Source organism: Sphaeramia orbicularis, chromosome 13, assembly GCF_902148855.1.
Source record: "Sphaeramia orbicularis chromosome 13, fSphaOr1.1, whole genome shotgun sequence".
Lineage (NCBI taxonomy): Eukaryota > Metazoa > Chordata > Actinopteri > Kurtiformes > Apogonidae > Sphaeramia > Sphaeramia orbicularis.
Genome location: NC_043969.1, coordinates 27,076,905 through 27,205,206, shown reverse-complemented (window position 1 = coordinate 27,205,206; position 128,302 = coordinate 27,076,905). Strand labels below are relative to the sequence as shown.

Here is a 128,302-nt window from a genome sequence, read left to right as displayed (position 1 = left end):
GAATCGATGCCCTGTCTCTAATAGTTTTGCACCTTTTTTGTTTTTTTGGAGAAATTTTGACCTTTGTTGAAAATATTGTAGGCAGTTCCTATCAAAAAAAACCATCTAATATAGGGAAACATGTTTCATTTTAAGAGAAAAACAATGAGACATCAAAGTTCCGCCACTTATTGAAAGTAATGACAGAGACAGTGATAATATGAGTTGGAGGGAAGTCACCTGCAGCTTACAAGAAAAGTGATCTGCTCAGTTCCGTGGTTGTGTTGTTATTCTGTCTTCTCCTCAAACGTTTATCACATGTGTGTTGGCGGTGAGTGTGCGCCTACGCTTACTCAAAACTAACATTAGAAGCCACAGCATGAAAAGTGAAACACTTCTTATGACATGTAGATAATTTTATATTTATTCCACGTTTTTTTTTTAATATATTACATTTGAATGACCATAAAATTACATAGAAATCTAATTCAACATACACAGTGGCATGTAAAGTGTCTTAGTGTAAAAACAAGTATAGTATTATGGTATATATTTCTGAGATGGAACAAAAATTTGACATCAGGTATCAGGAAACAAGCAATACAGTAAAATTCCAACCCCATAGTTTTATGTTGAAAATCAACGTCAATGATAGCAGCAAAATAAAAACAAGAAAAAGCAATATCCATGAGAAGAAATTACATTGTGTGGGACAGTGTTGTGGCGTTTACCAGAATCAACCGCCACTATGATTTCATTTTATGATGCCGCTAATTGAGAAGGGAGGAGGGGACTTCTTCAGGCCCACCTTGCTGTGAATGAAGAGATCAGACATGATAGTTTTGTTAAAAAAAAAAAAAAAGGCAGAAATAAGAGGAAATGACATTACTGTATGTAAAAGGTCAATGAACTTACGTGAGTACTTTGTCTTTTAGTGACGGCTCTGTGAAGAAATAAGATGGAATCAATACACATTTCCGTGTGATAATAGATTCACATCATATATCACAAGCCAAATTCTGCTGTTAGTGTTTGAAAAAAACATACTGGTACACATCATGACCATAGCTTGAGTAAAAAAAAAAAAGTTTTAACACTTCATAAAATTAAATCACACTTGGAGGCATTTTGTTATCATTCATAACAGTGAAGACAAAATGAATCTAAAAGACAAAATAAAAACACATACTACAATCATAGTTATTGCAAAATAAATTGATGATATTTGTTATTACTGTTTTTTAGCCCAGCTCCATGTTGGCAATGAAACACCTAAATTTAATATGTTTCAATACTTCTAGCCGTGTAGTGTATCTGCCTATCTAACTCCAAGGTTCTCAAACTGTGAGTATGAAGAATTTCCAAAATATTTAAGAAAAAAACTATGACATGTGAATTCAAATACATATATAATATAATATAAGAAAGAAAGAAAGAAAGAAAGAAAGAAAGAAAGAAAGAAAGAAAGAAAGAAAGAAAGAAAGAAAGAAAGAAAGAAAGAAAGAAAGAAAGAAATTAGTTTAATACGGGATCACTGGAATGGGATTGAAAATAAATTAAGGGTTTACTCTAATAATGTTTTGTTTCAAACAAAACCTTTACAATTTAAACTATGAACTGCAAATATTAACCAAAAGTAAGTACAATAGTTAGTAAATAGTAAGATCCAAATGGGATCTGCTAAGGAAGATAAGTAGAATATTTGTGCAGTGTGTTTATGTCAACAATGAATAATCTTATCAGGAATAAATGTGCCTTATTTGTCAATGGCATAGCTATTTTAACCCATAAAGACCCAAACAGCCTGATCCTGAGACCATTTACTGATCCAAAAGGTTTGATAACTTCTGATCCACTAATCCTAACAATACATGTCAGTAATTGGTGTAAAATGCACTTTGTCATCTTTTCATGGTCATCAGATATGACCCATTAGGATGGTCAGAGGCTCCGTAGTTATCGTGGAAACACTGTCATCTTCTACAACATTGATTCACCAGTAAAACCCATGGAGTTGGATCAATGACAGTGGATGGAGACACTTGTTTTTACAATAAATTATTGACACCTTTGCTGATAAAGTCACTTTTTCTTATATTTTCTCTGTTTCCCATATTAAAACCTTCAACTTTAATCTGAGCTTTTATGAACATCTAAATGATCAATAAATGAAATCTAGGAACATACCTGATTTTTACTAAAAAAAAAAAACACACACAAGAAGATAACATATTAAATGTTGATAATCACTTGAGAAAGGTTAAATAGAGAGAAAAATGTATTTGGGAAGTGACATATAAGTAGTGCTGGGTCTTTATGGGTTAACAGAGGTAATAGTGGAGCCAAATATTTTCTCAGATGGTAGTGAAAGTTTGAGTATCACTGATCCAACTTGTATATGATACCACATTGAATTGCTCTTATTTATCCAGAATTTTACTTAGCTCACTTTCAAATCACCACAAAAGAGATGACTGGAGTTCAGACCTCACTGACATGCTACGAGCTATGCATAGTGTTTTGGGTTACACAGATTACCAGACTAAATACTGCTTTTCTGTGCTTTGACCCTCATAAATTCCACTGACTTTCCATTCACCTCTATCAGAGTCACAGCAGAGTCACAGATTTGGACTTAGACACCCTTATATTTAAGATAAACAGTATGCTTTTTGCTATTGGACTAACATACCTCAATACACTCCACTTACCTTTTTTCTTGCAGCATTTTTTACAGTTCTTGCATTTATACTTGCAACAAAACTGGATAATGCCAATGGTGAGGAGGATACCCAGAATCCCAAATCCTACAGCAACCCCAACTGCTGTTGAACTGACTCTGCTCCCTGCAAATGCAAATACAGATAGTGAGACACAATTGGATTTACATCAGTGTTTTTCAACCTTGGGGTCGGGACCCCACGTGGGGTTGCCTGCAATTCAAATGGGGTCGCCTGAAATTCCTAGTAATTGATAAAAAAATTTTAAAAAAATTACTAATAAAAAATATAGGGCGGGTTGACAGAGACAATCATAATAAATCAAAGACATGACAAACTCTGAAGCTGGAACTGAAGCCCTGGGTTTCTGTTTATCTGTCAAATGTTCATTGTGGCAGGTTTAAGATGCTGCAGCTCTTTCATTATTCATAGTTTGAGTTATTGTTACAAGCTGGACTGACTGTACATATCCTGACCAAGGAAAATAAAATTCTCAATTTGTGCAGTAATCTACACCTGGCTTTTCTGCCTCCATCCATAATAATACACCTTATATAGCCTAAATATCATCTAAAATTAATGTTTATTTGCAACATAGTATAGCAAACTATTACATGATCAAAAACAAATTAATTTTAGCAAAAAAAAAAAAGTCTCTGTTTTGAATGTCTGGGGTAGCCAGAAATTTGTAATGTTTAAATGGGGTCAAGAGCTAAAAAAGGTTGGGAACCACTGATTTATATATTTGACACATCACATTACAAGCATTCAGAAAACAATAAAAAATACTGAATTACCTAAAAGTCATTTCATGTATTGAGCAGAACGTTATTAGCCCAATTTATTATAAACTGAATTATTATATCCGGCTGCATGTGGCTAATTGGATCAATATTAATCTGCTTATTATGAGTAAATATTCACTCAGATGAAATGAGATTGGAAAATCAGTCGATGGGAAAGATGCTGGCCCTGACTTCATTAGCAGCCTTTGGATAGAGTCTAAAACAATGGGAGCAGAAAGAAAACAATAAGGAAAATGTATTACAGAATTTGTAGCTGCATTGCACAGTCTACCACAGTTAAATCTCATTATATCTTTAAAAAAAAAAAAAAGGAAGGAAAACACCATAACGACAGTGGATAAAAATGCATATCACTGTGGTGAAAAGTTGTTTATGTGTATCACAGTCACAGCAAACAAACAGTAAACTGAAATCAAGCATGTTTGTTAAAAACCTCCTACCACTGTTTCCCATGGTTGACAGCCAGGGCTCCTCTTGTCCGTTTGGTATCAAGGCCTGTCAGTGTCTATTTTAACCTTAATATGAGTCTTCTTTAAATGATTTGTTTCTAACATGAAGAACCAAACCAGAATGCTGTCTCCTCTTCCGTCTTTGCTTACGTATATCTTTCCATGTCCCCATACCTGTCATTCTTCTAAACTGGTTCATCTTCTTTCTCTCTCCGGCCTGTCTCATACCCTACCTTTACTAGCAAATGTCAGGACAAAGTAAATCTGATGGGCTGTCATTTTAACATGGCCAGTCAAACATTTATTCTGAGTTTTTGTGCTACTCCGGAGCAGCAGCACTTTTTAAAGACATGCACTCTTTTGTATGACTTTCTCATTCAGGTTCAACAGGAAACTGTGAAAGCCCTGTTCTGTTTGTGTGTCTCTCTTCGAAAAATGGTGTTCTTTTGTCTTTATTCAGGTTTCCCAGCAGCCTTTGTCCTCAGTATGACACCTGATTCAGGTGGTGCATGGGGACTCCTGTTGGACACCTTACTTACTACACCTCCCCTTCACCTGTTGATATTTATATGCATGATAGTGCAAACAGTAATTCAAAGGACAGTTAATCTGGTATGGAAAGAGTACCAAAATATAAAAGATACTGGTACTGTGCTGAAATGAGCTAAAACAGAGACAGAAAATCAGAAGAGTGCTTATTACAATCACTGTTACTATTATTTTTCCCATATAATATGTGAATATAATACAAACTTGTGTTCCATCACAATCATCATTTAACCCATAAAGACCCAAACAGCCACCATTGAATAAAACCATCTACTGATCTAAACTGTTTAATACCTGTTGATCCATTAATCCTATCAATACGTGTCCATAATTGGTGTAAAATACAGTTTGTCATCTTTTCGTGGTCATCAGATATGACCCATTTGGACATACAGAGGCTCCATAGTTACCATGGAAACACCCTCATCTTCTACAACACTGATTCACCAGTAAAACCAATGGAGTTGGATCAATGACAGTGGATGGACACACTGGGTTTATGTTCAGTTAATGATGTATTTTACAGGAACAGTCACATTTTCTTCAGTTTTCTTTTCTTTCTTTTTTTTTTATATAATAACCTTCAACTTTAATCTCAGCTTTTATGAACATCTACATGATCAGTAAATTGAATATTAGAAAATATCAGATTTTTACTGGAAACATGCAAAATACAGAGGATTATTCTGTGATAGATGGTGATAAATCACTTAGGAAATGTTAAATATAGAGGGAAAAAATCATTTGGGAACTGCCACAAAAGTACCATTGGGCCTTTATGGGTTAAGGATGCCTGGATTTTTTATTTATCCCACTCACATTCCTGTTTCAGTCATTAGCTACTAAAGATAATGGCCATAAATTACTAAAACAAAGTTATATTTGACCTTCTGTTAATAAAGTTATCTGGTCAAAATAAAACTGGCCCCTTCAGCTGTAAAGATGAGGCCTTGTTCCATCCAAAAACAGTTTTTCTAGCACAACTTGTTTGACATTCACTTGAATCATGTTTGTGCAGTTTGAGACTGTCAAGAGATGATGCTGGAGGCAAAAACATTTTGTTGTGTTCATTTTAAATTTAAGGCAAGTTCCTACAAGCCCAAGTTATCAAATCATTTTGTGGTCCTTTGTGCAGCTTTCACAAGTGTGATGTGCAAACCTGGATCCTCAGACAACTGAATATTTATTGAAGAACTTATGAACAGTTGGCACCACATACACAATATTAGCTGTAGATCCATAGGTGTTGTAAATGGATGTTTTACTAAAAAAAAAAAAACACTACATAATTGCACTATACAGTTGCAATGTTACCATTATGTACATGTTAAAAAAATCAATAATCAAAAAATCTATTCAGGACTGGAATCCAATCAAAGGATTCAAAGTGCAAATATAGAGAAGTTGCACAACCCATGAAAAACTACCAGTGTGGTGACACATTTCCTGTTACCCTGTAAGATTATGATTCGCATTTTTACATCATACAGAAAACATGAGGCATAAAATCCTCTTGATTTCAGCTAATTCCATAACGTAAATCCCGTGATAACAAGTGACACTATGATCTTATCTCTCTCATCCTTTCTTGCTGAAACCTGTCATGGAGGCTACCCTTTAATTTTCCACTACGTAAATGTTATATTTTCTTAGAAGGTATGACCAAACAGAATGCAGGGATAGATTTTTATACCAGGAAAAATGGGTTGCAAAAAAATGAAAGTTAACACTACGGTTGCATTTGTCAGAATCTTTGATGAAAACTGAATGACAGGCTTGAGACATATTAAATGTCAACTGAAAAGAGATTCAGATTCAGATGAACTTTAATCATCTTTAAGAGTTAAACTACAACAGATAATGGATGAGTTGTTTTCCAGTTTATCAATTTCTAGTGACGATAAAGCTAAAAGATATCTTTACTTGTATCTGGTTGTCTTTTGTGTGGTAAAGTGTCTATACTGCTCAACAAAAAGCGATGTTGTAGCTGAATTTCTGTTCATTTTTATTATGTTTCATTGGCGGTAACACTATACACTGTTCCACATATTCATCCTTCGCTACTTGTTTTGCATTTGTTCATTTGTTTGTTTATTTTAAATATAACATTTAAACCACCCAACAAAAAGATTTATAAATATAAAAAAATGAAAATATTCGAAAAGGAATGGGATGAAGTGTCACTTATAATCTCTTACCCCATTCTTCAACCTACCCTAAATTCCCATATCAGATCTCATATGTAACTCAAAAATCCTACACATAATAGACTAAATTCTGACAAAAGTGCATTTAAAGCATTTAAAGTGTAAATGTATCATTATTGGTTATTGTGTGTAGGATTTCACATACACTACAAACAAAAAGTTAAGAATATTTCTACTTTTTTTGTCTTTTTTTTGGTCATTTTTGCTATTTTTTTTTTTAAAACTATGTCTGGTCATTTAAAAAATGTGTTTCAATTCAATTCACACACAAAAAAGTAAAAAGCACTGTGCAAGAATCCATAAGGAAAAAAATAGCCCATAAATTAAAAATATCCTTAACTTTTTGTTCGTAGTATATGTCCACAGCTATAAGTCAGTGTAGTCTGTGTCAGGAAATAATATAACATCTCAGAGCCTGATACTGAAAAATGTGAACTGCATAACACCCATGAAAGTAAAAAATAAATAAAGAATGAAAGAAAAATGTGTCGGTGCTTATCACCAAACAAGAGCTTAATGACCCACTATTTCTAAGTGGGTCAAACAAATATCTGACAGTTTGACTCTGTGTTTATGTAATAGAGCTGTAACCAGAGAAAAGACTATTTTCGGTAAATCTCTTTCAAGTGACATAGCACGTAATGCCAGGAAATCATTTCATCTCGCCATCGCCTCAGATAGAGAAGTGTCACTGATCCTCTGTAGAGTGAAGTAGGTATAATAGAGCTTGTTTACAATAATATCATCTATCTCTATGGCATGAGGAATTTGATTTTCAGGGCAACACACAGCCGTCTTTGATTGCATAACAAGAGGTATATTTTTACATTTCTCAGCTCTACAGAAAAACTTCCTTATACTGTAAGTCCATCCATTTAACATTGTCGGTTAGGGTTGGAGCAGTGGGCGGCATCTGAGACAATAACACTATTAAAAAAACTGCTTTTGTTCCCACAAAATAATGACGTAGAGGCAGGATCATGACACTTGGGTTGTTTCTGGAAATCGTTTTCACCTGATTATGGTTCTCATAAAACGACAATGGAATTATGGGACAAATATAACTTTGGAAGGACATACAGTACATCAGTAACTTTTTTAACACTTCTTAACCCTTTATATTCATTGAAATACTCTGAAATTCAAAATTTTTACCTTTGTATGTTATTGGACATCATCAACTCTCGCTTCTTGCCATAAAACATCTGAGGACCACTTGCTAAAAAACGAAGACATACAATAAGACAACTGTTAAAAGGTCATAAACTGACAAAAATGACTCACCATTTACAGCTTCAAAATGTCTATAAGATCTTTCTGAATTACTGTATAGTAGTTTAAAAACCAACATGCTTCTTGACCTCACTGAGGCACGAGATTGGCCCCATATTTAACGATTGTGGAAATTACCAAAAATAGTCACTTGCTTTTTAATGGAGGGGTTAATGGAGTTTGTCTGTTTGTTTGTTGAGGAAATGACATTTATACCTCTTATTTATGAAATTCGGTGCATACTTGACATAAGAATATTACCCGGTAAAAATGTTAGAAAAGGAGCGTTTCTTGGACTCTCACATGGTGCTTTGTTTGACATATCTTTGGATTGGGACATATGTGTGCTCAGCAAACAAAAATGAACTCCAAGGCACTCTCTTAAAAATAACAAAATTGTCACAGCATGGTCAATTTAGACGTAGAATAACTATACTTCAATGTGTTTTAGTACAAAACCATCAACAGGGAGTCAAAAAATGTTTATAGGTTAATCTTGACCTATTTACTCCGCTGAAAGCCAGCTCTGTGGGACAATTTACATCCTTTAGAGTAAAGGGAATGTGACATGTGGAGATGTTAATTATTAACCGTTTAGTTCTCAAGAAAATCCCAAGCGGCACTTCCTCCTTCAGTTCAATGGATAAGTATCGTGTTTCACAAAGTGCACACCTGTTAACAAAGAAAAGTTACCTGGAATAGTGAGGAGATGGAGGCGTGAGGGCTTTTAGGGTAAGTGGGTGATGTGCATGCGAGTGTCAACGTGTGTGTGGCTGTGTGTGTGTGTGTGTGTGTGTGTGTGTGTGTGTGTGTGTGAGAGAGAGAGAGAGAGAGAGGGAGAGGGAGGGAGAGAGGGCTATAGAGATAAGCTGTTTGCTGTGGAAGTAAAAGGTAAAAAGGTGGGATGGATAGAACAAAGGGGGTGTTTCCAGAATCAATAAAAAGGATGGTTCACGTTATTTCTGAGAAACATACCAAAACATCAGACGTGTGGAATGTTTTTCTTCATCCCTTGGTTCATCTACCTCCAAATGCTTTGCCATATATGATAGACTGACTGAGCTTCTAAACAGGTGAGGACGAACACAATGATTTAAATAAGGGTGTTTAAATTAGGATTTAAATAAGGGAGCTGCACGTAAAGTTGGAATAGATTATTTTTACCTCTTCTTATGAAATGATCGTGATAATGTGATTTATTCTTGACAGATACTGTGTAACTGGGACTCAGTATGTAATCATTGCACATGGATGAAGGTGATTAGTTATTTTAGAGGAACGTGTCAAAAAACATATATATTACGACTTTATGAGCAACGGTGTAACAGTGTTATTCTCATAAGTGAGTTCTGGTGTTTACGCTACCTGACTCATCAATGTAATTAATGTGTTTGTGTGAAATTCCTATTGCAGGGAAGTATTAGTTAGAATGATTAGATGACGGAGGTACAAGTGTTCAGGTCATTTTACAAACACAGTGGATTCAGAAAGAACTTTGATCAATCTCTAATCAAGTCTCTACATTAAACTTTAGTAACCTATAATGTCTGATAAGGACAGGTTACTGCAGTTTGTTTGATGCTTTAGTGGGCGGTTTATGGTTTTAAGTATGTCACAAAACCTATTTTTAGGAAAGGTTTCCAGTGGTGATCATATCCGCAGGACCTACAAAGTTTTTCATCATAAATATATGAATGTTTCTAAGTTTAGAACTGCAGGTTGGTAGAAGGGAGGATTTTCATGTATGTATGTATGTATGTATTTTGCTCATTGCATGTAATATAAAAGGGACAAATCCCATCAGTCTTATCAGAGCTAATCCTTATTTAGGTTCCTCTGAAATCATCACAGACTCTTCATAAATTCATTGTTGTTCAGTTTTCATCACATTTTAAAATATGCTGTAGGGTTATCACTAAAACATTCATTCATTCATTCAATATCTGAACCCACTTTATCCTCACTAGGGCCACGGGGGCCACTGGATTCTATCCCAGGTACTTAAAGGCAAAGGTGGGGTACACCCTGGACATATCGGCATCACTAAAACAATTGTTAGAAAATGCATCAAAATGAATTTTTGCACTGATTTTTATTTGTATTGTAAATACATGTTGAAGGAAAAGCCTCAAGTTGATGTTAATAGTTAACAAAATGTTAATAATTAACATAACCTGTTTGGCAAGTCAGAAGTTTCTGTAGTGATCCCAGAGCTTTGCATGAAAAGGTAATAAAGGTAATAAATGAATGCAGTGCTCTCTATTATTCAGTCAGCTATTAACCCTTTATAGGGTACTCATCAAAATACTCTGAAATTCAAAGTTTCAACCTTAGTGTGTTATTGGAGGAAATAACAAGACTTTATTACTTTTGTGAAATTGTTCAAAAATGTTTATTGTTGTGTAGAAAATTAAGGTCAGTGAAGTTACCATATTTGGTTCCTTACCTGTAAGTGGAACAAAATAAAATAAAATAAAACAAAATAAAATAAAATAAAATAAAAGTATATATAAAAGTACAAGAAAAACACATGTACACATTATCCCTTTGAACATCATTCCTTCCATTCGTACCATTACACCATGGTGCCTAACAAAGCAGGTACTCTCACTGTTCATGCAAATGTGGACCTTGCAGACCCTGTAGACCACGTTGGACCTGATATTGTTGCCTCACTGTAAAACTGCTGATGTCACTGTCTTGCAATGCACGTGGAAATTACCAAAAATAGTCAGATGCCCGATAAAGGGTTAAGCCACCGATAAAACATGAACATGTACAAAGTTATCATTATGCTCTATAAACCACTGAATAGCCTACATCCTTCATAGGAAGATTTATGCCAAATTTCCTACAAAAAACAAGCGAAGCCTATTCCGCTGTCAGTGTCACACCATCATGTTCCTTCACCGAAGAAGCCAAATTATTTCTGTAATCACTGTCAGATGCAATTGTGGTTAAACTGATGACGAAACAAGAGTCTTAGGACACTGTGTGATTCTTTAGAATGTACAAGGCATATCCTGCTCATTACGAAAATATTAAGGTTAAAAGTTGATAAAAACAGCATGATTCTCTTCATCTGATGTTTGTTGATCTCAGAGCAACCACCTGCATGTTTCATAAATATTATGAAATAAAATTGTGTTTTGGAGGTAAAAAAAAAAAAAAAAAAAAAAAAGATCAGATCTGTCAGGTGTTCTTACAATTTTGGCCACCATCGTATATGAACATGTAATTTATATTTCTTAACTGTTACCTTTTTTATAAATTTGTCAGAACTCCTAAACACTAAGGTGGTCACTAAAGACATTTTGGTAACTGACTATCCAAACTCCTCAGATTCCAGGCTGTTGCAGAGGCCTTGGTTTGAAGTGAACTTGTACATTGTTGCATTTTATTCATTTATTTCACGTCAGTCACTAAAATCAGATGCTGTTTCTGACAACTGCTCTTTTGTCTCTCACACACCCAGTCTGTTTGTCTATGCTCACTGTCCCATAACATCCACACTGGTTTAATTCTTACAAGCATGGACCTACTGACCAGTGTGGTCATTGCACAAGCTTTGAAAAGGTAATTTTACACTTCAGTTGCAAAGAACAGAAATCTGCTGCTGTATTGGTCCCTGTGGGTTGAAACCTTCAGGCATGTGATAATTCTGGCCACAATCCAATCCATGGTGACCAAGCACTTGTTTTTGTTGTTTTTTTTTTACCTTTTAAAGGTGACTAAGGTGTGTCTACGTCTGCAGCATTATTACAAAATTTAACCTGCAGGGAATAGATGTAAATTAATTTTTTAAAAGAATGTATTTGGTCCAGTGAATCTTATTCTCCCCTTGAGAACAAACACTTGAAGGTTGATTGCAATTGTCGTATTCCTGTTCAGATTTTCCAACATGACACAGTATGAGTCATAATTTGGTGTTAGACAGGATCCCCTGGTTGAAACCAACTGACTTTTTGATCAGACTGTCAAAACAACACAGATGAAAATACACACACACACCTTAGCCTCAGGGAAGATCGCACAGACCACAGCTGTAATTTACTTTGTGTACATATGATATGCAAGGTTCAGCAGGTTTGCATGTATTTGTATCTGTGCAGATGGATGGCTGTGTGGGTGTATGTTTAGGTCACATTTGAGAGGCAAAGAAGCACTGGAGAGGAGTCATGCAGTGAAGGGCAAAAAAAGAGACAGTATGATTATGTCTTAAGGGTTTAAAAAGTTCGGAGTGCAAGGGTGTGTGCGGGAGGAGGAGCTAATCTGCACAGGTAGTGAAGACAGAGGGAAAGAGGAGGGTTTTAAGTGTCAAGTTACCTCGAATACTTCAGTTTTGTTTTGTCAGCAGGTCACTGAAAACACTCCCTGTGGATCAGCAGAGGGATGAAATATAAGGCTAGCGTTTTCTTACAGCCTTAGGGATTCAGAGGAAAGTTAGGCTCCCTTCTTACTGGGTTAATTTATGCTGTTGAAGGAAGACAAGGTGAGGAAAAGAGAGAGGGACTAAATCAAAACAGGTAGCGTTATTGTTGTGTAAGCCAGAGGAGCAGTCGGTTCAGAAGAAAACAACAAAGAAGATATACAAGGAACAGCAAGTTTCTAGTAGAGTCTCACCTTCAGGGAGCAGGAGCCTTACTCGCTCTCTGCTCAGTGTCTGATGTGGTGCATCTCAGCTTTACCAATAAGGATATCTGCATCATGTGGGTGAGTGAAACTGGAAGTGGACTCTCAATGTACAGTATACTTCACTATTATAAAAGAACAATGGAGAAAAAAACTTAATAAATAAGAAGACAAATCATAAAGGTCAGCAGTTTTCATTGGAGAAGTCATTTGACTTTGCACAAAAACATGTAGTCATCTGTGTTTGCTCATATGTGCTTAACCGGTTTCTGCACTGGTTCGTTACAGGACTCATGTTTTGCATATTGCTGGTATCTGCTACTGAATGGACAAACATGAAGTAGACTGTGGCTGATGTGTGTTATCAGATTTTGATGTGGACTGGCTTTATGAACAGATCTTTTGAAAGGTTTAATATAGGTTGAGCATGTATGATGATTTTAAGATAATACTGTTTATGCTGAAAATAATTATACTTATCTCTATAAATTAGTAGGACAAAGTAGATGCATGCACTGCTCCCTTTATCACTAAATATATCTGTATACCTTTTGTCTCCATATATCTAAGCATGTGCAAAATGCCCTGGTCTAGATCTTAGCCTTTGATTAAAGCCAGTCTAATATGTCGCATGTATTTTGTCAAAAGCGCTTTTGTCAAGGTTTCAATTAAGGAGCAAACACTTCAACAAAGCTGAAAAGCAGAAAGAGGAACACCTCTTCCGAACAAAAGGTTTTCAGTGTCATGGGTTTGGTCTGCTGAGGTAGTTTGTGGCTGACCCAGTTATGCTTTTGCACCAGAGCTGGATCTGTTCCTGAGCAGCAGGTTAGCAGGATAGAATCCACAATATGGGGCCGTCCACCTTAAAAGGAAACAAAATCAGTCTTAGGTGTAAACAGGATTTATTGAAATTAGACATCTCACTTGGCTAACACTACCTGTTTTTTTAACCTGGTTGAGTCATTGGATCTCTGACGGTTTTCGGTGCAATACTCCCAACATGCCCTAGCTTCTTGTCGTGACAAAATCTAACTTGTATTTTCTGGTATGCATTTGTCCAGTCATAGCGACGTGACTTTCTGCAGCCATCTTTCTGGTTTCACTTGTTGGAAGTCCTCCCACTTCTTCTTTGCTTTCCTGTCTCATTTATCCAGGCTTTATTCTTTCCATTATTCATACCCAGACCTGGTGATGATGACCTGGTTTCTTCCACTGTCTTTTCTCACCATCATTTGGTATCACTTATGAATGCCTGTGATTCCTGTCCTATGAGTATGTATTATTCTTGTAATAGGGTGTGTATCTCAAAATAATAAGAATTAAATTATTTATTTATATAGCACAATACAGCAGTTTTTAATCCTGCACCATTTTTTAGAAACAGCAAAAACAAGTACAATCTTTTCAGGAAGTTGAAAAGTTAGGGTGTCAGGGAATCACTTTACTGTTATATAAAGTCAAATTATACCACCACGCACTGATCATATGAAATAAAATAGCATTTCAATGTAAGTGTTCAGCTCTCATGTTTCCTATCAATGGCCCAATGCACTCAAGTGAAACATTCATGGTTTAAATGTAGGGAGAAATCTGAGACAGGAATGAGTGCCCTATACATACAGGAAAGTAGCAACGTGTCTGGGTTTTGACGTAAGCAGGTTATTAGAATTTAGGTTGGACAAGACCTTGCAGACTTACATAATGCTTAAAGGAAGTCTGTTCCACAAAAACAGTCCGTATGTAGAAGGACACAGCTCCCTTCCCTCCTTTTCCTGAAAAAAAAAAAAAAAAACCTGCCCCGCTACATTCTTTCCCCCTCTCTCATTATGGAGCCTAATGCACTGATCTGTCTTGCATTTGACAGCTCATTGCCAGTCTGCTCTTACGAAAAACAGTGCTTATTTTTTCACACCAATGAGGTCTTATCTCTCTCGCTTCAGAGTTGACATTAAGCACTTCCTTTTATAAAGAAATATGAAAATGGTTTTGCAACAGTGTTCAAATGAGGGAATTCACCTGTTGCTCATAGGAGAAGTGAAAATATACAATGTATTGGGGTTAAAATTGTATTACCATATGGTAGTTTTATGCAGCGATTTTCTAAGAAATCTTTTTGTTATCAAATTCTGCCCTGAATGTGTCAACTAATATCCAACACTATGAATTACAGCATGTTTAAAATGGTGTGAACACATGACAAAAGAGAAGAACAGTGGGTAGGTGGACATGGACTTCAAACTGTCAAGTCTATAACCATAAACCATCAACTGAAAACCTCCAAATACCCCCCTTAGCAGACAAACTGATGTGATACTTAACCTTCTAACACTACCACATGATGAGTCATATTACCCACTGACGAATAAAAGACATATGGTGTACTATTCATCTGACTGCAACAGAAGGTGCACTGAAAATAACACAGAAACACAAAGTGAAAGCATTGGACCCTTTGAACCCACGAAACTAGTTTTAAGTTAATCTCAAAATGCGGTAACATTTAGATGTTGGTGATTCATAATGAAAAGTAGGATTTTTAGGGTATGATAAGGAGGATATGTATTTTTTATTCATAGGAGAAACAAAGTTTTGCAGGAAATAGATATTTAATTGTAATATGTGTCATTTCTTATTCTGTTCATCTTTGTTCGTTTGATTCAGTTGCTGTCTTATGCTTATAACCAGCATGTGTTTTAAAGAGCAGGAAGCAGTCACTCAACCCACATTCAGCAGAGAAATTCAGCCTGAAGGTGGAAAACATACAGTTGTACGGCTGTGTATCGGCAAGAATCTGGCGATACGATACAAATCACAATACCAGGATCACATCACATTTTTTAAATGATTATTTCCTTGAAGAATTGAATTACACCAGAAATCTGCGCAAATACTAAACACATTTTTATTGGATCCCAACAGGATCTAATGCTATATCATAAAATGTTGCTGTGTTCAAACTGAAATTCTGTTTTACAGACATTACAGTTAAGATCCTGTTCAAATGTTCATATTCTATTAGTTCAGAACTAACATCAGAACAGTATTTTAGTTCAATCCCAACAAAGGAATGAACATTATTGAATAAAAAAGTGTTAAATAATAATCAATAAAAGAAAAACAATAAAGAAAAACAAAAAACAAAAATGAACCTCCACAATATCTGCATTTGAATAAATACCTAAAAATATTGATACAGTACTTTTTAATATCGATACAGTATTGTGACATGAAATATCGCAACATATTGCAGAACCGATATTTTCTTACATCTTCATACAGTTGTGCTCATAAGTTTACATACCCTGACAGAATGGGACAGTCTTGGATATTCCAACATGACATTGACCCAAAACATAAGGCCAAGTCAACCTGTCATTGGCGACAGCAGAAAAAAAGTGAAAGGTGAAGGAGTGTCCAGCTCAGTCTCCTGGCATGAATATCATTGAGCCACTTTGGGGAGGTCTCAAATATGCAGTTCATGCAAGAAAAGCTGGTGTTCATGCAAGAAAAGAAGGTGTTTTGCCAAGAAGAATGGGCAGCTTTATCATCTGAGAAAATAAAGTGCCTCATCCACAACTACCACAAAAGACTTCAAGCTGTCATTGATATTAAAGGGGCCAATACAGAGGATTAAGAACTAGGGTATGTGAACTTTAGGTCAGGGTCATTTGGATAGTTTCTGCTGTCAGTATGATTTAAAAAGAGCTAACACATTTGTTTGATAACACTGGTCAACAACAAATTTATTGTTTAAGTTTTTTGAGCTGATTTAGGATAATTTTGGTGTGCTGAATCCAAAAATCACATTAATTTTGCTAAATCAAGTCAACTTTCTGAACCATGCTACATCTTGGCTTTTTAACATTTTTGCTTACATTTATGGGCATTTTCACATCATATGATACAAAATTCTTTCCTATTTCTTGCAATAAACGATTTCTGAAGATTTTACTTTTGCCAATTTATGATTAATTTTTTTTAGTATTACAGGGGAATGAAATGGCTTCGACTAGAAGATCTTGCAAAAATAAGCCTGACGTATTCTGCTACATCTGCGGTGAATACACCATTGTACCTAACAGGAATCAAGTCACAAGTTTCATAAAGTGTGCTTACCAATCTTATTTTGGTATTAATTATTATATTTTGTGAGAAGATCAAATTTTTCAAAATTAAATTAGCAAAAAAACCTGACCTGACAGAAAAACAGATGTCATTTCTGGATTTAGCGGTGCAAAATGGTCCTAATTCAGTTGATAAAACCTAGACAAACTTGCAAGAAATATTTTTTTGTAACCCAGTGAATTAAATGGCTTCACCCAACCACTAACCACGAGTGAAAGAAGAGTTTTTGTGTGATCATTTATATTCTTTGATAAATGGCCAAAGAATCACAAATTTTGCCAGGGTATGTAAACTTATGAGCACAACTGTACCATACCATACCATACCATACCAACTTTATTAATAAAGCGCTTTTAAAATCTTAACAGCTGGCCAAAGTACCGTACACAAATCATTAAACGAGGGAAATCATCTGATGTATCCTTGTAGCACTCAGTTTCCCATAAGCCAACATGCTTATTTGTTTAATTGCGCACTTTACTCTGTTGACTCATGCAATCAGGGAACAGCATGAACACAGTGTGACGACCAGATGTTTGTGCGCTGTGGAAAACCAGGACTTAAACTGCAAAACCTTTTACCAGTGGTGTTTAGAGCTGAGGGCTGTATCTTAGAGATGTTAAAAATATTTTAATTGTCCAGTAGACAAGGAGGGTTGACTCTTATGTAGCACTGTTTTCTGATGTGGAAGTTAATATAAGCAATGGCTGCAAATGTACTTTCAGGGTTTGCAGGATTTTTAATACAATATGAAAAAAGAAAGCTGTTCATCAGAGTCTAATATGGATCATGTTTGTGTCAAATATCGGATAAAGGAAACCATTTATATACATCAAATGGTCACAGGTGATCTTTGTAATGGTGGCAGCAGTAATTAAATCAACTCAAACTGAAATGTATATACAATTATGCAATCAGGTTATATGTTACTGGATGATATGTCGCTCAGTGATACTTGAGTCGCAGGGCTTTAACCTGGCTCCTGTGGTTTTAGGGCGGTGACCCCTGTCGCTACACCCAAGAATATCCTAGTCTGCTCTGTCTCCACAATATCAGTTGCAAATGAATGGGAGATTTACTCACTGGGTCCCAATAGGCCCTGCCACACTAAACCCCACTATGTGCCTAGAGTTTGTAGCAGGAAGGAGGGAGGGAGGAGTGATAAAAGATTATGGGAACTGCCCGCAGCATGAAGAATGACTGTCATAACCAGGAAGACACATGGGTGTAACGTGACTATTTACAGTGCCACCTTGTATTCCATGTGTGCATAATGGGTAATCCTTTATGGCTCCGCCTCTGGATTTGCATTGTATCAAATTCTGGTACATTTTCAGTCATTTAGAGCTTTTATTCAGATAGAAGCCATTTATTCTCACAGTTTGTCAAAAGCAGCAATTACCCAGAAATATACAGTACATGCAAACAATAACATGAATATGGAATGGAAACAAATTACACAATCACAGTGATTCACCTTGTTACGTACATGTTGTGCACAGTTGTTTCGACACTTGTGTTCACCTTGTGTTCTGTGTCTTTGTAATTCTTTCTTCAGACAATTGCCCAGCTGCCTGAGGAAAGCACTAGACCATTGAATCCCAGACAGGCAGGTAAGGTCAGAACTTGGTGTTGTTTGTATTTTAGAGTTGTGTTAATGCATTGAGAACATTTTTTGGTAATTATCAGTAAAAACTCTGAGCAGTGTACTAAGTGTACTAAAATGTTGCAGCACATTTATTGAAAGCTTCTCTTATTTCTTGACTCATTTCTTCTATAGATAAATATATTTTGTCTTTATCTGTGTGGTTTCTATTAGTCATCTTCCACTTCAAGCACTGATTTAACTCCCTTCCCTCTTCTCTCTTCTTCTTCTCCTTAGTCGTTCCAAGGCCAGGTCGCCACAGAAGGCCCATGACGGCTCCAAAGACTCAGACAGACAAGGCGTCGAAGAGGAAGAGAGTGTTGCTGACTGTGGTGACAGTACTGGTGTTGCTGGGCATACTGGCCACTGCAGGGTACTTTGGTGAGTCTGAGATCATGATCAGGATTTTTTTTTTTTTTCTCTCTTAAATTTTTATTGAAGTTTTACAAACACATAATCGCAAAAACAACAAAAAACAAACAAACAAACCTTGCTTGGATACACTACATGACGCTACATTCACATTATTCAGTTTCTCCACCATTCCAGGTTCTGTAATCAGTCCATTTATTCTATTTTTTGTCCATTTGTGCTTCTTGTTGTTGCAGTTTGTGAGTTATTTTTTCCATTGTATATATTCCTTCAAAAATTGTGATCCACTGGTCGTTTGTTGGTGGTTTTGTCTTTCTCTAGTTCCTTGTAACAGCTTTTTTGCAAGTCACTAAAAGTACCCAAATATATGTTGTGATCATGATTAATTTCCCATGAAATCACTTAAGCAACTCACTCACAAATATTTGGCAATAAGTATGTGGCTTTGATGTAATTAATTTTACTGCAAATCATTCAAGCAAGGTTCTGCTTATTTATTTACTTATTTATTTACTTATTTATTTACTTTCAATGTACCACCCCTTTTATCCTCAGTTAAGCAGCTGATCGACAGCAAGTATTTCTTCTGCAAGCGTTCTGTGAAGTTCATCCCACTTGACCAAGCCTGTGATGGGAAGAATGACTGCGCTGGAGGAGAGGATGAAATTACCTGTGTGTCAAGTTTTACGGTCAACACTACGTTTCCAGGTAAAACAGATAAGTGACTCCTCCTTGTTTTGTCTCTGTCATCATAGATACAAAACCGCTGTTTGAAATCTGACCTCTCTCTTCTTTGTCTCATTATTATTCCTTTCTGCAGTGCGCCTGATGTCAGATCAGAGTGTCCTGCAGGTGTACAGCCCAGGCCCTGGATGGCGGAGTGTTTGTAGCGATGACTGGACCGAGCAACATACACAAACAGCATGCCGGCAGCTAGGATACACATAGTGAGTTTAAATTCCATCCAGAACATAGAATTTAGTTTATTTTATTTCAGACACAAATATAATACAAAACATAGGGGAAAAAAACAATAGACAATAGAAATAGAAAATGGAACTTGTTGTGAATCATGCCTAAAATCTTCCCCCTTTCTGTCTAATAGTAAACCTCGTAGCAAGAACATCCGTGTGGACACTTTAACAACCACCATGAAAACTGGACCATTTACAGCCATCAGAACTGGCAGTGGGACCACACCCATACATCAGGCCACGATTGATCGGTGAGGAAAGAAGCACATCTTGTCGGTTAGTTCTAACCACAGAGAACTGGCTCAGACTACATACTATGGCTTGTAATGTGACCTTTAAATCTAATCTACTTTCACAATTAGAAAGTTATGAAAAATACCAATAATACTGGAGTCTTGGATAAAACAAAAGACTGACTCATAAAAAAAACCCCATAAGATAGTTTGATAAGTTTCCCATTTTCAAATGAGACTTAAATATTTAATTTTGTTTCACATTCTTCTCATTAGTGTATTTTTGCAACTTTTTTTCAGTACTGTGTTTCCTCAGCTGAGTACATTGCATGCATGAGGTAGCAGTTGTTGTGAGTTTCTGTTCCTAAAAAGCAGAAAAATTCCCCAGTTTTTGTTCCCCCTGTTTCATCCACATGAAAATGAACAAAACTGTTAAGTACTGTACTCAAAGAAAACAGAAACAAAGCGTAGGGGTGAAGTTAGGTTAACATTTGGGTGCATGTTTTGTATGTTTGTTTTGCTGTGTATCATGAACAGAACTTGTGTGACTTTGAATATTTGAATTTTTTTTTTTCCTCTTCCAACAGTAGTGTGTGCAGATCTGGTTCTGTGGTGTCTTTGTCCTGTTCAGGTGAGTGAATCAACCTAACCAACACTGTAAACAACCTTTTCTCGCAGCAGAAGCTCTTTAGTGGGGGGTGGAAGATGACATAGTTTCACCCTGACAGGCCCATACATGTTTACAGAAAGCAGCTCGGTCTTTGAGTCATAATATAGTTTATGGTCTTTAAAACAGAAATGTGAACCTGACAAATATTGTAAATGTATTGCAAATAAACTAATAAACATAGACCACTGTATTAAAGAGGAAAGAGAATAATCTGTAAAAATGACAAATTCCTCTTTTTTTACACTGATGCCATTGTGGAACAACCCTCCGTTGAACATTAAATTATAAAACATGAGAGGAACTTCTTTACTTCACAATTTTTTATGGAAAAGGGGTAGTGCATTTAAAAGTGAAACCACAATGAAATTATTTTAGCTGTCTTTGTTTTCAACCCTGTAAAGCCTGAACCATTAAATCACTGACAGAGAACTCCAGTTATTTGAAACTGGAGTGAACTGAACAAGCCAATTTGTTTTTGTTTTTTTTATCCAAAAATGAATTTGTATGAGTTTCAATTTTGTATTATATTTGATACATCAGGTCTCAATACTCAAATGTTTTTATTTTTGAACAAACAAAAACATAATATAACACAAACATGTCAAACAAATTGGTCATTCCTTTTCAAAATTGGCAAAGTTCTACCTCCTTCCTCATTAATGACAATCTTGTAGTGTCACTGGAAACAAACAAACGAATTCCTCCCCCCTGGTGGATTATCTGTGTATTGAATGTATTTAATTGTATACATCAGGTTTTTCAAGAAAAAAAATATCACACTTATCATGTAGAGAGCTTCAAAACTCATTTATCAAATATGATATGTTGGGTGTTATAGGGTTAATGTTACATGTTATTTAATTGCTTAAATTGTTCATAATGTGTATTTCATTATCACAAACACCTTCATTTTAATTTTGACTGCATTTTGACTTACATTAATCAAACTATCAATCACAGTAACTTTACATGTTTTACAGATTGTGGAAGTGTGGGTTCTCAGGACCGTATTGTTGGAGGTACAGATGCTTTCATTGAAGACTGGCCGTGGCAGGTCAGCCTTCAGCAGAGTGGTCATCATACCTGTGGAGGCTCATTGGTGTCACCGCAGTGGGTCGTCACTGCCGCCCACTGTTTTGCTGGGTCAGTGTGGCTTTATTAGTGGCCCATTTATATTGAATTTCTTTGTTATTAGGTCTTACATAACACTCAGGATGTAAACTTATACTTCTTCCTTGTTCCTCTTCTTTTTGGCATTGCAGCAGTAAAAAGGAGCTCAGCCGTTGGAGAGTAGTGTCGGGCCGCACCTTCATGGGCACCCTGGGAGGCTCCTATGTGGACAAGATTATAATGAATGGGGACTACAATCCAGCACGAAATGACTATGACATAGCGCTAATACGACTCTACAGCCCCATCACAGTATCAGGTTAGAATTTAATGTTGAACTCATGAGCAAAATAGTGAGAGAAAACACTGCCTTTAGTGGGAAAATGTGTTGGAGTCTGTGCTGTAGTTGAAAATTAAAGTTCAGCACTGATGAGAAGGCTGCAGTCATACAGTCCCTGGGCTTTACTGCCATCTTCTGGTTTTTATATCCGACTGCAAGTGTAATAGCTCTAGTTCTGAGGTGTCAAACATGCGGCCCTTTGGCCAAAACCAGCCCTCCAAAGGGTCCACTCTGGCCCGTGGGATGAATTTGTATAATGCAAAAATTATACTGAAGATAATAACTAATGGTGTTAAACTCATTTTAGTTCAGGTTCAGCATACAGACCAATTCAATTTCAAGAGGCTCAGACCAATATAATACTATCATAATAACATAATGAAAACAACAAATGTTGTAATTATTTTAGTGTAAAAAAAAAAAGTTAAATTACATGAAAATGTTTATATTTAAACTATCCTTTTACAAAAACTGTGAATAACCTGAACAAATATGAACAACCTGAAATATCCTAAGATAAGTCAGTGTAATTTGACCAATATTCTTCCTCTTACTAAGTGTTTTGTGCATTTGTAATTATAACGTAAGTTGTAATGCATATGTGTAAATGATAAACTGAGGCATAACATTGTAAAAATTTTTAAGACATTTCACATTGTTCAAGTTATTCAGATTTTTAAGGAAACTTTGTTGTTATAAACATTTTCATAATGTAATTTTACTTTTTTCACTGTTATGATTTCACTGGTCCGGCCCACTTGAGATCATATTGGGCTGAATGTGGCTCCTGAACTAAAATGAGTTTGACATCCCTGCTCTAGTTGTTTTAATGTAAACATCCACACCAATTTTTTTTAAGATGGTCAACTACTCTTTAAATTATATTTTATATGATTTACTTTACACATAATACAACCACAGCTCACTTTCAAACTAGCTGCCATGTTCTTAACTCAAAACTAAGATGAGCATAGACAAAGATTTTCTTTTCAGGAGATGAATGTGGAAATAGTTTAAAGTCAGAGTTTCCAGTAACTACATTATTCTACATAGTGAAGGTCAAAAACTTAACTGAAGGAACAGTAAGGACACCTGTTAGTAAAGTGGCATTAATAGTCAAAGCTACAACAAAAAGCAAATAAATAATTACTGTGTTTCAGTGAACCGCAAGCCAGTGTGTCTACCTCCTAAAGCCCTTGGCCTTGCTCCTGGTTCCTCTGTGACTGTGACTGGCTGGGGATACCTGGAGGAAAATGGTGAGGGTTAAAGGCATTACTGTTATTATCATCAGCATCCACTTTGTGAACAGGAACAGACACTTGTCTTCTTCTTTGAGGTTGACACCATCTCTCAAACCTTTGATTCTTGTTCTGCCCTCAGGAAAAATTTCTCCTTCACTTCAGAAGGCCAACATCCCTATAATAGACCGGGCTGTGTGTTCCAGACCTACTATCTATGGTGCTTCTATAACACAAAGGATGATCTGTGCTGGTAGACTGGAAGGGAACGTTGATGCCTGCCAGGTAAAAGACCACCGATTCATCTGTCAACAATACTTAACAATACTTATGGCAGATTATTTTCAGTATTCAATATATTACTTCTCTTCTGTGCATGTATTAAGTGTTAAAAAGTGTTTTATTTTGTTGATTTGTTGTTTGTTTAATAAATCCCAGGGTGACAGTGGGGGCCCATTGGTGTTCTTTACATCCTCTAAATGGAATCTGGTAGGAGTGGTGAGCTGGGGTGTTGGCTGTGCCAGGGAAAATAGGCCAGGAGTCTACAGCAACGTGGAAGAGTTGTTAAACTGGATACGAACAGTTATTGAGGTAAAATTAACAGAAAATGAGGTGCTACAATTGCACCCAAAAAGAACTGTTTTGGTTTATTCATTCAGATTAGAGTTAGTCTGAGTTAACTTTTTATGCTGAGATTGAAGTAGGAAGTGAACTTGAATTAAGGTGAAAAGTCTCAGGTAACTAAAGAAGGAAATTCTATCATAACTTAGAGCCTGCAGATCAACTTAAGGCAGTGTTTTTCAACCTTGGGGTGCCGACCCCATGTGGGGTCACCTGGAAGTCAAATGGGGTTGCCTAAAATTTCTATTAATTGATAAAAATAAAAACTTACTAATAAAAAAATATGTATGGTGAGTCAAGACAATCCCAATCCATAAAAGACATGACAAACTATGAAGCTGAAACTGAAGCACTGTGGTTCTGTTTATCTTTCAAATCTTCATTGTAGCCGGTTTAAGATGCTGCAGCTCTTTCATAATTCATAGTTTGAGTTATTGTTTGTTCAGTATTAATTTACAGCCTTGTAAGTCCAAGCTGGACTGACTATTAATATCCTGACCAAGGAAAATTAAATTCTCACTTTGTGCAGTAATCTACACCTGGCTTTTCTGCCTCCGTCCACAATAATATACATTATATAGACTAAATGTCATCTAAAATTAATGTTTATTTGCAACATAGTATAGCAAACTATTACATGATCGAAAACAAATTAATTTTAACAAAAAAAATTTCTGGGGTCGCCAGAAATTTGTGATGATAAAATGGGGTCACGAGCCAAAAAAGGTTGGGAACCACTGACTTAGGCTGACTGAAGTTAACTTATAATTTACCTAAAGTGAGGAAAACTCAATAGTATCATTGCAAAGTTGATGGTTGTAGTCAGTTATTATCTGTTAAAGTCTAATACAGACCCTACAATGCCTCATGTTTACTTTCCCCCTCCAGAAAAACTCCTGATGGCCTCAGCGATGTCCCATCCTGATGCGCAGACACCATCAGACTCTAGGTTCCAGACTACGTTGGAAAGACTGTTATTTACAGGAAGCTTTTGAGTCTCTATGGTTCACTGGAAACAGGAAACAGAAGGAAGAAGGAACATAAAGCTGCATCTTAACAGCGAAACAAACGAACAGTTAAACACTACCAAATGCACGAACACTGCACCTACACATGCATGCATGGTGTGTCAGGTGTTATTTGTGCCATATCAGGATCTTATCTCAGGGTTTGAGTGTATTTATGTTGTCATCTGTCTTTGGGCAGTCTGGGATCTTCATGAAAAAATGCTCCGGGTCATTTTTAGAGATTTTTTTAGAGATTTTTTTTTTTTTTAGCTTCTACACTGTCTTATTGAAATTGACAAACAAATTTCATGGTTTTAGTCATTTTTGAAATATCTATCAATATATTATATATATATATAGATATATATATACTATATATATATATATATATATCTATTATTAAAATCTGCACATTTCATTACTTTTACTTTCAATGAAATGAGGACAAAATAACATAAGTGAAAAGCTGTTTAACATTCTGTCAAGACTTTGTATCCTACCAAAGTGGCAGAAGTAAGACATAATGTAGCTGTCTGCGATGTGCTTTAAGTTATAAATGTGCAGTGTGATGTGAGGGTTCATATTGAAACTATTATGTATGCACAAATGTGACAGAAAGGGGTAAACTGTGCTACACTAATATCAGCAAACGTCTGTGTGAAGCCTCAGGTTAACATAGCCGCTTTTTGACGCCAAATTCAGGTGTTTTTGCATTTCTGGTGCTGATTCAGTTGATCTGATATATGCCCAAAATGAGGCTGAATGCATCCTTTAGCACAGATATTGTGGGTTTGCCTCCTACCACAGATTGATGTACATGAGCACTTTAAGTGGAACATGTGAATTACTTGACCTTACTTTTTGTTGCTGATGTTTCAAGAAATTTGTCTTAAAATGCACTGAAGACTTTAGTTCCAATTACATTGTATGTGTTCATAGTGCCCACAAAGATTTCCAAAGTGCAATTAGATATCTAATGTACTTTGAAAACTAATAATAGAGCCCAGATATCCTGAGTGCTGGTCACTCACATTAAAAACTGAAAATCTGAAGTCTGAAGCACAAAACTTGTAAGATTTGTGCAATCAGAAAAAAATGAAGAAAAAATGCAATCAGAAAAAATGAAGTGAAAAATGAGTGGCACTTCTAGATTAAAATGGAAAAAAAAAAAAAGTAGTTAATACTGAAATACACTATTAGAAAACAGTTGTATATGGACATACTTCGAGGTTTACATATGTGGATGATATGTAACTGTAAATATATGATGTGTTTTATTGATGTTGTGTACTCTTAGTGACAAATGTAAAAAAAAAAAAAAAAACAATAACTTGCCTGTGGTAAAATGTATAATCATATACAGTTTGCCAAATTGCAATTATTGTCTCAGAAGTCACACAAATTTTCTACATGCCTGCTTTGCTACACTAATAAACACAAGTATATTGACCCACCTTGTCATGATCTCTATATACACTGTAACTCATTGCCTGGACTTTACTGCACTGAGCTCTTACGTTTGACATATCCTCCTGAGACCCAGCAATGCATTTTTGTCCTCTGTAGGGTACCAGAGTTTCACAGCTTTACTTAATTAAAAAAAACTGCACTGCAAAGGACATTCCATTAAAAAAAAAAAAAAAAAATACAAAATGTATCTGGAAAAAACTGTTGCATTATGCACTTTCCAATCAAGACCGTTATTTAATGTAAAAAAGTCAAAACTTTTACTTTCCTGGGTCTCAGGAGGATATGTATTTTTTTAGGGTGTGATGGGCTATGTTTATATATTCCCTCTGGTGCAGCAGAACCAGGTGCAACAACTTTATAAAAACAAAGACTAAAGCTCCATCAGTGCTTGGATTCCTAATGTCACTCACTGGCCACTTTATTATGTATACCTGTTCATGTGCTTTGCTCATTATTGCAAATATCTAAAAGGACAGTAGAGATGTGGTCAAGATGATCTGTGAAAGCTCAAATCAAGTATCAGAATAGGGAAGAAAAGGTGGTTTAAGTGACTTTGAAGGCGGTGTTGTTATTGGGATATATAAGAACCTACTGCTCTATTTTCATTCACAAGGGTTCACAGAGAACGATCTAAAAAAGAGAAAATATTCAGTCAGTGGCAGCATCTTGTTGATGTCAGAGGTCAGAGAAGAATAGCCAGACTGGTTCAACCTGACACAAAGGCAACACTAACTCAAGTAAACAACTAGTTACAACTGAGGAATGCCAAAGAGCATCTCTGAATGTACATGTCAAAGCTTAAAATGGATTCCCTTCAGCAGTAAAAAGACTACACTGAGAGCCACTCCTGTCAACTAAGAACAGGAAACTGAGGTTACATTTTGCAGAGACGCACCAAACTTGAACAAGATTGGAAAAACGTTGCCAAGTCTGATGAGTTTTTCTTCCACATTTGAATGGTAGGGTCATAATTTGGTGTAAACAATACAAAGCCATGGATCCATATTCCCCTGTATCTGCAGTTCAGCCTGCTGGTGGTCGTGTAATGGTGTCAGGGATAGTTTCTTTTTCAACTTTGTACCAACTGAGCACTGTTTAAACACCACACCCTACCTGAGTATTGTTGCAAACTTAGTCCATTTCTTTATGGCCAGATCTCAGTCAAATGAGTCACCTCCAGGATGCAGTGGAACAGGTGATTTGCATTCTAGATGGGCAAGTCTGTACCAACTGTAGGATGTTATTGTGAAGCAAACCTAAGGGATGTTTGCAGCCACTTGATGAATCTATACCGGGAAGAATTAAGACAGCTCTGAGGGGAAAATGGGGTCCAATCCTACCATACCGTGGTGCACATAATAAAGTGTACTTCAGAGATACAGTATGAGGAGCCACACTAGAGCTTGGCAATGGCTGAGGCTGCCTTTCAGATGCACTCAAGTTTCCAGTCACCTTGTCTTTACTACTGCCTGTTCTTTTTTACTTTGCAGCAACACCTTGAGACAGAGACAAGGACAAACACTTGAATATATACGAAAATTATTTATTACTTCCTGAATATCAGTGTACAATACAGGCTAAGGACAAAACCAGAGATGGATCATCAGTGATTTAGGTACACTCCACCAATAACAACAGTGAGCTCGAAGGTGAGGAGTTAAAAAGGTAACACGCAAAAAGTTTTCAATCTGAAAGCCAACCTTGCCCTCATCTATAATACAGTAAATTTAGTCTTCAATCTAGTCATAAAGATTTACTGTCAACATTAGAAAGGCTGAACGCTGAGGAAACCAAAAAAAGCACTTTAAAGTCCTTCAAAACACTCCAGTACCAGTTCACTCAGAAAACAGCAGTGAAACAACATGGATAAATGGAACTTTAAGGGCATTTTTATTTTCTTCTCCTCCCACCTTTGAATGGGTTATCCTAGATGGAAGAAGGAAAAATGAGAAAGAGATTAAAATGATGACAAATGTGGGAAAATATTTCAGCTCAGCACCACAAGCCAATATAAAATTTGAGGTTATAATGGCTGAAAAGCTGCAAGAGGATGCTGTACCACAATGACTGTTTACATGCACGTCAGTATCCCAGACATTGTGAGGTTTATGAAGTATCAGGTCTTTTTTGCGTGTGGAAATATCACATTCTGATTTCAATAACCCAGATAAAGAGAATCCCGGATACTCTAGTTGTAGTACTTGAATAGTATCCAGGATAATGTCATGTGTATGCATTTTATTCCAATTTCTGACAGTTTCAGGTAACTGTGCAAGCACTAAATTAAATAATAAAAATACAAACATGGCAGTGACGTCAAAAGCATTTCACTACTGGAGAGATGGGGACAGAGTTTTGCCTTTCAAGAATAAAAAACTGGGAGATTAGATTGAAAACACATGGAAAGCTGATTTATGGAGTCTGTGGTAAAACAACCAACCAGATGTTGGTTTTACAACACAAACAGTTCAACAAGTCAAGTCATAGTGGAAAACACTATAGCAACATTACTATGTGGATTAACATTAAAACCTGTCATTTAACTCCATCATGACAACCCTCTGGCAATCAGTAATGGCTACGGAGCTTTATCCTCCTCTTTGTCCTACATGGTGACAGTGACATAATAACAGCTGGAGGACATGTTTACACGTTGATCTTATCTTCCACAGCTGACATTATATGAGTTCCGGTGTAATATGGACCCCCGGGTCCATATTCCGCTGCGGAATCAGGACCCCGGGTCCATATTCCAGGGGGTCCATATTCCATACTACACCGGTAAGTAAAATCCACACAACAGTGTTGGCTTTCGTCTACAATAAACCAGTTACCTCATTTTCTATAGCCAGAAAATTTTAAAGTTGAATTTAATTTCAGATTAAATTAATGTGGCACCTGTACAAATAGCAGCAGTAATGAGTAACTGGGATACTAGAACTCATATGCAAGAAAATACAAGAATGTGTGTACCCAGATTTCTTTGCATTCCATGTAAATGTCATATCCCAAATATGATCAAAACCTGGATAAGCCTCATCACTGGGATATTAGCGTGCATGTAAATGAAGTCACAGTGTGAAATCCCTTACCTCGTCATCATCATCACTGCTATCAAATGTTATTCCTCTAGATGACTGGCTCTGGCTTTGGCTCTGGCTGCTGACCTTAGCAAAGGACGAGGATGATGAGGGTGTTCTGAGGTGGCAAAAGATAATATGTCACAAAAAGAACACACAGTTTTAAAATGTGAAGCCAGTACAAGACTACATGTACCCACACGCCCAGTAGTTTTGTTTTTGTCTCACAAAAGCACTGACTGATAACCAGAGACACAGAAAGAACATACTTGGAAGGGGGACGGGTTGTTTTCATAACTGGTATATCTTCATCTGAGTCTTCTATGATCATCTTGACATGCATGAAGATGAGATAAAAAATATTTTAGGGCAGTAAAGGTGACACATAAAAAGTGTGGCGTCTTAGTGCACATGACTGTATGTATCATTACTTCATCCACTGTGGAGGACGTAGCAGCTCCAGTCCGAGAGGATCTCTGGGATGGGGCTTGAAATGCTGGAGAATGAGACATGAAGAAGTAAGTGTGAAACATTGTCAGAGGCAAAGTAAGAGCAATAAGGAAACCAATGAGAGTGTGAGGAGTGGGATGAAGGGCTAAAATAAGATCTGTTTAGGGTTATAATTACAAAATAATAAAAAGATTTCTGTGCTTTAACATTTGTCATATCAGCGTAACACACACTGACCTCTCACTACAACAAATAAAATCTTACGCTTGTATACCTTGCATAATGCTTCTGCTTTGGGTTGTTGCTGAGGTTTTCTGGGAACGTCCATGACCAACTGGTTTTGATTCAGAGGCAGCTGCACCTAGATGAACAGATACACACCTCAGTTTGCATGTAGTTGTGTATGTGTTATCATTGCTTATGTATTTATCAGAGTGAGCCTCTGCCCTTTGTTGCACCACCATTGTAAAGAAGAAAATTACATTACTTACCTCTTCCTCTTCCACGACCACCCCTCCCTCTGCTCCCTGCTCCCCGACCTCTTCCTCGTGTTGGAGGAGGCAATGGATTTGGCTCTTCATCGGAGTCCATAACGACGTCACCAAGTTCATCAGATATGTCCTGGTCAGGTTCACCACGCTCCAACCGCTGTGCTTTAGCTCTGTTCATAGCCTGAGAAATACAGGGATTAGATACATTCTGACAAACACAACATTAGGGAGGATCTGTGTATTTATGACTCACTTCTCTGATTTCATTCTCTTCCTCAGTGGTGTTCTTTTTAGAGTCTCTGAATAGCCGGACCTGAAATTATAAAAGCATATGTTCATATACTAACATGCAGAATTAAAGTCATTTGTCCTGATTCTTTTCACTAATAATAAATGCCTCACCTCATCATCTATGTCCTTTTCTGTAGTTACACTTCTTCCCTGGAGGTGTCGCTGTGTCTTCTCTAGCTGATAAGTAATAAGTTCTTCTATGGCACATTTCTCATCTTTGTCTACAAACTCCTGTATGGCCTTTCCCATTCCCTGTTCAGTCAGCAGGGATAACTGCACTTTCTGTAAAAACATGTACACACACAGTGCCAACAGTAAACAAAAACAAGTGCAATACTTACAAATAAGGTGAATATGTCTGGGTGCCATACCTGTTCAGCTGCCTCAAAGTATTTTTTGACTAGGTCCTCCACTCTAAGTCCTTCAGCTGCTGTGGTTTTTACCAGCTTGCCATAATCAACAGAGACTTCATCTAAAAATCATAATGATTAGATTAAGTTTAAAAAAAGCACATTAAGTTACACTCGGATTGGCTAATTTTCATCCTGAGAAAATATTGTGCAATTCTGTAGCTGTTTAGTCAGATTCAGACCTTTAATGTCCTCCTTTTGCTCACGCCGTCTAAGAAAGTGAACAATGTCTTTTGGGTTGGCGACACGATCTACAAACTTCTGACTGAAGCGAGAAGTGCTAAATGTCTCAAAACCTCCGCTGTAATCCACCTGTGGAAAGAAATATGGCCCATGAATATACAGGTTTAGTAACAATGTGTGAATACATGCTGTAGATGTCTTACTCTGATACGAATCAGAGGTTTCTCTGGTGTGAGTGGACACCCCAGCCTTTCTCTTTCAGCTTCTTCTAGCATCTCAGTGACCTACAGTATGAAACACAGAAAACAACATTGTAAAGGGATAAATGATTAATGAAGATACTGAACTGAAGAGCAAAGGTTTCTCCATGTGTTACCTTTGCATAACAGAAGTTCTCCACCTTCTTTGTGACATGGGGTGTTTCGGGTGTGAAAAGGTCTTGGTAATCAGTCAAGACCACATCCTGGATGAGGAACTGACGTACAGTCTTGAGGGGAATCTTCTGGAGGTTCATCTTACGCCCTTTCACCCTCAGCAATCCTATGTGCCTGAAACGAACCAGTTTAGCTACTTGAACTCACTGAGAAAATGGGTTATGCATCTGAATATCAATGTGTGTGTTTGTACTTCTTGGTAGCTTCTCCAGGGGACAGAGAGGTTGCTACAGAGCTGCCAGGCTGTGTCACATAGAAGAGCTGCTGTTCATTTCTGGATGGTGCTATCAAACACTCATGCTCATGACCCCACACCACCAGGTCAAGAAAGTCATCCAGAAACTGTTCAGGAATGTAGTTTGTGGGTCCATGCTTACTCCTAAGACAAACAAGAAAAAACTAAATCATTAGATGTAAAATGTAGCTATTTCATTATTAAATCTAGTGGAGCCTAGCATTGATCTGGTAAATACATCAGTCAAAATGTCCCCAACTTCAAGTACAAACCTGTTCTGGTGGATTGTGAAGAGATTAAACCATTCATCTTGGTCTTCTTTGGGACGAAGCATGGTCACCTGGTTGTTGACAAACATCCTATACAGGCGCTCATCAGGGATAGAACCTGGACAAAGACATACACACACACTTTTGATTAAACACATATTTATTAACATGCACAAAATAGCTTTTGAAACAGATATACCTGCCAATTACAAAACATTGACCTACCAAGACCATACAAGGCCAGTTTGGTGTTGCCTTTCTGCATGAGAATGGGACTTATCTCTATCCTTTCCACTGACTGGGAGTGACCAAAGTGGTTGACAAGACCAGAGGCACTAAGCAGATCTAATGCGCACAAACCCTCAGCCTTTAAAAGAAAGACACCATAACTCACAAGCATGCACACAAATGATGGTCCTGCATTCATGTTGTTTTGTATGTGAGCTTTTCTTTTAACTCACCCCTGTTGGATCATCATGATTACCATGAATGCTGAACACAGGGATAGAGATGTTCAGGTTTTCATCCTGATAGTTAACCCAGGGAAACCTTAACACAGAGATAAATACAGTTCAACAGTAAACAGACATGACTGGGGAATAATATAGCAGTTACATATCAATACTGACTGTGTGGTATTGAAGTTAACAGTCTGGTCACTGAGGATGTTGAATTGTATAGGGGTGTCTCCCATGCAGTACTGTCTAAGTTTCGTGATGCAGGAGTGAAGGCAGCGCCGGGATGGTTTATTCTCATGGAACAAATCACCACCCAGCAGAATGAAATCTACCTGCAAATAAACCAAAACAGAATTCAGAGGGTAAAAATATATAGGTAAAATATATCTAAAGTATAAACTGACACAAACAGCCTGCATATACCTGATGTGACTTGGCATACTTCAGAATCTCCTCTAATGTATTATAAGAATCACTTCCACGGATGGCATCTTTCTCAAGGTAACCCAGGTGGACATCTGTAGCGATCAGGATTTTAAAGGTATCCTCATCATCCCTACAAAAACAACACACAAAACGTTTACAGCTCAAACACTAGAAATTATGTCATAGTGCGCATTGGCTGGATTTAACATTATTCATTATTTACTGAGTAACTTCGTTAGATGCATTCCTAATAAGTTAACTCTATCAAAACATATTTAGTTTAAGAAAAAGAAAAATAAACTCACAAGGTGTTTTCCGAGGACATGGTGGTGTGTGGGAATGAGAGATATGTTTACACCTGACAGATGGCCAAAAAATGGATTTCACTGCAGAAAAGTGAAAATATAAATAAGATTCTGAGATTAACATCACACGTGTTCCACAAGCTATCACAGGAGAAGAGTAACAGCATAAGCCAATGAAGCTACAAAGATTTTCATAGACACTTTCTTTTATTTTTGTCATGGTCTGTCAGAAAGTTAACCTCGTGTTGATTAAAGACATCATAGATAGTAACAGACAGAATCTTTATGAGTGTACTATAGTAGACCTATGAATGCATACACCGCATTACATTGCGCTATTGCTAACCAACTAGCTGCTAACAACTCTCTAGTAAAGTAGAGGCCATTAGTAACTTGTGATAAACATCAGTCAATCTGCGAGTTAGCTTTCGTTTATGCTAGAACCCCATGGTGCAACTCCTGGATATCTACGATAATAGAGACACGAACAAAACGTACTCCTGCATACTACCTTTACAATGTATCTAATTAACCATTAACGTTATAATACTTTTTCTGTATGCGACAGACTACAACATTAGAAAAAATATTGCTTACTCCACCTCCTCTGTTGTCCCGGAACCATGCCCAGAACTGGTAAACTTGTGGTAAGAAATCCCGGCAAGTCTTGCAAACGTCTCCCCGCCCCTCACTAATGCTTTATGGGTATTGTAGTTTAATTCTGAACCACCTCCATTCTGACCCGCTCACTCAAACGGGTAAAAACTACATTTCCGGTGAGGAAGCGGGATACGTTAGTTTAATGTACCGAGGGACACCGAGCTCATTGTCTCGCAAACACAATACGCAAACCCGCTCCTTCGAGTCCTTACGGACCAGCCTGTAATAAATATTAATCCAACCCTTACAAAACCCTGGATTGTGAGGTTTGTCAAGTGATGTTTTCGTTTCATACAACCCATATCGTTCATAGTAGAGGGAGCTGGGCTTAGCATGCTAGCAGCCAGTTGTAATTAAAGGTGTAGACATGGTTTTTACCTAAAACTAATATTGGGTTACTCTGCATATTTTAACTCCCGGGTTCTGCTCCAGCGGGTGGATTTGCTTGCATTTCAATGGACACTTTGTCAACAACAGCTGCTGATGCTACGCGGGTCAAGGTAGATCTACTAGATGTTAACTAATGTAGCTGAAATGAATGAATAAAAGTAGTCCACCTTCGTTTAGAGTTAGCGGGACTACATGGAATGGTACTTAGCAGCAGTTGCTACAACTCAGAACTGCTGAAGTTGCAGACCTAGACAGACCCAGAAAACAGCAGGGATGCTTTTGTGTAGTATGTTATATTTGATGTGAGGGCCTGCTAATGTTGAATTACGTCATGATTTCAGGTTTGGGGGTCTATTTGTCTACTTTCTGTTCTGCTCATCTTTTCCTACATAGTATTATTGCTACTGTATCCTACTGGATCTCTGTCAGTTGTTGTGGATATTATTCACTATTTAATTGTACTTTTCTGCAGGAGCCAGCACCCAGTGTGGTAGTGTCTGATAGTATGTCACTGCCATCTTACAAAGACTATCCTACACACCGTCCATTCATTAACACACTTGTGCATCATACACCCACAACACGCACACATCAGTCCTATGGGTCATCATCACCAAGCAAGGCATTCCCAGAGACCAACAGTGCAGGTAATTTTAACATATGCGTTTGTGTGCATGTGTTTCTTGCCCTCACAAAGTTTCCACTCGCCTATGGTGGTGTTGCACAGCTCCATGGTTACTGCATGTGCAACATGATGCCCTAGTACTTGAATGTCTCGGTTCCACTCACATCTATTCATTCTTTCACATTATCCTCTCGAAGCTATCTTACCTACTGAACTGTTTATTTATATGTCATCACACTATAACCACACTAAATATATCAGACATTTATCAATATATCCACATGTGTTTTTAGTTCTCATATTTGTTCTCTCCCACAACATACATGTGCATGTAGCAATCCTGTCAGCCTTAAGAAATCTCCAGGACAAGATCAGGAGGTTGGAGTTGGAAAAAGCACATGGAGAGCTAAGTTTGCACACGATGGGGAAAGATGTATCAAACACACATCTGCAGAATGATAGAGTCACACAGAGACTCAAAAACAATCAGACAAGTGACAAGTCCAATTGCAACCAAGGCAAGTGTTTTAATAGATTTTTCAGAACTGTGTACAGTATATACTAGAATGTTTTTCCATTCCTTTGCACCTTGGTTTTATTCTATCACAATCTTATGTCTGTTCCTGCAACTACACAGTCTTAGTCACTCACTTGGCAGCTGCAGAATCTCGCTGTATGAAGCTGGAACGACAGCTGGATCACATGAGGAGAATGCTGCGCAATGCCAAGGCTGACAGGAGCAGCCTCCTCAAACAGCAGGTTTACTCACTGGATCATAGTGTCATAAGCTTTGATCGACTGTGTGACGAATGATGTGTGTTAGACTAAACGTGTCTATTTCTACACATTCAGGTTGCCATGGAGACATCCAAGTCAGCTGACCAACAGACAGACTCACCGTCTGACCTCGCCCATTTGGAGAAGTTGGATCGGCTGGAGCAGGAGTATCTCAGGCTAACACACACACAGAATAATGCAGAGGTACACAAACAGAATCAGACTGTCTTTAGCTAATGGTCTGTCTCTGTCTTCTCACTGTCTGTATGCAAATCACAGTCAGAAGACAGCATTACATCATCTTTTTAACCTATTTGGAGGATAAAACTGTTTTCATTTACACCAATGTGCAAAAGTCTTAGGCAGCCTTTAGCTTTATTGTTTTTGGAGGGTTGTACTGGTTGTGTGTCTTTATTTCTAACAAAACATATCCAGGAAATATGTCCACAGTATTGAAACGCATTGAAATGCATTTTTGTTTTGAATACTGTTTACATATTGCTGTATATTCCAGTTGTACATGTGTTACTACAAAGACTGAGAAGTGCTTGGGTGGTCATGCATTTCAGAAAAGGTCAAAGGTGTATGGGAGAAATCATCCACCTGAAGTTTTAAAAAGATAATTAAATATTTCAGATAAAGATCCGTGATCTGGAGTTAAAACTGCAGGAGGAGGAGCACCAAAGAAAACTGGTCCAGGATAAGGCCAACCAGGTATATATGCCACCTTTTTCTCCATGCAGAGTGTATGATTACCACTATTAAAATGCAAACAAACCCATGTGTTGTTCTTCTGTGCAGCTCCAGGCGGGTTTGGAGACCAACAGGATTCTGCTGCAGTCAGTTTCACCCTGCCTGTCCAGCAGACAATCCAAAGACAAGAAGTCCAGCTCAAAGGTATTCACACTGACTCTGTACTTGTTGAGTTTTAGATCTGCTTGATTTACCGTTTTAAATCTCTGTTTTCATCTAATTCAGGTGATTTTTTATCTGCACTTACAAGAGATTAAAAGTGTTAGTTTTGGTTGAAAAAAAGAGATTTTATGCTTGAAATTTTGAAGTAATTGTCATACATTTCTCTGCAAAGGAAAAAAAAATAATACTGCCTACTTTACTTGTATTTTATGGAACTTAATTGTGTTTCTCCTTTCCTTTACTTGCAGAAATCTTCACCACAGCAGATGTCTTACACAGAGCCACACTATAAGCTGAGTCTCAGAGATGTACCGTTTGTGGCTGGAACGGTAGTGTGAACATGCTTTGTGAACACACTATTTGTATTTCATGTACTTTTTCTTGTTGCTGTCTAGTTACACAAACTCTCTTTCCCTTTTCATTTACAGTCAGTAGGCTGCAGCCACTCGGTCAGAGCAAACGTTCAGTCAGTTTTATCTCTCCTGAAGCAACACCAGCCACATCTCTGCAACAGTCGTGTCCTTTCTAAAAACCCAAACAGTCCTGAGACAGGTAGCCGTAGCCATTCCAGTTCCTCTTCTTCCTCCTCCACCAGTGAAGAGGAGCTGTCTGATCTGCTGCAAGCACTACAGGAGGAACTCCGACTCATGAGCTTGTAAGTGTAGTCGCATCTCAGTTCAATAGGGAGTCATTTGTCCACAGATTGTATTAACTGTGTTATATGTCCTTCTATGTTCCAGGGAACAGGATGAGCTGATGAGGCAGGTGGATGACAGTGTTTCAGAGCAGGAAAGAAAAGAACTTCAGAGAGAGCAACAGAGGCTGCTACTGAAAATGGAGAGGAAAGGAGAGCAGATCAGTAATCTCTACAAACACAAAGCACAGGTAAGAATTAGATTACACACAGTTAAACAGATGTAACTTTTATTGTGTGTGTCTGTGTTTCCTGTTCAGAATTCCTTACTTTCTTTTTAGATGAAGAAGTTACGGAAAGAAACAAATACAAGGCGACACAGTAAGAATGAGGTAAGAGTTACTACTACAGTGTCCACAAGAGGTCACTCTGCAGGAGCACACAGGCTTAAACCAGGAGAGAGAAGCAAGAGGAACCTGAGGCTGCTCAGGGACATGAAAGCTCTGCAGACCTCCTTACGGACTTGAAACATGCCTGCTCATAGACACTGAAATTGCGTTAATCTTATTGGTGCTGCATACCTACCTGTGATCGCTAAATGACCAAAAGAGCTTAGTTTTTCATTAAAGACAGTAATGTATAAACCTGTCATTATGTTACTGCACTGTTGTTTCTCAAAATCAGTGTTTTTCTTTAGACCAGTCTCAACACTACTTTTAGAAAAACGTGGTCTCGACTTTACATGATCTTATCTTGGACATAATGGTCTATGGATTTCATGTGATGATGGTTAAGATGATAAAAAAAAATGTTTCAAACATTTCTTTTAGACATAGGTTTGGCTTTCATACTTGAAACTTGAAAGAAAAATATACTTATCAGTTTAATTGCCTTAAAAATTATTTTTAATTCAGTGATAACAACTAGTTTGATCATATTATAGCATAATTGGTACAGTATTGGAGAAACTCATTTCCCATGACCCCCTTTGTTGTGTTTCCTTGACTACAACACTATGTTGATGTACTGAAATCTCTACATTTTAAGTCGGACATCTCCTATCTTTATCTTTACCAAACAACCTACATTACTTTTTGTAATAAACAAGATTTATGTGTTATCTCAACAGGTTCCTTCATATCAAGTAACACTACAAAGTCAGTTTACATAATGGATGGCACCAAATAGCAATGAGTACAAAAATTCACATACACTGTATTGAAAATTGGAGTAATCTTACATCAGTTAGGTCCGCTTCCAGCAGAGGGCGTAAAAATCTCTTGTATGTAGTGCAGTTCTGTGCTTGGTAATCTGCACTTGGACTTTAATATGGCCCAGACAATAAAAATATAAAAAATAATGGTGCTTCTTTTGGTGCCAAAATCAAAACAGTTACTGTGGGTTGCTTGATATTTACAGATTTGTGACCATCTTTAATTGTATGCAGCAGTTATTTTTTTCTTTTGTATCTGAACAAAATCCAGTGATCACAAATACTGTATGACCTGATTATTTCTCTGACATGTCACCAGGTGTGTGAGTGTATATTTCTACAAATATTTGCTCAAGAAGTTTGTACATTTTATGAGAACCATGTGTATTTTTGAATGAAATGCTTCCATCTTCGAATTAAAGTATTTATGTGTATGTGTTGTTTATTTTCTCCTCATTTCAGTGACATAAATGTGTGAGTCCATGTATTGTGAAGTAGGTTTTGCAGTTTATTTTTTCAGGTTTTCCAGTTTATTTTTTTCATTATTTTTCAGTGATCCATCCTTACATATACTGTGATATTTGAGTCAGTTCCATCAGGCTCGTTCAGAGACTTGTCTTATCTTTTATCTGTAAACCTGGGGCTGGCCCAACGTCTTTACGTCAGTAAATACGTCAGACTTAAATAAGACCATGACAACCACAAAACGAATTATCATGGTCTCAAGAGAGTTGGGTCAGTCATATACAAGTATAAAATGATACTTTAAGGGCTGCTTCAGATTCATTTGGCACACTGAATTAATTATTAAACTGAGAATCAGGTTTCACTTGGTATGAAATGTAAATCTTTCATTCTATAGGCTAGATGCAGGTCTCCAGGGACAGGTCTTTAGGAAATGTTTACAGCACATGCACAGTGAGTTAGAAAAAATATATAGTCACTCAACATTTCGATAGTGAAAGACTAAAAACTACAAATAATTTCAAGTAATTTTTGTAGACCAAAATAAATCACAAATTTGCATCAAGCTGCTTCATGTCCGTATTAAATTATTTCTATTTAAAAGAAATGCTTTTTTGGGGGGGGGATTCTGACAGCAATAAAACATATCATCTACCAGTATTTATTTAATTGTTGATATTTATGTCTCATGCTGTGTAATTTGTTGGTTTTTACTCCAGTACTGGGCTGGACTTCAGAGCTGCTTTTGTTGAATGATCAGAGGCATCATCCAGGGTTTATTCCAAACACAGCAACATGACATAGATAATCTGAGGCGAAGGTGTCTGATGGGGACACAGCTGCAAGATCCTCAAAGATATGGTACGAGTTTTCTTAGTACCAAAACCATCTGCTGATGTAAACTGTTTAATATTTGTGGATTCACTAATCCTATCAATACATGTAAATAATTGGTGTAAAAGGCAGTTTGTCATCTTTTCATGGTCATAAGATATGACCCATTTGGACGTTCAGAGGCTCCTTAGTTACAGTGGAAACACTGTCATCTTCTACAACATTGATTCCCCAGTAAAACCCATGGAGTTGGATTAATGACAGTGGATGGAGACATTTGGTTTATGTTCAGCTATTGATATATTTTACTAAAAAAGTCACTTTTTCTTCAATTTTCTGTGTTTTTGATATAATAACCCTCAACTTTAATCTCCGATTTAATGAACATCTACATAATCAGTAAATATAGGGGAAAATAGCTGATTTACACTGAAAAATGCAAAAATACAGAGGATAATATTAAAATAAATGGTGATAAATCAATTAAGACAAGTTAAATAGAGAGAAAAAAATCATTTGGGATCTGCCACAAAAGTAGCACTGGGTCTTTATGGGTTAATCTTTGTGTGCTTAGTACATTCAGTCTTCTAACATATATATGCCTCTCTTGCACTTTCTTATTTCTGATATAATTTTTCCAAGCCAGCAACAGAATGACCTTTGCTTGACCTCGCTGAAATATGGGGACAGTCTATGTGAACACCCTGCATTGTCACCGAACTCAGATTCTCTGCACTCCCCAGCTATCAAACCCCAGGACTCAGAAAGCTATGGGATCCTACATACTGACAGTCAGTCAACCAGTTAAAAGACACAGGAGACTTGGGACAGTCAGAACTGAGGTATACAGAGAAACATTTGGAAGGCTCAGATGATACCAGTTATGTAAGCACTGAGGAGCAACAGGTAACGACTGCATCTGTGGAGAAGTCTTCCTCAAACAATCAAAGCAAACACACCCAAACCAGGTTCTGTGTGGTGCTGTGAGCACAAAGTAGGACAGGTGTCTTGTTTTATTGTTGACTTGTCATAAATGATTTATCAGCTAAGGTGCTGTGTATTTGTTTGTAACATGTGACATGTCTCTTTTTTACTTTCATGATGTATTGAGCTAGCAGAATCATTTGCTTGTCAAGTGTAGCACTGAATGTAGAAAATATAGTTAAAGTGACTTACATCAGTTTTCCATATATTTGATATAAACAAGAAACAAAATAGCCAAAAAAGCTGTCCTGGTTATGCACGCTAAAGAAACTTCATGAATGGTATAATCAATACTGTGTAATCACTTTGTCTCAAGTAAATTACCATTGTATCCATAATGAAATGTTGAAATGGAATACTGTTTTATTTCTTAGGTCTGACAATTGAAACTGTTAAAAATCTGAAATAAACGTGTTTCTTAAATATTGTAAAATCTTCTTTCACATGTAACAAGCACGATGACTGATGAAGGCACTTCAACTTACTTTAATTTTCTCCTCAGTCTTATTTATTTAAGAAGCCTGCCATGCATAAAAGCACAGGGAATTGTGGACTGGGATAAAATACACTCTTTAGAGACATTGTAAAACACACACATGGCCTCTGAACTACCCATTTCATCTTACAATGTGAAAATGAATAAGGATGAATAAGTAATGTCTCTGATGTTGCTCACGAGGCCTGAGCCAGTGGCCACAACTGTCCTAAAAGGGCTGTCACCTGCAGGTGTGTGCTTCACTCTGAAACGACACCCCAGTTCTAAAGAGCAGTCCAGACATCTGATCCTCGTTGCAGAGGGCCCTGCGTCTCAGCGCTGTTGACCGGGCCTGGATTGCCATGGCCAGATGAAAACAACCCGTGTAACCAGAGTCCTCTGTTTGTGTGGTCAGGTGTGATAAAATCGGTCTCCTGGCTCACTCAATAAAAGCCCAGTCTACACTGACCTAAATGAGGAGGCCACAAAGGATCAGTTCATTATCTGTATTTTTCCCATGGCAACATCCAAAGTCTCTGAAGGTCTCAAGAATCAGTCTCAGATATTGAGGCCAGTTCATTGATTTTAGACTCCTCCTGGTGCTTTGGCAAAACTGGTCGGTTGGTGTAAATGTCGTCCACAGGTAGCAGGAATGTGACAGTTTTTACCTTGGCCCTAGAAAATAAAAGAAATCACAAGTAATGTAGCTTCAAAGCTCATTATCAGAAAGATAGTATACAGTTAAACCTACTGAACTGTATTTTTAAGGTAAAACTACTGGGATCCAAAGGGAACAGTGCCTGTGTGTACCTGTTTTTATGGACATATTCCTGTAAGGAATGCCTGTTGGTTGCTTTGCCCACGTCTCCTCCTCTGGATGGATTTCCAAAGACACTATTTCCATGTCTTATTTCCTCTTGTAGTCTTCCCCACCCGGTATCGCTCCTCCTCACCCTGTCAGTCCTTCCCTCTCTCATGGTCACACCAGACAGGTTGGAGCCGAACGAGTACCTTCTGACTGTCATAACAGTGTTCTCTGGAAAAGAATATGAACATTTTGTAAAGGATTCACATTCATGATCTGTGATCACTATTACAAGTCTATGCTATTAGGCTAATATTCCAGTTTTATGATAATTGAAAAAGACATCAGAAATGAATGTGACAAGGCCTTCCAGCTGTTTGAAGTCATTATTTATCATATATGTTTCTGCTTTTTGCATATTTTAATATTGTTGCTGCAAGAATGGGTAATTTTTATTACAATATTTTAATAAATGAAAACTGCCGTGATTCTTAGTTAGGTCAAAATCAATATTAGATGTCCAACGTAGGCCTAAATCTAAAAAAGAAACAAATGTGACAAGGGTTATGCTGGTTTGAAGAAATATATACATATATTTCCTCTTGAGACCCAGAAAAGTGAAAGTTTTAGCTTTTTTACATTAAACAGTTGTCTTGATTGGAAACTGCATAATGCAACAGTTTTTTCAGATATATTTTTTAAAATTATTTTTATGTATTTATTAATTTTTAATGCAATGTCCTTTGCAATGGCCAGCATTTTTTTAGTAAAACTGTGAAACTTTTGTCCCCTACAGAGGACAAAAATGCATTGCTGGGTCTCAGGAGGATATAATATCTCTGTATTTTTATTTTGTGTACGTTTGAGAGGCTGTGGATCGATGTGCTTATGATGTAAACCTGTACTGTGTGAGAGTGTGGATGCTTGAAATGGGTAGGTATTTTTTGGGTTTGTCTTATTCTAAAATGTGTTGCATTATTGTTACATGTGTAATTTATTTTTGATTTGATTTTGATATGATATGATATGATGAAGGAAATATATTTGGTTATGAATCTGACACTGAAAGTAAAGGAAGGGGCAGGACTAGATAAGCCTTTGCTTCTTTCTGTCCCTTCTCAAACTGTGTAAATGAGTTGACTCATATGTACACTTTTGTTAAATTTGTTGTATTTCATTACTTTTTCTGTGATTAATTACCATTAATGGGTGGATATGTAATTGACTTCTTGATTTTATTGTTTTTTATTTGTTTTTTTCTTTTTTACTTCAAAGTTTGAGGCAAATAAAATAAATAAATATATCTCTCAATACATAACTCTTCTTTTTTCCAGTGTTTCAGTAACTCATTGATAGGCTATTAACCCTTTCATGCATAAATTATGAGAACCTTAATCAAGATTTTTTTCCTGAGTGATTTTATTCCTCTTTAGGCATTAACAAACAATACAATTGTTTTTTTTTTTTTTTTTTATGAAGCTATATTTCATGGAATTGCAAAAATGTCCACTAAGCTGAACACCATACGTTTAATTTTTGAAATAAAGAAACATGTATTTACTGATATACAGTGTGAAAACTCTGAAATGAAAACATTTTAATGCTGCTAATCTGATGTTTTCTCACATTTTAACATACTCTAATACTAGTCATTACTTACTTCATGGACATAATATGCAAAAAAAAAAAAACACAACTTTTTGTTGGTAATTACAGTCTAATAACAATAACAAGCAATTGATTTCCACTCAAACATGTTAGAACAGCAAAGTTACAGTAATGTTATCAATTGCAGTGTTTGTGATGATGCATAAGCATCCAACATGTTGGCTGATTTGAAACTAAAACAACAAAATTCATGAACATACAAGAAAACAGCTATAGAATTGCTGTTCACTATAGTGACCACTATGCATGAAAGGGTTAAGGTCAAAGGTCAATATTAGATTTCCACAGAAACTCATCAAAAAAGACATCTGATCTTCCAAGCAGATTTGTTTTCACTGAATGCATTGGCATGATTGTTATTTCCATGCCCATGTTGTTCAAATAAGTAGTGAAACATCGGTTCTGAATGCAGCCACCGGTGGTTCGGTTCGTCTTACCGGTGTACTGTCCCTCCAGAACGGGCGCGGACACATTCCGTCTCAAGTTCACGTACGGGTTTTCTTCCAGTACTGCCCGCATTTCGGCTGCAGATGCCCCTCTGCTGGCTTCCCCTCCGCCGGCCCCCGGTGCCGCCCTCTGGCCGTAGTCCCCCCTCAGCTCCCGGTTCTCCGCCTCCAGCTTCTTGATCTCGTCGCGCATCTCCATGATGACCTGCGCGAGGCTGCGGGTGCTCTCCATGGTGCTGCTGCTGCGCTGCCAGTACCACGGCTTCCCGAACACCGGCGGGGAGTCATGCAGGAGAATGTCCCGGTGCTGCTGGGGTTTTAACATCCTGCTCCTTTTGTGGTTCTGCTTCTGTGCCTTTCTCTCTGTTGTATGCACCTCTCAATCTCAGTCCAGATCTTGTTCTGGGCAGATTATGTCGCCTTTCACCACTTATACAGCTGAAAGGGCTCCGGTGATCAGCCAGCAGTACACAAAGGATGTTTTATTTATCAGCCCCGGCGTCCAGTTTCAGGAAAACTAAGCAGGGGTCGGAAATGAAATGTGCACTGCGCAAGACCTAGGATACCAGAATACCTTGTGCACCTGCAGGATGACTGAAATAGCTGAGAGTTGGACAGCTTTTTGGTCATACGCCATGCAAGGAACTTCATGATTTAGCACAGAAAAACGGAGACAGATCAGGTTCTTTGGCACCTCGCTTTTCCTCCTCTTGTAAGGCCCATGTCTAATGTTGGGATTACATTATCTACCTCTGAAATATTAATCCAGTCTGTCACTAAAGGAATTGAAGGGAAAAGGGTGTTTTTCTCTTCTGTTCAAATGGAGATCTTTTCATACTTCAGAGGGGAAATAAATAAATTGTTTAAGTAGTCACTGGATTCATTCCCTTTGAATAGATCATCAGAGGTTCATATACCATGAGGATTTAATTAATTTTCCTCAAAGAACAGAGATGGAGAAACATGGATTAATTCCTCTATTTCATTCTGACTACATATGGGGCTGTCTGTCTATTGAATATGGATGTGGCTTCACAAAGACAGAGGTCAGGGGGGTTTTGTCCAATGAAGACATGGCCAGGAAAAAAAGACACATGAAAACAAAACAGACGTTTGATAAATGATAGGAGAAAGAATCACTGAAAGAGACATCAAATACAGGCGGGCTGCACACAAAGGAGAAAATTACAGATAATTACACTCAATGGGGCTTCCAAAGCTGGAATTGTGTGGTCAGGTGCCGCAGTGGAGCTCATGTGGCTGCACATTGTAAGCCATTATGAAAAGACCAGGCAGTCACTGAGCACACCTGTAGCTTAGCTGGCCCGACTCCAACATATATTAGAGTAAATGTGAATCTGCATGCACTAGTATCAACAGAATATGCATATTTGTGTGTATTTTCTCAGACATTGTGCCTTCAGTGTAACCAGGCCTGGACTGACTACTGCTGGCTCATAGCAACCTGACCCTGCCAGAGTCTGGGCCACTGGAAGGGAGACAGGCACACATAAGCCGGTGTGTAGAAGAGAGAAACCCAATCAGCCCCCTCTTTCTGGTTCACAAAATAGGCTACAGAGACGGAGGGAGGCGAGAGAGATAAGGCCGACAAGAAGAGAAACACTGAAGTGCAAGAAGGAAAGGAGTTTGTGAAGGAAGAGATAGGTGGGTGAAACTCAATCTGTTGCACCTCGGGTGTGCAACCACAGAGGGAGAGTGAAGAGACAGATATTAATGTGTCATACAGAGATAAGACCCAAGTCTGTCAGACAGAGGACTGTAAGGAGCCACTGACCACCAGTTGTATATTCAAAGCCACTTGACCTCTTTTTATGTGCAGTGTTCCAACCCTCAGCTTATCATCAATAAGTAAACAACCACTCTGCATGGTCTGTAATTATATATACTGAAGTATCGGAAAATTCTTACACCTGATATGCCATTTCACTTTCAAAGAAACACGTAAGATTTGCTCTTTTCTGTTACCTGAAGTAACTCCTTACAAAACAACTGATAATGCAACAGGTTGACCCACAGCTAAATACTCCCTCTGCGCAGAAATAGTTTCTTTTATGTGGCTGCTTTTGATGCAGCAGTCTTTTTATCTATTGCACTGGCCTTTTGAAGCGACATATCACTGCACATTTTTCTTCTACTGACATTTTCTTTTTGTAGAAAACAAAATGTTAGTGAATGAACTGTAAAAAAAAATGTTTTACTGGAGGCAACCAAAATTCCTTGTTAACAAAAGGGATCTAGTCTATTTTTCTTCTATCATGTGAAAATGTACAGTTAGATGCACTGTTATATGGTGAATGGAGATATTAGATTTATAATGAAGATCAATACAGTTTACACTCAATGATTTCTTCACCAGGTAATATTTTATCATTGTTTCAAACTTCTATTACAAACTTCTGTTTCACTGATTACTGTTTGTTGTGCTTGTGATAGGCCTCGCAATTGCCTATAATTTGCAGCAGTGCAGTCTCAGGCCCAGGTAATAGACAGGATCTAAGAAGGTTCAGACCACAGCTGCAACCAGAGTATTCTTTATAAGAAGGCACGCCATTCTTTTCTATTGTATTTCGTCGCCGTGATCGAAAATCTGAACTTATTGTATTATCATGTCATTGAATTTGTGCAGCCTCTTCATAACTTAATAAAAACGTGCATGATATGAGCTCTGTGAATGAAGAGAAGCATTGGATTGTTGCAAGACTGGAATTAAGGGAAAATGAAGAAATGCCGATGACAAAAAGGGGTCCAGTCTCCGTTTGCTTTCTTTTATGTGAAAATGTGGTTAGATGTGCGGCTACACCATAACTGGTGAATGGGGCTGTTAGATTTACAGAAAAGATGAACCCATAAAGACCCAAACAGCCACTGGCGACCAAAACCATCTACTGATCTAAAGTTTTGTACTAACATCTGAACCCCTACATTTATTAATATGTTGAAATAATTGGTGTAAAATGCAGTTTGTCGTCTTTTCATGGTAATCAGATATGAACCATTTGGACGTTCAAAGGCTCTGTAATTACTGTCATCTTCTACAACACTGATTCACCAGTAAAACCCATTGAGTTGGATCAGTGACAGTGGATGGAGACACTTGGTTTATGTTCAGTTAATGACAGATTTTACTGTAAAAGTCACTTTTTCTTCAGTTTTTTGTGTTTCTGATATGATAAACTTCAATTTTAATCTGAGTTTTCATGAAGTTCTACATGGTCAGTGAATCAAATGTAGGAAAATACCAGATTTAAACTAAAAAATGCAAAATACAGAAGATAATATTCAAATAAATGGTGATAAATCACTTAGGAAAAGTCAAATATAGAGAAAAATTCATTTGGCAAGTGCCACAAAAGTAGCACTGGGTCTTTATGGGTTAAAGCAGCTTGCACTCAATGATTTCTTCATTATTTCATACTTCTATTATAAACTTCTGAGTACCATTTATTGTGCTTGTGAAAGACCCATAATTAGCAGCTGGTGATTTCAGGCCTGGATAATAGACAGGACCGAAGAAGTAACAGACTGATTGTTGCAAGACTGGCATTAACCCTCAAAGATGTAAACAGCCACCGAAAATTTCTACTGATCTAAGATATTTAGTTACTTTTGAACCACTAATCCTTTCAATACATATGAATAATTCAGGTCAAATGCAGTTTGCCAGCTTTACATTTGGACATTCAGTGGCTCCATATTCTACAGCACAGATTCACTTTAGTCTAAAACAGGTAGTAAATGAATTACACTGCTTTATATTCAGTTAATGATGTATTTTGCTGAAAAAGTCACTTTTTCTCCAGTTTTCCGTTTTGTTTCCCTGCACTGCTAAGAACATTTACATGACCACAACCTACAAATAGAAAAATACCTGGTTTTCACTGAAAAATGCGTAATGCAGAGGATGATATTATAATAAATGGTGATAAATCACTCAGGAAAGGTTAGATGTAAAGAAAAATTCACTTGGAACATACCACAAAATAGCTCTAAGTAGGTATTTAAGCCCTGAGGGAAAATAAAGAAATGCTGATGTTAATTTCTACAGCAGCTGTCAGTCCAGTACAGTATGGTCAGTGAATAATGAGGTTTGGACATTAACAAATTTTTATTTAAATGTTATACATAAAACTTTAGTTTTTGTTCTTTTTAAATTCAGCTAAACAAATATTTATATATTGTATATTTTATAAAAAGAAACATTTTAAATATTAATATTTCTTATTTACAATTCAAAACAGTACATGAAATAATAACAGTAACAATGCATTTCAATCATAAAAATGTTACAAAACAGTTTTTCCCATTTGAAAACTGGCAAGCTGAGATTTCCAGAATGTTAGCGAGGATACAAAGTAGCAATGTGGAACTGCTCTACATTCAACAGGAACTAGAGGTGCGTTCAACTCTTCAGACGCTCAGTTTGTTAAGACCTGTAATCCAAATCTTAATTTTCACATTTGTCTCTTGTCATGACTTCCTCTGCTAAAATTCAGTGATAATGAAAACCCTCATTAAAATGCATCAGAAAGCTATATAAATTATGTGTACAGCTGAACGCACCTCGAGCTCAGTAAGGTCACTGTTCTCTAAAGGGACAGGGTTGTGGAGAGAAGGCGCATGTTGTGTGTTTGTATGTAAATGCATGTGTGTGTACATGTGGATAAAACACGGTGTATGTTTCTTTCTTTTGTGAAAGTGTTTGTCAGTATGTAGGCTGATGAATCAGTCGGCAGGACAGGGGAATCCATACTACACATGGACTGAGTCTCTAAAACCAAAACAACAGTAGCTAACAGTCCAGCAGTCTGGCCTCTACTGTAGATAGTCAAAGTTCAACAACAGGACTACAGACTACCACAACCACAGTCTACACACTTCTTCCCTTGTTTTCTCTACACTTGCCATCAGTCACAGTTCCACTAGTCCAGAAAACAACAGTCAGAAACAAGCAACTGAGCCATTCTGAGGCTCAAACTGGCACTCCAAAGCCATTTCTTGGGGGGAAAATTGTCCTCCTTGGCACAAAAACGTTGCTGTGAGTCTATTGGCCATTCAGAAGGCGCTGTGCCGTTCCGTTCCTGGTTGTCTTGTGTGAGGAATCTGCACAAGAGTAAATAAAAAGCATTAGCATAAGAAGAAATTTTGTTTGTATATGGACAGATTTGGATATTCTATGCATGTGAGATACACAAATAGCAAAGTGACAGATACAGTATGGCTGGAAATGTCTGATGAGGATATTTGATGGCCTGACATACCAGTCTTAGAAAGAGTAGACAAAGAGCTGTTAGAGAGAGAGCAGGTGCTTGAGGCAAGAACACTTTTTTGCAGCTGTAATGAGAGAAAAGTTTGGAAAAGAAGCACAGAGAACAATGCAGTGATGGCACAAATTAATAGAACACCTTCAAAATCAATGCATGTGAAAGGACAGGTGACTCAATCATCAAAATAAAATGTGAAAAAAAGCACTGGTGCAGAAATAACATGAATGTGATGGTTTTTAGGTGTTGCATATTAAGACCTGTTCATTCATGATGCCAGACAGCTCAGTCAGCATGTCGCGATAGTGAGCTCTCATCTCCTCCTGGTACTCAAGCTGGTCCTCCTTGATCAGACGCTCATTCACATCCAAAGCCTGACCACAGGCTTCTGCAAACTGCCTGCATGGAGCAAATGAAACAGGGCTTACTGTGAGGTAATCAGAAAAGCTGTTCACTGCACTATTTACCTTTACCACAGAGGGAAAGACTGTAGACTTAAGCTGCATAGTGGACATTTTTCATTGTTGCATAAGCATATTAAACCGATTATATTTAATTAATTGGTAGATTTTAATTTGATATGCTTGGATCTTAATTGCAGATTTTTTAATACACTTACAGCCTAATTTGTCTTGATAAGAGTCAAGATATTTAGGAACACACTGCAAAAATCAAAATCTTACCAAGTGTATTTTTCTCATTTCTTTTTTAACACTTTCAGTGCCATGGGCCGATTAAATCGGCTTTACGAAAACAACCTGTAAAGTGCCACGGGCCGATCAGATCGGCTTTGGAGAACACGCCACATTTGTGTACAAACAAACCATCCACCCCCATTTCTTTCTCACATTTCGATGACGTTCTTTCTGTGTCCCCCTTTTGAGACCAATCAGACGGGAATTTGAGGTCACGCGACCGAATAATATTTTTATATCTTTTTAATGTTTCTTATTCTCTGGTGTTTCATCAGAGGGAGCCCTCCATGCCGGGGGGCGGCTGTGGACTCCGGGGGCTGTGGCGCCTTCTCTCACTGGGGTCCGCTCCTTTCTGGTGGGTGGGGGTCCCAGTTGGCCCTCTCCCACTAGTTGGGATGCGGGGCTGTGTTGCTGGTGCCTGGTCGCCGGGGTCGGCGGCTGCATCCTGGTGCGGATGGCTCCCTGAGACAGCGCCTCCTAAATTGATGTTTTACTTTTACTTGTACATTTTTGTTCTGGTCTACCCGTGCTCAGTCAGTCTTCTTAAGTATGTTTGAGCTTGTGGGTTTGCATGTATGTGTGTGTGTGTGTGTGTGCAGGTGAGTGGGTGGGTGTGGGTGGGGGGTGGTACTGATTTTTAAACTGATATGTAAAGCACTTTGTGCTACAGTTTTTAATGTATGAAAAGTGCTATATAAATAAAGATGATGATGATGATGATTATTATTATTATTATTATTATTATTATTATAAATTATGCAAATCACGATCAATAATGAATCGGCTGCGTCCGGTGCGTTTTGGATCTAATCAGCAATCGGTCGGATGTTACCGAGCGGTTTCCTGCAGGATTCTTCAAATATTATAAAAACGACGCGAAATACTGAAAAACGGCCAAATTCTGTGGCACTTTTAAGGCTTATTAGCCCCTTAACTGTATGGCACTTAAAGAGTTAAGTGTGATGAGATATTTTGACAAGAAATGAGAAACATGCACTTTTGTATTTGTTAATTGTATTTTATGCATTGTCCATTTTATCTTGTTGTACAGTGTCCTTTGGTGTCCTGAAAGTGCTTAGAAATAAAATTTATTATTATTATTTTTATTATTATTATTATTATTATTATTATTATTATTAAGATTTAGATTTTTGCAGTGCAGATTTACTAAACAACACAAATTAGAGTCAGGTTGCAATAAAGAAAATACACACATGGGAGTGACCAGTTCAGCAGGTGATCTACAGTTAATATGCACATTTATGAACATGGCAACAACCAGTTCAGCAACCAGTGCAATCTACGAAGAGTAGCTAAATTTGTGCCACACCAAACTGCCAACAAGTCCATCTGATGAAGGTACAGGGACTGTACCAACAACATAGGCACAGCATGTTACTTGTAATCTGACAAAAAGCCAGAGACCAAAGAGAGACAGAGGAAGGAGGAGTTTTTGGTAGAACTGGATCTTGTTGGATTACTGAAACAATTCAATATCCTAAAATACCTGTTTGCAAAGGGACATCTACAATAACACAGAAGTGCATGTATTAGGAGTGAAGGTTGAAGATGTCTTACTTCTAACATCTGCAACACCTGTGTTTGTGGTCAAGCTTTATTCATAACCTGCATTTATTTCATATGTTTGGAAGGCTTTCACTTTTCTTTGTATCTAATATAAAAGGAAATATTACTGACACATCATTTACATAGGTAAAATTAATGCCACTACGGTGAAGATTTCATGCATTTCATATAAGTTTTTTGGTGTGAAGACTAGGATGCAGCCTCTACACCAGGGGTCTCAAACTCAGATCCTCGAGGGCCGGTATCCTGCATGTTTTAGATGTTTCCCTCTTCCAGCACACCTGACGGTCATTATCAGGCTTCTGCACAGCTTGATGATAGGCTTATCATTTGAATCAGGTGTGTTGGAAGAGGGAAACATCTAAAACATGCAGGATACCGGCCCTCGAGGATCTGAGTTTGAGACCCCTACTCTACACACTTACGTTAAACTATTTTGTAGCATAATGCAGATTGTCTATGTGCGTTTGGACTTGAGAGAATGCAGGTGAAAATGTGAACCATTTTGTGGCTGATAGGTTCTGATAATGTTTTCTTGTGTGTATTCAGAACACATGAACATAAGTAGAGAAAAATCTCTTCCTTTTAATATCTGCTCCTTGTACTTGGCTGTGCATCCTGAGAAGGAACGAATGGAGCATTTGCCAATGGGGAAAAATAGGATAAGACTTAAGACCTGCTTTTCTTCTATGTCAAATAATGGTGCAATTGACAGTAAATTGACAACTGCAAACCTTAGTAAGTAACATTGAATCATTCATTTAAATTTTCTCCACCCCAAGTTTTACGCTATGAAAATAAAACTTCTGCAAACGCAGTGATGCACATGTGTAACTCCATCACCTTTCTGGTACTAACTTTGCGCTGTGCCACAGTAAATCTGACAGTAACTTTTTAATAGAAGAAGTTTCTGTGCACATCCTCTGGCAGACAAAGTAAAAAATCAGGTGCTTCTCAACTTGAACCAGACACTTCAGACTTTTCCTTTTTGCCTCATATTCACATCCTGAGCCTTAACATTTATTAAAATTACAACTTAGTGACGTTTGGGTTTCGAGCCAATGTTAAAACACTGGTCAACTGTAGTAACTCTTACCTGAAGATCTCTTTGAGCAGTTTGACCTGGTTGTCTGGGTACTTCTTGGCATTCTTCTCCTCCAGGAATGCCCTGGCATAAGCCATGGGCCCAGCATTTACCTAAAAGGGAGAGGTTCCGGTGAGACAGAGGTACTTACGTCATCAGTAAATCAGGCGGTTACTGTACCCACCTTCACACTGACACTGCCCTGCAGTTTCAGCTGTAGTCGGATCATGTCCACTTCTTCCATGTTGCAGAGCTGGTTGAGTTCGGACACCTTACGTGACATCTCATCTATAGCTACCTCAATCGGGTTCATTTCTGTACTCTGCTGCTCCACCACCTGGATACGCTTCTTTAGGTAAGGGAAGCTGGAACTCGCTGAAGATAAAGAAACAGAAAACCAGGTCAGACAAGCCTTTGGGGCCAATTTGAGTGGAACACCATTAAGGGTAGGATGGATTACATAGATCTGTCTAGATCTAGACAGGATCTAGCCAGGCTCTGTTCCTCTGGTAGTAAGCACTTAAAATGTGTGCATTTTATGGTAATCAAATATAATAAAATACATTACATTACCAATTATAATATAATCTACTATTCAATGTCAAAAAGAACCTTTAGAACATGGCATTACATTGTTATCGTATATATTTTAAAGCCTGTAAGAACTTAACAGACTTTTTTTATGGTCACGTTTTTAAAATGAGTCACAGAAGTAAATCCTCACTGGTTAATATGGTGCGTCTTTTGCACTGCTCTTCCACATCTCCATGCTTCTTTCCCGACAGAGTGAACGGCGTCTCAAACACAAAATGATTGATGTTGTGATGTCTCTCAAAATCCGTTCTTTTATCCTGCTGCTCTTTTTCGTCAAAGTAGGGCACCACATATGTCACCTGGATGTAGGCGAACTTGGGGTCCAGGTCTTTGGGATTCACCTATTTTTATATAAAACACATGTGAGGCATCAATCAAGTGAGAAAGTCCATTATTTTTTTTTTTTACAGTTTTCAGCAGACTTTAAATCTATAATCCCAGTTACCTTATTAGAGTCCTGGATCATCTTGACATTATCAGCTCCAAACTTGTCTGAGTAGAGTTTGAGTAATCTCTGGGAGATTTCTGACAACCCTGTTAGCTTTGGTTCTTTGTAGATGAACTCTTTGCTCTCCTCCTCCTCAAAGAAACCCTAAGAGAACAATCGCAAAAACACGCTAATTAGCATAGCCTGTGACACATATGAGGGAGTGTTTCTGTGCATGCACTGAGTTTAATACGTAGATGGTGTTGCTTTTTGCAGTCACAACACACTTAATGCATGTCAGACAAATTTTATGCTACTCCCTGGTGGTTTATTGAGCCATGGGTTGTAAAACACTGAGGTCACAGCACACTTCATAGCCTTGTTAGAACAACTCAGCACTAACAGGGTGTCAGCGTTAAGTGCGCAATGGGATAGTTTACAGGTCATTTTAAAAGCACCATTGGAGTCAGAAGTCAAAAGGAGGTAAAAGGTTTACTGGATAATGCCTTCCCATTGATTTTGTGTTTGAAACCGCCTCTCCCAAAAGGGTTAAAACACAGCAACTATCGTTTAAGGACAAAAATGTTTCATTGTTGGAGATTATAGGAAATAAAATGGACCACAGCAAACTCGAGACAAACCCTTCAACGGGTAAAGAGAAGCAAGCGTTAATAGCGGTAGAAGGAGAAGAGAGGTAAAAGTGGTTAGCGTTGAGGAAAATGAAAATCAAAGACGTACAAGACTTACCGCGATCTGGATAAAGAATATAATAAACAGGAAGAAAAGAACAGACAGAGAAATTAAAGACACAGACTCGAAAAATCGCTCCTCATGCTTTAATGTCTCCTCTTTTTTATTTCCTGGGATGAGATTACAGTTTCGCACCATCAGATATTTATTTACTCTCCACTTCAGAGCTCATAAATCTCTGCATAGAAATATTATCCTTTGAATGAATAAGAAACTGTGTTAAAGATCCAGTGCCAGGCGAGGAAAACATCCTGCTCTTTGAACAACAAAGTCGATGGTTCAAAAATGAACTGGAACACAGTAAACCTGTTACACCAGAGGTCTCAAAAATGCGGCCCGGGGGCCAAATCCAGCCTGCCAGAGGGTCCAGTCTGGCCCCTGGAATGAATTTGTGAAATGCAAAAATTACACTGAAGATATTAATCATTTTAGTTCAGGTTCCACATACAGACCAATTTAATCTCAAGTGGGTTGGATCAGTAAAATACTATCAAAATGACCTATAAATACTCACAACTCCAAATTTTTCTCTTGGTGAATGTAAACATTTCCATGTCATTTTACTGTATTTACACTAAGACAAACTATCATTTCACAAAAATGCAAATAACATGAAAAAATATGAACATTTTGAAATGTCTGAAGTTTGTCTAAATGTTTTGTGTATTTGTTGATCAACTGTGATCTGTAAGTTGTAATTTACATGTGTAAATGATAAACTGAGACATAATATTGTTAAAATTGTATTTAGTTTTCTTAAGAAATTTCAGTTTTTTCATGTTATTCACATTGTTTTAAAGAATAGTTGGTAGATGTAAACATTTTCATCACATAATTTTGCTTTTTTCGCTCTAAAACATAGAGGAAAGTCTGAAGTTGACATTGACAGTTGACATTATTCATGTATTATTATGTTATTATTTCACTGGTCCGGCCCACTTCAGATCAAATTTGGCTTAATGTGGCCCCTGAACTAAAATGAATTTGACACCCCTGTGTTACACCTTAAATGCTTTAACTCCATAGACAAAGTCCAGCTGTTGAAATGGCAAAAATCTATTTACTATTTAACCCAAGTTTTACCCACTGCTGCAGATTAGGTTTAAGGTTTATATGGATAGGTCTTAGAATATGTGCTACAGAAACAAGAAAACATGCAACGCTTCAGAACATAATGTGAAAAAAATAACCAGAAAAGCAAAAATTTAGTTTGTCAGCGTTTCCTTTTGTAGCACTGATGAGTTAATTCATTTATTTTAATTTCATAGATGATTTGTACTTTTGTGTCGCAATGCACTGTATATTCTGTAGAATTCTCTGTACAGTTATTCCTACAGATCTGTTTAGTAGCTTCAATAACTAGTGTCCCTCACCTGTCCATAGAAAGCTACACGGTAGTAGCGACCGAAGAGCCTCTTTTCTGAGTTGACCACCTCAGTCACCTTCAGGTAGGAGCGATGGATGTCATAGTACAGCTCTGACAGTCTCTGTGAGAGGACACATGCACAGACAGACAGTTAAAATCAGCATATTGCGTGCATGTACACAGAGGAAATGGTTACAAGCAACACATGCCTTAAAATCCCGCCTCTTTTCAAAAACAGCAATGACAGGTTTGTTGATGTCAGCAATGAGCTCGTGTCTCTCTGATTTCCACAGGTAGTCCACACACAGCTCCAGCTGCTCCACCAGCGTGTCCTACACAAAAAAAGACATATCCAGATGCTTTCTTACTCACTTGTGTACATTTCTTTTAATGTTTTTACATCATAGTGGAACTATGCAGTATGGATATGATATGAGGCAAGGTTCCTTCAATCTCTGGTTGTGGAGTTATCCGTGAAGAATCAGTGTTAAAGCTAGTTGAACTACTTCATATCCATTATATTTTTTATTTTACAATTCATGAGGATTGTTCATTAAAAGGAGAAAAACAAGAATAAAATAAAGTTCTAATGCATATTTCTGTTCTCACTTTTTTTTATTTTTCATTTTTGGTGACACACTGGATAATTTAAACAATTACTGAAAAGAAAATATGCTTTTTCTAGGACATGAGAAGACAAAAAGTTCATAAATCAATTGTTTAATCTTAACAAAGTGCTGTATTTTAGAAGTGTCTTATACACAGCAAAAATCTAAATCAAAAAATTGAATTAAGCAAAAACAAAATCTGGAATTAAGCAAAAAAAAAAAAATTCTGCCAATGGAACGAGTGAAAATTATCTTTGTAAGATTTCTTAAACTAAAATTTTCAAGGGCTATTGTCTAAAAATAAGTTTTTATATCTCACTGAAAAATTACTCTGAAAGTGATTAAGTCTTATTTTAAGTGTGATTAGATATTTTGACTAGAAATAAGAAAAATACACTTGGTAAGATTTAGATTTTTGCAGTGTATTATCCATTGTGTGAAATCTTAATCTAAAAAGTAATTACAAATCAAAGCTGTTACATAAATGTAATAGAGTATAAAGCACAGTAATTCCCTCAGCAGAATGTAAATTTAAAATAATATTAAAACTTAAGTATTTCGAAATTGCGCTTGTAATATTTAAGTAAGAGGGAAGTGATCAGTATGTAAAAGTTTATAGGTACTAACCTCAGTATAAGGGGTGTCTTGTGTACCAGTGTCTTCTTTCATCGCACCTTCCTCCTTGACATTGGGACTGATGCACATAAAAGCTGCCCAGCCCATAGAGAATGACGCTGTGGTTTTGTACACAGGACATAAAGGCAGATTAGAAACTAACAAGACATCACAGACACCCCGACAGTTCACACTTTTTTTTTTCTGATCATAGAGTAGGTTCAACTTATAATCAGGCAGATGCATAAAGTGCCTCCAATACAAACATCTTGTATCTTAATACAAGAGCCATTTGCAGACTAAAAAAAAATACTGAAAACATCAAAGGTAAACATGCTTCATATTAAAACCAAACTATATCAACTTCCCATCCAGAGAAAGTTGAGTGAACAGTGAAGGGCAACCAGTGACACTAACCTCACACAGTCTCATCATCAAGGCAAGAGAAGTGATCCTCATCAAACCGCGTATCGTCTTACACAATATTAAACAACATTATCCAAAAATATGGTAGTTTAGATTTGAACTGACACCTGGAAACCTCTTTCGATCAAAACCATATCTACACCACTCACACTCCAATGGATGAGTCTTAAAGATAACAAAACACACACTCCTAACCACAGTGTCCTCCCTACGTTAAGCTCAGCTCCCAACCCCACCACCCAGTCGGCCCCAGGCGCACACACTCACTGTCTTGTTCTCGGGAGGTAGTTAGTAAGGAGCTACAGTTAAAGACAGGGCTTTCTTCAGGGGACACACTGGACATCCTGGCCTTGTCAGCTCTCCAGTATCCTGTTTGGTAGGAGGGGAGGAGGAGCAGGAGGTTTAAAGTTTAAGTCCACTTGCTTTTGCCTTTTGCGCACAAGGACAAGGCTGTTGACAGCCTCAACAGTCAGCCAAGCTGCTTGCATGCTAAGCTAGCTATCGGCACACGGGCTCAGTGGGAACAGAGCATGCAAGGATATGACACACATGCTATGGTCTGCATAAAGAAGCATGCAGATGTCAGGACAAACAGACTTGTAGATACAGGAACATGCAGCATGGAGAAATGTGCGGACATCAGTCTGTTTCTAATTGGAAAAGCATTTAAATGTAAAGAGAGTCTACATGTTCATTCCCCACAGACTCCTAGCTAATCTCAATCACACTCAAGTTATCAGTATGCTTTCAATCATACTCATTAACCCTCATTACGATATGAAGGATCAATGCCTGAAAGTTTGTTGAGAGTGATAATGTAAGCAGAGAAAGTCAGAGAAGTTGGATGAAAAGTGATTGTGAGTGGTCTTTTTGGTTAGAAGTAGCAAAGTCTGTGAAGATGCACAGAAAGAAAAAGACATTTCATGGCACATTCCTGGATATTTGCATGTGTATACTATAAACACACTTGCACACACAAACCATGCTGATATAAAGTGGTAAACAGCAGCTTCTCTGAACTCACCTCTCCTTTTCAGTGATTCAGCGATCAGGGCTGATATGTGGATGTAGCACATGGCAGCCTGAGGAAGAAACACATCCCCATCCAGTGGGATTAATATTTCATTAAAAACACATTTGAGACCCTTTTTTAGCTGAGTAAAAATAGTCCACAAAGCATAATGTTTACTACCTCAGAGAGATCGCCATTGCGGACATGGACCTTGGCCATACTCTCGAGCCAGGTCCGTCGCAGCTCAGGGGTGCTGGCATAAGAGTTGGCCAGACTGTACTGCAGGTCAACCAGCATCTCTGGATCCTTCTCATGCTCCTTCATTTGAGCTGTAGCCATAAGAACCGTCCTGATCCGTTTGGTCAAGTCTTTAACTTCTGCTGGGAATGGAGAGTTCTGTACAAAACAAAAGAAGTTAACACTCATATCATTTCATAATGATTGATAAGAGTGCTACAACATTAGACTAAACTTGGTCAGCTTTACCTTAAGTGGCACATCTCCATTTGCAAAGTTATTAATGATGGCCAGAGACTGCTGAAATCTTGAGCCGCCAATACCGGCATCTGCTATTAACTGGCTCACCGCCTTGATAACCTGATGTTCAGAGAAGTTAAGGTCACACCTCATAGAGCACACAGTAAAGAAATGATATACTTGTAGTACATTTGTGTTCACTGACCTGCAGATGTGAGCGGACTATTGACTTTCCCTTGGTGAACTCAAAGTTTTTTCTCATGACAAAATACAGCAAGGCCGCTGCCTCCATCTGGGTGGAGCTGGATCGATGGTTACAGCACTTGAGGATCTCATAACACAGGCAGCCACAAAGGTCTGCCTTACCCTGGAAGAATGCACTCGGAAACTATGGAAACAAATAAAGACGACATGAAACCCAACATAAAAATAAACTATTTCTTGCGTATTAAGTGTGATTTGCATGTGTGTATAGTTATGTTTATATAGAGGACCTTTTGAACAAAGAGTCTGAGTGCAGCGAAGACATGCCGTAGGGTGGCAGTGGACTGATTGATCTGAAAGAAGAGCAAGTAGGTGTCCAGCACCTTCTTCATCAGTGCATTCTGTCCATCATCGAGCAACAACTGCTTCTGTAAAAAAAAATAAAGAAAAGGCATTTAGCTATTAAAACTGCAAAGCTGTAAAGGTGTTACTTTCAGAATTATAAACATAAAGGCAGTGTAACTATTTACTGATCTTCAAACCACTTTTATTTTAGCCACCAGGTGGCAGTAGAGACTCATGACTGACTGCAAGCATGTACCATAATGTTAGCTGCATGTTTTTTTATAATGGCTCTTCATAGTAAAATGATGCAACTACTAGAGGATATTTGTACTCAATATTTAATTCTATATATTTTACACATGTATGGGTAAAATTTCAACATATTGAGGTGTATATTTTGATTTGGTGATAAAAACATATCCAAAAAAATGTGCATTAGACAAAAGCTCTGCATTGCTATTTTAATCCAGAAAAAAGGCACAACAAAAAGAATCCCTACATGTAAAAAAGGTTGACATACGCAGTCATGTAGACTTAGTTTTTCAACAATGAAAGGAACACAGACCTTGTGATGGTGAACAAAGAGCTCTAGTACATCCAGCACAGTAAGGGCCACCTCCGTCGACAGGTTTGCCTCGATATCTGTAGGACTCAGCGTGTCTCCATCCTGAATATTCCCATCTGGAAACAAAATCATACACAGAATAAATACCTCAAGATACCGTAACAGCATATTCACCTGAGGTTAAATGTGTAAACTGTGTGTGTTACCTGTCTCCATCATCTGCAGCAGCTTTGGGTTGGTGAGGGCATTCTTACCCCTGATGATTGGCATAGTTTGGGAGCGAGCGTGTCGATGGCCTTCCCCTCCAGATGAAGCCATCCTGAAGGTAACGGCAGGAGTCAACAGCGAATATCAATAAAAGTACTCGCACACTTTATAATTAAACTGCAGAAAGAAACGTTAAAACTATTGAAATGTTCTATATTGGGTGGGCAACTACAAATGGCGTCCATGTCCCAGATACTTGCTGTTATTAGTGGTCTATTAACACATGGGGGGTACAGAAACACAGACTGGCAAATCATGTAAAACACTGGAGAGGCATGCGGAGAACACAGTTACACTGTAACATGGGCAAACACAGTGGTCAAATACATGATGAATATACACAAGACAGGAATGTGTTCAACTAAATCAAAGTGCTTACATTTGAATTGCAGGTTCTAAGTATGAAAATATGTGAATTTTTGCAATCAAAGAAAATATTTGCGTCATTAACATCAGTAGTATCAGTAACCAGAGACTCAACACTGTCATACAGCTATCATTATGGCTGAGGTGATGTCTGTTTTCAGGGTGGAGGGTGATTACCATTGTGGGAAGAGGCTTGAGGGTTGAGAGGACTGAGAGGGGTGGTTAGAGGCCTTCAGGGTGCCATTGGCCTGGGTTGACTGGGCCAGCTTTACTGCCGCTGCTAGCTTCCTGTTCACGAGCCAATCACACCAAAGCTAACATTAGTTAATAAAGACCATCACTGTTTTAATGTCATGTTGCGTCAAGGTTAGACAGATATGAGTGCCTGAAAATTGCTCGAGCATACCTGCTGCCATCAGTTAAATGGATGGAGTTGTTTCAGTGCCAAGAGTTTTGTGAGAAAGTGCTATGTTTGCGACCTTGTTCCATATTTATAGCAACTAGGTCAAATTGTATTAGAGTAAAGCAAAAGCTGATAGTGTCCAGGACAACTACAGTTCGACCTCGGTGTGATGACAACGGCTAGATCCAGAAAGAAAGATCAAGCAGCTCATATTTACAGGGAGATCAGCCAAATGGAAAGGTTAGTGGCATTGCAGAGTCAGTGGTTTTAGTTTGCCATTAGTAGTATATTGTGCTAATGGCATATCAAGGCTTGAGTATGTATTATTGTAGAGTGTTAGACAGCATGGAGAATAGGATGGATACATGTGATGAAGCTCAAGCTGCTTCGCAAATCAGCTTAGTAATGGATCTCAACAGACTAGACATATCATAATCTTATGGTGTGTAAATGAATCATATAGTGCTGCCAATCTAAATTTAGCAAATGTAGCCAAAACAAAACGAAGGCACAGCTACTCTGTAACCCAATGAACACAACTGCCTAAGAGCCTGCTGAGGAAACCCAATTAAGTTGAGCAGCAAACAGCAGGTGAAGTCCAGCCAGTCATGGGAGAGTCCATGGAGACAAGGGATTACAAGGTCAACATGCAACATTAATGGCACAAATGTATTTAAGGATGTAAAGAGCAGTCAAAACAACACAGTGCATCATCCAGCATATCTTTCAAGGTTGTTCTTCATGTATGTCAATGCAGAAAGAGTGCAGAGGAATATCAGTTATGTGCAGTTCAAGTCTGACAGCATGCACAGTGGGGGAGGATATGAAGCATGCACTGTGGTGAGGATTACAACAGCAAGGTTCAACAGGGAGAAAACATTACCATAACTATTCATTATTGTAATTGTAACAGTAAATGTGTTGCTTGTGCTGTATATTCACATCCTTCTGTGTGTGTGTGTGTAGGGGTGGGTGTGTGTGTGTGTGTATGTGTGTGTGTGTGTGTGTGTGTGTGTGTGTGTGTGTGTGTGTGTGCGCACCTATACCTAAACTTGGGTCTAAACTGGAGCCAAAGGCTGAGTCTCGCAGAACCAGCAGAAGCAGGATATGTTATAAGACTGACTAAACTTCAGCTGCTGCATCACTGCTGAACTTAATGACTGAATTGTCTGATAAGATGACTGACTTTGGATGCTGGCTGGCTGCACACTTGCAATGTAATTCATCACTCCTAGACTTCAATGGGTGCCCACACTGACTCAGCCAGGCATCAAAGAGCGAACAGACAGAGACACTGAGACAGACACAGGCGTAAGACTGTGAATCCCCCATGGCCTGGTATTACAGACGAATGTTAAGTAGCTAGCTGCTCCAGACAGACTCAGCTACGTCTGTGAGCTAGGCTTCCAGCTACCTTTATTCTGTTAATGCCTCCACACACAGTAAAGTGCCTGTTCTCCCAGCCTTTTGTTGGCTTACATCTCAGCATCTTATTGCTGAAAGGAAAAAGAGAGCTAATTTAATTAGCTGGGAGGAACCAGAAGATGGAGGAGTCTCACAGTGCCAATGGCTCAGCTCCAGTAAGAGCATACACACATACACATGATAACAACCCCCATCCTTTACTTGCCAACTACTACAGTACAATATCCAGCAGTGCTCTGCTCTCTATAGTGAGATCCAGGAGTTTCACCTCCCCCTTTCCTTTTCTGTCCCTCTTCACATCTTGCCCACTTTAAGCTCATCCCTGTGTGTGCACGTGCATACAGAACACATATTAGTATTTCTGCTTGAGTGTTCCTAATTCATTTATTTGTGTATGTTTGCACATTACCAACCGCATTTGCACACGTGTGCATTCATGTGTGGATATGATCACATGAATTATGTATCTGTGGGTGGGGAGCTACAACCTTTGGCTGTAGCATGTATGTAAGTTAATAAGCTGTTCCCACATCTGCAGAATTATAATAAACACCAGGTGTACATCTTTAACAAGGAAAGTATTGCAGCAGGAATTCTCACCGTGCTATGTGGCGTTTTCCGAGGAACCTGAAATGCTGAAGACACAACCTAATAAAAAGGAAAATGAAAAATATTATCAGTTAAGAGCACAGGATAAAATAAATGCATGTAATAAAACTGGATTGGAACAGTACAGTCTAGATGCTGACACATACAGGAAACAGACAGTTAATTCTGCAGAGCTCAGCTGATAGAAAACTCTCCTTAAAATTACAGTCTGTGTTTCTTCTCTCACTGTGTCATTACAGTCCTCTGTTCCCTTTTGGTCGGAATCTCCTTTATTCTCTTTCCTGTCATCATTTTAGTCTGCCTGTGATTTTAACTGTGTTCGCTGACTAGCAGTTGTGGTGATACCCAATGAAAAAAAAAAAAAGATCACTCACTCTAAGATGTTGAAGAAATCTGAGATCTCCTGGTGAATGGCTCTGTGCCAGTAGGACACCAGCACATCTGGAATTGGGCAGTAAGAGATAACGTGTCACACATAGCAGCAGATTTTTTAATGGGGTCATGGATTTTAGGGTCAGTCTTATTTCATTTCTTGAGAAACACACTTGTATAATCATTTCAGATGTTAACACATTTGTGTTTGATAGAGCTCTGTACTGATTGAATTTGGCAACAAAATACAATTCAGTACACTGAACACTGGTGCACTGTTCTGTTGACAAAGTTACATATGATGATTTTTTTTAAATGTACTGTAATTTTTGTCATGATATAAAAAACAATCATGAGTAAAAGTTACATAAGAGACACTACATTTTGATGCCATCAGAACAGATATCTACAGTCCTTGTAACAGACAACATCATAACACTATCTGAAATAAGCACAGGTATTGATATTTTCCATGTAACATTTTGTATCACAAAACAAATTTAGTAAAGAATTGATATTTTCTTTCTGAGAATGCAAAACACAATATTAAACAACTTTTGAGCGTATCAGCATTTTTTTTTTACATCCTTCATGTTTATATTTGAGCAAGGCTGGTTTAGAAGAATGAGAGGATGAATGAGTAAAAACACAAAAGTCTATAACCTAATGGATGTTGGTGTCTGGATTTCATATAATTAATCATAATGATGTATATCATTCATCCACCCATTTTCTGGACTGCTTAGTCCTTGTGAGGGTTGCGGGGTTGCCAGAGCCAATCCTGCCAACTAATGGGCAAAGTTGGGATACAACCTGGATGTGTGGCCAGGTCATTGCAGGGCTGACACATACAGACAAACAACCTTCACTTTCACATTCACACATCTACAGGCAATTTAGATCGACCAATTCACTTAAAAAGGTCTAAGTCTTTGGATGGTGTGAGGGACCCAGAGTGTAATGCATATTAAACTAGAAGCACTTGGAGAGCGCAGACCTCCACCAAGGCAGATCAGTGCCCCCACCCCCGATCACCACCAAAATTTAATCATTTGTTCCTTGTGCCAGTATCAACATTTCCTGAAATTTTCATCCAAATCCATTCATAACTTTTTGAGATATCTTGCACACAGACAGACAGACAAACAGACAAACAGACAGACAAACCAATGCCGACAAAAACATAACCTCCTTGACGGATGTAATAAAGCAATCTATAGCTTGGTTGTATTGTAGAAATTACATATATGAATGTCTATACGGTGTCACCTACCCTCAGAAATAGTTTTCATGATGTGTAAAAAGCACATGAGCAGGCTACGGGTCTCTGCTTGGTCCAGCTTGTCACAGCGAGAACCATAGCCTATCAGAGACTGGGGTCTGGCAAACTGAGGACAAATACACACAACAGAAACACAGTCAGAAATGTACAGCAGTATCCAGACCAAGTATGTCACTGAAATAATGTACCTAGCATTAATGTCAATTTTTGTGTTTCAGAAAGCAGTAGCTTTACTTTGAACTCTAATCAGAATTATCTAGTAAAGAGGTGAAAAGAAAAAGCGAAGACAGAGGATGAAAAATCCTTGGCTGGAGTCAAACAAGGACATTGTATTGAAGTGGTTTTGGTATTCCAGTAATGTACAAGGTCTACATGAGGGAAATCACTCAGGGTAAAGTGACTTTTATTTTATAGGAATTCAGTAAAAAGAAGAAATCAAGTGTTTTTAAAATATTGGAGTTGCTTTGATAGAGCTGCTTGCTATTTCATGTTGAGAAGCTACAAATAAACTATATGGAATGTGTCATGAAGGTGACATCTGTTTTCTTTTCTTAACTCCTCTCTTATTCTCACCTTCTCGCATCCGTCCATCTTCTCACTGTTCCTGTCACTGTTGCTAGGGTTTGAGTCCACACTGATCAGAGAACCCCGAGAGTCAGTCTGGTTACCCGTAGCAACTGCCAAGGATGAAAATGCTGGAGGAGGGGGAGGGGCGTCAGCATCAATACCCTTATTCACACCTTTTTTTCCTTCTACATATACTAGAAATAGAGACCTGCACACATATGTATAGATAAGCCCTTCTTTCTACCTGTGATGGAGTTGAGTACTTCTTTGGAGAAAGAGGCATCCACAGAGTTGCCATGGCGAGTAACAGGAATGACCCCTCCAGCCACTCCCCCTCCGACGCTGAGGTCATCACGAGAGCCCTTTGTTGTTGTATTAGATAAAGAAGTTATTCACTATGCCACTATTCAGTCTTACATATTGTTCAGGATCTCATAATCACAAACATTCACACAGTATTATTCAGATTGTTACACATATTCCTATAGTTACAGTAAATTTAAATTGATTATAAAGGAAAGTCTGTGCTTTACATCATAGAACAAAGATGTGGCCAGCTGGAGAAGTAATAAAGCTCAGGGAATAATTAAGGAAACAGAGGATTTATTTTGTTGAAATTACGGACTTCAGGCTAATGTTGACTGGCACACTTAGTAAAATGGTGTTGAACAGTTCCCAACTCTGTATTTATTACAGTCCAGATGCTGAGTGACATCTGGACGTTTACAAGGGAAGTTTGTTGGAGTCTCTCTTCTGTAAGAATGTGTAAGACATCATTCATCCAATACATTATCAATCATTCTATCTTCTAATATGACTCTTACTTGATCACTAGAGGTGAAGTAGATGGGGATGAGGTCCCTGAGGAAGAATCGGGGCATGTTGTCCAGGATTAGACCATACAGAGGCAGGTAGAGCGACGCAATTCTCGCCTGTTTCTCCTGGAAATAGCACCAGTTAAAAGGACATTGCATAAGTTATAAAGTAATTTGTGCAGATTTTGTTTACATTATTATTACCCTAGCCAATCCACGCTGTTAGGTCTCCCCCAAAAGAAAGGAAGAAAGGAAAGACAGGGTTGTATTTTGGGGAAACAACAATGCTTTTATCTGCTGATCAAAACAACTCATATACACTGTTACGCATATAGTTGGAATAATTTTGCTTTCAGACACATTCTTTTTTTTCATTTTTATACACATCAGTAGTCACCTTTAACCAGGTGCAATGTTTACATACTGAGTCCCAGTTACACTTTATCTATCAAAAATAAATCACATTGTCACAATCATTTTATATGAAGAAGTAAAACATATTTTATCTCAACTTAATGGGTAACACTGTATATTATACAAAGTTATTGTTTGTATTAGGGTGCTTCTATGAAACTGGTCCCTAAAAACAGGACAGAGGGGCTAAAAATTCAAACAAGATGTAGACTAATGTTATGAAGCAAGTTTGGAAGCACTTTGGGTCTATTTTAAAAATAAATACTTACTGAGATAAAAGAGAAACTATTTTTCAGATAAAACATATTCTTATATTATTTTTATACAAAAATCTGCATGTAACACAGGAAAAAGGACATGGAAATCACAGGCTACTATTTTTTTGAATATCTTTTTATTTTCTCACAGGTACATTTTGGGAATTTAAGTAAATATTCAAGGCAGAGTGTTTCACAAAAATGACCACTGTTGCAAAATCATTTGCAATTTATTTGTGTTTAAATGGGTAGGTTCCACATGTAACGCGAGTGAACATGATGGGTTACACACGAAACCTGGAATGAGACTGCCAATTCATGAAAAACCCACACATCTGGATAAGAAAAACGACTACGATCGTCAAATTTAATACAGTGCTCTTATTTATAGCAGCATATAAGACCATTTCAACCCATGTTTTCCAGATCAAATGCACTGACACCTAGGCAGCTTTTCCTGTCCCAATTTTAGTCCTATTTTTGGGCCCAATATTTTATTAAAAATCCACTCTTGCTCAGAGCAAGAGTATAATTTTTTTTTTTTTTTTTGCATTTATCTGAGGTCATCATTAGGTACATCCTGGGGGGGAAATATGTCTATATTTCTCTTTTATTATTGGTTCTAAAAAAGCTGGCAAAGTGCCAGGTACCAAAATAAACCCAGTTTCATAGAAGCACCCACTAATATGTATTTCTCAAATCAGTAACATGTTTACTGATATAATGAGTCTTCTATCATTTCTAAAGATGGACAATTATTACTTAAGACTTCCTGGTATTAGTTGTAGTAAAACACAACGTACTTGTATTCCTAGGAGGGTAATAATGACAGTATCTGAGGTTGTCCTGTTTGGCCTTTAAGCATGAGGAATTAAATATATGCAGTTTAATATTGCCAACAAACATGCTTAAATCGTTTTAATGTCTTTATGTGTTATCTATTTATTTTTTTAATTTAATTTTATTTATATAGCACTTTTTAAAACAACATGTTACAAAGTGCTTCACATAAAGGATAGAGAGATAGATCAAATCAAATCAAATTTTAAGCCAACCAAGTGTTCTGGGTTTTATTTTGCCCTCTGAAACAGACTCAACTAAAGTCGGACTTGACTACAGCCCTGCCGTTGTGTTGTGGTTGGCAGTCTGTGATATAGTTTAATAGAGGGCAGATTACTGACTTAGCCAGATCTGAACAGTCCCCAGCGTTCATTAAAACATCTCACAGCTGCCATCAACCATCATATGTCAGTCTCTGTGTGTTTGTGTGAGTAACATTGGAAGAATTTCTACAAAGAACTCATGACTCATCGTTCGTGCTTTTCGTTTCCTACTGTGTAAACATATTTTCTGTCTACCTTGGTGGCATAGCGTGCATCCAGAGAGTGTTTGGCCATTAAAGTCTTCAGGGTGGCCAAAGCTAGGTGTCTGAGGTCCTGTTCGTCCTGAAGTGCCAGCCCCAGTTCCCGTAGCAACAAACCAGTAAGGAAATGCTTCCTGCAGAACTCCCCAGTCAGGTTGTATTCAGGCACCGAGGCTGAGGAAAACACGAAAAGAGATCCAGATTTTACATGGAAATTAAGTGCGCACACAATTTAAATAATTCCCATACCAACATTTGCTTTCCATCAGGGAGACAATTAATCCCACTATGTATAAAAATTGTTCCAGTGAGCAAGTAATGTGGCGAGCCAATTTCGCATGAATTCCATTATCAAGACACCACTGTGGCACATAAACTGTCGCAAAGAAAATGACTGAACATATTTACCATGAGTGCTTTGTGGCTCTGGGGATGCATGGTCTGAGATGGACAAATAATGCAAGAAATGATGACACAAAGAGGAAGAGAGAGAGACAGAGTGTTAATAGACAAATGAACTTGATGTATGATAGTTAACACATTAACACTAGACACGAAACTACACAACATGACCAGGGCTCTAACCTGTGATGCGAGCGGACGGCAGAGGCAGGCTGAGAGGAATGTAGTGTTCATGGTTACACACCTCTCTCAGGAACTCAAATTTCAGCTCACATAAGACCTAACGGACACAGAAACACACTGTATGTTCATGTATGCAGCCGTACAAAAAAATAACACATTTAACAGTATTCTGATTGCAGATATTTCTACTACATGTGTTTATTTATTACCTTGCTGTCAGTAGCAGTGATCATGTTAATGTAGTTGCTGATCAGTTTGAAGGTGAAGCCTCTGTCCATCAAAGTGAAGCAACGCTACATGGAAACAGACCCAACATCAGTTATTGTGAAAGAGAATGAAAGACATTTAATACAGATGAAGTAGGAAATCAATAGGCAGCATTTAATTTGATAGAAATGCTATATGAAGACTTTAAGGCAGTTTGAATTGATCCTTCTTAGAGTAATATAAGCTTAATGGTACAAATACTGTTCGCAAAGTACCCGTCATATAAATTCTAATGGTACACCAGTAACATAATTGAATCTATCTTGTCACTCATACAAGTCAAGCCAATTTATTTGTAACCATTGGTACACTGAGCAAAAATACAAATGCACCATGTAAAATGGTAAATGGACAGCACTTATATAGCACATTTTATATACCTTCATGGTGCCCAAAGTGCTTTACAAGGCCTCACATTCACTCACACACTAGTAGGCGTCTGCCAGATACTATTGGGAGCAATTTAGGGTCAATTCAGTGTCTTGCCTAGAACTAGAACACTTCGACATGTGCACTGTTAGAGCCAGGATTTGAACCGCCGACCCTTTGGAAATTGGACGACCTGCTCTCCCAAGTGAGCCACAATACAATGTACAATACTTATAACATGAGACACGCTGCCCAAAATGAGCTCGTAATGTCTTATAATTGTAAAACATGGTTAATTCTCTTGACTTATAAACTAACTTTGTGTCCTTCTCTGCGAGTGAGCACTTGCTCAGTGATCCAGTGATTCCACCCACAACACAGCTGTGGCATGTCCAGATGCTGCTCGAACAGCAGTAACAGTATTCAGGCGCTCCTTATACTGGGGACAATAAAAGGAAATCTTAAAATGAAAATGTCACACTTCCTCAGATGCCACCATGCCACATATGTCGCAAATCATGCAGGAGCGGTTCCAGATAACATCCCATAGCTCCGTGTAGCCCTCAAAGAGGAGTGGAATAACATTCCACAGGCCACAACAGACAAGACTGTCAACTCGACGAGAAGACGATGTGTTGCTCGACGGGAAACCAGTGGTGGACACACAAGATATCGAGTTGTGATTTCTTTCAACTGGCCCCCACTGTGTCCACATGAATGTCCCTGAATTCCAGACGGACAGTAATCTATACCACATTGATCAACAAAATAAACTGTGTGTGATTTAATATATTGTGCAACACCTAATGCTATTAAAATTTGAAGTGTCACATGGTGAGTTTATATTTTTGCTCAGTGTACATTTGTTTTTTGAAAAGCCGGTGACATCCACTTTAATAGACAAATAACAAAGCAATGTAATGTGCAACATATTAGAAACTGTTAATTTGAAAAAAAATTTGATATAAAAAAAAAATACTCCAGGTTCCACCAATCAGGATACATAAAAGAAGCAAATATGTATAAATTATTAAGTAAACTGATTAAAATGAATAACACTGAATAAAAACTTAAGTAAAAAGAAATTGTGCCTTACTGCACAATGATAATAATGTCTATTTTATTTCATTTTTCAATGGTTGGTCCTGCACCTTGGGACTAAAAACCATCTGGAAGGAAAAGGTTAAAAGCACTGTGTAAATGGTTGGGAATCATCTTCTAAAATGGATTTAGTTAAAATATTCCCTGAAACTCCAGAGATGCCAGATAAAGCTGACATTCAGTATCTGGTTTAAGGATTTCATTTCCTTTAAAACTGTATGGTCAAAGCATGACACCAAGAAAAACACAACAGATTAAAAAAAAACCTGATTAAACATGGTCATTACGGCTCAGGAAATGTGAGGATAAGACAGTGTCCTACGACAATAGAAGATGTTGACTCTCTTTACACAAAGCTCTAAAACAAACATTTTGCACTTCCTTACCTTGACAAAAGCTGCTACAGCTAAATTAGCACTGCGCGTCTCCTCTGCCAGGTCTTTATTTTTCCAGAAGATGTGCTCGGACACTGTCTCCACCAGGGTCTCCACACGGCTCAGATATGATGAAGGAAAACGCTGGGGCCTCGGGAGCTGGAGCAGCACAGATCCAATATAATAAACTAGGTAAATCCTGCTCATATTGTGCTTTGTTCGTTCAGATGAGAACCAAACCCTTGGGAATATGATAACACTAAGAGCAAATAAAGTAAAATATTTCACTGTACCTTTACTTTGTCAGCGTCCACCAAATGTTGGGCCATGGACTTGACAATAAGCTCAAAGAAGAACCAAGAGAACTGAAAGAGTCAAAGTGTGGTACATCTCAGACCAAATGCTTCCGTCTTATCAAGTATAGCAGAGAAGCAGATTTGGTTGGAGACAAACCTTGAGGACATTCCTGACGGCTGCCTGCTCGTTACTCTTCAGGTCAAAGGTCATCCCCTTTGCCAACTCTTCATGGACTGTCCTGAAGCCGTGAGCCTCTGACTTGAACACATACTGTATAGAGAAGAACAAAAAGGGTATCATAGGTGTGGGTGAGGTGCATGCATACAGTAACACACCCAGATGAGTCATTTAGGAGTACACACAATATCCTCATATTTTGTGAACTGCAATATACAATAACTGTGGTGAGAATATGACTTGTGATAAATAAATATTTAAGTATAAATATAAATTATGTATTTCTGCTTTAATAAATACTCTGCTTTTTACAATACCCCCAACACTGAACAGCTTATGCCCACTGAATAAGAAATGCGGTGCAATTAATCTATTATTATAATTATTATACAATTATTGTTTATTTGTCTATTTTATCAGGGCATCTCTTGCAATAGTCATATCATGAAGGCAAAAATCCAATTCATCAGTCAGTTAATAAAATATAATAAAGCACACATCCATAAATGAAAACATAAATCATCCAACAACAGGAAACAACACAAGTAAAATCAGGGTATCTACAGGTTTGAGGAAACCAAATTTATGACTTTTTAAGACATTTTTCAATATGTATTTAAGACCTTACATTCACAAAAACAACATGTTTCATAGCCCTGCAATGAACTGGTGACACATCCAGTATGTACCCTGCCTTCGCCCATAGGTAGCTGGGACAGGTTCCAGCACCCCCACGACTCTCTCAAGGACTAAGCGGTTCAGAAGATGAGTGAATGAACATGTTTCATAGTTATTTCCTTGAACCATTCTTAACCATGTTTAAATCCAGCTAATGTTAGGTTTCCATTTCTCCATGACTAATGTTTCTGCTACGGACATTCAAACTGCTAAAGCTCATACATGAACCCCTCAACCCATGAATGATAATTGGTGTCTCCACTCATTCCAAACACTTACTAAAATTTTACAGATTCTTTACAAAGATTGCCAAAGCAAATATAGCAATATCTTTTGTTGTATCTGTGGAATTTTTAATACCTTTGAGTGCTAGATTTAAGGATTTATTAGCAGTTTTAAGGATAATCAAAGTCTTAACTTAGATAATCAAATGTAAGACCTTGTAGACAATAATACTAAAGGTGTAAGTGAATATAAAAACCATTACTAGACAAGCAAGGTTCAGTTCAAGGATCAGTGCATGTCACATTCAATGACAGTTACTTGAAGGACTCTTTCTCCCTCATCATTGAACACACAAATGCATGCACACACACACATATGGAGTAAATTGAGCACCACTCGTACTGAACATCATGCCAATATGTTACCATGGCAACTCCCAGTTCCATTAGCAGCGCTGGTCCTCTCCTCTTACCTCCCACCATCCGTCTCTGCCGCTACCTCTTTAAGCGCTGCAGTTTTCCTTCATTGTCGCCAACATGAAACAAACCTTGTGGTTTCTCCTGCGCTTGTCTCTAATTCTCTTTCTGATTCCTCCCTCCTCCTAAACAAACATGCCTTGTGTTTTTGATTGAGCGGGCTGAATGTCCTAGTTTGCCTCCAACTCAATCACCCTCTCTTCTTCTGCTTCTACTTCTCTCCCTTTCCTTTGTGTGTGTGCAGAGGATTCTGGGCATGCGGCCCTAGCCACACTCCTTCTGGCCTGAATACACATCGAAACACACACATACAAATATAAAGCACTATTTTCTTTCTCTTTTTTGCACCAATTACATTGTTTATGCTGCGATTCCACTTCTTCAAACAAAATAACGATCTCACCAAACAAAAGCACACACTTCACTCTAAAGAATGCTCCATACCCTCCTCATACATCAGCTTTACCTTTATGTAAGAGTGCAGGTAGTGATCCAAGTTTTCTTCATGGCACTTTGCGACAATATGGACCAGCACTCTGCAGACATGAAATACACAATTTTCAGAAGTGCTTCATTATTTGACACGAAAAGAAATTGTCTTACTTTAACCCTTTATCAGGCAAGTGACTATTTTTGGTCATGTCCACACACATTACAAGACAGTGACAGCAACAGTTACAGTGAGGACAGTAAGTCAACAAACTTAGGTCTAATGTGGTCTACAGGGTCTGGAAGGTCCACCTCTGCATGAAAAGTGAGTGTACCTGCTTTGTTAGGTACCATGAAGTAATGGTACTAATGTAAGGAATGATGTTCAAAGGGATAATGTGGATGTGGACAGGTGTCTGGATCAGCACTTATGTTGTAATGCTCTAAAAGTGATGTTCTAATGTTCTAAAATACATGTTCCTTTCACCGTACATGTGTTTTTCTTGTATTTTTTTTTTTATATATACTTCTTGGATATACATTTTTTGCCCCTTGGGGGAAAAAAACAAATATGGTAACTTCATTGACCTTGGTTCTGTATCTGAAAATAAAAAAAATTAGAAACATTGCACAAAAGTAATAAAGTCTTGTTATGTCCTCCAACAACACACTAAGGTTGAAATTTAAAATTACAAAGCATTTCTCCAAGTGCCCTATAAAGGGTTAAATAAAACAAAAAAAAAAAAAGAAAAGTTTTTCAGCAACAAACAGTGTCCTTTCCTCACTATACACTTCAATGCATCCACTAAAAAACCCCTTATAGACTCATTGTGGACACTGTTATACCACAGCCTACCTGGTGGTGGCAGTAGTCACCTCATCGTTGTCATTCTGAGTCAGAACCTTGAACAGCTGGTTGAAGAGCACAGGCAGAAACCGGATGATCACTGGGATTCTCTCCATACTGAGGAGACCCTGGAGGGAACAGAAAATACAATGAGAAGGAAAATTAAGTTTGACGTAGAATTGTACTGATTAGACACAAGCAGTAGTCTGCGTTCTGTTTTTTGGATCACGCAATATAAATAAAAACTGAGGGGATATGCTGAGTCTTCACTGACCTTCAGGCAGTTAAGGAAGTTGGAGGTAGGAGGTAGTGAGAGGTCCAGCTCTCTCTTCTGGCACTGCTGAAAGAATCTGTTCAGGTGGGGGTCCTGGCACAGAGAGGACAATCCATATATAGCAGAGGAAAGCATCTGACAGAGCAAACTGTTTGCCTTTGATATGAAGTGAATCCTAAATCTTAAAAACTACCCATCTTCCAAATCCATCAATCAAAACCATCTGTACAAATTATAAAACAACATAAAATAACCACTGGCTTTACAGAAGAAGTCCTTAGCAATCTCGCTTTGTTATTCATTGTATTGGAAAAGAGCACTTTTGCTGCAAGATACTGCAGTGATAAAATAAAAAAAATAAAATCTATTTTTATTAAGTTTTTGAGACGAATATTACTACAATATCAGCCAAATCATTTATCCAGACACACCATGCATCCATCTATTTATCTAACATACCAATATGTTGTTGATTATGATGTTGTAACTCATACATAATTGCTAGCAAAATACTATATATGAGAAAGAAGCAAACATTATATACCTGTCTCATTGCTCTATTAGGATTCTGTTGGGTTTCTGTAAATTGGCTTAGAGTCTGGTTTTGACCAACTCTATATATAAAGTGTCATGAGATAACTTTTTTGTTGTGATCTGGTGCTATATAAATAAAATTTGATTGATTAAGTGATTTGATTGGTTTTCCCCTGTAAGTCGCTTTGGAAAAAAGCATCTGCCAAATGCATAAACATAAACATAAACATAAACATAAAACTCTTCACAGGTTCTAGCTTTAGCAAGGCTTTAGCTTTATTGTTGCCGGGTTGTAAGGGGTGTGTCATTATTTTTAACAAAAAAGAGGCAGGAAATATATGCACAGAACTGAAACACATACACACAAAATCAGAAGTTTCTGCAATATGTATACTGTTTACATGTTTGCTGCATATTCCTGTTGTACATACATTACTACTGAGACTGAAAAATGCATATGTGTGGTCATGGATTAAAAAAAAAAAGAACATTGTAGAAGCTGTATGTGATCATCATTTTTGATATTATTATGACACTATTGCTCATACTGTTTATGTAGCACTGAATGTTTGAATGTGAAATGAATGGTGCACTTTTCCATCCACCCATCCATCATTAATGTATCAATATTTTTTTTATCTGATAATAAAGTATATGTCTTGTGCAAATACAGTATATTTTGTTCTTAAATGTGCTATAATGAGTTCAGTGTATAGCACTGCAATTTAAAGTGAAATACAACAACTTTACAAATGTTTGGCTCTATGTTTGGCTATAAAATGGTGCATGTAACTATGGTCCAAAATGTATTTCAGGGCGTGTAATCCTCATTTTAGTGCAACATGACACAGATAAACCTAGTTTATTTTATTTTCAGAATAAGTATAACTGCTTAGATATTAATAATAGCATATGGATTTTCATGTTGGATTAAATTGTTTCTTTAAAGCTAAGCTGGGGGGAATTTGCAGAACCTCTAGTGACATTTTACCTGAGTGTAAACTGTGGAGATGACAATCGTGGACACCTTGAAGATGGCTTTTGCTCCATCGACCCACTTCACATCAGCACCATTCTAAAATAGAAAGATAGCACTTGCATCAGCTTCTTTAAATACCTATCCATTTATCACATCCTTAATACCCTTCCTCCCTCTTAAATGAATGTTTTCATTATTAATCTAGTATTTAATATTTATAAACTCTATTTATACACTCCCTCCATTTTACCTTGGTGTTGTTGGCCTCCTTGATGCCCAGGTATCCAGGCGGCAGGTTACAGGAAACAGGGATGTTGAACTCCTGAGTTGACAGACGGCCTTCTTTGAGAAGAGGCAGCCACGCGTAGCCCACTAAGAAGTCACAGACATACCAAAAACAGAACAGCAAATGGTGAATTAGACCACACGTTAACTTAGTAATAAATAACCCTGTACTGGTTTTACCACCCACTCACCTGGGTTCTCAAGAGCTTCTTTCCTTTTAGCATTCGTCTTAGCATTTATATCACACGTCACATGGTAAAAGGAGAAAAGAAGGTGGTGCTTTTCATGAAGTTGTGTGGGAAGTTCAATCTTCACCTGAGGAGTAAAATGCATGTAACAGGTTATATTATAAAATGAAATTAAAGCCTGGACCACAATGCATACTTCAAGTCTTCCTGTCATTAGAGCAGCCACACAATCTAGACAAGAGTCATCAAGCCTATTTTTTCACATATGAGGTAAAGGCATCACAGTAAAACTACATGCTGAATCTATCTATTGGTAGTCTTATTAATATCTTACCAAATAATTAACACTTTCCACTGTGCTTTTAATGTCTGGAGTATATCTGAATATGTCAAAGATGTGAATGAATATTTCTGATGCTCTCTGTCACTTAGAGAGTAAACAGTATTCATTTAATTTCATTTTATTTATTCATTCCAATCTAAATGGTTGGAAAGGAGTAGGATGAAGAAAACTTATAATACCTGGCCCTTTCTTCAAACATCTGCTTACATCAGATAAGTTGCCATTACAGCTCTTACAGTAAACAGTTTACATGATAGTCAGTGAAAATAAACAAATCCAAAATCCATAGTTAAAATTATTTCATTACATATTTTTTATAAAGCTTCTCTATTCTCTCTTTATACAACCTCTTAAACTGAAAAATATTTGTACAGCTCTTCTCTTCCATTGCCAAAGACTAGATATGAACCATATGGGTGCTTAACTCTTCAATTTTCTTACCAATTCAATTCAGAATGGAATTACATTGATGGACATTATTAATCATCCAGAGTTGCGCTAAACATACAAATACTAAACAACAGATATTGTTGAAATGGCATTGAATGATAGCTTTCTTCATTTGACTTGAGTGATTGACTTCACAGTGTAGATGGTGATACGGTGACAAAGCTACTTCAATAAATTAAAGTAACACTAAATCATAATGCAACTTAAACATGATGATGCTGTGGATCTGTACATGAGGAAAGTTTCTCTATCAAGACCTCTTCAAATCATGATCGACGACCCCTGGACTGAATAATCCTCTACACATGTCTTTACTTTAAAATGAATTGCTCTTTAGTGTTTATGATATTCCATAAAAATACCAAAATAGCAAAAATACAGAGAATCTGAGCCTTCTAATGATGATAGCATGCCAGCATACTGTAGGCATGCTACAAACATATATTGGTTTCTGACTTAATGAACATTGTTGGGGGGTCTATAATCATGCATAGAGGGGTCGCCAGTGATTTGGCGGATGTCCAGGGGATAAAGGTAACTCAGTGTAGTAACGGAGTTGTCATTACAGGTGAGGTAGGCAGTGTGCCACAGATGTAAAGCTTCAGATAGTGTGTGTTTTTGTTGTAGGATGTTATCGCTCTACCCTTCTATCTTACATTTATCTCTACTTAATCCATAAAGACCCACTACTACTTTTGCGGCAGTACTCAAATGATTTGTTTCTCTATATTCAACCTATCTTAAGTGTTTTATCATCATTTATTGTAATTTTGTCCTTTTTATTTTGAGTTTTTTTCCAGTGTAAATCATGCATTTTGTTATATTTAATTCACTGATCACGTAGATGCTCATAGTAGAAGCTCATAGTAAAGTCAACGGTTATTATATCAAAACAGAGAAAACTGAAGAAAAAGTGACTTTCACTAAAAATATATCATTAACTGAACAAAAAAACAAGTATTCACTGTCATTGATCCAACTCCATGGGTTCTACTGAATCAACGTTGTAGAAGACAACGGTGTTTCCACGTTCACTACAGAGCCTCTAAACATCCAAATGGGTCATATCTGATGACCATGAAAAGGTGACAAACTGCATTTTACACCAATTATTTGCATGTATTGATAGGATTAGTGGATCAATAGGTATTAAATATTTTATATTAGTAGATGCTGTTGGTCACCAGTGGCTGTTTGGGTCTTGATGGGTTAAAGATTTGTGATATTTGTCTTTTCATTTTCTCAATAATGTCCTCACCTCATCATAGAAGTCAGGGTTCTGAGAGTGATGCAGCACTGTAGAACAGGCTGCTGTGGTGAAAACTGGACCCCCTGGCTTTCCGTAGATGCACTGGAAAAACAGCAAGAGAAACAAAAGCAATACCAAAGGTTTCAGGCTGCTTTCCATGCTAAAATGCATCAAGCTAAGTCGTATAAAACCCAATAAATGACTCATCAGCTTGTTTTTGGATTGTACCTTTAAAGGTTTGGCAACCTCTTCGTCTGAGCTGCGGAACTCCACATATACTGCAAGATTACGAGCCTGTGAACAAAAGAAGCATTGTAACTTCTAATTTGCTACATACCAAGAACGCAGAGCCATAAAAGTATATCAAGTATAGCAATAAACAAGACTTGAAGTAATTGTACTGATATTAGAGGCTTTGTAAACTTCAGTGCATAATTTTCACAAATCAAAGCTAACGTGCCATACCTTGGCAAAGCTCTTCTGGCTGTCATACTTGAGGTGTTTAGGGTAGACATAGATATGGTTTTTGTAGACACGGTGTGGCAGAGTGAATTTTGTGGTATCCTGCACAAACTCTTCTACCTCCACTGTTGGCTGGTGTTTGCTGAAGTCTTCAAAGGGCTTCACTGGAACATAGGAGGAGGTGACGCAGTCTAAAAACACAGAAGAGAAAGAATATTAAAAATATAACAGAGCATAAAAAATAGAGCATGATTTCACACAGATAAAGGGGATGTCTTACTAGGATGCTCCATTGGGACATAGTCTACTCCAATATCTAGAGTCCCAGGAATAGTCTGCAGTTTGCTGGTCTTCTCAGCCCTGCACAGACAAATAAACTGTCATAAAAAATGTTTACCTTGTCCAGGGGTGTCAAACATGCAGCCCACCAAATGTTCCAATCTGGCCCACGGGATGAATTTGCAAAGTGCAAATATTACATTGAAGATATGACCCATCAAAGATGATGAACTCATTTTAGTTCAGGTTCCACATACAAACCAATATGATCCCAAGTCAAATATTAGCATAATAACCTATAAATGACTCCAAATTTTGTTCTTGGTTTAATATGAAAAAAATATTACACTATGCCTATAAATAATGACAACTCCATTTTTTTCTCTTTGTTTTAGTGCAAAAACCCAATTAAATTATGAAAATATTTACATTAACAAACTATCCTTTAACAGTAAAATGTGAATAATCTGAACAAATATGAACAACCTGAAATGTCAAAAAAATAAATTAAGTGCAGTTTTAACAATATTCTGCCTGTTACTAAATGTTGTGTGCCTCTACAGATCTGGTCCATAATGCACAAGCTGAGGCATAATATTCTTAAAATGTGACATATTTTTCTTAAAAAAGGTTGAGTTGTTATTATTTATAGGCGATTATGATATTATTTTACTGGTCTGGCTTACTTGAGGTCAAAGTAGGTTGAATGTGGCCCCTGAACTATAACGAGTTTGACACCTGTGACCAAGTCAATCACATGTTACTAATAAAAAACACACTTTTTTTACCTCCTGTATTCAGTCACCAGCTTTATCAGGTCATCTGTGCAAATCTTATTGCTCTCCTGTTTGAAGAGAGGCGAGAAGCGAGACTCTCGATCCAGGGCCCCATGGTTATCCTTAAACACTGATCTGTAATAGACAGAAAGAGATTAGAGTTACTAAAGTTGATGAAATGATAATTCAGTAAATCCTGTGAAGATGACAGTGGCACTGACCTGACAGCCCAGGCAAACGGCATGCGGTACTTTCCCAGTTTACTGCAGAACTGCTTGTTGGACTTCAAAATTTTCTGTACAGTCTGTGCCAAAAAAAAAAAAAAAAAGATTCAGATGGTGAAATGCTAGGAGACAGCAGTTATACTTGAAATCAGTGGGATGCGATCAGCCCTAATTTCAAGCAGACCTACACATAGTGACAGTCCAAGTCAAAGCTTGTTTAATACAGTAACTCTGGCAGCAAGTCAAATGTTTGGTGATTCACTTAGCCTTTTAAACACAGACCAAATGGAGCACCGGCAGTGGGGAAGCCAGGAAACATCTTGGATAGGATCTAGGAAAAACCTAATTTCTAAACTATTTGACCCAACTGGCATTCAGTGATGAAGATAAACCCTGTCCTTACAGGAAAACCATTTTATAAATGTCATGCCTTAAACTGTTGGACCAGATGGAGCCATTTCCTTTACAATAAAAGCCCTAACATTGGGTTTTACAAATCGTTTTACCAGCTCACTACATAAGATAAATATAGAAACAAAATACAAGCTTTAGCTCAGGCTGTTTGTTATCAAAAGTGGCAAATGTTTATATGAATAGGTCAAAAAGTAAAATTATACATAGTAAAAACTATGATTATAACGGAAATGAGAACTAAATAAAAGATACTTGTGCAATGACCAGTGAAACATAAAATAAGAACATATTGAATCAGTTTAGTTTTCATTTTTAGATTATTTGCTATAAGGGTTGCTTTTGATTTAGCTCCAGTTCTAAATACCAAAGTCTTCTCTGGGGTGACCAATGTTAATAGTTCATGGTTTTCTAGAACAAAGTTTTTGTACAAAGTATAAACTGTAATAAACAACAGTTTTATTAGTTATAGTTAATGTCAGTGTCATTCTTTCACCTTGTATAAATGAAGGTTTTCTCATAACACATGAAAAACTAACACAAATGAGAAGTAACTAATCTATATGTCAGAAGAAAAAGTAGAAATGAATCAATATTTGAAGGCTGTAATAATTCTGCTGCAAAAAAAGACACAACAATGACAAAAAGACTTTCTGACCTTGCTGGAGTCTGTGTTCTTGATGTAAGGTTCTGTTCCACATGCAATATTTCCCATCAGCACCTTTTCCACTCTGGCCACCATTACTATGTCTGTGTGGGGGTTGGTCACTGAAAAGATGGCCTGAAGAAACAGCATTTAAGAGTCACTCTGCAATAATAATTTCAGGCTGAAGTATATAATTCTTTTCCTACTGTTGGAGTAAGATGCTTGTACCTGTTTAGGGAAACACAGCCAGTGTTCCAGATCCAGGCTGAGATAACAATCTCCTGGCTTCTTCTCTGCTGGAGAGCACAAGCCGTTCTCCTGTCCTCCGAGCCCCGTCCCTGGACCGCCTACTCCGTTACTGCAGCCTCCGAGCATCTGACGCACTGCTTCGTGGTTGAGGTCTACGTGGAAATCGGCAGATACCTTTCTCCCTTCTCTCACATCCAGCAGAGCCAATGACACGTAAAAGGGCTCAATCTGGTGGAAGAGAAAATAACTCAGTCTTAATCTTACCTTCACTCAGCAAGACAGCCACTTTTAGACCATTCATTAGCGCCCTTTCTCTACTGCTTTTTATGAATAACAAAAGGCTAATCTACATTTCACAAGAAATGTAGTCTAATGTAGTCTATAATCAAGCGTAAAAAAATCCCTCAGGAGCTAAAGACTGTACGTGTGTTACGAATTCGAGTATTACCATCATTGCTGAGAAAGTGAGGCAAAATTTGGTGTTAAAGTGTGTTTAGAGACTGTACAAGATGCTGATCCTTACATTAGTGACTGGTCCAGTTTCATTCTCGTTGATGCAGCCCTGCAGCATGAGGTTAAGCGATCTGCAGGTTACCATAAACCTTCTGCCGAGCTTGTCCTCAAATGGGCGTACAGACGTGTTGTCAGCTGATGGATGTTCTGTCCGTGGGCTCCTTAAGACCTGCAGGTGGCAACAAACACATGGTTATTTACATCAGAAAGCCCACTATTAACAGGTCAGTGAACAATGCATGAAGACATTTGCATTAAATTTAAATATTAAATGTTAAATGTGGTGTGAACTCATAAATAATGGTGCATACTGGGGTATCGGGGTCAAGCGAGAACAGATTCAACCTCTCTTCTCTCCTGGCTGAGCGAATTCCCTCATCTGTCTCTGCGATATACTGAAAAAGAAAAGAGGCATTGTGCAGAATGTGACACTCATGTTTGCATTCAGCTATCTCTTTCATCTCTCCTTTTTATTATTAACACATGCTACTGCCACCAACAAATGAGAGAGAAGAGAACAGATGAGACCATAATCATGAACATGGTGTATATAAATGTCTGTCCTGATACACATAACTAGTGAAGTGTACTGTGCATTTTAAATTAGGACCTGCTGATGACAATGTTCCATACAAGCTTTAGCTCAAAAACTTCATTAAGTTCTTCTAAATAGGGATGTCCCGATCTGATCTACAGATCAGTATCGGCTGCCGATCTGGCATTTTTTAGAAGATCGGATCGGATTTAGTCAGGAGATCAGGCCAATCGGACCCGGTTCTGGAGCGAGGGGTAAACACCCCTCCTGCTCCCTCAAATTAAAGTTTCCGAAGGTAGGGAAAAGGAAAATTAGCTGCACAACAGCATGAGGATTAAAAACGTCCATAGGTTTCACTTTCACTTTAAGGTCCAGTAGTGATGCTCGAGTAGGAAATTATGTGAAATTATTTGAACCACCCCAACCCAACCCGCGAGTAACCTGCTGATGTGTGTATCACTAATGTACAGTGCAGAATGCACCCCCATATAATCCCTGGACAGACCTGTCCACAGACCAGCTACAGCAGTGGCAAACATACGGGCTGCCAAAGGTTCTAATTTGTCCCACAGAATGAATTTGGAAAGTGCAAAAATTTTACTAAAGTTATTAAGAGTCAAAGGTGTCATACTTGTTTTAGTTCAGGTTCCGCATTCAGCCCAATTGTGATCTCAAGTAAAATAATAGCATAACCTATAAATAATGACTCCAAATTTAAATCCAAATTTTATTGTAAAAAGTTGGTATCGGATCGGTATCAGATCGGTATTGGCAAAACTAATCCTAAAAAAAGTCGGATTGGATCGGAAGAAAAAAAATCCACATCAGGACATCACTACTTCTAAAGAGACAAATTTGTGTTCTGCATGCAATTATTGTCAACTGTAATAATAGTTATGACAATAAATAGTAATATGCAGAATTCTTGCCAAACAAAATAGCTGAGATTGTGGCAAACCTTTGCTAATTCAGGATTAATGCCGTTCTCTGCAGCGTCTTCATTCTCCTGCAAACAGCAGTCACTCAGCGACAGATCAAACACATCTGGAAAGAGAACAGATGCAATCAAGACTCCAAAGAAGGAATTCTGTTTATGAACAAAGACCACCAACATAAAGCTGATGGTAAAGGTTATCTAAGCAGTCTTTTTTTCCACGTAGATTAAAGGTCATACATCATCATCAGTACTCTCAATATACACTAACCACAGTTAGCTGACATATATTCATCTGAGAATAAAACATGACTTAGAGTATGTGGTATTTATGGATAATATAGCGGGCAGACTTCTGCAGAAATATATGGTTCATGTGCCGGGAGCAATTTTTCCAAAGGGCCATACAGAGTAAAATGGCTCATTAATGGTAGGTCATCATATGCTAGTGGCCTGATTTAGAGGCATACTAACAGACCACAGAGACATGACGGCTGAACCTATTACATCATTTCATCACCACTCACTGGGCTGCTCCTCAATGCTCTGTCAGTGTGTGTTATGTTACAGGCAGAGGCCCGTGCCCAGGCTCTAATACAGCTAGTACATAAGGTCGAGTATCCTGGCTTTAGCTTCCATATAAACTTTTTAATGACAAAGTATGATGCACTAAATCAAGGTGGAGTCGCTGCTTGTCGTCAGATCTCATTTCCTGTTGGGAAAGTCAGGGACTGAGCCTCAAACCAGAAGAAATTCCCAATCAATGCTGCAGCAAGATGTTATTTAAATGCATTTAGTGAGACATGGAAGATTACATTTTTGCTGACACTCAGTATAAATTTTTTCCTCTCTTAAGGGCGACAAGATGTAACCAATTTGGGAATTATGCAAAAATGTTCCTGTGACTTTCCCTCTTTACGGTTTTCCCTCTTAATGTTTGCGCCATTCCCTTCTCTCCCTCCAGCCATTTTCCCTTTCCTCCCTTTTTCTAAATCCATCATAGGTAAACCTACTATTTTCTTTAAAATATAGAAACAAAACCAGTCTCACCCTGGCGATGGTCAGTGAGGTCCAGACTTTTACGGTCTGGAACTGGCCCGTCAGGAGGGCTGATCTGTAAAATGCGGGTCAACGTGCTGATCCACTCCTCCATGTCCTGCTCACTCTCCGCGGCCAGCACGAAATACGTAACCTCATTCATTTTCAGTTCAAAGGCATGCTTCCTTAGACGGTTGTTCTTTAGGGAGAATTAGAAATAAATCAAATTATGTGGTTAAACAACAACAGATATTGGTACAGACTTTGAAAAATGTACCCATTTTTTTTTACTTAAACATGATGTTGTGTAGATATGCTAAATAGCTGGCTTTGCAATGGTAATTTTAAAGCTGCTTCAGATGGACAAGTCAAGTTAAATTCATTTTATTCTTACAGCCTGGTAACACAAATCACAAATTTGCCTCAAGAGGTTTTCCAATCTGTGCAATCTGCAGGAACATAACATTAGCCTCTTTTCCACTGAAGGAAGCTTTAGTATTTACTTGGGATTTTCAAAAACCCTTGTTCGTTTCCACTGAAATTACCCATGGAAAAAACTTTACTTCAATCCTAAATGTTCCCTGAAATAAGTATCCAGTAGGGGAGTAAGACTTTTTATACTCCCCAGAACTCTTGGGGGCGGGGCTATGTGCTGACAAACGCTGACTGGTGGAATACACCTACAACACTCTACACTTACATTCACCCATAATGTTTAAGACAGTGTGCGCCAAACTTGTTTTGTTTTGTTTTTTTCATTTCTACGAGCTTCAATTTGCTTGTGTTTTGATAATTTGGAAAATGGAGCAAAAGAGAAGCTATAAGGAACGGATGGACGATGAGGTTCAGGCTCTTTTGAAGCGACTGAAACAATCAACCCTTTGAGTAAATTTTCCAGAACTTTGAGGTGTGGTGGAAACACAAACTACACAGATTACCAGGAATTGTTTTACCTACGTAAATACATGTCTGGAATTATAACTTCTGGAAATGTTGGTGAAAAAGGGGCTAATCTGTACAACATACAGCAACATAATATACACGATGGGCCAAATTGTAAATTGCTACTTTTTGACAAATATTTTTTGGACAAGCTGTAACAGTGTGTGTTAAAGCATTTAGCATTGAAGTTAAGATAAAGTACATGTGTTTTTGTACTCACCTGCACTACACCCGTGCATGAGTCAAGGAAGATGCACCCTTTTGGCTCTTTTGAGATCTTTTCATCTTTGTAGAAGTTCATGATGTAGGAGTTGTCTGTCAGCTGTGTCAGCTGAAAATACCTCCTCTTGAACGACTAGAGAGATAAGACACCCTATATTATAAAAGGGAAGTGGACTCTGTCTGTGTGTCTCTGGCATCACACAAAATCTGGAAAGAGCTGACTACTGCAGTTTAGCTTACTTATGTATTTTTGGTCAAGGAACGAAAATGGCAAGTTGATAGGACCAATATTTTTGGGAGATATTAGTCATTTTGGAATACAATGGCCTCCCAATGGCCAATTATGTTGCTATGCCCAGAATCATAGAATCATCATTGAAATGGGTTACCTAGCAACAGATAGACAATAGGACCACGTTGCCATAGTGTCATATTTCATGTGCAGAAATAGACATGCCGGCTGAGAGGTTATTCAACTGAAAGTACAGGTGGAATTTACCGAGAAAGTAAAGGAATGAGTCATACACTACCAATTATTTGACCTATTACTAAAACACATGTAGAATTTTAACTTAATATGAGCTGAATGGAGTTCCACTCTTGTGCTGCTATATTACTGATCAACAAAAGTCACAAAGCCAAAGTTTACCAAAGTGAAAATCTACTTGTGCAGGTAAAAAGGTAAAACAAAAACAGCGTGGGCGTGAATAGTGAGTTGTGACACATCCCCTCACCCGAACAGTGATGCTATTGTTGACGGTACTGTTAAAGTTTCCCTTGTACAGCCAACCTGATCGAAACACACCAATCCCTCCTCCTCCTCCACCACCACCACCGCCTCCCCCACCTCCTTTGGATGAGGACAATGAGGTGGTGTCCTGTAAACACAAATAAAGTCAGTTATAGTTACTTATAGTCTCCATTCAACCATCGGAAATATGAGAGCAGATGATCAATGGAGAAAAGGAGACATTCTAGACCATTATATATATTATAGTGGCCATTTTTCAGACAAATTATACATACATAAACAATGTCCTGCTGAACTGTCATCAGCTAACTGCTTTTGTAGAGTATTTTCTAACAGCTTTAAGTCTGCGATAAACCAATTTCAACAAGAGGTCCAGGATGTATCCAGTATGTAATTCATACTAAAAGCATTTGTCAGACGTTGCTTTTTACTAACCTCATCCTTGTCCATGTCCTCATGGTCAATCTCAAAAGAATGGGAAGGCAGCTTCTCCGCTTTGTACAGTTTTCTATAAAGCATTGAGGAGAGAAATATTGGAAAAAAAAATTGTGGAAAAAAAATTAAATATAACAAAAGAAAGAGAAAAATTATTTCGAGAATTTAATTAATCCACTCCATTTATCTGGTGCAAATGAATGTGGGTGGCTGACTCGGCTCCATCGTTCTGTCAAAAGTCAACAATAGGTGACCATCACTAGATCTCGCTTCACTGACTTCACAGGCTGAGATGTCTTTGTGTGTGAGCCATGGGATGAAATGCTTTTGTGTGTGTGCTGTGAGCTGCAGAAAACTAGGCTGCAGTTTATAGAGGGGAAACACTGGAGCCACCCTCTGCTTTAAGTCTGACAGTTGTAAAAGCTGCCTGAAAAAAAATCTGTTTAGAAAATTGTTAGCGATTCTGGATGAGCCACTGACACGGGATTGTTAATATTGCATAAAGGAACATGACACAAGACTGTGCTTTAGTGCTATCCTCAAGGCTAAAATGTCAAATAAATTCCTGAACCTGTGCTTGTCTTGACATGATTTAGATGAAACTTGTTTCTGAGCTGCGTCTTACTTTAAAGCTTATCTTGGATGTCAGTCCTTAGGTCATGTGAACTGACTAAAAGAACACAGTGGCAACCCATGGGACAGAAGAAGGACATTCCTGTGGTTGTGAGCAGGGCTGATCTGGGTCAGTCTCACTGGGACTGACAAAACTCTGGATGACAGACTGACTGTTTGTCTGGATGACTGACATCCTGATTTAAATAAATGACTGACTGTTGAAGAACGGGTGTCAGATGAGAAAATGTTTAAAAAAGGGACTGAGAAAGTTGGTGTATATTTATTTGAGTAGGATGTTTCCTGTCATTCTGCACCCACTACCATCTTGTTCTTGTTAATGACCTCCTACCTAATAAGCATTCTGTGGTCACTTTTGATGTTTACAGCTGCTTCTGTTTCAGTCAGGGAAAAGCCAGAATACACAACAAACAAACCTGTTTCTATTTGAACCATACCAGAACAAATAAACTTTGTAATAGCAAAACATTTACAATAAAGCAAGTACAATAGTAAGCAATAATTATCATTTCAGTAAGACAGCTTATGTTGGCATAATTCGTTGCAAGAAAAACATTTAAAGTTTGGCTTCAAGGCTCCAGGAAGGCTCCCCCCAGATATTTTACATATAGTTGTGCTCATAAGTTTACATATCCTGACAGAATGCACATGGGATGGTCTTGGATGTTCCAACATGACAATGACACAAAACACAAGGCCAAGTCGACCTGTCATTGGCTACAGCAGAAAAAACTGAAAGGTGAAGGAGTGTCCATCTCGGTCTCCTGACCTCAGAATCATTGAGCCGCTTTGGGGAGGTCTCAAACATGCAGCTCATGCAAGAAAACCCCAAATCTTAAAGGAGCTGAAGGTGTTTTGCCAAGAAGAATGGGCAGTTTTACCATCTGAAAAAATAAAGAGCCTCATCCACAACTACTACAAAATCCTTAAAGCTGTCATTGATGTTAAAGGGTATGAAAACTTTTGATCAGGGTCATTTGGATAGTTTCTGATGTCAGTGTGATTTAAAAAGAGCAAACACATTTGTTTGATAATAAATGGCTTCACCCAACCACTAGACACGAGTGAAAGAAAAGTTTTTGTGTTATCATTCATATTCTCTGAAAAATGGCCAGAAAATCATCAATTCTGCCAGGGTATGTAAACTTATGAGCACAACTGTATAAGAGTGAATAAATAACCCTGAAACCTACAGATGGATGCAGGGTTGATGTCAGTGATGTGTGAAGCAAAAGAACTTGAGTTTCCTGCATGAGCTTGTTCACTTTCACTGCCTCATTTTGGGTTCAGTGTGTATTTGTTAGCGTGAAATAGCAGTGAAGCTGTATATGGCAAAACCCTCACCTCACCTTCCCCTATGGTGGCCAAAAAAGACACTGTAAATGACCATCACTAGAGGCTGTGTTTGACATGTCTGTTCCGAACATAATAACTTCAGCTTAATATATTGTAACGCAGGGGTTCCCAAAGTGGGGTACGCGTACCTCCAGGGGTACTTGGAAGAAGCCCAGGGGGTACTTGAAATTTTTTGGGAAAAATACATTAAGTAAGTCATCATGTACTGAATACAAAATAAATAATGAGAATTAATGCTGAAATATAAAACACAATAAATACATTCATCTAATAGTTTTATTGTCAGTCATCTTCTATAAGCTTTGGTAACATTTTAAAAACATTTCTATTTTATATTATTCAAAATGAGTTTACTTAAGTAGATAAGTGATTAATTTTTGTTGATGAAAGGTTCATTTATTAATCAATGACCAAATTATTTATTTTTCTTATCAATGAAAGAGGGCACTTTTCAGTTTATATTTTGCACATAAAATTGACTTATTGACTTCTTTTTTATATATTACAGTTAAAAATATATGTTGTTTCTTTGCAAAGTTTTGAAACCATAAACAGACACCTTTGACACAGGAACAAATTTTGCCAAATTTTTTTCAATCAAAAATGTTGGAGTGAGAGTTGGGGGTACTTGGCTAAAAAAGTATATTACAGGGGATACTCCACTGTAAAAAGTTTGAGAACCACTGATGTAATGCATCTTAACACCAGATACTACCTAACATAAAACATTAAGAAGGAAGTAATCATCTGAAACATACAAACTGGTTGACTATGTGAAGGGGATCTGATCACTATGTAGATATAAACTAGTCTTTTCTTGGTTTAAAATAAAGGAGCAATTCTAACTTCCATGCATTCATGTACTAATAAAACATCATTATGATTTCATGATGTTTCGCTTCTGCAGCTAGATTCCCAAAAATCCCCCCTTAACCTTTAAACTCTCATCTGTAGCCATTGTGATAATAATGTTAAAAGTCTTACCTGGGCAGCAGGCGGTAGTCTCCAGCATAGTCGTCATACTTGAACTGGACCACATTTAGTTCAGAGTTGTAATACTTACAGGCCTAGAAGAAAGGATAGAGGATACTCTTTATTCATTGAAATATTTTAATATTAATGATTATTAGATTCCAAAATAATGGACACTGTAGGAAACCTTGACCTGGGGCAGATGAAACGTCTGAAGATAATGAAGAAAGCTACACTACAGTGAAAGTACAGTCAGACATTAGCACCCTAGAGGCCTTGGTGCTGATGTATAAGATGGGATTCATCATTAGATTATTTAAATTAGAAAATGAACTGAATTAACACTCTGTCCTCAAGGGCTCTGCAAAAAAAAAGATCCTTACATCTTCACTTGTCACTTGCAGGGGTTGAAATAGTACGTGCTTTAGGTTTTCACGGTTTTTCTCTCAAACACAAACCAACACACTCATATGCATGCAGGGCAGTTTCACATCCTCTCTGCCTGTTTGGTGAATGTTATGCTATTACTCCCTTTCAACCATTTGTTAACAATGCCACAAATTATAAATAGACTGAAAATACTATCAGCTACAATATCAACCTCAGTCAGGGCAACAAACACACATATAAGAGTCAGACACACATGCTAGTCTCCAGTGAGCTGTGACAGTACTGTCTGGGGAGTTTCCGTTTATACAGATATTATTTCTCCGCTGAGATTATGGTTAGTCGATCTGAAATGAGCCCTGATAGACCTACACACACACACACACACATGCTCAGACAAACAGGCATCAAGATATGCAAACACATCTGGTTCTTTTTAGAGACATGGTGCGTGCATGGTGAAACCGTCTAAACCAGCACCAGTATCAGGATGTCTGAAATGACAGACCACCATCAACTGAAACCCTTCTCACTCTGAACCACAGTACCCTCAGTTTCCTAATGGCACGAGGATGCAGACCACTCAGATGTTTATATCCATACCTGTCTGACCAGCAGACATTCAGCCTGGAGCTCTGCCCCCTCAGGAACCGTTGACTTGAGAGTCCGTCTCTCCTGAGGCACTGTGGAAACCTGTAGAGATAAAAAGAGCAATGAGGAGCTGTTAACAGCACACTCCGTTCTTTATGTACACTTTATAGCACAGGTGGGGCACATGAAATAAAGATTACCACCATAAAAATTTTACACATGAAATAAAATATAAATCTTCTGAAAAAGGAGAAGAGGGGCAATTTCTTGCAGCAAATACAATTGTTACTGAACATAAATCTAATTACTGAATTATTAGGATTCACCAAGATACTGTCAACTTAATTACTACATTTTCCTACATGAAACTTAATTATGTTTAATAGGAAATCCTCTACTATATAATCTGGGTGACTTTACAATGTAAAACCCAAAGGAATAAATAATAGGAATCATTGATTTGTCAGTCAAGCATTGATATCAGCTAATATCAGTTATTGGCAAAGATGACACATTCTACAACTGATGTTATATCAATGGTTGTTTCATAAATTTGTAAGTTTTAATTATATCCTTATTCAAAGATAGTGTGATTGGTATCAGCATTATGAAATGAAAGTATTGCTCAGAATTTGGCCTACCCACTAAAAGGGATTCACTTTGTATGAAAATGATGGAAATCATACCCTATGGCCTTTATCATCACCAAATCTTAACCCATATGAACATCCAATAGAAGTTTCGATAACAGACACTTCTATAAAAACATTTCTTGCCATGATTATCAAATCAACTTCTCTGTATAATAAACTGTAGGAAACACTACCCTTTTCACAACAGAATTAATGAACTCTTATTGAAAAACATCTCCTGCCATGGATTAAAAGGAACACAAAAGGTATTTATGGAGGATAATGCAGAGCCTGCACTTATGTTTCTGGAAAAATGAAAGTAAATTATAGGTGTAATACACATTCACCTACACTCCATTTATCATTTCCAGACATTACATTGTAGTTGCTGCTTACAATACATAGCCTAGAAACCAGACTCATCTGACTAAGAGCAAACATCTTTTGGACTTTCTGACTGCCAGAAAAAAGAAAAAAATAGAAATCAAACAATTGAATCTTCACATTGAAATTAAATATGATTTAACTGAACTCTGTTTGAGTCTTGTACCAGCCTAATATTTTCCATAAATAAAGCCCAAGCATCTGCACTTAAGGCCATAATTGATCAGAGATTCCTTTCCATGTTTCCAATGGGATTTAGAGAGTTTAGCTCAACATCCCATGTGTCGTTAAACTGAGTGGTTGTCTATATAATTTGTTCCAGAGATATTTTGGTCATTGGTAGAATATACTGCTTAGAAATGAAAAAAATAAAATAAAATAAAATAATGGAGAGGGCCCAGACTAATTCTTAAATATGACTTAGTCTGGGACTTCTCAGCAACAGCAGTCTAATACACAGCAGCAACATCCAAGAGCTGGGAGAAAACACAAAAAGTTATCCAGTTAATTTGTGTCTTTCCCTTTTAGATTTGATTAGACCAACATCAAAAGTAAGTATGATTAAGTTTCGTTCTACAGTAGAATTTATGATCCTTGAGAACAAAAAATATGGTGCTATGTGACTGCACAGACGTGGAATAAAAACGAGTCAGCACTGTGCGTGTACAGTGACAGGCTTTGATTTATACAACCCAATCAGCTGGTGTGCACACTGAGCTTATGAAGCAACTGGCAGAGAGGCAGATCTAGTGAATGCCTTTTGTGCATTAGCAGCACACCACTAAGCAACTTTCACTTACAATTATGTAAATCAACTGTAGGCTGCAGAGACAAAAAAAAAAGTATCAGAGGAGAATGTTTTGCATCCAGACAGAGCTTGAAACCAGCACAGTCACACATTAAAAAATACAACTCCAGGGTCTGGATGCGAACAGTTCTCTTTACCACAAGCAGCCAATTAGTTCATCTTAATGTGCAGTGGGCTTGCATCTGCATAAACACATTTGCACAGTAATGAAAGTACTAATGAATGAAGAGCTACAGGGAGGAGCGGAGTACAAAGTGTTGACTGTATCGAAAAGACCTCAAGGCACAACACGCATGATTAGTGGGAATAAGTGTGTCATGCTCTAATGTGTTGCACTTCCATAAACATCAATATATCACTGTCAAATTAAAGAGGGACACCTTGGGATCTTTGCTTCACACAAATGATGCCAAGGCCAAAATGATCAGAACTTTGGTTAGAGAGTTTATCTTTTATCCTTAAATACGATGTTTTGCTACAGCTACATTTTCTCAGTATGAAGTTTGAATGTTAACTGTTAGAGAGGGAATACTAGTTTGAGCATTAGTTAGTCCCTAAAATGGCTAATATGCATTATACAACCACAACAAACACGCCTACAACTGGTAGGACTTTACATTCCCATAGATTTCATGTCAGCTGTTGTCTGTTCATACAATAAAATCAACATCGAGCAAAATTAAAGGGGTCATACTTTGCTAAACCCACTTTTATTAGTCTTTGGTACATTTATTTGTGTATTTGGGGACCCTAGTAGTTAAAAAAATTTGAATTTGAACCCTCCAGGTGCCAGCAAAAATCGAGTGGATTTCTACAACCCGTTTCAGTTCCTGCTTAATTTGTTACATTTTATAACTAGTTACGTCACAACATTTGCACATATAAGGTCAAGACTTCTGACAAACATTTCTCCAACAACGACATAATTGTTTGTCAGCAGCAGTGGCTGTAGTAAAAACTGAAAATATGTCCAAACTTCGAGCCGATTACTTAAAATGTTCAGTTGTTGGTTGTACCGGTATGAACGAACACAAGTGGCTGAACGGGACAGAAAGCACAGTCAACATCCTGGAGGGGGTGGGGCGTGAAGTGGCTCATGTACATTTAAAGGGCCAGCACTCAAAACGATCTTTCTGGTGTCATTACTCAGAAATAGGGTTGAAGATGGACCTGTGGAGTTTAATTAATGAAGGATTCAGACCCAAGTATAGCATTTACAGTTTATGTAGACCACAGGGAAAGGTTTTAAAAGGCACAATTCCATTAAAAAAGCAAAATGTCACTCCTTTGAGTAAAAAACATACTCTGAAGCATTTTGTAAGTGTAGACAACAATGTTAACAAAATCAGCCATGAAGTTGAAATATAAACTTTGATATTCGTCAGAATATAAAACCTTATTATAACATTTGTCATTATTGTTGTATAGTCCAGTCTTCCATTCTCAATGAAACACCTAAATTCTACATGTCCTAATACGTCTGTAATATTTTCACCAAGGAGCATAAAACTTCTATTCCAAAATGAAATCAGTGCAGAAGGTTTTGGTCGGAATCAAATTGAGTTGGCCTTATGGAACTTTTCTGTTTATTCAGTAAAAGACCTAGACTCTAAAGTAGGTTAGTAGGTTCCACTAATAACACTGTTAAATGACAGTATACAATGGTCGATGAAGTCTACTGTCTGAGTCAGCAGGCTAGCATTTAGCATTAGCTCAACCCTGACTCCTTATGCTCCCATAGTTCCATACTTTTTGTCCAAATATGGTCACTTCCCGTAGTCTCCTGGCTTCAACACTGCAGTTCAGAAACTAATGGGAAACAACATGGTTCGTACATCCACTAATAATTATACTGTCCATGATGTATACAGTAGACTCTGGTTCTGACTGAATTACCCCTCTGCATAGATACAAATAAAGCCACTCTTACCGAGAAATCATTGTCAGGGAATAGGAGCAGGTCTCTGAGAGGGTCTTCCTTCAGCTCATCCCCGAGTTCAGCGATGACAGCCTCATAGTCAAGAGGATCGATCAGCTTCGGCTTCTCCTGCTGTAATGGAAACACAGACACAATTAATGAGTATTCAATTGACCTGTTGTCCAAACTAAAGCTGAACTAAAGCTAGGTATGTGGAGACACCCTTAGTATAAGAGAATACCTACATTTACTGTATCTAAAGATCTCAACTGGCTTTTAGGCATGGAAATGGAATTGAAAAGGAGGTTTTGGTTTTTTTGTACAGTTGTTGTACAGTAGATTTTGTATACAGCCGTCACCATGACAGAAACAATCACGGGGAAATAACCATAACGAATAAACCATCTTGTCAGTTAAAGGAAAAAAGTCATGATCGTGATATTTGTGCTTTGCCATGACATCATTAGGAGCAAAAATAATCATAGAGGAAGTAGCACCCTGGTTCAGATGAGGCTGTCACACGTAACAAACAGTGATAAAACACAGCGATACAAAAGATGCAGTGACATATTGGCCTGAAAAAAAGAAACAGGTGGGCGAAAAGTTTAGTCAGTAACGAAACCAACACACACTGATATTCAACTCAAACATGAAACTGAATCTCTAGCCATCAACTGTATTTCTAACTGCATTTTACACGGTCAGTATATAACAAACCTAAAAAAAAATATGCTGAGCGAGTTACACTTAATTTGTCTTTTCTGAGACAAATTGAGGCTTAAATCAAACATGTGTTTTACAGTTTAAGCTCATTGGTAATTGAGTTCTGTCATTCAGAGAGCAGAAAAGAGCAGAGCAAAATGAGAGCTGGCGCAGGCTGTGGTCAGGCGGGGAGAGGAAGTAATGATCTCTGGTTTGGTTCACATGCACATAGACTGGGGCTTCCACCCAACTGACACAATAGACCTCTGGGCTCGACTGTCAACCGAAACAACACATGGTGAAACTGTGTATGTACACCAGATGAGCCAAGTTTTAGCTTATTGAAAGTTTAGACTATTTAACTTATAACATGAACTTATAATAGACTGACCCTCTTGCATGTAGCTTCTCAAATATGTGTATTTGTGCTTGGTTTTATTGCACATTAGAAGTTTTGGTCAGTGAGAACAAGGTTTAAAGTGACAGTGACTGGCATTCATTACCATATTGTGACTAAGCCATGAATTGGTTAAATATACACAACAGATAACAAGTAAGTATTAATGAGCACAAACAGATTATTTAAAGGTTTTCGTCTTTAATTTACATCCTTAAGTCAATATATTAATCCTCAAAGACCTAAATAGCTGCCAGTGACCAAAATCATACTGTTCTAAAATAACGTTTGAGCCACACATCCTATAAATACGTTGAAATACTTCAGGTACAATGTAGTTTCTCAGCTTTTCAGCAGCATTAGACGTGTCATATGTGGACTCTGTAGTGAACATGGAAACGCCATCATCTTCTGCAACATCGATTCACCAAAAAAAACCCACGTAGTTTCACAGATGACAAAGGTTGTACAGAGTTGCTTCTCTGTTTTCATATAATAAGCGGTGAATTTACTCTTAGCTTTTCAGAACATCTACATCAGTAAATTAGGAGGAAAACAGGTGATTTTCAGTGGAAAAAATGCAGAGAATACAGTAATAAATAGTGATAAATTATTTAGGAAAGGTTAGATGAAGAGAAAAATACATTTGGAGGTCACAAAAATAGTTGTAGGTCTTAAAAGGTTAAATAAAGTTAAATGAAAAGTAAAGCTAAATCATCTGGCAGTTTTCATTTGTACATTATGAATCCACTTTGACCCATGTGACATCAGAAGTAAAGGTTTCAGATGAAGTTTGAAGATGAAGTTTCATTTCTCTATTTTACATCTTTGACATCATGTAGCATCAACATAAAATATATACACATGATTTTGTTGAGTTGTTGCACTCCTTACTAACTCTTCCTTTCACACGGCCTGACTCAACGAACTATAACAAACTCATTTTCATAAGTGGAGGAAATGAAGCGTACAAATATCATCAAAACATACAAATGAGAGCATGATATTGGCCACAGATGAAGTGTAAATCACAATTTCAACTATTGCCATATGTCATACGTGAATGACTGAATGTACAATACAGCCCTTAGTAGTATAGTCAGAAAAAAAACCACACAAATACATACAATACTCAGCCGGTTGAAATCCGATCGCACTCGCTTGCTCTTGATTTTCTTCCTGAAGGTAATTTTGCTCCTGAAGCTCATTCTTACAAGTTATAGATTCATAAATAAGACGGAAAAAAAAGGCAAGAGTTAAGTTTAAAGTGTAATAAATAAACCACGTATCACCGGCATGTGTTCTACCAGAAGCAGAACTAGCACTGAGTAGGTTTTTGAGTAGTGTGTCGGCACACGTGGATGCAGAGGAAGTTGATGTTTGATGGGCAACACACACTTAGTACACGCACACAAACACACACACACACACACACACACACACACACACACAATGAGACAACACGGGGAAAACCAAAAATAAATAGACCAACCAGACGCTTCGGTTTCTATGCATCACATTTACTCTCTCTTTCACTTGAGGTAGATATTTCATTACTCACTGGTAATCCCACAGACTCTAACTGACTATCCATCTGAGCAGTTACACACACTCCAAATCTACTCTCTGAGTCTTATCTTTGTCCAAATGTATGTGTGGCACACCGTCAGTCCACAAACACACACACTATACACTGTACAAAAGATGCTAATCACCAACTTCCTGTTTAAAAGCAAGGTTTCTTTCTTAAATACTTTTGTCTGCAGATCCATATACCTTACAATGGGTCATACAACACATTAACCCTTAAAGGCCCAAACATCCACTGGCGACGCAAATCATTCACTGACATAAAATGTTTAATAACTATTAATAGACTAATCCTATCAGTACATGTAAATAATTGATGTAAGATGCAGTTTGTCATCTTTTCAAAGTCATCAGATATGACCCATTTGGACGTTCAGAGGCTCCGCAGTGAATGTGGAAACACATCATCTTCTACAACACTGACTCACCAGGAATACCCATGGAGTTTGATCAAGTGGATGGAGATACCTTATTTTATCTTCAGTTAATATATTTTGCAGAACAAAACATATTTTTCTCCAGTTTTCTCTGCTTTTGGATGCAATAAACCTCAACTTTAATCTGATCTTTGATGAACATCTACATAATCAGTGTTGAATATAGGGAAATACCTGATTTTCACTTAAAAATGCAAAACACAGAGTATAATATTAAGTATACATGATGATAAATCACTCAATAAAGGCTAACAATAGAGAAAACTTCATTTGGGAACTAACACAATCTAACACTGGGTCTTTATGGGCTAAACAGAATAAAAACAGGCTTAACTATTTATTAATTCTGCTCCCAGAGACACACTGAGATCATTGAAGCCAACAGTTGTTTGCACTGAAGCAGATGGACTCACTTCCCCAGACTGAACCTCAGAGCAGAACAGAATCTGTTTTAGAGGAACAAATTCTGATGATACAACTCCTATGTCTTTTCGTTCTCAAATTTAAATAATTATATAAATGTATATTGTATTACGTGGTAGTGGTAACCAGCCCTTTTTTGTGTATATTTTTTGTGTCAAAAAAACAGTTTTGTGATGCACACCAGAAAAAAGCAGAACTGTACCTTCAGTCTGCATGCTTCACAGAACATAAGCAGGAGTCTTTTTACAATTCTTTCTTTACCACAATGAAACGCCATCCGCAGCAACCCCTGAAACAAATCTAAAAATAAATGTATAACTACCTCTTTCTTGATGTGATACTTAAGGTAGGTGAAAAATGTTTGTTGTCATTTTAATGAACCGTACAATGTGATAAAGGATTGGGTTTGTTTAATTCATACAAATCTAAAGATGTTCAATGGGTGTATTTTTTTTTTTGCAGAAATCTTAATTTTGCCTTGCTTTAAAATTGCATTTCTGCTGGTTTGCGTTACAGTTACATTGGTTCAGTTATAGTGTATCATTATTAATGTACTGAAATGCCATTTATTCTGCAAAAGATTGTGTTTTGCTCAACAAATGAGGTCAAAATAAAAAATGAATGAATGAATGAATGAGGTTTTACACCCTCCCGCTACATGTACTCAGTATGCAGACCTCACATCAGTTTATGGCCGTTGGTGCTGGTCATGTAATGTGAGATAAGAAAGTCATTGTGAGGTCAAAACGCAAAAAGTGATGCAATGGAAATTTTCAGCCCAAGTATGAGGTTTAACACCAAATTTCATGTCTGTTACTGTAAAGTTCATGAGTGCAGTGGGAGATCAGAGTGAAACGATCTGGCCCTGCAAGTCTACCAGGACAAGACTCTTCTAAGTGAGGCATTAATCTTAATCAACTGGATGTTGTCCTAATTTAATAACCATTAATGGCTTTGATGTTTTGCATCTGAAACAGTGAATCATAATTACAGTCTTACTGCTGCAGCCCTTCAAGCCTACTTAACATTAGAGCACTGCAGCAATATGCATCAGCTCAACCTCCCTCTTCTTTTCCTCCCTCCATCCTTCCTCTGCTTCACACCAGCTGCCTCAGCTGGCTCCATTCCTCCCTCTGTTCCCCTCCTCTGTCGCTTCCTCATCTCATCAAACAACCTCAGCGCACTCCTTTATCCCTTCGCCCTTTGATTCTTTCTGTGTCTCTGTCCCGCTCCCATGTTGGTACTGGTTTAAACATCCCTTTTAACATCTCTAGTTCACTCCCCCACTCCTCTGCCTCGGTATTCTCCCTCTCAACAGGGGTGAGGTAAAGTGGGTGTTGATGTTGGTAAACTACAGCTGTGGCGAGGGTGCAAATAGAGCACTAGACTGGTGGCTCACAGCATGACTGGGGGCAATAAAGTGAGACAGGAAGAGGAGGGGGGTCCTGTGAATTAGTCAAAAGAAAAAGTGAGTCAAATAAATCGAAGTTGTGAAATGATTAGTACAGTGTGACTTAAAAGGTAAAGACGAAGGGAAACCACCTCAAGCTGGTCTGTGTCAGTCTCATGCACAAATTTAAGGGCTTATTCATCCTGTTAAGGGAAACATGGGAAGGCAGCATGGAAGAAGAGAAAAAGAGTGAAAGATTGATGGTAGGGGGGCAGAAATGGGGAGAGGAAAGGGTGACAGAGACAGCTGAGACAGCAGAGAGAAGAAACCAGACAGAAGCCATCTGCTTTACATCATTAGAGCTATACAGGGTCTGGGGAAAGAAACAGTGGGGCTGATGGGGATTAATACATCTGAGAGGAGTTGCTCTGATATAAAACAGTGTTCTCCACTTTGGTAGGGTGGTGAGAAGAGCACAAACTTTTACAGTCTCCCTCAGAGGGTCTTATGAGTTGCATGGAGGTCTCTTTAATAAGCAAAAGTAGCCCTCATGTCATAATAAATAGCAAATATTCTCTAAATTCATCCATCTTGTCAACATTTAAATAAACAAACAGTAATGCAATACTGAATGTCACTTAAGAGTGGGAAGAGGTCCAGATGAGGAGGGAAGTGGATCTGGACTCCAATAGAGAAGGTACACTGCATGTCCTCCAGCCAGTGGACAACAGATGGAGTACATGTAAGCCTCCACTCTGTCACTTTGGGCTGGAGGAGTGGCATACGAACTCACAGTCTGTTATTTTGTCCACTCACACCCTTGTATCCTTAGACTGGTTTCAAAGTCCTTAATCAACACCAGTGCTGTGGTAAAGTTTCTGACATAACCCGAGTTAATTACTTCCATAAGCACGACTTCCTGTCAGCTGTTCAAGGCCTGTTTCAAGCTAAAGATTTTGATAGTGTATCCCGCAGAAAAGACCATCTTTTGACTGAACAATATACAGAAAATGTTCCAAACATTTGGATTAGATTCCTGAAAAATGCAGAATTATGGTTTCATGACTACAAATGCACTATAAAATCACTTCAGTCTGGTTTGAAGGTTAGATTTAGAGCTGCTAAGGCAAACTAACACCGGCCAGTCATTAGGTTTTGTTCTTTTTTTTTGTTTTTTGCATGGTTTGTTCTTGTGGATCTAATCTCAACATCTGACAGTAATGAAAAATCTATTTTAAACTAACAATGGCTAAAGCATCTGGGTGGATTTTATGAAGGTACCATTTATTCTTTCTAAATAGGACAGAGATTTCACTAAAACCGTATTTAACTAATTTTTTTCAGGGTTCCAAACTCGTTAATATTACTGTTTCCTGTATGCTTCTGCTGGGCCACATTGGAGCTAAACAAATTTCCAGTTTCTAGGCAAAGCACACAGCTGTATTATCTTGACCCTCTTGATATCTAGCTTTACATCTCACCACGAGTCTAAACAATAAAGACAATGACACCACAAAAAAAAAAAAAAAGAATCTCAAGTGATTCACATCCGGAACCACTCTCTTTCGTCAGTGAAACTTTACTGCTGAAACCAGCTGTTAGTGTTCTATTAAGGCATAATTTAAAGTATTGCATGATTGCATTTTGGAAAAAGTTGCCCGACTGTAAATAATTTAGTGACATTTATGCCTGGAAAAGTGTAGAAGCCTTGGCATCAATGCTAAAAAATAGAATAGAATAGAATAGAATAGAATAGAATAGAATAGAATAGAATAGATTTATTTCGAGCACATAGAATCATCAGATAACAAAGAACCATACAACATGGTCTAACAAAATTTTTCTGCGCCTGAAAATTAGTGAGAAGAAGTATAACTTATTGACTCCCACCCCTTCTTACAAACTAATAATTAAATTAAATCCGCTTCCTTTGCTTTGTTAACACTCTTTTTTTCTATATATTTTTACAATAACACAAAACATCCATACAAACCATTCGCATACACTTTTTTGGTCACTTCACACACAATCAGATTTGCATAATCAACCATTTTTAATATAAACTATACTATTTATATACACTTTAAATATTTACTACAAATACAATGATCAATAAATGTGATAATATCTTCTTATCATGATAATTAATTAAAATATCTTATTTTATGCATACTTCTATGTTATAACTAGATATTCACTTAATCAGATAATGTTCTATATTTTGTTATTAGAATAGAATAGAATAGAATAGAATAGAATAGAATAGAATAGAATAGAATAGAATAGAATAGAATAGAATAGAAGCTTTATTGACATCATATTAGCAAAAGGCATAAACATGATGAAATTCAAAGTGCTCTTCAGGTCAGTGCCAATCAAGCTTAACATAAAAGAAAACATATACTATACTTAAAATAAAGGTAGCTAAAAACAAAAAAAGCAGGTAAGACACTGAAAGTATCTAATAAAAGTGGACTGCATTGAAACTGAACACATCAGGACCAGCTCTGAAACTTTTTACCTGCTGAAGAATGCGCAGGTAAACAAGATTCTGCAGCATAAACTCTCATGACTCTACATTGCTGCAGAGACAATAAAAAGGGACACCAGAAGAAAAAGGAGGTTTAAAGGGGAGAGGGAAAGAAAGGGAAAACAGAAGGGGCGACTGTAAAGATCACACTCTGCCAAACTTCTAACATTTTTTCCACTGGGCTTACAGAAACCAGGGTCTTTCTGGGAATAAAAATCTGGCTAACACACTGGTAGAAACAGATACCAAACAGATGGCTGACATGCAATGTTGTACTGAGAAGAAAAGCCAGTCAGGAAAAACACACTTCAGGTATTATGCAACAGATTCACTGGTTCCTTTGGCTCATGGATATTCTTTCATTCATTCACTCATTTATTCACTCAGTAAGACAAATATCTGTGCACCATCTTATTCATGGTTCTGTTTGAACAGCTATTTTTAACATGTTCACTGTAGGTCATATGCACAGAAAGCAGATTTTTCCCACAGAAACTAGATTCCACATGTCTGACCCCACCATCCCCCCTTCATTCTCCTCCCTCCATTTCCGTCATTCTGCCTCTCAGCTGTAAGGGGAAACAACCAGGCCCCAATTATTGATCATACATCAACCTCAGCAACAGAATCAGAGAGAGGCCGCCACAAAAGAGAAAGAAAGAAAGAAAACCAGAAATGCACAAAAGACAAAAGAAAAACAGATTTAAGTTTTGCACAAATTAAAAGTGGCTGCATGAAACTTGAAAAAGTTAAACTAATCACTAAAACAGAACTTGTGGCTGCAAACATGTCTCTATGATTGGAGTCATGCATAGTCAAAAACACCCACACACACTTTTTTTTTTTTGCAAATGAATTAAAAAAAAAGTGAGGTGCAAAAAGGAGAAGTGTGGGTTACCATTACAATGATGGTCAGAGGTGAGGTGGTGGTGGTGTACCCCTCTAGAGTGGGTGTGGCAGCATCCACTGACATCTGGTCATGTCGTGAGCACATGTGACCGCAGTCTGCCCCGCCCACTGATCGCAGGAGTAGGACCACGCTGGCTGAACAACCCATAATCCACTGCACCTAGTTCGGCCCGATCCTGTCCAGCAGTAGAGGCTTCACCTGAGCTGAGGGGATTCCAGTCTGGTCTTGTCTAGTCCTCAGCCTGCAGCCCTGATGACAGTCGGGTCTGGTCCAGCCCCTGGTCCGGTTCAGCCCCTGGTCCAGCCAGTGGTGCTGTGGGTTTCACTTAAACCAGTCCTGCATTCACCAGGCCCCCTCACTTCAGTGCACAGCTCCAGTCTCCGTCCTAATGTTGCTGTTGCTGAGCTTTCACCGCCTGGCAGCTTTAGATGTCTCTCTCTCTCTCTCTCTCTCTCTCTCTCTCTCTCTCTCTCTCTCTCTCTCTCTCTTCCTCGCTTTTCCTCTAACACACACTCACACTAACACACACACTGGCTGCAGCTGTGCACGGTTCAGCCCAGCCCAGCTCACCCAACAAATCACAGCCTCCAACAGTTGTCAGCTGACCAGAACCAGCTGCTACACACGCACATACACACACATACACACAGTGCTTTTTTTTTTGGATTTTCATTCTGCAGCACTCTCCTGCTCCATTTTTCTCCCAATCACACCAGTCCTTTCAAGTCAGAGTTCTGCTGGCTGTGTTTGTGCATCTGTGGTTTGAGTTTCTGCAAAGACAGGACTTACAGCTCAGACACGCTATCCCACATTCTGACTGATTTGGTCAAATAAACAGCTGCTTTGCTATTGCTTTTTTTTTTAAGGAAAAGGACATAGGCGTGGGTTTATGAATATGCATGCATTTGCGGCAGTAAATTCAATGTTCCACACTAGAGGTTGGCAGTGTGCATGTCAGGCTCTTGCGAGAGAGTTGCAGAGTGTTGAGCGAGGCTATTGAACGGAAAGTGGATGGAAAAGAGGGGAGTGGGTGGCTTTACAGATGAAGCGTGTATGTGGGGTTTTAGGACTGTAGAGCTTCCATGTGAAATTCCCCTGACTTTCGTTCAACACAGAAGACACTGGCTGGAGTATTACAAGTATAATGTTCCATTACATCACTTCTGATCTCCTGTTGAGTGCCATCCATCATTTTCAACACTCTAATTTTTATCATTTCACCATTACATCTGGTACTGTTCATGCTCTGTTTTGACTTTGTGGTTGAACTGAAAGAATAAATGGGCATGGTTTTCATATGTTTTGGAATTCTAAATTCTTTTCATTTAATATATATATATATATATATATATATATATATATATATATATATATGTATATATATATGTATATATATATATCCCATTTATTCCCACTATACTGTTTTTCCATACTGGCTGTACTTGTTGAACTACAAACTGTACAAAACATAGACTGAAAAAAAAAAAAATCATGTAGAACGTCAAACCACTTATGCCACCCAAAGAGCAGCTCTTAATTTATTTCCCATATTAGCAGGTACTGGGCCATAAAAACTAAACTTACTCGATGGTAATACTTCACAAATCATATTTCTCACGCTATGGGTAGGGGTGGGAATCACAATAAGCTGCTCACGACCACAACAGTAACATGATGCAGTGATTCCATGATTGGCAATCTGTGACAATACACCACAATACGATATATATAAACCTTATTATCACAGTGGGTATTTCAGAACTTATCATAAAAAGAAAAAAATACCCCAAAATGGGCAAAACAGCGAGTCACTGAACTGTGATGAGTCACTAGTTTAGGCTGTATTTAATACAGACTGTGACTGCAACATGTACCACTCTGAGTCTAAGAAGTCTAAAAAGACAGACAGGAAATTGATTTGTTTAAATGTATCAATATCAGTCCCAATGTGGCAGATTATATGGCATAAAAAATAATAATAAATAAATCCAAATTAATTGAAAAAATTATTTGTTGCGTCACTAGCTGGGTTTCCATTACAGTTTTATGCAAAATAAAAGCGATATTTCTACAATTTCGACAAAGTACTTGGAGGTGTTTCCACTGAAGAGTGTTTGGCTTCTGATGCATGATTCTAGTAAAGTCCCGTCTCGTGACATGTTGTAATTCTCGTAAAATACTGTATAGTTCTTGCAAGGCGCTCATTTAAGGAAGATGGATGCACTGAGGTTCATGGAAAACCTCCACGGTGTTGGCACTGTAGTGTTGGTTCATCTACTGCTACTACAGTGACAGTCTTAAACAAAAGATGATGTGTACGTATAATCGTCCCAAGGCAAAGTCCTTATTTATGGCAGAGACCACGCAGAATAGATTTCTGGGAGAGAATTGTACAGCGGGAACTCACCAACGAATTGTAGATCCAGAATTTCCAAATGACCCAGGCAACGTTTAATGAACTGTGTGATGTTATTGAACCTCTCGTGGCACCAGACTTGTCATGCCCTCGGGAAGCAGTTCCTACACAAAGTGAGTGTCTATTGTCCTGTACAAACTAATCATAGGTAAGATGTTTGGCCTTTGCATAGATGTGTGAAAATGCACAAAATGCATTCCCATTACACTTTTGCGCTATACTTCTATATTGACACATCTCAAAAACCACCTCATGAGAGCATAAAAACTTTTTCGCGATCTTTGACAGTTTTTGCGACATTTTCAGTGTTTCCATTACCAGGTTTCTACTGTGCAATTTACATTTTGCACATTTCTGAGGGTAATGGAAACCCAGCTAGTGTTTTGTTCCACATAAAGATAAAAAGTAAAGACCTTTGAACCTGACTTACTGTCTGTTAATTAATTAATTAATTAATTAATTAATTAATTAATTAATTAATTAATTAATTAATTAAATAAATAAATAAATAATATATTGCTTTTATCTAAAGAGAAGATTTGAGATTTTACAGTGATAAAATCCATAAAGAAATTATTTTCCAGGTATGCTTTGTTTAAGAAAATTTGCCATGTGATGGAATATTATATAATGTTTTGTAATCATTAGAATCATTTTATGTAATTTAGAGTGCATGGTTGTGTTTGCACTATTTTCTGGGGCCATCAGCAGATCTATAATCAAGTGACACATAATGTATAGTTCCACACACTGAGCTCCCTGCAAAGAGGAGGTAACCATGGTGATGTTGTTAGGTCACGATTAAGGTCATTAGTGTCCATGTCAATGTGACACAAAATCCCACCCACCTCCTACATAAATGCTCATTATTATAATGCTTTACATAGCTAAATATAAACAGTACACAACACTCAGACATGTGAAAGCATGTGCACATACAGAACTCCAATTCCTCTCCCACACAGTGTACAAACATTAACAGGCCCTACGCAGTATGAGATGACAGTGCATGTGTCCAGTGCACAAAGTACAAAGTGGAGAGAAGCATTAACCCCGCCCGCTACCACCACCCCCTCCCCAACGCCTTCCTGCTATCAAAAACCACTGGCTCTCACCAAAGACTCTTTAGTGCAACATGCCTGATAGTAGCAGCTAAAACACACAGAAAACACAGAGATGTGCTTTGTTTGGATGCCAGGCCTCTACAATGGTCCTGTCATACAAATATGCCCACACAAACATGCCCTCTAGTTGCAAGTTGTCCCCATGTTACACAGTTAGCTTCTCCATGCTCTTATTCTCTCTGTCTGCCAACACACTGTGTTGCAATATAGATTACATCACTACAGTGGATGTAGTGAATGTTTACATTTACTATAATGACTCCAAGTCCCATCAAAAAGATCCAAACATTCTCAAGATGGGATGACATGATACAATACTTAATATTACACTTCTGCTGTGATGATATTTTTACTTACTTTTTTCTGCTACGTGAATCATTTTTTCAGGAATTTGGGCTGAAGAAAAATATATGTATAAGATGGATGTTGATACACAACAGGAAACTGACATCATTTCTTTCATTCATTCATTTTCTGAACCTCACTAGAGTCACGGGGGTCACTGGAGCCTATCTTATCCTACTTATGGGTGAAAGCAGGGTACACCCTGGACATGTCACCAGTTCATCACAGGGCTGACCATTATTTCTTTTTCTATATATTAATACGGATTTTTGTGCAACGTTGTCATGCCCATATTTAAAGTGTGGATAAAGAAAAAAAAAAACACAAACATACAGATATAAGATACTTGAGTTTGCAGTAGGGCTGCATGATTAATCAATTTTAAATGGAAATCAGATTATTTAATTAATTAGGGCAATGTTTAAGAAAGGGTAATTGTCAAATTGCATTTCATCTTTCTCATGTCTCCAAGTCACGCGCCTCCAGGCTACCGTAGGCTCCTCCTCCTAACTGTCAGAGCAGTATCCACAGTCTTTGGTCTCCACACACCAGTACAAAATTGCATTTACTAAGGAGAGTGAGAAGTTCGTGGCTAAAAATGGCAAGAACAAGTCAGTTGCATGGCATTGGTACAGCTTTGAAGTTTCCGATGAAGACCAAACCATTCCTCACTGCAAACACTGCCTGAAGGCGGTATCAGTCAGAGACAACAGCACGACCAACTTATTTCAACACCTCAAACAGAAAACAACACGCCGACTTCTGTTGTCTTTTGTAGTTTTACCCAAAAATCAAAATCGAAAATCAGATTTTTAGAGGAAAAAATCAGGATTTTATTTTTGGCCAAAATCGTGCAGCCCTAGTTTACAGTAGTGCTGGATGATATGAGCAAAAAGTTTAATCTCAATTTTCTTTTTCAGTCTTAGAAACCACTTACAATTGTGTTTGTTTTCAGGCTACATGAAAACAAAACTTGAATCAAAACTGCCCTTACTTAAGATAATATGGTATGTGGAGAAACACCTTCACAATTAATATATTTCTAGAAGGGCAGAGATGAAATGAGCATATATATTTATTTGTTATTCTCTTTTCTTCAGCTATAACAAGAAAATAACAGGAATATGTGTACAGCCTTAAAAGACACAAAAAAGTGAACTAAATAGATTCTAAAGGTTAAAGTCACTATTTAGTGGAACCCCTGTTTCCATGACAAGACATAGTAGATGCAAAGGGAGGTCATACTAAATACTACCACTTTGCATTATAGAAGATGTTTTTTCCCTGAAACTTTTGTTTTTAATGCTGTACATATATGCATTGTATCTGCATATGCATGGTCATGATAACTTTACTAAACCAACACAACTAATGTTGGCCTGAGGCTTTTGTACAGTCCTGTCTGTACTAATAGCAAGGAAGTTCAATGGTCAAGCTATAAATTAAAGGAAATTTTAAGTTCACTGGTTGGATGCAACAAAAATGTGATGTGATGTCTTAGTACAACACTAGGGCAGTGTTTGTTTGTTTGCACTTTCTGTAATAGATTCACTTTAGTACTTTTTAAAAATGAGAAAGAGAGGAAGATGTGAATTTAAAGTAAAACACCCGAGGCAACTTGGAGTGAATGGGATGCTGAGTGTTGAATTAGTGATGAGGACATCGGACTTCCACGGAAAGGAATAGGGAAACTGACACAGGCTCTGTGGTTGGAGACACAGACAAGTAGATGTTACCAGAGTACAGCAGCACAGCTCCCAGGACACCTGTGCTTGGGTTACAGTGGGTTAGAAGGATAAATAAATCACACAGTGGAATGAGCGAACTAAACTCTACAAGGATAATGTCACATCAGTGGATGTAACCACAAACTACCTTCACAACATGAAAACAGTGACACTAAATCATCTGCTCTTCAGCTCTTTGATTTTGGTATTGATCCATATTTATCTGTGTTGCTTAATCTAATCACTAACCTGCACATTGTGTCACATGACCAACAAGAAACTCAAAAAAAAACAGCTCCATTTGCACAATCGATGGGAATTTATTGCAAAACAAAAGGAGCTATAAAGTAAAGCGCTTCCTTGTGTGTGACCCAGGTTAGGTTGTGTGTCTGAACCTCACTGAGGGATGACATCATTGGGGTGTATAGGGCAGTGTGCCGCCATCATTTGTGGAGTTAATGTTTTCCAGCTGTAGAGCCTCAGTCTCGGTAATCCCACTGTTTCTGCAAAAGTATTACAACGAACAATACTGAAGGCAACAGAGTGGTGGTTATGTACACAAGATTTCGCAAGAGTTTGGTGTGTGTATGTACATGCTGCAAACTGGAGGTTAACTATTTAGACAAAAGAAAAACATGAACCATTTTACGGACTACAAATACCTCAGCCAACTGGGCCAAGTAGGAAAACCACAGTCCATTAAAACTCCTGCACACTGCCTTGTAAGCAGTTCATACTGCTATAGTTAGGTTCCCCGTAGAGCTAGAGGCTGACTCATGGCAGTGGCGTTTGATGTGGTGCACAGCTCCACTGCGTTTACTTGGGAAAACATTCTCCTGTTCCCATGGCGACCACAACAGGAAGGATGCTGTCACTCAAAGGTACTAGGTTCCCAGTAAACTACGGTTTGGCCCCTGGCACTCACACTACCATAAGAGGGACATGGGGTCAACCTCTTTCGGGCTGTACTAGACCCCCTGTTCTCATATAACATGAATGCAAACAGTAGATTTCTCTGACATGCCGCAGTGTGGTGAACACTCCCTGACTGCAAAAAAAAAACAACAAAAAACTGTTGGATGCTTAACTATACAAACTTCAGAAATAGAAAATGTAACGCTATTCTGAAAAAACTGATGGTAATTCCTTGCTCCTCCTCTCCTTGCTCAGCTTTACTTCTGCAGTAATCTAACTTGAAGTTTGATAGTACAGACAGTAGAGAATTAATGCAACACATTTGTAGCTGAAGATGCTGTATTCATGCTGAGTGCAGAGACTTGTGAGTGATGATGCTGCCTTCATGTCATCCATACAGTGAGTGATGTTCTCAGTAAAACCTCAGCCTGCGGAAACATAACACCCCAGCCCACACCTTCACATGCACAAACAGGAAGACAAAGTTTAATCTAAGAACATGCTTTACCTGATAAAGCAGGCTACTCTAAAACTGTCTCTGCACATTTTAAGAGCATGGTCTAAAGCAGGGGTTCCCAAAATGGGGTACGGGTACCCCCAGGGGCACTTGAAAGTAGCCCAGGGGGTACTTGAAATGATTTGAGAAAAATACATTAAATAAGTCATCATGTACTGAATACAAAATAAAAAATGTGAATTAATGCTGAAATATAAAACACAATAAATGCATTCATATAATAGTTTTACTGTCAATCATCTTGTTTAAGCTTTGGTAACATTTTAAGAACGTTTCTATTTTACATTATTCAAAATGAGCTTATTTGAGTAGCTATGGAATTTTTTTTTATAGATTACTTAATTTATTAATTAATGACCAATTTATTTATTTTTCTTATCAATGAAAGAGGGCACTTTTCAGTTGATTTCTTGCAAACAAAAAATGTACTTTAAACAAATTTGTTAATTTTTATATATTTTAGTTAAATATATGTTTGCTTACAAAGTTTAGAAAACATATACAGACACCTTTGGCACAGGAACACATTTTGCCTAATTTTTTTCAATCAAAAATACTGAAGTGAGAGTTGGGGGTACTTGGCTAAAAAAGTATATTTCAGGGGGTACTCCACGGTAAAAAGTTTGAGAACTACTGGTCTGAAGGATTCATATTGTATATATAGCTTACATTCTGTTCCGCTGGGCTTCAACATTTAGAACAACTAGGTGTTTGGATAAGTGTGCAACAACTTTTTCAAAACTAGGCCGCTGTTTGGATTTCCTTAGTTTTTCTCTAATAATTGAAAGATGTGTTTTTGTTTGTAGTCCCTCTGCTGAGCTTTGCCTGTTACCAGCTTTCAAGAATTTGCATTTGTCATTAGTTGAGACACCAAATAATCCTCTTGATGCAAATAAAGCAGATAAATATGTATATAAAAGTGTGCAACTCCAATTTAATATGTTTAACTTATGGATATGAGAAGAGGGCGGACTGTGTGTAATGTTTTGCTGGTATTCGAGTCTTTCCTGAATGTTACCAGGGAGGGGTTAGTTAAGAGTCACACACTGCCAATGCCATCTAGTGCTGAAAAACCAACACAGCAGGCTGCATGGCTGATCTGTGCCCATCCACAACTCTTTGCTCTTTGCCACGTTTTTAATGAATGACCTCCAGGAGGCGCTCTCTGCCAGAGATACTATCACCTCCTCTGGCTGCTGGTTTGTTTAGAAAAGGAAGCTATTAAAATGTCTTTAACTGAGAACTAAAGTCCTGAGGCAGAAGAGATGCTGGGGGGAGGGAGCAAAAGAGGGGAGATGAGGTGGAGAGGGGAAGTTGGTGAGGAACAGCTGCCGGGAACGGAGGGAAACATTTCCATTCATTCTCCTTGAACTCACCTCGTCTCCTCTTAAAACCCCAGCGCTACCAAACAACAATGAACCTCACCTTCTTCCTGTGCATCCACCACTGCAGCCCTCCAACAACTTTCAAACTCTATTAATTTTAGTATTTTCACTTAAAAAATAATGGTTCATAAGGAGAAAAGTTGGGACATTTAAGAAGAGATTGACACATGCAACGTCATCTTTAAAAATGTGTAAAAACAGATGTCAGCTGTGAAACATACGGGAAAAAAAATAACTTTTTTAGAGTCTTGAACAGTTCAATTCTGGGAATATCAACGTAATACCCTCTATATCATATGGGTTGTACTCACTCACTGGCATGAACATGATTAACGCTCAAGAAGATACAGCAGTAGTAATATTTAGCAACCATGAAGGAGTATGAGACACACAGCTACTGTCACTGAGCTGGTGCCTCATTAATTCACTCTCCCACGTGGCATCTCTCCACATCTCCCCGCTGTTCTTGCCTCCCTCCCTCATGTCCTGGGCCTCAGCAGCCATTCATAGACAGCTGAGGTCACCACAGCTTCCTATGCACCCTGCAATAAATATCTGAATAAATGCCCATTGTTTTTGACAGTATGAGGAGCTGAAACTACTTTTTCGGAGAGGTATACTTATGTAACAACTGTCTGAGCTAGAGGAAGGAGGTTCTGGCGTTATTAATGTTAATCATCAAAATGTTGTATTACTGCACTAGTCCAGTCATAATTATTCACTTCTTGGTGCTGCTGCCATGTATTCATTCTTTGTGATCTTATGTGTGCCATTTTAAACAGCTGCTAGTCCTCTACTGTTTCCTCTCCAGGTAAGAAGAAGAAAGTCTCCACAGTTCACTGACGTCTTCATTCTAGCCAAGTGAAACTCTCCACTTCCACAGCATGTCTAAACCACTGACACTAGGAAACGGAGTATTCCTTAAGCAATTATTTCTAATGATTTCTGCTTCCTGTAACTCTTGAAACTCTTGAAGCTTGTGTCCTCACTCTGAACCTGCCGTATTTGTCCTACACCAGGCCCAAACCAATATTTATTTTCATGTGATCATGCCAGAGACGCATACCGGCACAATGGAAATTATGCTTATGAGACATTTCTGAAACACTTATCAAATGTAGAGTAAATCATAACGCTTCATGCCAACCTCCCCTCCAATCTACAGCCTCACAGTACAGAAAAATTCTACTTGAATGCCTAGATTGTAATAAATCATTCAGTAACAACGCCTACATATGACACCTACACAAAGCCTACATGTAACCTCGGTATGACCTCTACTATCTACCAGACGCCCACTCAGCAGCTCCTGTTCCCCGAGGTCCCAGTTTGGATGGAGGACGCAGCTGTTTTAAACACTTTTCCTCATGTGTTTTCATATGTAAGTATTATCCTCCCTTACCTTTCCCCTCCTTCCCCCCTCCCTCTCTCTCTCTCTCCCCAATTTCTCCGACCCTCTTAATGATTCCCTCTGTCTGCCTCTCTGCCCCGTTTTTATTCCTCATGAATTTCTTTTGCAGATCCCTTTCCAGTACTTTGGCTGACATTTAAAGTGCAGTAAATTGATGCACACACAAAGAACGATAAAGAGTCACAAGCATACAGTGAAACAGCACAGGCCTCTGGTCTGGGTTTAAACATTTAACCCCAGAGGCATGAAGCTAGTATTGAGGATTTGAGGACTGTTTCCTCACCTTCATTACTTTGAGTTATTGCGCATTTTTGCTCTAGGCCACGTTCTTTTGGGACTCATTTAAGCATGACACCTCATGTCAGAGTGAGCAGGAAGACTGGTGGGTTGGTGGGATGCCAAAGAAATACACTGACCCACATTTAGGTATGATATTTTAGAAAGAGATACGTTAAACCTGCACATAATGACCAGAAATTTTCATTGGTATAAATTATGACATTATCCAAAACCATAAATGCATCAGGGTTTTGTGTTTTTTTCCTGATATCACTGACAGACATGAGTTGTATTTGACCATTGATCCCAGTATAAACAATCAGACACAGGAGGCAGCTGACTGGTGGGATTACCTTAACTCCTTTCTGGTCGTTATTAGTTGATGTGGATATTCAATCAGTTTGTCAAATGATAATGTTTTTAAGTATTGTGCAAACAAAAGTCTAAGGTAGCTTTTAGTTTTGTTGTTTTTGTAGGCTTGAAATGTGCACGTCTTTATTATTTATTATTGCCAAGGAACAGCAGAGGTTATGTTTTCATCGGGGTTTGTCTGTTTGGTTGTCTGTTAGCAAGATAACTCAAAAAGTCATGGATGGATTTTGATGAAACTTTCAGGAAATGTTGATACTGGCACAAGAAACAAATGATTACATTTTGGTGGTGATTGGTGGGGGGGGGCTGATCTGCCTTGGTGGAGGTCTGTGCTCTCCGAGTGCTTTTCTAGTTTCTAACAGGAAATATGCAGGAAACTAAACTGAACTGAACGAAACAGCTTCTGCAGGTAAAGTCAGTATTTAGTGTGACCTCCATTTGGATTCCATACATATTCAACTTTCTTGTTTTGACTGTCTGGATGTTTTCTTAAATAACCTTGTGTTACATTACACTGAAACTTCATGGTCTTTTATCTGTTTCTCTGTCCAGATAATCTCATATGGCTACTACAATATCTATTTTCTTTTCTGAAATGTATTTTTTTTAATACTGTTTAAAATGTGCTGTATTTTCCAGTTGTAAATATATTACTACAAAGACAAATGCATATGTGTGGTCATAGTGGCTCAAACAACACTTATGGCTTTAGAGGTTTGCATATGACTGTGTTTTGTGAGTGTGATGCCACTAAAACCCTCCTCAGATCCTATTCAACTATAATAATGAAATCAAAGCAAAAAAATTCAATTCTTTATCTTTGAGAAGCCAGAAGCTGTAACTCTCTCCAACAAATACTTGATCACACCTTCTGCTACATTACTTGATCCATTAACTTAATACTTCAACACTCAATTTCTGTAAATTAAATTGTGTACGTGATGCATTTAGCAATAAGACTTGTGCCAGGAAGTGTAAAGATCACTGCGGTATGATCTACTGAGTACTGTGGTCCAGCTTTTTATCAATTTCACATGTTGATAACAACCATATCTTAAACCTGTTTTCTGCTGTGTATCTTTTGTTACAGTTGTCAGCTCTGTTTTCTAGAGCTCTGCTGCTGATCTAAGAGGAACACAGACACTGCAGACATAAGGATTGTATATGTGCCTTAATCTTTGTTCAAGTGTGTAACTGCAGTAGGCGCTGGTGGTGAAACATTGATAATGGTCGCTTGTTTCTGTCTCTCTCTGTTCTACCTTCTGCCACTGAAGCCAAGAGCACAGACACGGTAAGAGGGGATTATTGTTGGGTCAGCTGGATTGATCAAAGCCAACAGGGAAACAGTTAGACAAGCAGAGCAGAGAGACAAAAAGCTCCTAAAGCCAGCTTCAGGATTTGACCATATAACAAAAAGGTGGTTCTGTTCGACACACTATGGTGGTAAAAATTGTAACATCTGACACATTTTCTCTATACCCAGTCATTTTGTTGACTAATTAGATCACTCCTGCACTCTTTCTACTCAGCTATTAGAAGGAGCAGAATAATGAGGGAAAGTCCACATCATATATAACTGTCTCACAGTGTGTATGAGTGTGTGTAGATACAGCAGGGCTAGGGCACGAGGGCATGAGGGTCGGCCGATAATGGCAGCAGCATATTCAGGCCTCCTACTCTGGAATGCAGAGAGAGGGAGAGACACAACACTGCAATTCACTCAGAGAGAGTTAGTGAACTATTCTTAGTCCAGTATGTGAAGTGGACTAACCCCCCCTCCTTCCCTCCTCCTCCTCTTCTATCCTCCCTCCACTCCAAAACCCATAGCCTCCCAAGGGTAAGTGGAAAGAGCCTGGATGCACAAGTGGATGGTGGTGTCTGTCTATTAAGGTAGGGGTAGGATGGTGAGGCTGGATGGAGAGCTTTAGAGAAAGAGAGTGAAGGGATAAAAGTTAAGCTCCAGTGAGGCAAAGCCTGGTCAGCTAAGTCTGAATGCAGCAGTTCACTGGCTGTGAAGCCTCTCCAAAGAGCCTATTGTAAACTTACATTGGCACAATGCACGGAGCCCCGGGGACCTCTCTCTCTCCTCCTCTCATGTGACCTCTCACAAACACTGATATACAGACACATACTTTCTCTCTTCCCAGTTTGCCTACCTAGACTAAACAGACCTTTTGTCCTGACTTCAATTCAACAACCTCCACTCTTTCACTCGAAGGCTATTTCAGGGGTAAAAAATGAATTTCCTGCACTCACACCCAGCTGCAAACACACATATACGACACAGATTACTGTGCAGCTTCTTGCAGAGTTGAAACAGTGGGGGGATTCAGCAGGAGACGATGTCACTAGTAACAGTGACAAGCTCTGATTTTTTCTCTCTGTTCTTCTATCTGCTTTTATTTCTCTGTCCTTTCTGAATGAGTCATTGAGAAGATAGGGTCAGGAACACACTATGTCCTGGCAGTGCTCGGTACTACAGTTATCGGAGCGAACACGGCTCAGTCATCTGTAGCTCAGTCATAACAAACGTCAAAGAGCTATTCATCTCCTTTAATCCCTTTCTTTATTCTCTTGTCTGTATATATACGCGCCGGTGACACAAGAAGCATTCACTCACAATAACAAGGAGTGAGAACTGAAAAGTCACTGAATGTAATCTGGATGATTTGGAGAAAGAATAAAATAAAAGAGCGGCGAGAGGGACGGCAATTTGGGGATTCATGTAGAGACAGAAACGGCAAAGCAAGAAAAAAGCCAGAGAGGGAGAACATGGAGGGAGTAAAGTAAAAAGAGACTCAAGAGAAAATAGAACCGGGAGATGGAAGCAAAGTGGAAAGAAGAATAGATCGATGTGAGGTAAAGAGAAGCCGAGGTTTGACGGGAGGGTGATAATGTGTATATGTCACCTACTGCTGAAATCTCTACAGTCATATGAACACACATGTGGGCTGCACCCAAGAGGCAAGAAAAACTGCACAACATGGCTTCTCGGAAAAGCTGTGTCGTGTTGTTCAAAAACATAAAATGCATGGTGTGAGAGCAGCACAGCAGTGAACATGACATCCTGTCCCCTCACTGTCAGAGCGTGCAAAAACACAATCTAAGAAGTGACACTTTCACAACCTGGTTCAGCATACATATAGCACAGAAAGTGAGAGACAAGACAGACAGTAAAAGCTCAGACTGACAGGTGTATAATATGTGTGTGTCTCATTTATTATACTACACATTTCTTTTCATATTGTGCATCTCCTAAAATGACCACTATCATGTATCATGTACAGACACAGATACCTCTGCCCTAAATACCCTTTAAAAAGCCCCCACATTTACATCACATTAATAAAACCCAAAGTGTTTTCTCTCTTAGCCTCATTAATACAGTTATACAATGCAACTGCAGTGCGATTTCCAAAACCCCAACTTATGTAAGCGAATAACCCATATTGGCAAATAAATGTTGTCTTAGTTGATTTGTGAAGCTGCTTTATACCCCACTCTGAAACAGAATATGGTTTTTATGTCCTGGTGTGTTGAAAGATCGAGTTGCAACTTTCTAAAAGAACTGGAACACTTACATGAATGCCCACAGGGACCTTTGCTACAGAGCAAACATATGAATATAGCACCAAGATTCTCACAAATGCACAGAATATATTAAGTTGTGTACTAATGCTGCTAAAAAAAAAAAAAAAACATAATAGGGTAAATAGGTGCTTCTATGAAACCAGTCCATAAAAACAGGACATGGGAGCTAAAAATTCAAACAAGATGTAGACTAATGTTATGAAGCAAATTTGGAGGCACTTTGGGTCTATTTTAAAAATAAATACTTACTGAGATAAAAGAGAAACCATTTTTCAGATAAAACACATTTTTACATTATTTTACATTATTTTTAATACAAAAATCTGCATGTAACACTGCCAAAAGGACACAAAAATTACATGCTAGTATTTATTTTTAATATCTCTTTATTCTCTCACAGGTACACTTTGGGAATTGAACTAATTTTGCAAGGCAGAGTGTTTCACAAAAATGATTGTTGCAAAATCATTTGTGATTTATTTGTGTTTAACTGGGCAGGTTCTGCGTGTAACAGGAGTGGACACGATAGGTTATATACAAAACCTGGAATGAGACTGCTGATTCATGAAAAACCTGTATGTCTGGATTAGAAAAACCACTAGCATTGTCAAATTTTACACAGTGTTTTTATTTATAGCGCTATATAAGACCATTTCAAGCCATGTGTTCCAGATCAAATGCACAGACACCCAGGTAGCTTTTCATGTCCCAATTTTGGTCCTATTTTTGGCCCCAGTATTTATTAAAAATTCATTAATTTTGGGATGGCTCAGAGCTAGAGTACAATTTTTTTTGCATTTATCCGTGGTCATCATTAGGTACATCCTGAGGGGAAAAATGTCTAAATTTCTGTTTTTTGGGGGGGTCTAAAAAGCTAGCAAAGTGACAGATACCAAAATGTGCCCAGTTTCATAGAAGTATCCAAATACAACAGAAGTTCTCATACAGATTAAACTTCACAATACACACATACACACACTATAGATCACATACACACTCCTACCGAAGTAATTATATGTCTATTTATATCTGTAGTGTATAACTAATGGCAAAACTTTTCACAGAGGACAGATCTGTCACTCCCCTCTCACCCTAACTTCCTTAATTCTATCCTGGATTTCCCCTCCTCATAGTCTACTTAACTGAAATGATAAGACTTGTGCTGTCTGACCCAATTATAGGCTTAGTGATTCTGGCTCCAGCTGCACTCTTGTCTCTTCTCTACCTTCCCATGTCCAGATATAATGAGACACATGTGACAGAGAGGTTTACAACAGATCTCCTTCAATCTCTGGAGCCAGTTTACTGTCCTGATTACTCATCTTGCCAGCAATGAGAGGGCAAAAGATTACATCTGGAAAAAGGGAGGAGATAATATAGGGTCAGAGCCACATCTAAAAAGGAATTGGAAGAGACATATTACAGATGGAACTAAAAGATTTTGTAAGAAAAAAAAATGTTGCTAATGAAACTGATGAGCATTCATTGAAGAGGAAGAAGACAGAGCATGGGAAAAGAAGAGCTCCAGACAGATGAAACAAGATATAGTAGGGAAAAAAGCAGAGATATGCAAGGAGTGATAGGGCTGCTTCCTGTTAGAATTCCATCCTAATTGACCTTACTCTGTTACCGTGGTAACAGAGGCATAGCTGCTGGAGCGTAATTACTGGTAATCTACCCGTTTTCTGTCTTCTGGGACAATTGATTTTCAGCTTTATAGGTTTGATGATGGTGAATGAGACAGGCATATTAGTATGTGACAGTGACAACTCGTTTTTTTTTGTTTTTTTTTTGTGCTGAATGGTGGCCAAACCATGATGAAACTGCAATAATGCAGCTGCTACATGTAGCTACAATAGTAGAGGTATGAAAGCCAAAATTATTCCAGATCTAAAGGGCTGGTTTTTAGAATAATGCAAAGTACCACCCAGGCACATGCTTATTGAAAGTATACTACACATGTATGGTAGACAAACAGTCCCATCAACAGTCATGCACAGTTCACCCCAGGCTGCAGACATGATGTGTCATGGGGAAAGACCAGAGTCAGAATGACAGCATGTCCCAACGTATCACCAGGGGACGTCTACCCAACGTACCCCCCACCAACAAATGACTGTTGAATGTTTTCTGACACACATTCTAGCTCCAGACACACAGACATGCCCCATAGTGTTATTTTACTAGAAAGAAAGAAAACACACATATAGTACATGACTAAGCGGAGAACAGGAGAGGAGAGGAATAAATGAAATACACATTTTTCATTTCATCGAGGACTCACAGTGCATACTTTGGTCACATATAAGTAAATTCAAAAACACAAGAAAAGGAAAAGCACTTGAACTTTAACTAAAGTGTTACCTTCTGACTATATGGTGCTCTGATGTGTTCCAGTGTCAAGGCCAAAGAACACATATTGTACTGCTCTCTGATGATTGATTGTTGGAAACAAGAAATATACACATGACCACAGAGGTAAACCACACTGGTGAAAAAAATGACCAACACTTATAGTAGATTTAACAAAAAGTCATTTGTATTGAACGTCACTGTCAGCTAGCACTCCATAAGGTTTGAGTTATTTCCCACCTCACAGGCTGCTCTTAAAAGTAGAAGATGTAATAACAAACTGGTTTTATTCTTTGGTGTGTTGAGAGATGCAACTCTTACCTACTCTTAAGCGAGGTACACACAGAAGGATTTTCTAAAATGAAGAGATTTTTTTTATCTGTTACAGACCCCACACATGAAGATAAAAAAAAATCATGCATTAAACAGTTTTGATCATACTGTGTGTGGCGTGTTCTAATAATTTCAACACAGCACACCACACACATAACAATTCTGTCCCACCACCAACCTAGAATCTAGTCCTCCAAACCAGAAATCTCACATGATCAAACGTGATCTAACAAAAACGAAGACGAAACATAGCAACAATCGGAAAACACAACACACAACATGGAAGAGGACATATGAGAGGAGGGAATGATGGTGTTCTTGGGACTATTTTTGACGGAAACTTCCCGAATTTCTGAGGTCCACCAAACGTTATGTTTCAGATCGGCCATGCTTGTTTTTATTTACGCCTGCTTCCTTGTTCCTCAGTCAGCTTTGCTTCTTGATTGGCTACATTCTGTTCCACATCACAGTTCACAGTCATGATTCAGGAGTCGTCAGATTTCCCCACACATATGAAGATTTTTGGTCGTAAATATTGAACAAGTTGAATATTTATGATTGTTGGCCTGACCCATTTTGGAGCCGATTATCGGGACAAATTCACTCTTAACACACCTCAGACAACAGGATAATTTGATAGGATAATCTTATAAGACCTAAAATAATCTGGTGTTTGCTGTCCTTGGTCGGGAAGGGGGAAAATCAGGACAAAAAAGCCTGATTATCTTTATGTGTGTACCCCGCTTTACAGAGACACTGGTGCAACTCCTACACTCTAAAAGGTAATACTTGTACTTGCCTAGATCATATTAGCAGACTTTACTTATTTCTCACTATCTTCTCAATTTAACTCATGTACTCTGACGTGTGTTTACTCTGTTATGCACTGAAGTTTTCTGAGGCAATGTGGAAGGTAATTTTAGACGGAAAGAAGTAAACAGAATTAAACTGACACATGCTACAGTGTTGTGCTACAACGTGCACAAACACACTGATTTAAATCACTGCTTACATGTTGAGGTTCCTTAATTTAAGTTTCACAGAGCAGTCAGATTCCACAGGTGTGCTTCAGCTCTTCCATCAATGTGGCTGAAGGTGGAATCAGCCAGAATACCTGTTCTTAGAGCGGCCATTTTGAAACACCATGAGTCATTGTGGTCTTGCTCATTCTAGTGTGGAAATCCTAATTTTTTGCTATCTTTTAGCCTCTCCCAAGGGAAAGGTCTTCCTCTTTCATCTTTCACAATGAGAGCTTCTTGTGAAAAAGAACAACCCAAAACTAAATAGAGATCCATTCCAAGTTTGATTAAAACTATTTAAATGTCCCATTCCCCTCACTTCCTTTTCTACCTCTGCTCTTGTCTAACTGCAAAAAATGACCCATGTACTGCTTATATGTATGTGTTGCTGTTAGGGTATTTTGTTTGAATAAAAAATAACCCTGCAAACTAATCATTCTTTGTTGTGCTTTCTTCAGTTATTTAAGTTGCTTACACTTAGAAAGATCAATTTAATTATACTTAGTATTTTTAAGTAAATTAAATAAACTTAACTAGTAGATATGAAGTAAATGGAACTTAAGACTAATGATCATGTTTACTTGCCTTTTTTGAGTGCAACCGGTTTCCTAAATTCGATTAAGTAACATCAACTTGTCATATTTTTCAATGTAGTGTTGAAATAATCTGATCTGCCAGAGGTGTCAGATATTTATCTGTTGTGTTATATTAAAGGTTTCTGCATAAATGTAAATGTTTGAGTCTGTGTTCATTCAAAGATAATGTGATGAACAGCTGAAGGACTTTAAAATGCAACTATTTTCATATTAATGAATAAGATTTCTTTGTTTAAGGGGATAAACAACAATTACTAAATTAAAAAAACACATAATAACACCAGTTTCTGCATCAGCTATCGGTCAAAATGTAATTTTAAATACTGACACTGATATGGGGATATAGTATATGGATGGACAAACATACTGGATGAACATCAATATCAGCCAATTTTGGCCTCAATGAATTACACTGGCATTCACCCAGTAAGATGTCACTTCAACAGCAGTAGTGATCTATATTTGCCTGTTGTATTATATTAAAGCTTGTTTTGTGAATTGGAATGATTTACTTCATGCTCATATAAAAATAGGGTCATAAGTGCCTGGAGTACAGCTATTTTTGAAAATGGATATTTCTTTCCTTTAGCACATATGGAGAAAAAATACCAGCAAAACAAAAGATAATAAAATAACAATGGTTTCAGGGCAAATTTTTATTTTAAACATCAACTATTTAAGTAGAATATAGAATTTGTGTTAGAGAATGGAAAGAAGCTGGATTGTAAAGTATATAGTGTAGGAAATGGTTTTGCACAGTGCAGAATTTAACATTACCAAATATGATCAGATTATAATTACAATGTCATCTATATGTTTGGACATCAGACAGTTAGCTCCAAAATGGAATATTCCTGGAATGTGCCCGAGGAATGGATTGGAATGGGCACCAAGCACAGTCAATATGGGACCAGGCATGAAGCTAGTGATACCATAAGGGCACTTCTGATGCCAAGGGCATGAAGCAGCCTTATCTAATGCCAAGAGCAAAACAGGACTACACTGTTTGCACCACGCAGTACGGCATGAGCATGCATGTGACCCAAAGCAATGAGAGAGGGTGACTGCATACAACCAGTCCTCTAGAAGTGGGCAAATAAACGCTGAGCTAGAGTGGGATGCCTGGGTGGGCATTTGGCCCCAATCTCCGGCTGTGTGGTTTGAGTGGCTGGCATCCTCCAGGCATGGTATGACATGTGGTTCATCCCAGCAGGCAGCCAGAGTCACAACAAGAATGACACTTGTGTCTACACTAATGCTGTTCACTTTTGCTGCAAGTCAAAATAAATACCCACTCTAGTGCCAGGAATCTGCAGTAATACCTATAAAATATTGTTGACTTTTATCCCTATAATGTAGTGTATTATTCAGATTAAACCTGTCTCACTTATGTCGGTTGTTAAACATTTATTATATTGCAGTTCTTGTTTATTTCTATACAGCATTTCTTGTCTCGTAACATAAGACAAACATAGTGTCCTTTTCTAAACACTCCAAAAACCTTTAAATCATTCATTCCTGCATCTATCTAGTCCTTTTACGCTACCTTCATGTTTGAGTATAGAGGCTCTGCTGCTGCAAAGAAAAACAGTGAAGCAATCAGAAAGAAGTGATTGATTTTGCAGAGCCCTTCATCAGAGAAAAATGTAGCGAGGGGATTTGCTAAGTATCATGTATGCAATACGCTCAAATATGCACACACACACACACACACACATTTACACACACCTCAGAAAGTGAGCTAACTTGACTTGGGACCCATGCAGAGCAACGGGACGGAGAGAGACGGGAAAGAAAAACACTGTTCAAAGAAGCTCAGATATAGAAGAATCTTAAACAGTGAAGACATAGAGCGAAGGGTGGAAAAGTCAGTGGAGGGAGGCAGACAGGCAGTGGGGGGGGTGGGGGGTTATGTTAAATGAATGAGGAAACCTGGCTAGTATGAAAAGAGACTGGGGGTCAGTGAGACAGAGAAAAAGAGGCTCACGCTTCATTGAATGTTATGCCATAGGGCCCAATTCTGCTGACCTGCTTTCTCTCACTAACAAAAGCCACGCATTAACACGGGGAAAAAACCGCATGCACACAACTCCTATGGACATTTACACACCCACTTAACCTACGCCTGCACTCACAAGCATTATATCTGCGTTTACACACATGCCGCTACCCCCTCTCATATGCTCTACATTTCAGCACTCTACATCTGCACATGAATAACTTTAAGTAATAATTTATGGCTCGATTTCTCTATTTCTGAGGGGCATTTTAGTGGGTAGTGATCCTGTTACAAGTAAGCACAAACATTACTTTTTTAAGCTTCAGAACAGAAGTGAGACTACGTCTAGCCCCACTAGTGCTCTGAACAATGACCAAAAAAAAAAAAAAAAGTGTTGTTGCAAATGTTAATTGAGATCAGAATCAGTCATAGTTTCCATTTCAGTTCTCTCTTGCAGACAAAAACCTAACAGCTTTTTGCAAAATGAAATGGTGTGATGTTGTGATAAATGTGGCAGAAGGATAGGAAAACAACAATACCAATGCAACAGTACCAATGCTAACTGCATCTTTAATATGGTTTTATATGTGCAATGCTGTAAAAGCAATAATATGACTTTTAAGTGATGTTAACGGACTTGACAGGTATTTAGTTTACTTGGAAATGTATGTTTGAAAGATAAGGGCTGAATTAGAAAAAAAAATCTTTAAGGTTTTCAGCTTTTTTAAGAGAGTGTTAAAACTCTGGAATCCAGGCTGATGGTCTGTAAATGTTTCAACTGATTCTATATGTTTTTTTTGTGTGTTTTCAAATGCTTTTATTATTGTAAACCATAATTATGTGACTGTATTGCTGTCGTCTTGGACAGGTTTCCCTTGAAAAAGACATCCCCCATCTCAATGGGACCAACCTGGTTAAATAAAGGCTAAATGAAATAATAAAAATCACAAAAAAACTTGTTTAGTTGAAACAGCCGTTCTTTCATGCATAGTCAAAGCAATGGCTGTACAGTCATGGAAAAAATTATTCGACCACCCTTGTTTTCTTCAATTTCTTGTTCATTTTAATGCCTGGTACAACTAAAGGTACATTTGTTTGGACAAATATGATCACAACAGAAATAGCTCATAAGAGTTTAATTTCAGAGTTGATATCTTGCCATTTTCCATGTTTTCTTGATAATAACTAAAATTACTTCAGTTCTTACATCAATAGCTATGGCACTGTACAAACAGTGCTTTTAGGCATTCCATGTTTTCTTTTCTGTCTGTTTTAGTTACATGATACACACAGTTAGTTAGTACTTGATTGCATAACCACTGTTTTTGATGACTTTTGATGGTCTCATAATGTTTTCCACGCAGTATCACTCTCAGGTGTGAAATAACACATGCAATACACAATAAAGAACACAATGCAAGACTCATCTACTCATTAAACCGGCGACATCAGACTCCTCGTCGCCTCTGGTTTCGGGATGACTCTCACATTCTCACTCAGCAGTTTCATCTCTGAGTTTATTTTCTGTAATCACCCACTTCCTCTATTTAACTACTACAGAAATGTCCCATATTGTAACTGCAGTGCAAAGCTATGCATCACAGCCTAACACAAGGTGACTCGCCTGTCAATTTATGCTCCCAATAAGGGAATCAATAGACACCGTTCTGGTTTATTCCATTTGGGGCATGTGACAAATATATACAACAGGCAAACTCAATTCATATGAGACCTGGTGTTAAAATTTCATTTATTCCACCCAGCAGACCCAGTGTCGGTATTGTCACATCTGGCAACTCATGATGACTATACTGAAAAACACACAAAAAAAGGTTTTAATATTCTGTTCTGTACGCTGAGTCCTTTTGAAAAAGCTAAATTACGTTCCCTCTCTCCATTCTAATCAATTCTGCGTTATGCTCTGTTGTGTCCCACTGACACACTAACACCACAGTGAGGAAGAGGAGGAGGAGGAGGAGGAGGAGGATGTGGAGTAGCAGCAAAGAGGCTGGAGTGGAGTGACCTTTCTCTATCCTAATCTCTAGAGAAAGCAAATACATGCACACGCAACGTAAGGTAGAGGATTTATCCCCTGACAGATGAATGAAAAAGACATCATCAGACCACAAATCCTCCATTCTTTGGTGAATATGCTTGTGCACCAGTTCACTTTGTAGGTATTGTTGGGCTGTTTTTCCACTGGATTACCCCTCCTCCCACTATTTCATGTGTCAATCATAACCTCCTCTTTTTACAGCGTGACACACCCACTAGAGCAGAGGCAATATCTTTTACATTTTGCAGTCATTACACAGTGTTAATATGGTTGGTTGTAAATCAAACCCCCTCACTGCTTCTCCCTCCATGTTTCCTGCTGTTTCTGTTCTGTGCAGATGTAAACCGCTGCCTGTGTCATGCCGCATCCCACTATCCTTACAACCAAGCCGCTATTTTCTGCATTTCATTCACTTCAGCCATCCACACTGGAATAAACTCCAACCCACAGGGGAATATGATAGGCTCTAGGACTTTATATTACCAGCCAATAAGCGTCTACTCTCCAATAGTGAAAAGAAATGTGGTGATTCCTGCGCAAAGCATTGTCCATGTAAAGATATTGAATTGTTCTTGTTTTCCTGCCTGATCGATGGACAGAGTCTGATCAGCATTGCTGCACTGAGCTGCTTATGTTCATCCACCGCAAAGAAAGATGCAACATGAATGTCAATGTCAGGGTCTACCGCGGATAGGGCGCAGCTGAGTCCACATCCAGATAGAAAAACCTGCTTGTGTTCCAGATGGGTCAAAAACCACGCAGTGATGAGTGGGTTCGGGCCCACAGGTGGTGATGCGTTTTTTTTTCTCTCTCTCTCACTCTATCTCTCTCTCACTACCACCATGTTTTTACAATTCATAGGGGTCTAACTCACCGTCACTGCGGAGTGTCTGACTGCGTTGCACGCCGTCTGCCGTATCTCCGCGGCGCTCCCCGGTTTCAGCAGGTTCTTGGTGAATCTCCGGGTGGATTCGGCTGCCATCTCCTCATCTGAGCGGTCCCCGAGCTCAATTCAACCCTGGTGCTTTCTGCTGCAGTCAGACCTGCCCCTCACTCCTAACATGAGCCGTGTTTACACACTCACACACACTCACACGTAGACACGCACACGCTTCACACACGGGGTGCAGAGGATGCCGCTTGCGCGCAATCCGAACGCAATCCAAGTGTTTCCGGTTAAGACTTTCACATTAAAACATCATCTATTAACGCAGGTCATAGTAAAGGTGGGTTCATTTATTTTGAAGCCACGCATTAGTCAGTTCCTGTATATTTCTCTCATTATATTAGTCAACTTTTTTATTCCCAAGGAGGGAAATTATTTCATGAATTTTATCTCCAAAAACTCAGATTAGCTGCAGTATATTTTGAAACGCATCCACATTTTTAGTCAATTCATTACAAATGTCTGTTCATTTAATATTCAGCTGCAGCCTAACCCTGTGGTTTAGTTGATTTGACCCGGGTTTACTGTACAGCCTCATCCTGCATCTCAAGGGGAGCTCTGAAATGTCAACTACCATCAGCAGTCCAGTCACGACCAGGGAAAGATGGAGCAGCATTTACAGTAGGCTGGAGGTTTCACACTGCGGGAGTTAAACAGCACAACAGCGACACCCAGTGGCAGCGAGTGGTCAAATCCATTAGGTTTACTGTACATATGGATGTCAAACTCATGTTAGTTCAGGGGCCACTACAGGCCAACACTACGGAAGAGGATTAGGGCCACTGGAGAGAGAGAGAAAAAAAAAAGGTCCTGTATATTATTATTATTATTATTATTATTATTATTATTATTATTATTATTGTTATTATTATGAGAAAAAAGTCAGAATTCTGACTTTAATTTCAGAATTCTGACTTTTTTCTCAGAATAATAATGAAAAAATATATTGGACCTTTTTTTTTCAGTGGCTCTAATCCTCTTCTATACAACACACACATACACATGGGCTGAACTAGTAAAATAATAGCGTGGTAATATATAAATAATGTCAATTCCAAAATTGTCTTTGTATTAGTGCAAAAAAATAAAATTACAGTATGAGAATAATTACATTTACAAACTGTCCTTTCCTATAAAATGCACATAACCTGAACCTCCATGAAGAAAAGAAATTTCTCAAAAAAAAAAAAGAAGTGCAATTTTAACAATATATGCCTCATCTTATCATTTACACTTCGTGTGAAGTGTCTTACAACTTACAGATAACAGTGGAGCTACAAAAACATAAAAGTTTTATTAACAACCATCATGAACTGAAAATATAGCATTTAACTTTATGTTCAAAACATTTTGCAAAGACTCAGGGACACCCTTGGTTGTTAATGTCGTGTAATTTTTGCACTGTGCAAATTCATCCTGTGGGTCGGACTGAACCCTCTGTAGGATCGGTTTTAATCCGCAGGTCATATGTTTGACACCCCTGACCTGCATTGATCAGTCATAACGTTACCACTGACAGGCAAGGTGCAATTCATTTTGAAAGAGTACAGATCCCTACTCTTGCTGAGCAGTTGTGATGGTCAAATCACTGAGTCAAAGCATCTCCAGATCTTGTTGTTCCTTCCCTGTGTAAAGTGTTTTGTACCTACCAAAAGTATCTAGAGAACAACAACTGGATCTCAACCAATCAAGCTTCTATAGCAGGGGTGTCAAACTCATTTCAGTTCAGGGGCCACATTCAGCCCAGTTTGATCTGAAGTGGGCCGAACCAGTAAAATAATAACAGTGAAAAAAGT

The 128,302-nt window shown here is 38.1% G+C and overlaps 4 protein-coding genes across 15 annotated transcripts; 2 read left to right on the top strand and 2 right to left on the bottom strand.

Moving 5' to 3' along the window:
- Positions 1 to 9,032: 9,032 nt before the first annotated feature.
- On the top strand, positions 9,033 to 26,295 carry tmprss4a (transmembrane serine protease 4a). Of its 2 annotated transcripts, none has more exons than XM_030151177.1 (13): positions 9,033 to 9,055; positions 18,298 to 18,352; positions 18,622 to 18,765; positions 19,312 to 19,464; positions 19,577 to 19,703; positions 19,862 to 19,981; positions 20,551 to 20,594; positions 21,614 to 21,776; positions 21,896 to 22,062; positions 23,244 to 23,339; positions 23,464 to 23,606; positions 23,760 to 23,912; positions 24,831 to 26,295. In XM_030151177.1, the coding sequence occupies exons 3-13, from the start codon at positions 18,654 to 18,656 to the stop codon at positions 24,840 to 24,842; spliced, it is 1,290 nt and encodes a 429-aa protein (XP_030007037.1). In that variant the 5' UTR covers positions 9,033 to 9,055; positions 18,298 to 18,352; positions 18,622 to 18,653; the 3' UTR covers positions 24,843 to 26,295. The 2 variants fall into 2 exon arrangements, with proteins under 2 accessions (XP_030007037.1, XP_030007036.1); XM_030151176.1 differs by lacking the exon at positions 9,033 to 9,055 and adding an exon at positions 12,203 to 12,695.
- A 1,646-nt stretch (positions 26,296 to 27,941) lies between these two features.
- Positions 27,942 to 34,136, bottom strand: mre11a (MRE11 homolog A, double strand break repair nuclease). Of its 3 annotated transcripts, none has more exons than XM_030153077.1 (20): positions 34,054 to 34,136; positions 33,452 to 33,532; positions 33,144 to 33,276; positions 32,892 to 33,052; positions 32,724 to 32,811; positions 32,488 to 32,629; positions 32,266 to 32,380; positions 31,952 to 32,137; positions 31,701 to 31,872; positions 31,528 to 31,608; positions 31,324 to 31,453; positions 31,103 to 31,203; positions 30,843 to 31,013; positions 30,694 to 30,753; positions 30,441 to 30,621; positions 30,224 to 30,310; positions 29,931 to 29,995; positions 29,769 to 29,830; positions 29,512 to 29,617; positions 27,942 to 28,345 (listed from the first exon to the last, which is right to left on the bottom strand). In XM_030153077.1, the coding sequence occupies exons 2-20, from the start codon at positions 33,469 to 33,471 to the stop codon at positions 28,310 to 28,312; spliced, it is 2,097 nt and encodes a 698-aa protein (XP_030008937.1). In that variant the 5' UTR covers positions 33,472 to 33,532; positions 34,054 to 34,136; the 3' UTR covers positions 27,942 to 28,309. The 3 variants fall into 3 exon arrangements, with proteins under 3 accessions (XP_030008937.1, XP_030008938.1, XP_030008939.1); XM_030153078.1 differs by having other exon boundaries at positions 34,045 to 34,070; XM_030153079.1 differs by having other exon boundaries at positions 34,049 to 34,067.
- Positions 34,137 to 34,296: 160 nt separating this feature from the next.
- cep57 (centrosomal protein 57) lies at positions 34,297 to 39,105 on the top strand. 3 transcript variants are annotated; one of them, XM_030153116.1, is made up of 11 exons: positions 34,297 to 34,386; positions 34,974 to 35,148; positions 35,462 to 35,644; positions 35,764 to 35,885; positions 35,979 to 36,107; positions 36,540 to 36,617; positions 36,705 to 36,800; positions 37,067 to 37,147; positions 37,247 to 37,473; positions 37,559 to 37,703; positions 37,794 to 39,105. In XM_030153116.1, exons 2-11 carry the CDS (start codon positions 35,007 to 35,009, stop codon positions 37,977 to 37,979), a joined length of 1,389 nt encoding a protein of 462 aa, XP_030008976.1. In that variant the 5' UTR covers positions 34,297 to 34,386; positions 34,974 to 35,006; the 3' UTR covers positions 37,980 to 39,105. The 3 variants fall into 3 exon arrangements, with proteins under 3 accessions (XP_030008976.1, XP_030008974.1, XP_030008973.1); XM_030153114.1 differs by having other exon boundaries at positions 34,339 to 34,611; XM_030153113.1 differs by having other exon boundaries at positions 34,339 to 34,626; positions 34,977 to 35,148.
- A 9,558-nt stretch (positions 39,106 to 48,663) lies between these two features.
- Positions 48,664 to 126,684, bottom strand: dock10 (dedicator of cytokinesis 10). Of its 7 annotated transcripts, none has more exons than XM_030152099.1 (58): positions 126,435 to 126,684; positions 94,757 to 94,876; positions 91,015 to 91,104; positions 90,037 to 90,119; positions 87,064 to 87,136; positions 86,612 to 86,755; positions 85,876 to 86,010; positions 84,726 to 84,912; positions 83,700 to 83,785; positions 82,518 to 82,601; positions 82,217 to 82,375; positions 81,673 to 81,921; positions 81,457 to 81,579; positions 80,385 to 80,467; positions 80,176 to 80,298; positions 79,389 to 79,468; positions 79,112 to 79,299; positions 78,875 to 78,940; positions 78,656 to 78,748; positions 76,608 to 76,731; positions 76,382 to 76,503; positions 76,144 to 76,227; positions 74,619 to 74,711; positions 74,354 to 74,472; positions 73,535 to 73,604; positions 71,669 to 71,782; positions 71,509 to 71,580; positions 71,228 to 71,374; positions 69,314 to 69,397; positions 69,105 to 69,201; positions 68,928 to 68,960; positions 68,515 to 68,693; positions 66,495 to 66,611; positions 65,915 to 66,032; positions 65,677 to 65,798; positions 65,095 to 65,209; positions 63,824 to 63,890; positions 63,441 to 63,488; positions 61,190 to 61,300; positions 60,586 to 60,698; positions 60,380 to 60,495; positions 59,760 to 59,897; positions 59,471 to 59,653; positions 59,275 to 59,385; positions 58,969 to 59,184; positions 58,801 to 58,858; positions 58,044 to 58,145; positions 57,363 to 57,469; positions 56,337 to 56,459; positions 56,135 to 56,248; positions 54,759 to 54,764; positions 54,030 to 54,176; positions 53,715 to 53,925; positions 53,175 to 53,365; positions 53,003 to 53,103; positions 49,885 to 50,023; positions 49,622 to 49,694; positions 48,664 to 49,463 (listed from the first exon to the last, which is right to left on the bottom strand). In XM_030152099.1, exons 1-58 carry the CDS (start codon positions 126,540 to 126,542, stop codon positions 49,405 to 49,407), a joined length of 6,618 nt encoding a protein of 2,205 aa, XP_030007959.1. In that variant the 5' UTR covers positions 126,543 to 126,684; the 3' UTR covers positions 48,664 to 49,404. The 7 variants fall into 7 exon arrangements, with proteins under 7 accessions (XP_030007959.1, XP_030007960.1, XP_030007962.1 ...); XM_030152100.1 differs by lacking the exon at positions 126,435 to 126,684 and adding an exon at positions 96,971 to 97,163; XM_030152102.1 differs by lacking the exons at positions 58,044 to 58,145; positions 126,435 to 126,684 and adding an exon at positions 103,112 to 103,469.
- Between the last annotated feature and the right edge of the window lie 1,618 nt (positions 126,685 to 128,302).

Bases quoted from the DNA above. Each gene is read 5' to 3' on its own strand.
- tmprss4a (XM_030151176.1), top strand. The intron at 19,982-20,550 runs GTGAGGAAAGAA...CTCTTCCAACAG, and splicing joins CATCAGGCCACGATTGATCG to TAGTGTGTGCAGATCTGGTT. The intron at 23,340-23,463 runs GTGAGGGTTAAA...TTCTGCCCTCAG, and splicing joins GGGATACCTGGAGGAAAATG to GAAAAATTTCTCCTTCACTT.
- mre11a (XM_030153077.1), bottom strand. From the start codon at position 33,471: ATGTCCTCGGAAAACACCTT. The intron at 33,277-33,451 runs GTGAGTTTATTT...TTGTTTTTGTAG, and splicing joins ATGTCCTCGGAAAACACCTT to GGATGATGAGGATACCTTTA. The intron at 31,454-31,527 runs GTAAGACATCTA...TTCTTTCCACAG, and splicing joins AACCTCTGATTCGTATCAGA to GTGGATTACAGCGGAGGTTT.
- cep57 (XM_030153113.1), top strand. From the start codon at position 34,567: ATGGACACTTTGTCAACAACAGCTGCTGATGCTACGCGGGTCAAGGTA. The intron at 34,627-34,976 runs GTTAACTAATGT...TTTCTGCAGGAG, and splicing joins TCAAGGTAGATCTACTAGAT to CCAGCACCCAGTGTGGTAGT. The intron at 36,801-37,066 runs GTATTCACACTG...CTTTACTTGCAG, and splicing joins ACAAGAAGTCCAGCTCAAAG to AAATCTTCACCACAGCAGAT.
- dock10 (XM_030152098.1), bottom strand. From the start codon at position 103,270: ATGGGTTGTTCAGCCAGCGTGGTCCTACTCCTGCGATCAGTGGGCGGG. The intron at 87,137-90,036 runs GTAAGACTTTTA...AATGCTTTATAG, and splicing joins GACTACCGCCTGCTGCCCAG to AAAACTGTACAAAGCGGAGA. The intron at 84,913-85,875 runs GTGAGTACAAAA...TTCTCCCTAAAG, and splicing joins CATGCACGGGTGTAGTGCAG to AACAACCGTCTAAGGAAGCA.